This window comes from Oncorhynchus mykiss, chromosome 28, assembly GCF_013265735.2.
Source record: "Oncorhynchus mykiss isolate Arlee chromosome 28, USDA_OmykA_1.1, whole genome shotgun sequence".
Classification (NCBI taxonomy): domain Eukaryota; kingdom Metazoa; phylum Chordata; class Actinopteri; order Salmoniformes; family Salmonidae; genus Oncorhynchus; species Oncorhynchus mykiss.
In genome coordinates, this window is record NC_048592.1 from 10495720 (window position 1) to 10639898 (window position 144179).

The window sequence follows — 144179 nt, forward strand, 5'->3', positions numbered from 1 at the left end:
CCCCAAGCACACATAAACATCCACATAGAAATGGTTTTGACCACAAAATCAACCTTTTGTAATGGCCATCTTAGTCTCCGGACTTGAATCCCATTGAAAGCCTGTGGTTTAAATTAAAGAGTCCATAAGTGAAGACTGAAGGATATCAAGGCTCTGGAAAGATTTTATATGGAGGAATGGTCTAAGATCTCTCCCAATGTGGTCTTCAATCTCATAAAGCATTATAGAAAAAGGCTAGGTGCCATTATCCGCGTAAATTATTATTATTACTTGTTATTATTTTTTGGGGTACTTTTTTCCCGTTTTTCTCCCAAATTGGTAGTTACAGTCTTGTTCCATCGCTGCAACTCCCATACCGACTCGGAAGAGATCTATGCGTCCTCCGAAACTCGACACCGCCAAGCCGCACTGCTTCTTGACACACTGCTCGCTTAACCCGGAAGCCAGCCGCACCAATGTGTTGGAGGAAACACCGTACAGCTAGCGACCGAAGTCAACATGCATGCGCCCTAGAGCTCGATGGGACAGTCGCTAGAGCTCGATGGGACAATTGAGCAAGTTGAGATGACTAAACTGCTTGGAGTCACCCTAGATTGTTGACTGTCATGGTCAAAACATATTGATGCAGTAGTAGCTAAGATGGGGAGAAGTCTGTCTATAATAAAGCAATGCTCTGCCATCTTAACAGCACTATCAACAAGGCAGGTCCTACAGGCCCTAGTTTTGTCGCACCTTGACTACTGTTCAGTCGTGTGGTCAGGTGTCACAAAAAATGACTTAAAAATTGCAAATGGCTCAGAACAGGGCAGCACGCCTGGCCATTGGATGTACACAGAGGTCATAATAATAATATGCCTGTCAATCTCTCCTGCTGAAAGTGGAGGAGAGATTGACTTCATCATTACTTTTATTTATGAGAGGTATTGACACCGAGCTGTTTGTCTAAACTACTGGCACACAGCTCGGACACCTATGCATGCCCCACAAGACATACCACAAGAGGTCTCTTCACAGTCCCCAAGTCCAGAACAGACTATGGAAGGCACACAGTACTACATAGAGCCATGACTACATCCACATCAAGTAACTGACGCAAACAGTAAAATTTGATCTAAAAAACAGATTAAAAATACACCTTATGGAACAGCGGGGACTGTGAAGCAACACAAACATTGGCACAGACACACGCAGGCGATAACATACGCACTATACATACACATGGATTTAGTACTGTAGATATGTGGTAGTCGTGGAGCAGGGGCCTGAGGGCACACAGTGTGTTGTAAAATCTGTGAATGTATTGTAATGTTTTTAAAATGTTATAAACTGCCTTCATTTTGCTGGACCCCAGGAAAAATAGCTGCTTTGGCAGCAGCTAATGGGGATCCATAATAAACCCCAGGAAAAGTAGCTGCTTTGGCAGCAGCTAATGGGGATCCATAATAAACCCCAGGAAAAGTAGCTGCTTTGGCAGCAGCTAATGGGGATCCATAATAAACCCCAGGAAGAGTAGCTGCTTTGGCAGCAGCTAATGGGGATCCATAATAAATACAAATACCAATACTGTGGTATTCCAGTGAACGAAGAACTTACATATTTAGGCATAACCATTACTAAGGATCAAAAGTCTAGAGGCTTCCTAAATTTTAACCCTGTTGGTTCCAAAATAATATCCTATTGGTGAGCCAACTTGTAAATGCTGTTTTTTAAAACTTATTTATGAGGAATTCTTATCACTCGACAAGATCCCTGTAACACCTAAAGATTTTGCAATCGTTTTTGATCCCATTCCCAGGGGTGATGCTTTATTATTCCGGAACATGTCAAGACCTGACCCTCAGAACGTACCTTTGATTACCCCTGTTGACTCACCACCAATAGGAAATATATATTTTCCTTTTGGTTCATACAAAAACAATAGAGCCATACATGCCTTGTTTCAACCGGATGTATCCATCTATACCTCATGTCATGCATTACTGGAATCTTTTTATTGATAACATCTGTCGGAACATCTGTTGGAAACAAATGTTTGGATGTTGCCTCACACATACCTACTTATTAACAAAATCAAGGAAGTTTCTTTTAAATGATTCATACATATTATTCTGCCAACCACTATATGAAAAAGACAAACTCAAATTGTACCTTTTGTAACGACCACCCAGAGACAGTGTTAGATCTATTTTGGATTTGTATTCATGTAAATAATCTGTGGCAAGACATCAGTAGATTTATCATTTATCATATTTAGGAAGATGTTACCCTATTATGGAGAGAGTTACTGCTTGGATTCTTTGACCTACAATAGAAATCATTTGTAAAAATCTTTTGGCCAAATGTAATATTCACAAAGGTAGATTTACAGAAAAAAGTTGTCTTACTTTACAAAAATAAATGTAACAATATCTTAAGGCAATTTAATACTCTACCAACAAAAAAGCTGTTGAAATTATGAATGTGTATATATCCCTTATGTTAAACTCTGAGCGGCTGTTTTTGGCCCTGTACAGTGCCTGGTGAGTTTGGGCGATACCAAACATATAACTTTAAAGCTACAGGCTACAGCTATAGTGACATAGCATTTCAAAGCTAAAGGCCTTGTCTTTTTGAAAATCGAACTCAAAACTTACTGCCGGCAATGTCAGAAGAATCACCCCACCCCCCCAAAAGTGCAAACATTTAGTATGTGTCACGTTCTGACCATAGTTCTTTTGTGTTTTCCTTGTTTTAGTGTTGGTCAAGACGTGAGCTGGGTGGGCATTCTATGTTGTATGTCTGGTTTGTCTATTTCTATGTTTGGCCTGATATGGTTCTCGATCAGAGGCAGGTGTTAGTCATTGTCTCTGATTGGGAACCATATTTAGGTAGCCTGTTTTGTGTTGGGTTTTGTGGGTGATTGTTTCTTGTCTTTGTGTCTATGCACCAGATGAGACTGTGTTCGGTTTTCACAGTTATTGTTTTGTAGTTAGTTCATGTTAAGTGTCTCTTATTAAAGAACATGAACTTTAACCACGCTGTGTTTTGGTCCGCCTTTCCTTCCCAGGAAGAAAGCCGTTACAGAATCACCCACCACAACAGGACCAAGCGGCGTTGTGACAGGCAGCGGCAGCAGGAGCAGCGCAAGGAGGAATGGACATGGGATGATGTGATGGACAGCAAGGGTTGCTACACTTGGGAGGAGATCCTGGCGGGAAAGGATCGCCTCCCATGGGAGCAGGTGGAGGCAGCTAGGAGAGCAGAGACAGATGGAGAGAGGAGCCGGCGATACGAGGGAACACGGTTGGCAAGGAAGCCCGAGAGTCAGCCCCAAAAATGTATTGGCGGGGGTGCCCACAGGAAGTGTGGCGAAGCCAGGTAGGAGACCTGTGCCAACTTCCTGTGCTTACCGGAGGGCGAGAGAGACCGGGCAGGCACCGTGTTATGCTGTGGAGCGCACAGTGTCCCCAGTGCGAGTGCATCGGCCGGGCTAGAGTGGGCATCGAGCCAGGTGCCATGAAGCCGGCTCTATGCATCTGGTCTCCAGTGCGTCTCCTTGGGCCGGCGTACATGGCACCAGCCTTGCGCATGGTGTCCCCAGTTCGCCTGCACAGCCCAGTGCGGGCTATTCCACCTCGCCGCACTGGCAGGGCGACCGGGAGCATTCAACCAGGTAAGGTTGAGCAGGCTCGGTGCTCAAAAGCTCCAGTGTGCCTGCACGGTCCGGTCTAACCAGTACCACCTCCACGCATCAGCCCTCCGTTGGCAGCTCCTCGGTGCTCAAAAGCTCCAGTGCGCCTGCACGGTCCGGTCTAACCAGTACCACCTCCACGCATCAGCCCTCCGGTGGCAGCTCCCCGCACTCGCCCTGAGGTGCGTGTCCTCGGCCCAGTACCACCAGTGCCGGCACCACGCACCAGGCCTACAGTGCGCCTCGCCTGTCCAGCGCTGCCAGAGCCTTCCTCCTCTCCAGCGCAGCCGGAGTCTCCCGCCTGTCCGGCGCTGGCAGAGCTTCCGCCCCTCAGTCCAGAGGCGCCAGAGCCCCTCAGTCCAGAGACGCCAGAGCTCCTCTGTCCACCGCTGCCAGAGCCTTCCTCCTCTCCAGCGTTGCCGGAGCTGCCCATCTGCCCAGCGCCGCCTGAGCTGCCCATCTGCTCAGCGCCGCCTGAGCTGCCCGTCTGTCCAGAGCTGCTGGAGTCTCCCGTCTGTCCAGAGCCGCTAGAGTCTCCCGTCTGTCCAGAGCCGCCAGAGTCTCCCGTCTGTCCAGAGCCGCCAGAGTCTCCCGTCTGTCCAGAGCCGCCAGAGTCTCCCGTCTGTCCAGAGCCGCCAGAGTCTCCCGTCTGTCCAGAGCCGCCAGAGTCTCCCGTCTGTCCAGAGCCGCCAGGGTCTCCCGTCTGTCCAGAGCCGCCAGAGTCTCCCGTCTGTCCAGAGCCGCCAGAGTCTCTCGTCTGTCCAGAGCCGCCAGAGTCTCCCGTCTGTCCAGAGCCGCCAGAGTCTCCCGTCTGTCCAGAGCCGCCAGAGTCTCCCGTCTGTCCAGAGCCGCCAGAGTCTCCCGTCTATCCAGAGCCGCCAGAGTCTCCCGTCTGTCCAGAGCCGCCAGAGTCTCCCGTCTGTCCAGAGCCGCCAGAGTCTCCCGTCTGTCCAGAGCCGCCAGAGTCTCCCGTCTGTCCAGAGCCGCCAGAGTCTCCCGTCTGTCCAGAGCCGCCAGAGTCTCCCGTCTGTCCAGAGCCGCCAGTCAGCCAGGATCCGCCAGAGCCGCCAGTCAGCCAGGATCCTCCAGAGCCGCCAGTCAGCCAGGATCCTCCAGAGCCGCCAGTCAGCCAGGATCCTCCAGAGCCGCCAGTCAGCCAGGATCCTCCAGAGCCGCCAGTCAGCCAGGATCCTCCAGAGCCGCCATTCAGCCAGAAGCTGCCAGAGCCATCAACCAGCCTGAGCTACCTCTCAGTCCTGAGCTACCCCTCAGTCCCGAGCTACCCCTCAGTCCCGAGCTGCACCTCAGTCCAGTGGGGCCCTTTGTTAGGGTTACTAGGCCAAGGTTGGCGGCGAGGGTCGCCACTCAATGGACGCTAAGGAGGTGGACAAAGACTATGATGGAGTGGGGTCCACGTCCAGCGCCAGAGCCGCCACCGCGGACAGATGCCCACCCAGACCCTCCCCTATAGATTTTGGTTGTGCGGTCGGAGTCCCCACCTTGGGGGGGGGGGGGGGGGGGGGGGTACTGTCACGTTCTGACCATAGTTCTTTTGTGTTTTCCTTGTTTTGGTGTTGGTTAGGACGTGAGCTGGATGGGCATTCTATGTTGTGCGTCTGGTTTGTCTATTTCTATGTTTGGCCTGATATGGTTCTCGATCAGAGGCAGGTGTTAGTCATTGTCTCTGATTGGGAACCATATTTAGGTAGCCCGTTTTGTGTTGGGTTTTGTGGGTGATTGTTTCTTGTCTTTGTGTCTATGCACCAGATACGACTGTGTTCGGTTTTCACATTTATTGTTTTGTAGTTAGTTCATGTTAAGTGTCGCTTATTAAAGAACATGAACTCTAACCACGCTGCGTTTTGGTCCGCCTCTCCTTCCCAGGAAGAAAGCTATTACAGTATGCATGGAAAGGGTACACCCTGATGGTCATTAGCAATGCATTTCCTTCTCCATCCACATGCGCTTTTTAGCTAGCTCATCGTTTACAATTTGAAAAGGGGGAAAAGAGGTTTGAAGTTTCTTCACCTGTCTGTGTCTGTGTTTTTTAAAACTCCATCTCTTAAAAGCCCTGATTGAAATGGACATTTTAAGATGTGATGCTTGAAATTCTGTTCAGCCATTTTGGCACAGTGACTCACTACCCAAAGCAGACGCAACTGGTTTAAACTGGCTAAGAGACGTCATATGCTCTCCTACTGCTATCTATTGGATTAACCGGGAATCAGACGGAGGATATGTTTATGTCAATGGATAGGAAGAGACTTCAGCTTTCTCCTAAGATGTACAGTGGGGAGAACAAGTATTTGATATTTGATTTTGCAGGTTTTCCTACTTACAAAGCATGTAGAGGCTGCAAAGGGAAAAGGACGACTGCACCGTATTAAGGGGAGGATGGATGGGGCCATGTATCGCGAGATCTTGGCCAACAACCTCCTTCCCTCAGTAAGAGCATTGAAGATGGGTCGTGGCTGGGTCTTCCAGCATGACAACGACCTGAAACACACAGCCAGGGCAACTAAGGAGTGGATCTGTAAGAAGCATCTCAAGATCCTGGAGTGGCCTAGCCAGTCTCCAGACCTGAACCCAATAGAAAATATTTGGAGGGAGCTGAAAGTCCGTGTTGCCCAGCGACAGCCCCGAAACCTGAAGGATCTGGAGAAGGTCTATATGGAGGAGTGGGCCAAAATCCCTGCTGCAGTGTGTGCAAACCTGGTCAAGAACTACAGGAAACGTATGATCTCTGTAATTGCAAACAAAGGTTTCTGTACCAAATATTAAGTTCTGCTTTTCTGATGTATCAAAAACTTATGTCATGCAATAAAATGCAAATGAATTACTTAAAAATCATACAATGTAATTTTCTGGATTTTTGTTTTAGATTCCGTCTCTCACAGTTGAAGTGTTCTTAAATACTTTGTTCTTTACATAGTTGAATGTGCTGACAACAACATAACACAAAAATTATCAATGGAAATCAAATGTATTAACCCATGGAGGTATGGATTTGGAGTCACACTCAAAATTAAAGTGGAAAACCACACTACAAGCTAATCCAACTTTGATGTAATGTCCTTAAAACAAGTCAAAATGAGGCTCAGTAGTGTGTGTGGTCTCCATGTGCCTGTATGACCTCCCTACAACACCTGGGCATGCTCCTGATGAGGTGGCGGATGGTCTCCAAAGGGATCTCCTCCCAGACCTGGACTTAAGCATCCGCCAACTCCTGGACAGTCTGTGGTGCAACGTGGCATTGGTGGATGGAGCGAGACATGATGTCCCAGATGTGCTCAATTGGATTCAGGTCTGGGGAACGGGCGGGCCAGTCCATAGCATCAATGCCTTCCTCTTGCAGGAACTGCTGACACACTCCAACCACATGAGGTCTAGCATTGTCTTGCATTAGGAGGAACCCAGGGCCAACCGCACCAGCATATGGTCTCACAAGGGGTCTGAGGATCTCATCTCGGTACCTAATGGCAGTCAGGCTACCTCTGGCGAGCACATGGAGGGCTGTGCGGCCCCCCAAAGAAATGCCACCCCACACCATGACTGACCCACCGCCAAATCGGTCATGCTGGAGGATGTTGCAGGCAGCAGAACGTTCTCCACGGCGTCTCCAGACTCACGTCTGTCACGTGCTCAGTGTGAACCTGCTTTCATCTGTGAAAAGCACAGGGTGCCAGTGGCGAATTTGCCAATCTTGGTGTTCTCTGGCAAATGCCAAATGTCCTGCACGGTGTTGGGCGGTAAGAACAACCCCCACCTGTGGACGTCGGGCCCTCATACCACCCTCATGGAGTCTGTTTCTGACCGTTTGAGCAAACACATGCACATTTGTGGCCTGCTGGAGGTCATTTTGCAGGGCTCTGGCAGTGCTCCTCCTGCTCCTCCTTGCACAAAGGCGGAGGTAGCGGTCCTGCTGCTGCGTTGTTGCCATCCTACGGCCTCCTCTATGTCTCCTGATGTACTGGCCTGTCTCCTGGTAGCGCCTCCATGCTCTGGACACTACGCTGACAGACACAGCAAACCTTCTTGCCACAGCTCGCATTGATGTGCCATCCTGGATGAGCTGCACTACCTGAGCCACTTGTGTGGGTTGTAGACTCCGTCTCATGCTACCACTAGAGTGAAAGCACTGCCAGCATTCAAAAGTGACCAACACATCAGCCAGGAAGCATAGGAACTGAGAAGTGATCTGTGGTCACCACCTGCAGAACCACTCCTTTATTGGGGGTGTCTTGCCTATAATTTTGGTACTTTAATTCAGTAAAGTACATATTTTTTTAATAGTTTTATAATCCTTAGCAGATTCTTATTGAAGTCACCTAACATGATCCATTCATTTGACCAATGCATTCAATTACTGTGGTGATAATATTGTTAATGGAGTCTACTTGGTCTGTAAATCAATGACATGTAGAGCTATTTTAACAAAAAGACTTCAAAATGTAGAGGGACAATGTCACGTGAAATCTTCATAGACAGTCATATATCGATGACATGCTCCCCCACCTAGAGTGCACCTATCAATTCTATATATTATGTAACCCTGGATTTTTAACTCAGTGTCAGAAATGTTCCTACTCAACCATGTCTCTAAAATTGTTAATAGATCAACATCAAATCAAATCACATTTTATTTGTCAGATGGACCGAATACAACAGCTGTAGACCTTACAGTGAAATGCTTACTTACAAGTCCTTAACCAACAATTTAGTATTTACTCAATTAAACTGAAGTAAAAAAATGAAAAATAAAACATCTTGGTCAGAGCCTTGGTTACATCCACCCTGCTTGCAGAGATTTTTCATCCCTGTGTGAATGATTATGTGAATCGGTGGTCTCAGTCTCTGCTCTTGACTTTCCTCACTCCTCTCTTTGGGAACAGCCGTCTTCCATCAAGATATTTGTCGTTGGAGTCACACAGGATGACAATGTTGTCCTCTGTGTGCTGCTCTCGCTGTGTGCTGCTCTGGCTGTGTGGTGTCTGGCTGTGTGGTGCTCCGGCTGTGTGGTGCTCCAGCTGTGTGGTGCTCCAGCTGTGTGGTGCTCTGGCTGTGTGCTGCTCCGGCTGTGTGGTGCTCCGGCTGTGTGGTGCTCCAGCTGTGTGGTGCTCCGGCTGTGTGCTGCTCTGGCTGTGGTGCTCTGGCTGTGTGCTGCTCTGGCTGTGCGCTGCTCTGGCTGGGTGGTGTCTGGCTGGGTGATGTCTGGCTGTGTGCTGCTCTGGCTGTGTGGTGCTCTGGCTGTGTGGTGCTCTGGATGTGTGCTGGTCTCGCTGTGTGGTGTCTGGCTGTGTGGTGTCTGGCTGTGTGCTGCTCCGGCTGTGTGCTGCTCTGGCTGTGTGGTGTCTGGCTGTGTGTTGTCTGGCTGTGTGGTGTCTGGCTGTGTGCTGCTCCGGCTGTGTGCTGCTCTGGCTGTGTGGTGTCTGGAGTGATGCTCTCCATGGGGCAGGGGTTGAGAATATGTGTTTGTGTGCTAGTGCTGTGGTTGTTGGGTGTGTGGCTGTCAACGCAGGGTGTTGAATGCCTGTGTGCAATTCAACAAACATTCAAGCGGCACAAACAATGAATTAAAGTAAAAAAGGCACATTTGACAAACACATTTACAGAAGAATTGTGGCAGAGAAGTTGGGTCTAGTGAGAAACTTGTGTCTCACATGAGGTGCACTGAATATTGTAGGGATTGTTTCAGATGGTCCCATATGCAAGTAGAGGAGCAGATCTATATAGCAATACAAAACAATGTAAGAAGTCTGTGTGCAGGAGTGCATCGTCATGATGAGTGGATAGCATGTGCAGTGCAACCCTGCATATGAGTGTCTATTTTCATTTCATCATAGCATTGCCCCCAGTGCTGCTGAAAGACAACGTCTCTTTGAGTCTCTTTCCCTCCCTGTCCCTGGTTGTCTGCTGGCCCTTCCTTATCCCAGTGTCCAGAGATGTCCCTTCAAAGAGGCGAGCCATGAAGGCCATGCCGTTCTCTCTGATGTAGGACTTCCCAGCGAACGTGTAGAGAATAGGGTTGGCACAGCTGCTGATGAAGGCCAGAGCGGAGGTCACAGCACGACTGGACTGCCATATTATATATAGTCTGCAGAGGGAGGGATGCAGTTCATGTTGCCATTAGTTTTTTCACTATCATTGTATGGTGGTGCTTCTGTTATATTCAAATGGAAGGGGAAATGTTGGGTCAGTTGGTGAGCACTTACCTCTTTTTTGTTGCTGAATCGTCTTTCAAATGCTCAGCCACAACCTAGGAGAAGCAACCACAGAGCAAAACCTTTCCTTCATTCCTTCACTGTCAAATAGCACAACTTCCTGTGCTGCTCACCACATTCTGAGTGAAATGTCAAAATGAACCAATCCCTTATGATCACGCACCTGTATTATGTTGATGACGTGATAGGGCAACCAGAAGATGGCAAACATCACAACGATGGCCAGGATGAGATTCTCACTGCGGACCTTGCGATGGAATTTGGTCTGTCTGAGGCGTCTCAGGATGCAGACGTAGCTGCTCACTATAATCCCGTACGGAACCAGGAATCCCACTACAGTCTCAAAGGTGTACTGGAACACCAACTGAACATGAAACATGAGGTAACGATTAACTGCTCACATGCATAGCATAGTGGAATACCAGGCGTATTTGAACATGAATGAGTCTGTCATAACAAGATCTCGAGCAAAAATGTAGGATTGGTTAGGATTTATGATTTTAGTAGTCATATCATGACCGTACCTGTCTCAACATAAATAACAATGCACTTAAACCAGAACAATATATTATGTACCTAACTCCACTATTAACTTAATATTCACTTCTTAAACTTACATGTTGAGGCATTCTGTGATCTGAGGCACAAACCCGTTGGGTTTTGTTCTGTTCGTTACGATCATCCCTCTGCTCCCTGAACACCAGAGCTGGGATAGCCATGAAGAACACCAGGACCCAGAGCACAACTATTGCCCGCACTACCATCTTCTTGCTGGCCAGGGCCGCTACCCGCTGGGGCCAAACCACTGCCACCAGCCTGTGCAGGCTCATCAGCGTGATGAGGAAGATGGAGGCATACATGTTCGTGTTGCACAGGTAAAACACCCCCTTGCACATGTAGGTGCCAAAGTCCCAGTTCCGCCTAGCCAAATAGATGATGAAGAAGATGGTGAGGCACATGAGGGAGCCGTCGGCGCACGCCAGGTTGAGGATGAGGATGGTGGTGACGGAGCGTCGGCGGGCACGGGCCAGGATACTCCAGATGATGAAGAGGTTCCCTGGAACGCCAAGGAGGAAGACCAGGCCCAGGATCAGGGCCCCAATGGCTGTGGTGGCGTTGTTACTCACAACACTGGGATCCTCAACAGTGCTGTTCGAGAACAGGACATTGATGTAATCTTTGATCTCTGTGTCATTGAAGACATCAAGGAAGGAGATGGATGAGTCGGAAGAACGAAGGAAGTCACTGTCATTGGCCATTGGGATTGTTATTGATTCTGAGGGAGAGAGGTGAACAGAGAGAAAGAGAAAGAGTCATATATAGTACTATTTGGGTGAAATTCCACCTGTTCTTATGAAGCTTGGATTTGGGAAGTGGCATCGAGCTTGATCTTCGAACCCAAGTTAGGTGGATTGTTTTGCATATTACATATTGTTTGCACCAATTGAATCCAAGTGCCAAAGGGTTGGACTACGGTTTGATTTGGGATTGGAGATACATAGCTCTCTCTATCTCCTATTACTCTTCTCTCCTTGCGGTAGACAATGTTTTTGCAGCACACATAAAATGTGATGCCACTGAATCAGGCAAGCAAATATTCACATTAGGCCTCCTGGCAAACAGTACACTGGCAGAGCACTGAGACGGCATGCTAAAACATGCCAAATGTTAACACTGCTCCTTCGAAAGACTCTCTCTTTCTCTCACAATACTCAACATTGGCACAATCCTATCCTCCTATCATCAAAGGCATTGTACTTGTCTTCCTCCATGCTGTAAGTTCTGTTTCTAACTTTCTGTCAAGTTATGCAGAGGAATGACACCAAATAATGGTTCACAGAAGTGGAAATCGTGTCAATCATCACACTAATTTGACAGGCTATTAACAGGGCAACAAGTTCCCCTCTTCCAGTTATTTTAACAAAGAAAAAAGGGGGGGGGGGGGGAAACGAAATTGAAACAGTTCAAATTGTACTGTATTATAATTGCACTATATGCTGGTTGAATTGCTAGAAAGAATACAACTGTTCTTTGGGAATGTGAGAACATAAAACACACCCTACTTTCCAGACTGCGGCACTATAGCAGCTTTAGTGTCTTTCAAAAGCAGATCAGTGTAGAGATGTGTAAACATGAGGAACCAAGGCAGAGTTAGGTCAACAGCAAGGAACACAGAACCACACAGAGACAGGAAGGGCTCGCCAACAGATGGAGAAGAGGGGGAGAGAGGAGACAGAGAGAGATGGAACTTGATGCAATGAGAAAATACATGAAGAAAAGAGGAAAGAAATGTAAAAGTTTTGTAAAGGAATGGAAAGAGAATGGAAAATGAATGAGGAACGATTAAAGAGATATGGAGAGAGAGAGAAAGAGAGAGAAAGAGAGAGAGAGATGGAGCGAGAGAGAGAGAGCGAGACAGAAAATGACAATGAGCATACAATGATAATACAGTATGTGCCAGATAAAAGTTCAGGAGATTTGCAGCCACTCACCTTATTAACCAATTAAGCATTTAGAGGATGATGAAGATGATGATAAAGAGCAATGGATCTGAGTAGGGCATGTATTATGTGGTGGGATCAGTTTTCTATTTTTCTATGCTCTCTTTTTGTTTCTCTTTTCTGACAGCTCGTATCCCAATCCCTCTCTCTTTCTGACAGACTATGTTCTTCTTTACAACTGCTTTCCCCGATATTGTGCCTAAAAAATGTGCTGCCCCATGCTGTGAGGGGCAAGAGAGGTGTGTTCTCTCTCTCTCTCTCTCTCTCTCTCTCTCTCTCTCTCTCTCTCTCTCTCTCATTTTTTTTTAACCTTTATTTAACTAGGCAAGTCAGTTAAGAACACATTCTTATTTACAATGACAGCCAACCCCAGCCCAGACCCAGACAACGCTGGACCAAATGTGCACCGCACTATGGGACTCCCAATCATGGCCAGTTGTGATACAGCCTGGAATCAAACCAGGGTCTGTAGTGACACCTCTAGTACGCAGATGCAGTGCCTTAGACCACTGCGCCACTCGGAAACCCAAATGATACTTCATCTGCTAGTGAAATCTAATAACAATTATGTTATTATGCTCTGCAAAATTTGTAAAAAACAATTGCTGTACAAATTGTTACAATCTTTAAACATTTCCCATTCTCATCCATCACAGTGGATATTTCTGTATCCCCAGGTTACCTATAAGAGTGTGTTGATGACGCAAACATACAATTTTCACAACCATGATCCACCAAACCACACAAGCGCAAACATGTACACAGAGAGAGTGTTAGACACGAATCACACACATGCACACACTTGCTCACAGAGCTCTGACACTTACCCAGGAATGTTGGTTATTTCCGGGGTAGGGCACAAGGTAAAAAGAGGACAGCAGAAGCAGAGACGGAAAGTTAAGGAGTGAGTGAAAAATGATACTCCCTTGTCCAGGTACATAAAGACATGGACCTCACCATCACACACACATTTGATTTCTTCAGAACTGACAGTTGTCAGTTCCTGTCTAACACACTCACCACCAAAACATGCATCCAGCCACTCTCTTTTCTGATTTTAGCTCTGTCGTTGAAATATAAATGTATTATCATAAACACTTCCTTCCCCCTGGTGTTTGGATACACTGAATATATGATATGAGCTTTTAGCAGACACTCTTATCCAGAGCAACTAGGGTTAAGTGCTTTGCTCAAGGGCACATCAACAGATTTTTTTTAAACCTAGATGGCTCAGGGATTAGAACCAGCGACCTTTCGGTTACAGGCCCAACTCTCTTAACCGCTAGGCTACCTGCCACACTCTTTCATCTCCTATACCTCTCAAATTCAAATCTGGACCTCGAAGTCAGTTCCAGTGCTTTTTTCATTCTTCCCCTCTAATCAGAGACTCATTTAGACCTGTGACACCTGGTGGGTGCAGTTAATTATCAGGTAGAACAAAAAAACAGCCGGTACTCCGGACCTCCAGGGTAGGATTTTAACACCCCTGTCCTGTACTGTATATATTCACCTTCTGGGAATGTTATGGAAAGACTGTTCCACCTTTTTTCCACATGGTGGCAACATATCCACATAATTCTATTTTCCTCCGTCAATGAGTATGACATTCAACTGTTGACATCAGCTGAAACCCAGCCTGAGGATTTGACCCACATATCATCCTTCTAATTTGTAACACTCATTTGCCTCCCAAATAAAACGCTACTGATTATATCAACTCTAAAGAGCTCTTTTTACATTTCTTGCCAAAACTCCATGAAGGCCAGATAATTCTGAAAGACACCATAATCCTACTGAATTATCCCAATCCCCCCCAATTTAAACTATAACCCTAAATAATAAGCAGTCTTTAGGCAATGCTCAATCTTGATTGTGCAACAACATTCACCAAATTGAACTATCTTAATTTGGATAAAAGATACCATTACCCACATCCCCAAGAGTATGAACTATAGAAAGTGAGACACAAAAAAAAAGCTTCCAACTCCTGTATAGCATAATGATTGTGAGAACTGGAGGAGGGGTGAGCGACAGAGAGAAGGGGGGGGGGGGGGATAGAGAAAGAGAGGGAGGGAGCATGTTTATTTAAGCTTTTCGTCTCCCGTCTCAGACAGAGTGCAGACAGACTACAGAGGATAATCAGAAACAGATCTCGCAAGGCAAGGCGAGGAAGGGAGGAAGAGAGGGAGGGGGTGAGCCTGGGAGAGCTGGAGGAGGGAAAAGAGAAAGGGGGAGAGGGGTAATGGGAGGAGAAAGGGAAGAAAACAGAAGAGGGGTGGGGGCTGTCATGTAAAACACCACAGGAAACAGCCTGGCCTCTTCATGCTCTCTGAGTGACAGCGAAGCATCATTGTCCTTCTTGTGACAAAGAGCACTGGGACATTCAGTGAGGCCACAGCAGGGAGGAACAGCCCACCAGCCAAACATCTGGCTCAAGAGGGCCAGTTCATTACTTGTATTACACTCGAGTTGATGCCATTTAAAAAGTTTGGTGATGGGGGAGGCAGAAAACGCCTGGAAATACAAGGATGTGATGTCAAACTGTCAGAGGAAATGTATGCAATAATCTACAGTATATGCCACATAACTGATTAATTATTCATAAGAACTTGGTAAAAAATCTCAAAGCAAGCAAACCTCCTCAGCTCATGGACATAGGCAGGGGGAGAGGGGAGGGGGTCTCCTTGACTGACAACCCAAATGTCCTATGGAATTCCAGTAACGGTCCAACTGTGCTGAGAAACCCACCCAAAGGCAATTAAGGGTAAAGTACTACAAAAATATTTGATACACTTTTTTTTCTGGTCGAATAGAAGAAAGGATGGCGAGAGAGCAATAGAATGAAACACTGATAGCCTGTGATGGAATAGATAGATAACGGTCCGATCGTTTGCGAATTTCAAAGAACTCAACGATATAGGCTAGCCTACGCATAACATTTGTCTTCTCCAAAACTTCGAATGAAATAGATGAAGCGGTGGTCCAAAAATATGTCTTATCGGCGGAAGACATTGTAAAAAGTTACAGAGAGAGTTTCTGAGCAAGAACGACCACAATAACGAATGTTGGACCTACCCTTGAACGTATACATTTTGCGAAAACGTCGATGTTTTTTTTTTTAAAAGACCAAGGAAAGTATTATTATTATTGGATCACACTTAGGTAGATCTCAATCTTTTCAGCCAGGGTGTTCTCTTCATCAGTCTCTCTGATTTATTCCGCGTGCTGAGGGGATGGGGGCCGCGCCGGGTTCGGGCTGGGAGGAGGGGGAGTTCGAGTTCAAGTTGGTTTTTGAGGAGGACCCGCCGCGCCAACTCCGGGGCCCATCCCCGCTGCGCAACGCGGACCAGGAGCACACCGTCGCAGGGGAGAGGACAGAGAGCTCCCTGTCGCTCCCAACGTCGAGCAATACTGGTTAGAACACTTTCTTGGATAGTGTGTGTGAATGTGTGTGACAGTGAGAGAGAGATTGACAGAGAGAGAATGACAGGAAGGGAAAAAGAAGATGGTCAATGGTTCCCAATGTTGACGCCTAATCCACACTGTAGTGATTTGTCTCTGTGTGGTGTATGTCATGAGAATTATTTAGTTTGACTTGATCTGAGTATGTTCATCATTGGTAAAAGTATGAGGCCTCCTGTTCTCTCTGCCCCCCACCCCCCCCCCCCCCCCCCCCCCCCCCCCTCTCTCTCTCTCTACCTGGATATAGATAAGTTATGTGTCTGGATGTAGGCCTAGTGTGTGCTTGTCTGCGTGTGGGGGATGTGTGTGTTCGTGTGTATGGAGTTTGCGTGCTGTGTATTGCATGCTTGTGCTTGCCTGTATCTTGTGTGATTGTGTGTGTGTGTGTGTGTGTGTAAGGGCAGAATTCAATGTGGTTCTAATCAGCTGTGCGTGTGAGTGAAGTTAACAGCTGCCATCTGGATTGAAACCTCAATCTCTGTTTACCGAGCATGCACCACACCTCCCTCCCTCCGTTCTCCCTCCTTTACTTTCTCCCTCCCTCTCCTTCACCCCCTTTCTTCTAACCCCCCCTTTCAGCTTTCATACACACCCCTCTCACCCACCCACGCATCTCTTTGCCGCCCACACTGGGCATAAAATAGTCATACCACACCCTATAGCCTTAAACGTACTACAAGAGAAGTTACCACGGTGCGTACTGTACCTCTTCACTGCTGCACTAGGCTGACCAATGATCCATAATGGACACTGGACAGTGGTGGACACGGTGCTTTACAGTGACCCTAACTCCCTGGTACTGTCTACTGCACCACCACGCCACAGCAGGGTAATGTTTAGTGTAATGTGCAGTTAAAACACCAGTAAGGGACATTTCCTTACCTATTGTATTACCATTCTTGAGAGTTAGGGATACTTTTTCTAGTAGTAGTTTCACTCTTCAACGTGAATGTATTTTGTCTCTGTACTCTCTTAACAGTGAACTCAGTAGGATACAGCTTACCATGTCAACTGTAACTGAGAGCCTCCTGACACTTGTTCCACCTTTTGTGTTTGGTCACAGACAGCCACCTGGCGGCCACTCATGTAGGCCAGCCAATCGGCATCCCTACCCCACCGTCTTCTTCAGCCAGTCAAAGGGCTGGGATGCATTCCCCGCCCCCCAGGCGTGCCTTGGTGAGGGAGTTCAGCGGGACTTATGAGAGTCTTCCAGCGCGATCTGTACAAGTGAGTGGTCAGAGATGGGCCAGTTACTCTCCTGGTCAGTGAGAGTGGGACAGAGATGCTGGAAACCATACCTGTCCTTACAGTATGGTCCCTACTGTACATGTCTCTATTGTTAACCCTATCAGTCCCGAGACCCCAGCAAAAATCAGCTTTTCATTTTACATGACTTTCATTTATCTGCATGTCTAGCTGTTATATTTAGCCTCACAATGAGGCGTTTTACCAACAAGTACAACACAAAAACCATTTGACATAAACTGTCGCCTTCAAATGTCAACACAAAAAAGGTCCAAAGCAAAGCAACAATTTAAAAAAAAATCAAAATAAAGCTGTAAGTACAGAAATGATTTTCTCAGTGGGAAATGAATATCCACCTAGTCAGTGACAACCGTGTGGAGTATGTGACAGCAACGATGTGAGCTTTTTACAGTATTATAGACGCTATGTCCTACAGATGTGCTATGATCTTCTATGTAGAAATACCCCTTACCTTCCAGCGACTCCTATGCAGCTTGTGAGAGTCATAGAACAAAACATGTCCATGTTTCTGAGAGTCTCAGCTTTTCATAGATATGTTTAATAGTTTGTAACTCTAACCATTTGGACTCTACAGACGTTTCTGTAAAAAGACCCGTCCCGGGACCGTCTCTGGGATCTGCCCTTGTCTCACAAACACTGCTCTAGCTTAGCCCCGGTTAATCACACAGACTAATGGTTGTTACCAACAGAAGCAGAAGAAATAGACAAATTCATTGGTACAAGAGGTCTGTAGCTCAAACGCACAATGTTAAAGGGGTTAGAAGTCCAAATCGCACCGGCGTTGCAGTGGGACTCACTGGGTCAATGTTCTGACATATGTCTGTCTGTATGTCTGGTTTTCTCCATCTCTCTCTCTCTCTCCCAGGTCTCAGAGTCCCGTGTGTTGGAGTGCCCTAGCATCCAGATCACTACTATCTCTCCAGAGGATGACACTGCCCCAGCAGGAAGTAACTACTGGGACACAGGAGGTGGCTGGGAGAGGGAGCGCCTCTACCTCCCCTTACTGGACCCATTCTGCTACCGCGACGGCGGCACCGGCACTGGGTCCCTGAGCCCAAGCCCGGCCTCCAGCCCCTCTTCTCGTGGCTGGCTCAGTCCTGCGTCCAGCTGTGATTCGCTGCTAGTAGAGGAGGAGGATCTCAATGAGGTCACTTCCCATTTCTGCCTGTCGCCCTCCTCCCGGCCAACCTCCCCGGGGGGTAAGAAGCGCAGGAACTCCCCCCTGGCCTCCCCCTGCACCTCCCGCAGGAGCAGCTACTCTGAGGACCACTCCTGTAACCAGGAGGAAGGAGACTCCACCTCTCAGTCACAGGGTCCCAACAGCAGCTTTGAGCTGAGCATCCCACAGAAGACCAGGAAGACGTCACTGGAGCAGGTCAGCTGGTGGTTTGTAGATCTTAAGTTCCATAGTTTGTTTTCATGCTCAACCAGTCTGGTGTCCCTGGTTTGTGTCCTCCAGGTTTCCCCCAGGGAGGTGGAGCAAGTGCAGGCTCCAGCCCATAGCTCCCACTGCCCACTCCCAGAGCCGCTGCAGCAGAGGAGAGAGGCCCCTTCCATGGGCATGGACTACCTGTCTGTGCCCCCTGCTCTGGGCTGGGGGAGGACCAGAGCCAGCGCCCACAGCCCTCTGTTCAGGTTACACAATGTGTTTATACAGTATCCCTCAATAGTGTGTTGCAATTATTATTCTTTGGGTGGCCAGGATGTTCCCCTCAGCCCCGCCCACACATCTGACTGGTCCATTGTTCTTACAGATCCAATGCTCTGCCACCACTTGATTGGCCTCTGCCAACTCAGTTTGACCAATATGAACTGCGTATCGAGGTGCAGCCCCGCCCACACCACCGAGCCCACTACGAGACGGAGGGAAGCAGAGGAGCCGTCAAGGCATCACCAGGGGGACATCCGGTTGTTAAGGTATAATAAGTCAATTAAATTGATTATGGTTTCAATCCCAAACTAACACATACTGTATGAATTGAGTGTGCAAAATATTAAGAACACCTGCTCTTTCCATGACATAGACTGACCAGGTGAATCCAGGTGAAAGCTATGATCCCTCACTTGTTAAATCCACTTCAATCAGTGTAGATGAAGGGGAGGAGACAGGTTAAAGAAAGATTTTTAAGCCTTGAGACAGTCGAGACATGGATTGTGTATGTGTGCCATTCAGAGGATGAATGGACAAGACAAAAGATTTAAGTGCCTTTGAACAGGGTATGGTATTAGCTTCCAGGCGCACCAGTTTGTGTCAAGAACTGCAACGCTGCTGGGTTTTTCCATGCTCAACAGTTTCCCGTGTGTATCAAGATTGGTCCACCACCCAAAGGACATCCAGACAACTTAACACAACTGTGGGAAGCATTGGAGTCAACATGGGCCTGCACCTCTTTCGCCATCTGGCCCGGTCCCTTCGTCGACACGGCGCACCGCCGTACCACCACGACTGGTCCGCAGACGTAATTCCATAGCTGTGCCTTCAACCGGCCTTTGCCGGACGTCAGAGCAGACGCTTCTACTTACCCCGGCCTGCTAACTTTAAACGCTGTGTCTCCCGCGTGCTAGCGTAGCAACGACGACCGCGGCTTCCCTGTTCCATCTATTGCTGTACACTGGACCCTATGATCATTTGACTGCATAGCTGATGCCTTTGTCTTAGCTGATTAGCTGTTGTTGTCTTAACCTTTGTTGTCTTAGCTAGCTCTCCCAATCAACACCTGTGATTGCTTTATGCCTCGCTTTATGTCTCTCTCAAATGTCAATATGCCTTGTATACTGTTGTTTAGGATAGTTATCATTGTTTTAGTTTAATGTGGAGCCCCTAGCCACAATCAACATGCCTTAGATACCTCCTTTGTCCCATCTCCTACACATGCGGTGACCTCACCCAGTATAACCAGCATGTCCAGAGATGCAACCTCTCTTATCATCACTCAGTGCCTGGGCTTACCTCCACTGTACCCGCACCCCACCATACCCCTGTCTGCACATTATGCCCTGAATCTTTTCTACCACGCCCAGAAATCTGCTCCTTTTATTCTCTGTCCCCAACGCACTAGACAACCAGTTTTGCTAGCCTTTAGCCGTACCCTCATCCTACTCCTCCTTTGTTCCTCGGGGATGTAGAGGTTAACCTAGGCCCTGCGTGTCCCAAGGCACTCTCATTTGTTGACTTCTGTAATCTGTAATCGAAAAAGCCTTGGTTTCATGCATGTTAACATCAGAAGCCTCCTCCCTAAGTTTGTTTTACTCACTGCTTTAGCACACTCCGCCAACCCTGATGTCCTTGCCGTGTCTGAATCCTGGCTTAGGAAGGCCACCAAAAATTCGGAGATTTCCATACCCAACTACAACATTTTCCGTCAAGATAGAACTGCCAAAGGGGGAGGAGTTGACAGCCTGCAAAGTTCTGTCACACTTTCCAGGTCTCTGCCCAAACAGTTCAAGCATCTAATTTTAAAAATGAATCTCTCCAGAAATAAGTCTCTCACTGTTGCCGCCTGTTATAGACCCCCCTCAGCTCCCAGCTGTGCCCTGGACACCATATGTGAATTGATTGCCCACCATCTTCAGAGTTCGTTCTGTTAGGTAACCTATACTGGGATATGCTTAACACCCCAGAAGTACTACAATCTAAGATAGATACCCTTAATGTCACACAAATCATCAAGGAAACCACCAGGTACAACCCTAAATCCGTAAACATGGGCACCCTCATAGATATTAGCCTGACCAACTTGTCCTCCAAATACACCTCTGCTGTTTTCAATCAGGATCTCAGTGATCACTGCCTCATTGCCTGCATCCGCTATGGGTCCGCGGTCAAACGACAACCACTCATCCCTGTTAAATGCTCCCTAAAACACTTCTGCGAGCAGGCCTTTCTAATCAACCTGGCCTGGGTATCCTGGAAGGATATTGACCTCAACCCGTCAGTCGAGGATGCCTGGTCGTTCTTTAAAAGTCGTTTTCTCACCAGCTTAAATAAGCATGCCCCTTTCAAAAAATGTAGAACTAAGAACAGATATATATATATAGCCCTTGGTTCACTCCAGACCTGACTGCCCTTGACCAGCAAAAAAACACCCTGTGGCGGACTGCAATAGCATCGAATAGTCCCCGCGATATGCAACTGTTCAGGGAAGTCAGGAACCAATACACACAGTCAGTCAGGAAAGCAAAGGCTAGCTTTTTCAAACAGAAATTTGCAACCTGTAGTCCATGGAGAACAAGAGCACCTCCTCCCAGCTGCCCACTGCACTGAGGCTAGGTAACACTGTCACCACCGATAAATCCATGATAATCTAACATTTCAATAAGCATTTCTCTACGGCTGGCCATGCTTTCCTCCTAGCTACCCCAACCCCTGCCAACAGCTCTGGACACCCCGCAGCTACTTGCCCGAGCCTCCCCAGATTCTCCTTCACCCAAATCCAGGTCGCAGATGTTGTGAAAGAGCTGCAAAACCTACAAATCAGCTGGGCTAGACAATCTGGACCCTCTCTTTCTAAAATTATCCGCCGCCATTGTTGCAACCCCTATTACCAGTTTGTTCAACCTCTCTTTCGTATCGTCCAAGATTCCTAAAGATTGGAAAGCTGCCGCGGTCATTCCCCTCTTTAAAGGGGGTGATACTCTAGACCCAAACTGTTATAGACCTATATCCATCCTGCCCTGCCTTTCTAAAGTCTTTGAAAGCCAAGTTAATAAACAGATCACTGACCATTTCGAATGCCATCGTACCTTCTCCGCTGTGCAATCCGGTTTCCGAGCTGGTCATGGGTTCACCTCAGCCGCGCTCAAGGTACTAAACGATATCATAACCGCCATCGATAAAAAACCTTACTGTGCAGCCGTCTTCATCGACCTGGCTAAGGCTTTCGACTCTGTCAATCAACGTATTCTTATCGGCAGACTCAATAGCCTTGGTTTCTCAAATTACTGCCTCGCCTGGTTCACCTACTTCGCAGACAGAGTTCAGTGTGTCAAATCGGAGGGCGTGTTGTCCGGACCTCTGGCAGTCTCTATGGGGGTACCACAGGGTTCAATTCTCGGGCCAACTCTTTTCTTTCTATATATCAACAATGTCGCTCTTGCTGCGGGTGATTCCCTGATCCACCTCTACGCAGACGACACCATTCTGTATACATCTGGCCCTTCTTTGGACACTTTGTTAACTAACCTCCAAACAAGCTTCAATGCCATACAACACTCCTTCCGTGGCCTCCAACTGCTATTAAACGCTAGTAAAACTAAATTTATGCTTTTCAACCGTTCGCTGCCCACACCCGCCTGCCCGACTAGCATCACTACTCTGGACGGTTCTGACCTAGAATACGTGGACAACTACATACAGTGGGGCAAAAAAGTATTTAGTCAGCCACCAATTGTGCAAGTTCTCCCACTTAAAAAGATGAGAGAGGCCTGTAATTTTCATCATAGGTACACTTCAACTATGACAGACAAAATTTGAAAAAAATCCAGAAAATCACATTGTAGGATTTTTAATGAATTTATTTGCAAATTATGGTGGAAAATAAGTATTTGGTCAATAACAAACGTTTATCTCAATACTTTGTTATATACCCTTTGTTGGCAATGACAGAGGTCAAACGTTTTCTGTAAGTCTTCACAAGGTTTTCACACACTGTTACTGGTATTTTGGCCCATTCCTCCATGCAGATCTCCTCTAGAGCAGTGATGTTTTGGGGCTGTTGCTGGGCAACACGGACTTTCAACTCCCTCCAAAGATCTTCTATGGGGTTGAGATCTGGAGACTGGCTAGGCCACTCCAGGACCTTGAAATGCTTCTTACAAAGCCACTCCTTCGTTGCCCGGGCGGTGTGTTTGGGATCATTGTCATGCTGAAAGACCCAGCCACGTTTCATCTTCAATGCCCTTGCTGATGGAAGGAGGTTTTCACTCAAAATCTCACGATACATGGCCCCATTCATTCTTTCCTTTACACGGATCAGTCGTCCTGGTCCCTTTGCAGAAAAACAGCCCCAAAGCATGATGTTTCCAACCCCATTCTTCACAGTAGGTATGGTGTTCTTTGGATGCAACTCAGCATTCTTTGTCCTCCAAACACGACGAGTTGAGTTTTTACCAAAAAGTTATATTTTTTGGTTTCATCTGACCATATCACATTCTCCCAATCTTCTTCTGGATCATCCAAATGCTCTCTAGCAAACTTCAGACGGGCCTGGACATGTACTGGCTTAAGCAGGGGGACACATCTGGCACTGCAGGATTTGAGTCCCTGGTGGCGTAGTGTGTTACTGATGGTAGGCTTTGTTACTTCCATTTCCTAATAATTGCTCCCACAGTTGATTTCTTCAAACCAAGCTGCTATTGCAGATTCAGTCTTCCCAGCCTGGTGCAGGTCTACAATTTTGTTTCTGGTGTCCTTTGACAGCTCTTTGGTCTTGGCTATAGTGGAGTTTGGAGTGTGACTGTTTGAGGTTGTGGACAGGTGTCTTTTATACTGATAACAAGTTCAAACAGGTGCCATTAATACAGGTAACGAGTGGAGGACAGAGGAGCCTCTTAAAGAAGAAGGTCTGTGAGAGCCAGAAATCTTGCTTGTTTGTAGGTGACCAAATACTTATTTTCCACCATAATTTGCAAATAAATTAATTAAAAAAAAAATCCTACAATGTGATTTTCTGGATTTTTTTTCCTAATTTTGTCTGTCATAGTTGAAGTGTACCTATGATGAAAATTACAGGCCTCTCTCGTTTTTTTAAGTGGGAGAACTTGCACAATTGGTGGCTGACTAAATACTATTTTGCCCCACTGTATACCTAGGTGTCTGGCTAGACTGTAAACTCTCCTTCCAGACTCATATCAAACATCTCCAATCCAAAATCAAATCTAGAATCGGCTTTCTATTTCGCAACAAAGCCTCCTTCACTCACGCCGCCAAACTTACCCTAGTAAAACTGACTATCCTACCAATCCTCGACTTCGGCGATGTCATCTACAAAATAGCTTCCAATACTACTCAGCAAATTGGATGCAGTCTATCACAGTGCCATCCGTTTTGTTACCAAAGCGCCTTATACCACCCACCACTGTGACCTGTATGCTCTAGTCGGCTGGCCCTCGCTACATATTCGTTGCCAGACCCACTGGCCCCCAGGTCATCTATAAGTCTATGCTAGGTAAAGCTCCGCCTTATCTCAGCTCACTGGTCACGATAGCAACACCCACCCGTAGCACGCGCTCCAGCAGGTATATCTCACTGGTCATTCCCAAAGCCAACACCTCTTTGGTCGCCTTTCCTTCCAGTTCTCTGCTGCCAGTGACTGGAACAAATTGCAAAAATCGCTGAATCTGTAGACTTACATTTCCCTCACTAACTTGAAGCATCAGCTATCTGAGCAGCTAACCGATCGCTGCAGCTGCACATAGTCCATCTGTAAATAACCCACCCAGTCTACCTACCTCATCCCCATATTGTTTTTATTTACTTTGCTGCTCTTTTGCACACCAGTATCACTATTTACACACCATCATCTGCTCATCATCACCTGCTCATCTATTACTCCAGTGTTAGTCTGCTAAATTGTAATTACTTTGCTAGTATGGCCTATTTATTGCCTTACCTCCTCATGCCATTTGCACACGCTGTATATAGACTTTCTTTTTTTTCTATTGTGTTATTGACTGTACGCTTGTTTATTCCATGTGTAACTCTGTGTTGTTGTTTGTGTCGCACTGCTTTGCTTTATCTTGGCCAGGTCGCAGTTGTAAATGAGAACTTGTTCTCAACTAGCTTCCCTGGTTAAATAAAGTTGAAATAAAAATAAAATAAAAAAATAAAATCCCTGTAGAACGCTTTCGACACCTTGTAGTCCATTCCCCGATGAACTGAGGCTGTTCTGAGGGCAAACGGGGGGTTGCAACTCAATATTAGGAAGGTGTTCTTAATGTTTTGTACCCTCAGTATATATCTAAACAATAACTCTCTTTTCTGTCTCTCCCAGCTGACTGGGTACACAGAGAGACAGCCGCTCTCTTTGCAGGTGTTTGTGGGAACAGCTGATGACAGGTCCATCCGGCCTCATCCTTTCTATCAGATTCACAGGTAGGCGACCATGCGACAATACTACAGTGAATCTGTGATTGTATGTGCCTCCTCAGTGTTTTGGTGTGTTTTTGTATTTATTGTAAAAGCGTTTCTTCTGATCCTCAGGGTGACAGGGAAGATGGTGGGCACTGCCAGCCAGGAGAGCGTCCAAGCTGGCACCAAAATACTGGACATCCCCCTCAACCCAGATACCAACATGACTGCGCTGTGAGTAACAGAGAAACAAAGAGAATGGACACAAAAGGTTTGGATGGAGTAACAGAATAGGCAGAAAGAGTAGCTTTCCTGTGTATGTATATGTGTGTGTACTAAGTAAGTGTGTAGATGGTATTTTGTACCAGTGTGTGTGTGTCTATGTGGTGAATAAGACAGCCTTTCTGTCTCTCAGCATTGACTGTGCTGGCATTCTGAAGCTGAGGAACTCGGACATCGAGCTGAGGAAAGGAGAGACGGACGTAGGGAGGAAGAACACGCGTGTGCGCCTCGTGTTCCGTACCCACCTCCACCTGGCCCCTCACGTGGCCCCGCCTGGACGGGTGCTGGCCCTGCAGGTCGCCTCCCTTCCTATAGAGTGCTGTGAGTAGCCAGCCAACAATCACAGTCAACTCTCCCTGTCCTGACACTTTCTTTGAGTTTGTATTTTGATAAGGTATCATATTTAGCAATATCCTAGCGAATCATCTGTCTTCTCTTTCTCTCTCTGTGTCTCTCTATCTATCCCTCTCTCTCTCTCTCTCCTCTCAATCTCTCTCCTCAGCCCAGCGCTCTGCTCAGGAGCTGCCAGTGGTGGAGTCGGTCAGTCTTACATCCTGCTCTGTGGAAGGAGGGGAGGAGCTACTGTTGGGTGGGTCTAACTTCCTGCCCATGTCCAGAGTGCTTTTTATGGAAAGAGGGACAGGTAATGACGTGTGTGTGTGTGTGTGTGTGTGTGTGTGTGTGTGTGTGTGTGTGTGTGTGTGTGTGTGTGTGTGTGTGTGTGTGTGTGTGTGTGTGTGTGTGTGTGTGTGTGTGTGTGTGTGTGTGTGTGTGTGTGTGTGTGTGTGTGTGTAAGCATGATTGTGTACAATTCTTCAATGTTCAATGTGCACCATCCATTAAATAAGGTATAATTTATATCCTTATTTACCAGATGGAAAGCTACAGTGGGAAGAGGAGGCACATGTTGACCGTGACAACAGTAGTGAGGTAAATAATCTGTTTCTGGGTGTATGTGTGTTTGAGTGTGCGAGCATAAGTGTTCATGCACATGTACGAGAATTGTAATGTACATTGTTCATGTTGTCCTCCCCCAGTGCTTGCTGTGTGTGCGAGTTCCAGCCTATAGCGACCTCTCAGTGAGCCGCCCAGTATCTGTGTGCCTTTACGTCTCCAACGGGAAGAGAAAAAGGAGCAGCACTCACTGTTTCAAGTACCTGCCGGGTGAGTCTCGCCTCACTTCATCCATCAGCCTCTCAGCTGAGACTGGAACTATCTTTGTTGTTTTTGGTTCATTTTGAACAATTCATCTCCATGGTATTTATCTACGTGGTCAGGGACCAGACTACATATTACCACTTATTTTTCACCCTCAGTCATGTTTAAAGAGGAGGACCCTCTGCTGTCGCATCCCTCTGCCTTGCCCCTGGAGGGGGTGACACTCTGCTCCATGAGGGGGCCCAGCAGGGTGGACAGCGGTGTGCACCGGGGGAATGATCCCATGCTCGAGGAGGGAGGACTGGCCTTCCACCTTCCCCCCTACCCTTCAGCCTGCTCTCCCCCCTACCCCGGCCAGAGCTACCAGGAGTACTGCCACAAGCCGGAAGCTGTGGAGGAGAGCAGAGGTTCTCTGTCGGAGAGACACCCCAGCTTTGAGAACTTGGAGCTGGGCTTCACTGAGCTACTGCCTCCCTTTTACCCCAGAGTCCCCCAGCCTCCCTCCCCCTCCCCTTGGCTGGACTCCCCATACCTGTCTTCTTCCCCCTCTCCCTCCCACTCCTCCTCTCTGAGTCCCTTCCCCTCCAGCAGCCCCATCTCCTCCTCCCCTCGTCCCCCCATGACTACCTCTCCCTTCCCCCACTACCCCTACCCTCATGAGGTCTGCCCCTCGCCTCCTTCCAACCCTAGCCCGTATCAGGACTTCTACCCACCACCGTACTCCCACTATGAGGTATGGGACCACCAGGGCAGGGGACCTGGGGAAAGGGAAGCTCAGGCTGGACCTAAAATGCAGGAGAGCCCCCTGGAATTTGCCAGCTCATCATCCTTTCACCACATTACATTAGAGGAAGGTGAGAAGTTTGTGGGAGGTGTTCATTGGTGTTGGTCTCCATCGTTACAACAGTGACAATACATTTGTACCATGTTTGTTTGTATAGATTTATTGATACAGTATACAGCATGAATTCATATATAAATGTCTGACTGGTTGCTTTGTCTTTTTGCCTGCAGTGAATGAATTCATAGGAGAAGACATCAGATCCTTCCATTCGGGCTCACAGATGGACAGCCAACCGGGATGACAAGCTCCGTACTGTCCTGTCTTGTTCTGTTTTTATAGTATGAAGTGCGTTATTGATATCATATCACACCTTTTCCTATGCACTTGGTTTCTGACGTATTGCTCAAGTATGACAATACTGAATGGGGATTAAATAAAAGGGCACGGTTGTAAGTATGATCGAAGGTCACTGTTACAGTTTATATAAGGGAGACTAATGTTTTTAACCTGTTTTCAATATAAATTATACAAGTAAATGTCTGTTATGGGTCTGTTTGTGTATATAGCTTTAGTGTGCTTGTGTGTGCTTGAATAGATTGCCATTCTCTCCACCTGGGAGTCTAATATCTGTTATCACTGGAGCAAAATAAATTTAGCTCTGTCCAAAGCCCCTTGGTTGAGTGGCCCGAGTGAATACAGTCTGGACAGTATGGAGGAGGGTAATTGTTTCAGAGACGCTCTAGAAGGACAGATCTCCAGCCCTGTGATCCAGGTACACCCCTACCCTACAGGACTCAGGGCCAGGGGCAGGTAGTTTAGTCTCTATGTTGTTATGTAGGAAACTACAGGCTTCTTTGGTGCAAAGTAAACCCCAGTACGTATCATTGAGGCCAAACTGGGCTTCTGGACCAAAGCCCATCCTGCTGACGTTGTTGTAAGAGACTGCTATGTAGGCCTTCTTCCCTCTCCACTCTACCTCCCAGTTAAAGTGGGCCCCAGACAGACCATTCTTACACAGCACCTGGAGAATGTGGAACCTCTCTGGATGGTTGAGGCACAGTTTGGGTCCCTTCATTGTCACTTCCTGGTCTCCCTCAGTCAGGTGGAGGTTGTAGAAGACTGTGTTTGGGTTTAGTGTGAGCTGACAGGAATCTGTGGAGAGAGAGGAGAGGGAGAAAACAGAGCAGATATAATTAGGATGTGTGATTGGTGTAGAATAGACCTTACCTTGTGCGATAACATAAATGTACAGTCGTGGCTAAACGTTTTGAGAATGACACAAATATACATTTTCACATAGTCTGGTGCCTCAGTTTGTATGATGGACATTTGCATATACTCCAGAATGTTATGAAGAGTGGTCAGATGAATTGCAATTAATTGCAAAGTCCTCTTTGCCATCCAAATTAACTGAATTGCCCAAAAACATTTCCACTGCATTTCAGCCCTGCCACAAAAGGACCAGCTGACATCATGTCATCAAGGCTGGAGATCACTCTGTCATGCTGATTGAGTTCGAATAACAGACTGGAAGCTTCAAAAGGAGGGTGGTGCTTGGAATCATTGTTCTTCCTCTGTCAACCATGGTTACCTGCAAGGAAACACGTGCCGTCATCATTGCTTTGCACAAAAAGGGCTTCACAGGCAAGGATATTGCTGCCAGTAAGACTGCACCTAATCAACCATTTATTGGATCATCAAGAACTTCAAGGAGAGCAGTTCAATTGTTGTGAAGAAGGCTTCAGGGCGCCCAAGAAACTCCAGCAAGCGCCAAGATCGTCTCCTAAAGTTGATTCAGCTGCGGGATCGGGGCACCACCAGTACAGAGCTTGCTCAGGAATGGCAGCAGGCAGCTGTGAGTGCATCTGCACGCACAGTGAGGTGAAGACTTTTGGAGGATGGTCTGGTGTCAAGAAGGGCAGCAAAGAAGCCACTTTTCTCCAGGAAAAACATCAGGGACAAACTGATATTCTGCAAAGGGTACAGGGATTGGACTGCTGGGGACTGGGGTAAAGTCATTTTCTCTGATGAATTCCCTTTCCGGAAAAAAGCTTGTCCGGAGAAGACAAGGTGAACGCTACCATCAGTCATGTGTCATTCCAACAGTAAAGCATCCTGAGACCATTCATGTGTGGGGTTGCTTCTCAGCCAAGGGAGTGGGCTCACTCACAATTTTGCCTAAGAACACAGCCATGAATAAAGAATGGTACCAAGACATCCTCCGAGAGCAACTTCTCCCAACCATCCAGAAACAGTTTGGTGACGAACAATGCCTTTTCCAGCATGATGGAGCACCTTGCCGTAAGGCAAAAGTGATAACTAATTGACTCGGGGAACAAAACATTGATATTTTGGGTCCATAGCCAGGAAACTCCCCAGAACTTAATCCCATTGAGAACTTGTGGTCAATCCTCAAGAGGCGGGTGGACAAACAAAAACCCACTAATTCTGACAAACTCCAAGCATTGATTATGCAAGAATGGGCTGCCATCAGTCAGGATGTGGCCCAGAAGTTAATTGACAACATGGCAGGGCAGATTGCAGAGCTCTTGAAAAAGAAGGGTCAGCACTGCAAATGTTGACTATGCATCAACTTCATGTAATTGTGAATAAAAGCATTTGACACTTATGAAATACTTGTAATTATACTGAAGCAGCAAACTTTGTGAAAATGTATATTTGTGTCATTTTCAAACTTTTGGCCACGACTGTATACTTTAGCACCAATGCGTCCTGGTCACCATAAAGAAAGAAATGGATGCCCAATTGAGTGAGATTTTTGATATTAGATAGATTTTTGAAGTATTGCTCTGAGAGGACAGATACATTGTAAGAATTCAGATATTGTCTGGGGCTCTGGTGTGTGGACAATCTCCACTGTATTGACTGCATATGGGAAATGTTCAGTGAATAACAACAAACGGCTATCCACAATTATGCACTAATTCATTTCATAAAACGATTGAAGAGCAATACACATTTTTGTCAGTTTTATGAAATAGGTCATATACCACTGCCAGGTGGCAGGTAATGAAGCTCTATTTAAGTGCTGGTGTTGAATATTTTACATATCAGTGTCGGACCTGCTCTTAGAATCTGTAACCAATTCTCTTTCCAGACGTCTTCCAGTCTCTCTGTTAGTTCAGAGGTGGCTTTTGACACCGCTCCAAAACAACAGGTCTGACCCAACAGGTCTGACCTTGGATAGATCTGTAGTTCCAGGACTGGGGGGTAGGAATGGGCATATCTAGAGAGGGAACAGTGAGCGAAGGATACAAAATGATAGAAATTTGAAATCCAGATCGAAAACCATATAGTTTTATGATCAAATATACTTGAGGAAGCTGAGGACGAAAGACTGAGCTGGAGAAGCTTTTACACACACAGGATCACATCAGATTCCTCCAAAAGCTTCTCCAGCTCAGTCTTTCTTCCTCAGCTAAGCTACCTCTTGCTCCAGTCTCCTCCTGGACTCTGATCGGCTCTCTCACCTCACAGCACCTCTAAGGAGTGAATCAGATCCCCCTCACTTTAAAGATCCTCTCAACGTCCTCCATTGCTGGCTGTGCAGAGTGCTGGTGGGAGACAGAGAGGAGTCACAGCGATGATTAAGCCTTTGCTTTTGCCAAGAACGTTCTGTGATGAACAGAGTTTCCTCCCTACATTGTGGCTCAGTGAACAGAGATTCCAAAGCCTCCCTCAGCTCCTGAATCTTCTTCTCTCTACCTGGGATTTTCTCCTGGGATTGGTCACAAATTCTCTCCAACTGTCTCTATTGAAAATAAAAATAGAGATAAGGACAGGCAAGCTGTGACTATCATGTTAAAATATTACTACTGTAGATTTTAGACAGAAATGTACTTTGGAATTCCACAAGGATTGTAAACGATTTTCTTCAACTCATATGCTTCTTTCTCAAGTCTATTGGTAAACCATATGAAACTCCCTGAGGATTGATGTCTGCGCCCCTGCGGAAATCTAATTAGCATAATAAAAAACATCACCATGAAAATATGTCAGTTTAAGATAAAGATGTCCGTTTTTTTTGCATTGGAATGCGTCTCAATCCACCACATCTGCATATGTGACACTTCCACGTCTGCGCTGAAAGGTGACAGAGCTAGAGCGGTGTTTGTCAGACCGTGAGACATCCCGAAAATCAGTCTTCTCACAAAATCGTCAGTAGCGTCCGAACGGTTTGGCCTACAAACTATTATGGGAAGATGAGAACACCATGGTGTCCTCCGTTTTGCCCTACGACCCCCCACAAGCGTCTTTGGACTCATCTGAAGTCAGTCCAGCTGATCTGCCAACTTCTGTCCATAGCGTCCGAACAGTTTTGGCTACACACTAATATGACCCCTCTATGCAAAGGTGAGGCTCTCACGAACACGTACATGTCGGTTTTGTTCTAGGACAGGGCTCACAAGACTCGTCTGAAGGTCTCCCAGTACCAGTCAAAATAATTCATGGAAGTATACAGTATATGGAGACTGTTCACTGAGAAAAATAAAGGGTTAAATACATGTATTTAAAAAATATGTTTCCTGATCTTTCTTCTATCTCTCAGATATAGGACACACACTTCAGATCAAACTTCCTTTAGTTATATTTTTTGGGGGGTGGGCGGGACTATCTGTTGTTCCATGTAGGCAATCTGTTATTCACTGCATTTGTATAGGCTAATAGCAGTAAGCCCAAAAACATGTCATCAAATATTTTTTTAATATATTTTTTGGGGATACTTCAAGGGGTCTTAAAATTCTAACTCAAATAGCAAAATGATCCTTGGTATGACCTTAAAACAATTCCAAATAGCTTAGTAGAACCCCTCCCCCAGCTTACACAGGACTATTTTAGTGTAAGAAATAAGGGGTTAAATACATGTAAAAATGCTAAATGATCATTGGCATGATTTTCTGAAAACAATTCCATATAGCTTAAACTCTTATGGGTTAAGACCATGCATTTGATAACAGTTCTCTGACATTACATCTGTATGGAAATGCTTCTCTGTGTCTCTTTCTCCAGTCTGATGAAGAAATAAGAGGATGCATGTTGAATCATAATCGGAGGGTGATGACAAATATTTACTTTTGCACACTTAGAGAACACACCCCCTTTACAAAGTTGTGCAACTAAGAAGAGTAATACAGCACTCATATCCTCTGGTCCCTATGGGGCGTGTGAATGCTATGACAAGCCCCACCTGTCGGTCTGTCCTCCCTGCTGTAGCTGAGACTGTATCGTGGCCCCTGTGTTGATCCATCACACACAGCAGACAGACACCCTCCTGATCAATATGGCAGTAGATCTCCAGTAATCTGTCATGCTGTGCTGTTGCCACTGAGGTTACCAGTGACACTTTTGATAAAAACATACCCCAGTGCATGTGTTATATAAAACACAAATCATCAGTGTCATTGATATTGCCATTGATATGAACAGTCATTTCCAACCAAACATCATTCAACTAAAACCACCACCACAAGGGGGTAGCAGCATCCTCTGCAAATGACAACAGATGTGTTTCTAACGCCATTTGTTTGGTGGCAACAGCTGATGTCAGGCTTATGATAAAGAGCCGTTGGGCTAACAGTGAGGCCATTAACCCAGAGCCTGAGTGAGGTTGATATAAAACAATATCCTCATAGGACACTAACTATAGCAAATCTGTTTTTGGGCTTTGGGGATTGAGAGTCGGATAGGGTCGGATAGGGTCAAGAAGACCTAAACGTGATAATGTGTAATGGGGATAGGATGACGACAAATGAAGAGTAGAGAATGGGGAAACAGGATCCACTTTTCTTTTCGTTTCACAACGTAGCAAGAAGGTATTAGTATTTCAATGATTGTACTTGACTTGTTTAAAGGTCTTTCTCACGTCGGCTGCGGAGAACGTGATCACACAGTCTTCCGGAACAGCTGGTGCTCTCATGCATGTTTCAGTGTTATTTGCCTCGAAGCTAGCATAGAAGTAGTTTAGCTCTTCTGGCAGGCTCGTGTCTCTGGGCAGCGCTCAGTTGTGCTTCCCTTTGTAGTCTGTAATGGTTTGCAAGCCCTGCCACATCCAATGAGCATCAGAGCCGGTATAGTACGTTTCGGTCTTAGTCCTGTATTGACGTTTAGCCTGTATGATGGTTCGTCGGAGGGCATAGCGGGATTTCTTATAAACTTCCGTGTTAGAGTCCCGCTCCTTGAAAGCGGCAGCTCTAGCCTATAGCTCAGTGCAGATGTTGCCTGTAATCCATGGCTTCTGATTAGGGTATGTACGTACAGTCACTGTGGGGATGGCGTCATCGATGCACTTATTGGTGAAGCCAATGACTGATGTGGTGTACTCCTCAATGCCATTGGAGGAATCCCTGAACATATTCCAGTCTGTGCTAGCAAAACAGTCCTGTAGCTTAGCATCTGCTTCATCTGACCACTTTTTTATAGATCTAGTCACTGGTGCTTCCTGCTTTAATTTTAGCTTGTAAGCAGGAATCAGGAGGATAGAATTATGTTCAGATTTGCCAAATGGAGGGCGAGGGAGAGCTTTGTATGCGTCTCTGTGTGTGGAGTAAAGGTGGTCCAGAGATATTTTTCCCTCTGATTGCAAATTTAACATGCTGATAGAAATTCAGTAAAACTGATTTAAGTTTCCCTGCATTAAAGTCACCGGCTACTAGGAGCGCCGCCTCTGGGTGAGAGTTTTCTTGTTTGGTTATGGTGGAATAAAGCTCATTCAATGCTGTCTTAGTGCCAGCCTCAGTCTGTGGTGGTATGTAAACATCTACGAAAAATACAGATGAAAACTCTCGAGGTAGTCAGTGTGGTTTACAGCTTATCATGAGATACTCTACCTCAGGTGAGTTATAGCTTGAGACTTCATTAGATATTGTGCACCAGCTGTTATTTACAAAAATACATAGTCCGCCGCCCCTTGTCTTACCAGACGCTGCTGTTCTATCCTGCCGGTACCGTGCATAACTAGCCAGCTGTATGTTGATAGTGTTGTCGTTTAGCAATGACTCTGTGAAGCATAAGATATTACAGTTTCGAATGTCCTGTTGGTAGTTTAATCTTCCGCGTAGGTCATCGATTTTATTCTCCAAAGTTTGCATGTTTGCTTGCAGAATGGAAGGAAGTGGGGGTTTATTCGTTCAAATGCGAATTCTCAGAAGGCAGCCCGCCCTCTGGCCCCTTTTTCTCTGCCTCCTCTTCATGCAAATCACGGGGATCTGGGCCTGTTCCCGAGAAAGCAGTATATCATTCGCATCGGGCTTGTCGGACTCGTTAAAGTAAAAAAAGGATTCTGCCAGTCCGTGGTGAGTAAGAGTCATAAGAGACGATAGCGGCAACATTAAGTAGAAAATACGTTTAAAAAACAAGTTACAAGCAACGCAAATAAACGAACGAAAAAACAGTCGATTGGGGACACGTACAATGTCAGCCTTCTTCTCCGGCGCCTAGAGGTTGGAGTGGATATTCTAGTGACCACATTATTGTGCCAGACATTTTCTGGAACAGAACAAACTCATTACGTCCAAAGTGGGAGTTGTTGCCCTCTCCTCTCCTGGTCATCTCTTTGTATGCCACAGCCCATGTTAATGCCACTACCCCTCTACTCGGCCTCCCAGTAGTAGTGCCTTGACAGAGCCTCAGTGCACAGCACTCCAGTGATCAAACCTCTCTGGGTAGTCAGGACAGGAGTGGTCCCTGGCCCTCACTGGCACCACCCTGTTCTCCTCAGACATAAGCTGAGCTGACAGGAATCTACGAGGGAAGAGGATGGAGGGAAGGAAAGGAAAGGAGGAGTCAGTTTAGTCAAGTACAACACTAATATGAAAGGAATGGTAACAAGAGGATGAATAGAATCAACAGAACACTGCCACGATGCAGATTTAGCCCTGAGCTAAGACCAGATGCAGCACTCTTGTCATTAATGGAGTTGAAACTGACTTAAAGTATAATAAGATCTCTGGTCTGATCTGGGGCTCTGCAGGAGTTTCACTGTGCCTGCTATGAAGGAATAAGAATTTGACTTTTACAGTGAGGAGTAGTAATGTTCTATAGAAAATGTTAGAATGACAGTGAAGTGTCCATTCTCACCTGCCCTAGATTTGTTGGGCCATTCCCCTTTGAACATGTCCTTCAATCTCTACCGACGTCACACTTTACCAAAATCCCCCAGAGGAACCAATGTGATTCTGGGTGTTTCTGTGAGTTCAGTCGATGTAGAGATTGACTGGCACTTCTAGAAACCAGGAGAGAGGAACGAGAAAACAAATACACAAAACAGTACCAGTCAAAGGTTTGGGGACACACCTACTCATTCAAGGTTTGTCTAACAGTTTTTGCTTTGTCATTGTAGGGTATTGTTTGTAGATTGATGGGGGGGACTACAATTTAATAAATTTTAGGATAAGGCTTTAACGTAACAAAATGTGGAAAAAGTCAAGGGGTCTGAATACTTTTCGAATGCACTGTATATACAGAACCAGTCACCTACTCATTCAAGGGTTTTTCTTTATTTGTACTATTTTCTACATTCAAAACTATGAAATGGAATCATGTAGTAACCAAAAAAGTGTTAAACAAATCAAAATATGTTTTTCTTTTTTGATTCTTCAAAGTAGCCACCCGTTGCCTTGATGACAGCTTTGAACACTTGGCATTCTCTCAACCAGCTTCATCAGGTAGTCACCTGGAATGCATTTCAATGTAACAGGTGTGCCTTGTTAAAAGTTCATTTGTGGAATTTCTTTCCTTCTTAATGAGTTTGAGCCAATCAGTTGTGTTGTGACAAGGTAGGGGTGATACACAGAAGATACCCCTATTTGGTAAAAGACCAAGTCCATATTACGGCAAGAACAGCTCAAATAAGCAAGATAAATGACAATCCATCATTACTTTAAGACATGAAGGTCAGTCAATCCAGAAAATGTCAATAACTTTGAATGTTTCTACAAGTGCAGTCGCAAAAACCATCAAGCGCTATGATGAAATTGGCCTTCATGAGGACCTCCACAAGAAAGGATTACGGATCTGCTGTAAAGGATAGGTTCATGAGAGTTACCATCCTCAGAAATTTCAGCCCAAATAAATGCTTTACATTTGTTTAACTAGGCAAGTCAATTTAGAACATTCTTATTTACAATGACAGCCTACCCTTGGGAAACCCAGAAGACGCTGGGCCAATTGTGGAGTGCTCTACGGGACTCCCAATCACAGCCGGTTATGATGCAGCCTGGATTCGAACCAGGGTGTCTGTGGTGACACCTCTAGCGCTGAGAGGCAGTGTCTTAGACCGCTGCACCACTCGGGAGCTCTGCTTCACAGAATTCAAGTACCAGACACATCTCAATGTCAACTGTTCAGAGGAGACTACGTGAATCAGCCCTTCATGGTCGAATTGCTGCAAAGAAACCACTATTAAAGGACACCAATAAGAAGAAGAGACTTGCTTGGGCCAAGAAACACGAGGAATGGACATTAGAGCGGTGGAAATCTGTCCTTTGGTCTGCACAGAGTAGGTGAACGGATGATCTCTGCATGTGTTTCCCACCTTGAAGTGTGGAGGAGTAGGTGTGATGGTGTGGGGGTTCTTTGCTGGTGACATTGTCAGTGATTAATTTAGAATTCAAGGCACACTTAACCAGCATGGCTACCACAGCATTCTGCAGCGATACGCCATCCCATCTGGTTTGCTCTTAGTTTCAACAGGACAATGACCCAACACACCTCCAGGCTGTGAAAGGACCAAGAAGGATTGCTGTCTCTGGCTCCACACCCACTCACGCCTGGCCAAAATACAGAACTGCAGACCTGAATGTGCCTCAGAAAAAGCACAGCGGGGAGGCGTCGTTGTATTCTCTGCCACAAGAAATCCCCCATCACCTGCACTACTTGTGCTGTTACCCTCTGCTTCACATCACACCTAACCTGGATGACACTAGGCCAATTGTGCGTCGTCCCACAGACCTCCTAGTCATGGCTGGCTGTAACTGAGCCTGGGCTCAAACCCAGAGTCTCTGGTGGAACACTGTGATGCAAAGCCTTAGACCACTGCACCACCCGGGAGGCCTTAGTTCTATAGATTTTGATAGAAACTTACCTTTAACCTTTAGATTTAGATTTAATTTTGTTGAAATTATATCCATCAATCCCAGGCGCCAAACATATTGCTTCCCTATAGTTTTCAGTCACAGGAATGGGCATAAGTATTCTTTGTGCACATAACATGCTTTCAGAAATGGCCATATTCTGGCATGGTTAAACAACTGAGGTTGAATGGCAAGAGATTATTGTTTTTCAGTCCTTACCTGTTTCTTGGTGCTTTGCGCTGTAGCTGAGTTTGTATCATGGCTTCTGTGTTCAATGCATCACACACACAGACACACTGATCAGTACAACAGTAGTTCTACACAAGCCTGTCATGATGAGAGTAGATTCGCTCCTTCAGCTGCATGGTCACTTCAACCAGGTCTATCCTTTCTTGGGGTAGGACATTCCTTGGGAGAGTGGGGGTGAGCTGCACAGTAAGAGGCCAGAGACACCAGACAGGATCTGATTGCTTTGAGCTGACCAATGAGGCAAAGATCAGATGCCACATCTCCAGCTCCATCATATGGGCAGCTTTGACCAGAGGGAGAAGCTTTAAGTCCTCCTGTCTTCAGTTCCTCAACCAACTCAGCTAAAATGGTGTTTCTCTTCAGAATTGGTCTTGGAGTGAAGGTCTGTCTGCACTGAGGACAGCTGAAGATCTTTGAGGAGTCATCTTCACCCCAGCACCCCCTGATACAGCCCGTACAGTAGCTGTGTCCACTGGGGATAGCTACTGGTTCCTTCAAATTGAGTAGCAGAATTGCTCTCTATCCGAGGACCTGTTTGTGCCATTCTCTACCACAGAGGCAGAGGGAGATTGCATCAACTTCTCTGGAGCAGACTGTGGCATCTAATTTATAAACCAATATATACAGTGCCTTGCAGTTCAGTTTTTCAGTTTTTGATTTGTTAAAAAAGTTAGAAATATCCAATAAATTTTGTTCCACTTCATGATTGTGTCCCACTTGTTGTTGATTCTTCACAAAAAAATACAGTTTTATATCTTTATGTTTGAAGCCTGAAATGTGGCAAAAGGTCGCAAAGTTCAAGGGGGCCGAATACTTTCACAAGGCACTGTATAAGGCAGCAACCCACAACCACACCTCCTACAGCAGTTTGGGATGTGGGTGGGATGCTACTGTGTGTGTGTGTGTGTGTGAGTGTGTTTTGAGAGAGATCAGGAGAGAAATTGAGAAATAATCTTGGTGTTAATGGTTTACTTTTATAACGAACAAGGACTGTTGCAGAAAATTATAATCAAGTGAGAGAGACTACCTTGTTTTCTTCTTGAGGCAATGAGTTGTGGGTCGCTCCTCTTTTCAGTCTTCTGCAGCTAGCAACTGGAAGGAGTTCAACAAACACTTAAACTGGACAGTTTTATCTCAATTTCTTAATTCAGACTCAATCATGGACACTCTTACGGACAGTTGTGGCTGCTTTGTGTGATGTATTGTTGTCTCTACCTTCTTGCCCTTTGTGCTGTTGTCTGTGCCTAATAATGTTTATACCATGTTGTCTCTACCATGCTGTGTTGTCACGTGTTGCTGCCTTGCTATGTTAGGTCTCTTTGGTCTCTCTTTATGTAGTGTTGTGTTGTCTCTCTCGCTGTGATTTGTCCTATATGTATATTGTATTGTAGCTAGAGTGGAACCATTCCTTTAAAGAAACACAGCATTAGTAGATACAGAAATGTCTCACTATTGTTAAGCATTAACTATTAATATTAAACAACTGAAGTAAATATGTAATTTATCTCTCACAAGTAAATAGTTACAGACACAAGAAGTGACTGGCACACAGGCTTTAATAATATATCACATGACTTTTATTGAACACTGGATTATATTCTCCCAAAACACTGATGTGGTAGGCACATTCTCAACAGGCACAGTGGAATAAAAATAAAAAAACGAAACAAAGGACATGTCATGTATCAGTAACAGCAGGAAGTAGAGCCGAAGACAATGCCGCGAAAAGATCTCCCTCTCTATGACAAAGTGGACATTCTCGTCCACGAGAGCAGACTGACACAGTAGTACAAACCAATGGGCCAGATTAAGGATAATAAATGTAACTAACAACTTACTTTTTTTATTCTAAGATGTTTTTTTTTAGAGCTCATCACCGACAGGAAATGAGTTATAGCAAACAAGTGTCAAACAGTAAATGCGCATTAACTTTTGAATATATTCTTTCAACATAAAATAAACTCTTGACCAAACAGCTTGGCAGAATATGAAAAATATATATATATAAAAAAAAAAAAAAAGTGAAAACAGGAATATAAAATCACCAAAAAGCTAGGCTAACACAACTTAATATGAATTCCTAAACTTTCATTTTTTTCAAACTTTGGAGCAGTGTACACATTTTCTACATCTTTTCTTGTTTTCTTAACTCCAAACTAGGTAGGTGTGAGTTGTTCTGTAAACTAAATATTACATCTACTAACAGTATTGCATCATTTCTAAAAAGCCATGCTTATAAAAAGACCATTCAAAGTTAAGATGTAACTATAGTAACATCAACATACTCAATAAATCCATCCTGTCTATGGAACACTGTGTGTGTTTGTGTGTCAGATAATCAGAGATAAAACTAAAAAAATTTAAAAAAAAGATCTGGTCCATCTAATCTGAGTTCTTGGGTCCATAACACCATCATTGTATAAGGATGTTTTCCTTTGCATGAAATACCACAGCAATCCCCTCAATGTATAGTCCCTCTCTGGGTGAGTAGGTGACCTCTGTCTGAACATTGATATATAAATGACGCAAAATACAGTAAGCAGTTTATTTCGTTACCTCTTCATTTCTACTCCTCAACCTCTCTCTACATTGTAATCAAATCAACTACCTCCCTCTTCCTTCCTCTTACACAGTAACAAACACCAGTCGGGCAGAGTAGATCAGGTCTGCCAGGTAGAGCACAAGGTTGACTGCGGTGAGCACAGCCACAGCCATCTGCCTGTCCCAGTCGCACAGCCCTGCATATCTGCCACAGCCATAGGGCCTGGAGGATCCCCCGTGCTTCTTGTCAAACTTAAAAATGGGCCAGATGATGGTGGCGGAGAGGTACATGGCGACAGCCAGAACGGCGTAGGCGGACAGGAAGCGGGCAAAGGGGAAGGGCAGGCAGCCGGTGCACTCACAGATACACAGCACTATAATGGCCGCCGACAGGATGAAACAGATGCAGAAGACGGCCAGGCACCACCTCAGTGCATCGTGTGAGTCGTAGGACACTGGGTCGCTGATGAAGACGAAGATGACGCAGGCTACAAAAGTCTCACACACCTTGAGCAGACCCGGGGCGGTGGCCATGTAACCTGCTACCTCTCCTGGCCTGGCTTTGCTGATGCTCACCTCACAAATGTAAGCGATGGTTGCCAGGCAGGAAAAGACGGTGGCCACAATGCGGTAGTTTTGAGTCTCGCTGCGGTAGGTCTGACCCTTGAGGAAGTAGAGGGGGAAGATGATGGAGGCAGAGAGGCAGAGCAGGGAGGCGTAGCAGGCAAAGGTGATGGGGAAGTTCTTCCAGGAGACAGGGGCACGGGTCTGCAGGCCAAACAGCTCCACCAGCAGCACCAGCAGGGTCCCAGCGAAGCTGAAGGCCCAGCAGAACACACACCAGTCCCCTGTGCCATGGGAGAGGTTGGCCCCATGGACGGTCACAGCAAAGGCCACACAGGAGAAGACCAGAGCACACAAACGCACCCAGAACAGGGGGTTGGAGTGCACCACTACTATCGGCATGATGGGATATGGATGATGCTTGACAACTAGAATGGGTTAGAATAAAGTGAAAGGCTGAATAGGCCGGAGAGGAGATATTTATGTGGAATACTGTAGGACTACTGTTCTTGGTGCATCGGGTGCAGAGGGATCTTCTAAGGAGACACAGAATTGAGAGCAGCTTCAGTAACAAAGAACAAATTAACAGAATGCATTCATATAAAAACAATGAAGTTCTAATGGCAAGTCTTGATTCCATTATGGTTTTCATAAAACATTCGTGATGGTGTATCATATTTGACGACATGAGGGCAACAGTTATATTTTCTTTCCAATATCTCCTTGTAAATGCAACATAATAATGGGTGACAATACACAAAAGTTTATCAATTCAATCATGGATTTCGCATTTTAAAAACCATGTACAGTTGAAGTCAGAAGTTGATATAGACTTAGATTGGTGTCATTAAAACTTCAACCACTCCACAATTTTCTTGTTAACAAACTATAGTTTTGGAATGCCGGTTAGGACATCTACTTTGTGCATGACACAAGTCATTTTTCCAACAATTGTTTACAGACAGATTATTTCATTTATAATTCACTGTATCACAATTCCATTGGGTCAGAAGATTACATACAATAATTTGACTGTGCCTTTAAACAGCTTGGAAAATTCCAGAGAATTATGTAATGGCTTTAGAAGCTTCTGATAAATTATGTCAATTAGCCTGAGTCAATTGGAGGTGTACCTGTGGATGTATTTCAGGGCCTACTTTCAAACTCAGTGCCTCTTTGCTTGACATCATGGGAAAATCAGTTTTAATAACTCCAACCTAAGTGTATGTAACCTTCCGACTTCAACTGTATAAGAGGATGTGAAAGTATAAGGTTCCTTCTTTTCATTTTCATTCTCTGAGAAGGCTTTATCAGCTGAGGGATTCCTATTCTAAAAGTCAGTGAGTCAGTGTCACTGGACATGCTTTTACCCCGCACCCCCGCTTTTCAGACAGGCGTGGTGCTGAGAGACCCCCACCCGAACTCACAGCCAATCTGTCATCGGTCACTAACAGTCTCATTATCCAGAGACACTCAGGCCTGGGTAACTATTGCTCCCTCCCACTCCCCCAAGCCACTCTCTCCTCCAGTCCCCTCCACAAATGGTGAAGAGTCCATGCTCCCAGATTACATAACGTAGGAGGGACTAAAAGAGACACACCTGTTTACATTAACAAAATGTCTTGTTCAAACAGCAGGGGACAGAGAGTGGGAGCAAGAGGGAAGGGATATGGATAGAGAGAAATAGAGGAAACAGACAGATGAATAAAGATGTTAAACTATGGACAAACTCAAAGTGAGAGTGACCAAAGCAGTCAGGCAGAACAGGCTAGTTGAAGTAAGTAAAATGGGGAAATCCCTGTGCCTTAATCTCAGAAAGGCACACTTTAAACACAACTATGAAGAGGAATAGCAGAACAGTGAGTCACCTCCCTCTCTCATTCTCTCTCTCTCTCTCGTGCACCCTCCCTCTTGTAAGATTTTCCAACTCGTTGATTTATCCCAGCTATGCAGACTACTGCCGAACTGCTAACTGAGTCAAAAGGTGCCAAGTCCCCTCTCCCGATCTCTCTTTTTTTATATTGGACTCTTTTACCTTCATAAATCTCTCTCTCTTTCTGTATCCCTCTCTTTTTCTGTCTCTCTATCAAAGAGAAACACTAATCACGTAAAAAGAGAAACACTAATCACGTAAACCACTTAAAATAAACCTATGGGAGGAAGTAGTGGAAAAATCCATCCACTCCCAGCCATTACTTGGTACTTATGAAATCATGTTAGGAAAATGGGTAAGCCACCTTTTAGGGGGTGGCATGGAAAAGACAGCCTTTCCTTTAGAGAGGTGCTTAAAATAGGCTCATAGGCTCACACATAGCCTGGACAGGAGGGGAAACAGGAAATACAATAGCATACTTTTGCAGTCACACACACACAAGCTTGAGGGTGAAGAGGGCAGGCTCAGTGTTTGTTTGAGGCAGGGGTCAAGAGCGTTGTCATGACACAACATGGTTAACTCGATTTCACCCTTAATCCAGATAAAGAGCCATAGGCTCCCAGACTGCTGGGTATAGACACAAGGGACTAGTCTGTCAGCTAATGATCCCACAATGGAGGGAGGGAGAAAGGGAGAGAGGGAGAAAAAGTGAAATAGAGGCACAATACAGTGATGTAAACTGTAGACACTGAATACCGTAATATTGAGATATTTTAGTCACTGAGGATGTCACAGAAATACCCTAGGCCATGATGTACTGTATTGTTAAAACCAACGTGTCCAAAATGTCCACGTTGTTTCACCATGCTCCATAGGTGAGCTGGTCAGATGCAACAATATAGGGGGAAATGTTTGTGTTATAACAAGTGTTCTGATCAATAGTAGGGACTATAGGAACGCCTGCACCCACATTCCCACAAACTACCAGAGCCCTCATAATCAAAATATTAATCTGAAATCGTTTCACTACTTTCCTGTTATTCTGACAGCCGTAGCCTACTGTTATCCTTCCGTTATTCTGGTTGCTCATTGACAACCACAGTCTGGGGTGGGTGTGACGCTCAATTGTGCCGCGCCCTGGAGTTTCTCAGTGTTAGAACAAAACGAGTGTATCCCCCCATCAAGTCATTCATATGAGGCAAAATACATTTGAATGGCAAAACAGTTTTACAACACTGCAGAAGTTCTTTTCGTGACTATCCCTGTGTCCAAAATACTTCTAGGCTATTTGATGTGCAAAAGGGATGTTTCAATTGCATAGTGTAGAAAGCTGACTCTGAAAGATAAACAACAAAAAACTGTAAAAGGCATGCAGTTAGGACGTGTTTAAAACTATAAAAGGCATGCAGTTAGGACACGTTTCAACTGGTTGTACAATTTGTAGTCATCGTGTTGAGAAAAAAAAAACTCTCGAATAGACCTCTATATTTCACAATCTCAAATATAACACTGTAACCAAAATGTATTACCTTTGTTACGTTGTGGCTGCAATATCCTCAGTTTCTCTCAGGATCTCCAATCGAATGGGAGTTTGCAAGCGTAGCCCTCCTAGTCCGTTCTCCCTAGTCATAGTAAGAAAAGCACATCCACCCAGCTCCCCGCCCAGTGCAAACCAAATTAGGTATCAAATGTCGCCATCATCTTTCTACTGCGCGCCATCCCACCCCTCCTCCACGCAAAATTGCACTCGACTAAGTAGGCTAGTTTCTAAGATGAATTGATTGTACGTTTTCTGTAGGCTACAAGTGTGTTGCCAAATTCTAGAAGTCTGGATCTGTGCGTCCATCAATAGGTCAGTATCTGAATAATCACTATATTAACAACCCGATATACACAGTGCCTTCAACAAGTATTCACACCCCTTTAGATGTTCCACATTTTGTTGTGTTACAGCAAGCCTGGGCATTTTCCATGGAGGGCCACATTAGAATATATTTTTGGCATTGCGGGCCAGAATCATATTACAGGATTATACATCTTGACAGATATATCTACTATAAATGACATCCAGATATGCTACTTATTTTACTTTTTTAACATGCAGAAATAAACCACATCCATTTTCTCCTTTTGGTAGATGGGTAACAAATAAAAAGCAGACATTGAATATCCCTTTGAGCATGGTGAAGTAATTAATTACACTTTGGATGGTGTATAAATACAACCAATCACTAGAAAGATACAGTCGTCCTACCTAACTCAGTTGCTGGAGAGGAAGGAAACCGCTCAGGGATTTTACCAAGAGGCCCATGGTCTTAAACAGTTAGAGTGTAATGGATGTGATAGAAAACTGAGGATGGATCAGCAACATTGTAGTTACTCCACAATACTAACCTAAACTACAGAGTGAAAAGAAGGAAGCCTGTACAGAAAACAAACTATTACAAAACATGCATCCTGTTTGTAATACGGCACTAAAGTAAAACTGTTAAAAATGTGGCAAAGGAATAAACTTTATGTCCTTATGTTTGGGGCAAATCCAACACAACACATCACTGAGTGTGATGAGTGTCAATCTTCATATTTTCAACCATGATGGTGGCTGCATCATGTTGTGGGTATGCTTGTCATCAGCAGGGACTGGGGATTTTTTTTAGGATGACAATAAACAGAATAGAGCTAAGCATAGACAAAATTCATGGAAGAAAACCTGGTTCAGTCTACTTTCTAGCAGACACGGGGAGAAAAAAAAATAACCAGCAATAACCTAAAAGACAAGGCCAAATATACACTGGATTTGCTTACCAAGATGACATTGATTGTTCATGAGTGGCCTAGTTACAGTTTAGACTTAAATTGCCTTCCAAATGTATGGCAAGACTTGAAAATGGCTGTCTAGAAATGAACTAACTTGACAGAGCTAGAACAATTTTTTTAATTTTTTGCAAATATTATACAATCCAGGTTCTTAGAGACGTACCCAGAAAGACTCACAGCTGTAATCGCTGCCAAAGGTGATTCTAACATGTATTGACTCAGGGGTGTGAATACTTAGGCTGAATTAGATATTCTGTATTTCATCGTCAATCAATTTGCAAACACTTCGAAATACATGTTTTCACTTTGTCATTATGGGGTATTGTGTGTAAATGAGCGAAACAAAATCTATTTAATCCATTTTTAATTCAGGCTGTACCAACAAAATGTGGAATAAGTCAAGGGGTATGAATACTCTCTGAAGGCACTGTAAATTAATGAAAATAATTACAGGTTTATTAATTCAATTGATTGTCATTTAGTTATTACAGTTTCATTTGGCATAATGGTTCATATTTATAGCAGGCAATGTCCTTCAAATGGTATAATATTACATCTGTAACCTATAACAATATGTTATCAGTCAATGGCTACCAATAAATTATTTTGCAGGTACTTCTTTGTTGTCATTGACATTATTTGTATATGTTGCTAAGAAACAGAGACAGTTCCCATGGAAACCACTATTTATTTACTCCCCTAATGACTACTTTCTCAGAAACAGACTGAAGGCATCTGAAGTTTTACAATGCCGCACCACAAGTATGCAAGCACGCACACAACACACTCTCTCTCACACACACACACACACACACACACACTGGTGCCTGTTTTCAAATAAGGACTATGTCCACGAGCCCACAAGAACACCTGAGCCCTATACTACTAATGTAATTTAAAGTTTAAAATTTAAAGTTTTATTGTCACGTGGCACACAAGTACAGTGAAATGCCTCTGGCAAGTTCAACTTTGGATTTCAAATATACATTTAATTTAACTAGGCAAGTCAGTTAAGAACAAATTCTTATTTACAATGACGGCCTACCAAATAGAAAAAGGCCTCCTGTGGGGATGGGGACTGGGATAAAAAAGAAGAAGATATAGGACAAAACACACATCACAACAAGAGAGACACCACAACACTACATAAAGAGAGACCTAGAACAACAACATTGCATGGTAGCAACACCACATGACAACAACATGGTAGCAAGACAACATGACAGCAGCACAACATGGTAGCTGCACAAAACATGGTACAAACATTACTGGGCAGAGACAACAGCACAAATTCAAGAAGGTAGAGACAACATTACATCATGCGACGCAGCCACAACTGTTAGTAAGAGTGTCCATGATTGAGTCTTTGAATGAAGGGATGGAGATAAAACTGTCCAGTTTGAGTGTTTTTTTGCAGCTCGTTCCAGCCACTAGCTACAGCGAACTGAAAAGAGGAGCTACCCAGGGATGTGTGTGCTTTGGGGACCTTTAACAGAATGTGACTGGCAGAACGGGTGTTGTATATGGGCTCCCGAGTGGCGCAGCAGTCTAAGGCACTGCATCTCAGTGCTAGAGGTGTCACTACAGACCCTGGTACGATTCCAGGCTGTATCACAACCGGCCATGATGGGGAATTCCATAGGGCGGCGCACAATTGGCCCAGCGTCGTCTGGGTTAGGATTTGGCCATCACTGTAAATATGTATTTGTTCTTAAAATCAAATCAAATTTATATAGCCCTTCGTACATCAGCTGATATCTCAAAGTGCTGTACAGAAACCCAGCCTAAAACCCCAAACAGCAAGCCATGCAGGTGTAGAAGCACGGTGGCTAGGAAAAACTCCCTAGAAAGGCCAAAACCTAGGAAGAAACCTAGAGAGGAACCAGGCTATGTGGGGTGGCCAGTCCTCTTCTGGCTGTGCCGGGTGGAGATTATAACAGAACATGGCCAAGATGTTCAAATGTTCATAAATGACCAGCATGGTCCAATAATAATAAGGCAGAATAGTTGAAACTGGAGCAGCAGCACAGTCAGGTGGACTGGGGACAGCAAGGAGTCATCATGTCAGGTATTCCTGGGGCATGGTCCTAGGGCTCAGGTCCTCCGAGAGAGAGAAAGAAAGAGAGAATTAGAGAGAGCATATGTGGGACGGCCAGTCCTCTTCTGGCTGTGCCGGGTGGAGATTATAACAGAACATGGCCAAGATGTTCAAATGTTCATAAATGATCAGCATGGTCGAATAATAATAAGGCAGAACAGTTGACTTAACTGACTTGACTAGTTAAATAAAATACAAATGTGGAGGATGAGTGCTGCAGTAGGTATCCCAGATAGGGGGGAGTGAGGCCTAAGAGTGTTTTATAAAAAAGCATCAACCAGTCAATCAATCAAATTTATTCATAAAGCCCTTTTTACATCAGCCGATGTCACAAAGTGCTGTACAGAAACCCAGCCTAAAACCCCAAACAGCAAGCAATGCAGGGATAGAGGCACAGAAAAACTCCCTAGAAAGGCAGGAACCTAGGAAGAAACCAGGCTATGAGGGGTGACCAGTTCTCTTCTGGCTGTGCCAGGTGTAGATTATAACAGTACATGGCCAAGATGTTCAAACACTCATAGATGACCAGCAGGGTCAAATAATAATAATCACTGTGGTTGTAGAGGGTGCAAAAGGTCAGCACCTCAGGAGTAAATGTCAGTTGGCTTTTCATTGCCGATCATTCAGAGTTAGAGACAGCAGGTGCGGTAGAGAGAAAGAATAGAAAACAGCAGGTCTGGGACAGGTAGCACATCCGGTGAACAGGTTAGGACAGTTGAAACTGGAGCAGCAGCGCGACCAGGTGGACTGGGGACAGCAAGGAGTCATCAGGCCAGATAGTCCTGAGGCATGGTCCTAGGGCTCAGGTCCTCCAAGAGAAGAGAAAGAAAGAGAGAATTAGAGGGAGCATACTTAAATTCACACAGGACACCAGATAAGACAGAATAAATACTCCAGATATAACAGACTGACAGCATAATTACTGGAGGCTGAGACAGGATGGGGGGGGGGGAGACACTGTGGCCCCGTCCGGCCATAACCCCGAACAGGGCCAACCAGGCAGGATATAACCCCACCCACTTTGCCAAAGCACAGCCCCCACACCACTAGAGGGATATCTTCAACCACCAACTTCAACCAGCCGAGTATAGCCTACAAAGAACTCCCCCACGGCACGAACCCGAGGGGGGCGCCAAGCCAAACAGGAAGATCACGTCAGTGACTCAACCCACTCAAGTGACGCACCCCTCCTAGGGACGGCATGGAAAAGCACCAGTAAGCCAGTGAGTCAGCCCCTGTAATAGGGTTAGAAGCAGGGAATCCCAGTGGTGAGAGGGGAACCGGCCAGGCAGAGACAGCAAGGGCAGTTATTCGCTCCAGTGCCTTACCATTCATCTTCACACCCCTGGGCCAGACTACACTCAATCATAGGACCTACTGAAGAGATGAGTCTTCAATAAAGACTTAAAGGTTGAGACCGAGTCTGCGTCTCTCACATGGATAGGCAAACCATTCCATAAAAATGGAGCTCTATAGGAGAAAGCCCTGCCTCCAGCTGTTTACATATAAATTCTAGGGACAATAAAGAGGCCTGCGTCTTGTGACCGTAGGACAACAACCCCAAGCAATAGGACAACGACCCTAAGCACACGGCCAAGACAACGCAGGAGGGGCTTCGGAACAAGACTCTGAATGTCCTTGAGTGGCCCAGCCAGAGCCCAGACTTGAACCTGATTGAACATCTCTGGAGAGAACTGAAAATAGCTCTGCATCAACGCTCCCCATCCAACCTGATAGAGCTTGAGAGGTTCTGCAGAGAAAAATGGGAGAGACTCCCCAAATACAGGTGTGCCAAGCTTGTAGCGTCATACCCAAGAAGAAGAAGGCTGAAATCGCTGCCAAATGTGCTTCAACAAAGTACTAAGTAAAGTAAAGGTGTCTGAATACTTATGTAAATATGATATTTTTGCTAATTTATAAAAAAAATTTAAAAAAATGTCTAAAAACCTGTTTTTGCTTTGTCATTATAGGGAATTATGTGTAGATTGATGAGGGAAAAAACTATTTAATCAATTTTAGAATAAGGCTGTAACCTAACAAAATGTGGAAAAGGTCTGAATACTTTCCGAACCGTAAATGGATGGGAGAGCTTCCTACTGCCTGAGTTATGTGACTTTATACCCTGCACTCTTTGAGAGAGGTAGTTAGCATGCCAAAGATCCTCAGAGACACCAATAGTCCTCAGCCGGCCCACAAGAATGGAATGGTCTACCGTATGAAAAGCTTTGGCCAAGTCAATAAAAATAGTAGCACAACATTGCTTAGAATCTAGGGGCAATGGTGACATAATTGTGGACCTTTAAGGTTGCAGTGACACATCAATAACCTGAGCGGAAACCAGATTGCATAACAGAAAGAATAGAATAGACTTTAAGAAAGCCAGTCAGTTGATTATTGACACGTTTTTCCAACACTTTTGATAAACACGGCAAAATAAAAATTGGCCTTTAAATAAAGGACAAACTGTGGCTGCCTTCCAAGCAATGGGAACCTCCCCAGATAGGAGAGACAGGTTAAAAAGGTCAGAGATAGGCTTGGTGATGATAGGGGCTGCTACCTTAAAGAAGAAAGGATCTAACCCATCTGACCCAGATGGTTTTTGGGGGTCTAGTTTAAGGAGTTCCTTTAGCACCTCGGACTCAGTGGCTGCCTGCAGGGAGAAACTTTGTAGCGGGGCAGGGGAAAAAATAGTGAGGAGCATCGGGGCTAGTCACATTAGAAGGGGTAGGAGATGAGGAAATGTTGGACGGGAAATGAGGCATGGCTGAGTCAAATAGGAATCCTGACTTAATGAAGTGGTGATTAAAGAGCTCAGCCATGTGCTCCTTGTCAGTAACAACCACATCATTAACATTAAGGGACATGGACAGCTGTGAGGAGGAGGGTTTATTCTCCAGGTCTTTAACCGTTTTCCAGAACTTCTTGGGGTTAGACCCACAGAGAGAGAACTGGTATCACGAAAACGGCTCACCTTTTCTGAGCACCAATTCAAATCAGATTCCGTCCCTCTTGCAAAAACTGCATCCTTCATTTGCAGGATACAACTGATTCAATATTTTGAATCTGTTTTTGTGAGCTAAAAAATAGTAACGTTAAAATCACATTACACATTTTGTAATGACAAATGCATTTGAAATTTCATGCACAGTAAAACTTTTGTATGACTTATTATTTTATTTATAGGAGTGGGGAAAAAGGTTTTTGTGCATTGATAATATCATGACTTGCCAGTCCTGAGATGGAGATCGGGCGTGCCGGCTAGGCTAAGGTCTTAAGACCCCCTCAGTTTTATGATGGTCATAAATACCTTCCCTTGCCAAGCAGTATGGAAGGAGAGACCTAAGTAGAACAAAGGATAATCTCCTGCCAAAACTCCTGCATCCCCAAAATTTGAGAATTAAACAATATTTCTATTTGTTAGAAATGGTCAGCGGAGACTAAAATAACCCTCAAGTTAAATTTGTTTTTATGTTGCGACACCACGAAAGACAGTATAACCACATAACTGTGTCTCTGTCTACACTTCTCAATTATGAGGTTTACATCTGAATGTTGTATAAAATGAATGATTAAGTCTCAGAATACTTTTGAAAATATAGAAATGTAACTAAAGTCTTCTAAATTAGAAAATGTTTTTTAACGTAAAGTTTATCCAGTCAGTAACCATGCCCACTTGAGCACAGACATTATGCCAAACATAATGGAACACCCTTTTCCCCCCAAGTGTTTAAAAGGACTTTCTGAAGAATTGACATATTAGACCAGTTACGTGCAGCACCAACTGAATACGTTACAAATGGTTAAGAAATCTACCACTCTATAGACCAAGCAGACTAAGGCGTGAGCCAGATGTTGCAAAATGGTTTAAAACTACAACTCCACCAAAGGACAAGACCAGAGAATGTGAGAACGCTAGTCCCAGCGTTGAAATGGTTACATCTACAGAACAAGCCGAATGTTGCAAAATGGTTATAAACTATCGATCACTACAGAAGAAGCAAATCCTAGATGTCGCGTTGTCGGTCTGCAGCTGAAAACATACGTAGCCCAGGAAGAGAACACCGGCAACCTCTGAAGCATTCTAACGAGATCCAACTCTAAGAACTACTGTACAGGGTATGTCGAAGTATCAATTCTTATCACCACCACGACTTCTACCTAAGGACATGGTGATCTCTGGTGACTGAACCAGAGTCATACACCCAACATCTCCGAGACCAAAGGATTTCGACGATCAAGGCCAGCTCAATCGTAAATATATAAATTGCATTCTCTTTTTCCAAATGAGCAGTTATTAGAGTGCTTAAGATTTTGTATTTTCGTGAGCGCTGCTTCCCAATGTCTGATAGAGTAACTCCTTTGTCTCCCTTTCTCCCCCCTCCTCTCTCTGAATTTGCCACCGCGTTATAACCACTGTCCTGTTTTGTTAGTCTTCTAGAGACTTTTTACTGTATGTTGTTAGTGTGTATTCTGTAATTGTTTAATTAGTTGGTAAATACATAATTGACCTAATTTGTGTATCGCTGATTCATCCATAAAGTAGGGTTTGTGCAGACTACAAGAAAGTACGACGTTCAGAATGTCAGATGAGGTAATAATACATTAATAAGTGACTGTCGATAAGATATGAAAATATCTGAAGAGAGTTAAATTTGGGAAATAGTAACTCTAAACATCATTTTCCCGTGGTGCCCCGACTTCATAGTTAATTAATGTTTACATGATTAGTTTAATCATGGAATAATTACACAGATAATTGATTTGATAATATAACAGTCTTCACTTTAATGATAGTCAAGACACAACAATAACCACACCAAAGCACAAGCTAATAAAATAAAGTCCATTTTACATGATAGCCTGCTGAATTTGCAAGACAACTTTTCTTTCATTTCGATTTTGGCACAAATGAAAATGTGCTACCGACTTGCCCATGGATTGATGTTTCAGCTATAGAAATAAGAATACATAGAAAGGACATCTCCACTCAAGTCAATGATGACGTAATGGGTGGACTGGCTGCCATTTTGAGTGTACCCATGCCAGGAAGTTAAAGCAGGAAGTGTACCCTTCAATCTGTGCTGTGCTATCAGAGCTTGCGCAGACCAGCTGGATGGTGTGTTTACGGACATATTCAATCTCTCCCACCGTTGTTCCTGTACCCAAGAAGGCAAAGGTAACTGAACTAAATGACTATCGCCCCGTAGCACTCACTTCTGTCATCATGAAGTGCTTTGAGAGGCTAGTTAAGGATCATATCACATCCACCTTACCTGCCACCCAAGACCCACTTCAGTTTGCGTACCGCTCCAATAGGTCCACAGGCAACACAATCGCCATCACACTGCCCTATCCCATCTGGACCAGATGGAATACCCATGTAAGAATGCTGTTCATTGACTACAAGCTCATCATTAAGCTTGAGGCCCTGGGTCTCAACCCTGCCCTGTGCAATTGGGTCCTGGACTTCCTGACGGGCAGCCCCCCCAGGTGGTGAAGGACCCACAAGGGTCCGTGCTCAGCCCCCTCCTGTACTCCCTGTGTAACCGGTGTGAAATGGCTAGCTAGTAAGCGGGGTGCGCGCTAATAGCGTTTCAATCGGTGACGTCACTTGCTCTGAGACCTTGAAGTAGTTGTTTGTTTCCCAGTTTTTGTGGAGCGATAGGTAACGATGCTTTGAGGGTGTCAGTTGTTGATGAGTGTAGAGGGCCCCTGGTTCGAGCACAGGTAGGGGCGAGGAGAGGGACGGAAGCAAAACTTACCTGTTCACCCATGACTGCGTGGCCATGCACGCCTCCAACTCACTCATCAAGTTTGCAGACGACACAACAGTAGTAGGCTTGATTACCAACAACAACGAAACACCCTATAGGGAGGAGGTGAGGGCACTCGGAGTGTGGTGTCAGGAAAACAACCTCTCACTCAACGTCAACAAAACAAAGGAGATAATCGTGGACTTCAGAAAACAGCAGAGGGAGCACCCCCCTATCCACATCGACGGGACAGCAGTGGAAAAGGTAGAAAGTTAAGTTCCTCAGCGTACACATCGCTGACAAACAGAAATGGTCCACCTAAACAAACAGCGTGGTGAAGAAGCGCAACAGCGCCTCTTCAACCCCAGGAGGCTGAAGAAATTGACGTTGTCACCTAAAACCCTCAAACTTTTACAGATGCACAATTGAGAGTATCCTGTCGGGCTGCATCACCGCCTGGTACGGCAACTCCACACCCATAACCGCAAGGGCGCTCCAGAGGGTGGTGCGGTCTGCACAACGCATCACCGGTGGCAAACTACCTACCCTCCAGGACACCTACAGCACCCGATGTCACAGGAAGGCCAAAAAGATCAACGACAACCACCCGAGCCACTGTCTGTTCACCCTACTACCATACAGAAGGTGAGGTCAGTACAAGTGCATCAAAGCTGGGACCGAGAGACTGAAAAACAGCTTCTATCTCAAGGCCATCAGACTGTTAAACAGCCATCACTAACACAGTGAGGCTGCTGCCTACATAGACTTGAAATCACTGGCCACTTTAATAAATGGATTACTAGTAACTTTAATAATGCCACTTTAATAATGTTTACATATCTCGCATTACTCATATGCATCTTGCCTATGCTGGTCGGTCATTGCTCATCGATATATTTATATGCATATATTCTTATTTAATTCCTTTACGTAGGAATTAAATACTACTATTAGGTAGTTGCTGTGGAATTGTCAGATTACTTGTTAGACATTGCTGCATTGTTGGAACTAGAAACACGAGCATTTTGCTACACTCACAATAACATCTGCTAACCATGTGTATGTGACCAATAAAATTTGATTCGATTTTTTGAGTGAACTCAACTGACATTACAAAAAATACATTCCATTGCATGAGCCACATCAGTTCGCATCATTTGAATCAACATTCTACATTACCATGGCAATCCAGCATCAGTTGCTAAAACTGATGCTGGATCGCTACCAGCACCTGTCCTCACTACTCTGGACGGTTCGGACTTAGAATATGTGGACATCTACAAATACCTAGGTGTCTGGTTAGACTGGAAATTCTCCTTTCAGACTAATTTTAAACATCTACAATCCAAAATGAAATCTAGAATTGGCTTCCTATTTCGCAACAAAGCATCCTTCACTCATGCTGCCAAACATAACCTCGTAAAACTGACTAACCTACCGATCCTTGACTTCGGCGATGTCATTTACAAAATAGCCTTCAACACTCTACTCAGCAAATTGGATACAGTCTATCACAGTGCCATCCGTTTTGTCACCAAAGCCCCATATATACTACCCACCACTGCGACCTGTATGCTCTCGTTGGCTGGCCCTTGCTTCATATTCGTGGCCAAACCCACTGGCTCCAGGTCATATATAAATCTTTGCTAGGTAAAGCCCCGCCTTAACTCAGCTCACTGGTCACCATAGCAGCACCCACCCGTAGCACGCGCTCCAGCAGGTATATTTCACTGGTCACCCCCAAAGCCAATTCCTCCTTTGGCCGCCTTTCCTTCCAGTTCTCTGCTGCCAATAACTGGAACGAATTGCAAAAATCACTGAAGATAGATATGACTCATATCTCCCTCACTAACTTTAAGCACCAGTTGTCAGAGCAGCTCACAGATCACTGCACCTGTACATAGCCCATCTTGTAAATAGCCCATCTCAATACTGTTATTATTTTTTTGTGCTTCTTCGCGACCCAGTATCTCAACTTGTACATTCATCTTCTGCACATCTATCACTCCAGTGTTTAATTGCTGAATTGTAATTATTTTGCACTATGGTCTATTTATTGCCTTACCTCCCTTAACTTACCTAATTTGCACACACTGTATATAGACTTTTTCCCCCATTGTGTTATTGACTATATGTTTGTTTATGCCATGTATAACTCTGTGTTGTTGTTGTTGTTTGTGTAGCACTGCTTTGCTTTATCTTGGCCAGGTTACAGTTGTAAATGAGAACTTGTTCTCAACTAGCCTACCTGGTTAAATAATCATTATTTTTTTTAAATTCCAAAATACCATGGACATTATTATATCACAATTCCAGGCAGCCATTGCAAGTGTACCCATGAGTTTACCAGTCAATTGCCAGAGTTAGAAGCCCATTATATTCATTGTTATTTCTATGGTTTCAGCATAGAGCCCCACAGTGGCGGTGTCGTACTACCCATAAAACCTAGCGGTTAAACAGGGAAATGGTTCCAATAGTTTTTACACCATTCATTTTCACCATAGGGGATTTTTAGAAACACTTAAAATAAGGACTGTGTTATGTGTAGACTAACCCTGGCATAACGTTTTGATAACCATGTAAATCTTTTTCGAACAAGACTACTTTTATCAGTATATTCGACTCTATTTACTCTTAGATTCAGAAATGCTAAATAGCATCTAAGTAGACATCATGCAAGATTACAAATTCCTGCATGCTGCTGCACGTCATCTCTAGATGACACCTGCTAACAGGTATTGTGTCACTTAAAAACTTGCCCAAGCCAGTTTACAGAATTGTCAATTTAAAGAAATGTAGACAATTTATTAATTGCTACATTTACGCTAACATTAGATAGTTAATCCAGAGATTCATACCTTTGCCTCGATTCAGCAGTCTCGTCCAGATCATCATGGCGCTTTTACTTCACGATAGCCACATTAGCAGCTAATTAGCATTATTTGTGTGGGGGTAAATAGACTAATATATTTATAAGTCAACCTTGTAAATGTCTCTCGGACAAGTTATCAAAACGCCACTCCCAAGTAAGCCTTCACGAAACACAGCCCTTTAAGTGTTTCTAAAATCCCCTATGGAAAAAACGATTGGAACCATTTCCCGTTTGACCGCTAGGTTTTATGAGTATTATGACCCATACTGTGTGACACTATTGTCTCAATGAAGAGTTTGGCTTTCGACAAGCAAACGCAGTTACAAGCCTGCTAGGAGTTATGCTGCGTTCAAAACTGGGAACTCTGGAAAAATACGAGGTCAAGTCATGACGTCAGTGATCTTCAGGTCCGAAAGTTGGAGCTCAAACTCAGTTCCCGAGTTGGAATTCCGAGTTGGACGACCGTTCAAATCGATTTTTCCCAGTTTTCCATTTTTTTTTCTCGAGTTCCCAGTTGTTTCGAACACACTGAAGTCGGACATTTCCGAGTTCCCAGTTGTTGTGAACGCGGTGCACGGACGAGCAATATCCACGGTCAGAGCATGGTAGAAGGGGACTTTCTAAAAACACGCCACTTCGATACATCTACAACCAAAGTGACTTTATAGCAGGTTAGGAGAGCATTTTCGCCAACCCTTTTCCTAACCTACCGGTATGTGATATTCATCATTAGGGTGGATAATTGTTGTTTCACATTCAGGCATATACTGCTTTTTACATTTCTTGAAGGTCATTTTCCATTCTCTCATGCCTCTTAGTGCTGAGCGATTCGTGCTTTTGAGGTCGGCTCGATTATTTAAAAAAAATAATGGGTTTTGATTTCGGCTTTGATTATTTGCATTGAATGCTGTATTCAACACAGAATAAAACCATCAATAAAAGTCCCATGATGGTAGCGACTGCCCATTTACTGCTTATCATTTATTAACCATAATTTATTCACATTACTTTAATAAAATATTTCAGTTGTGTATATTAGGCTACATTTGTTTTATTTGATGACAATTATTTAATTCCAAGTCATCACCTCATCTCTATACAGCTGCCGCCTTTGCTGTCTGACAAATTCACTATTTTGTAGTTCTTCAAAGTAAATAACGCATACTTTAATGATTTCTGAACTATGAATCACTTAGATCATGTATTTTCAGGTCTCTCCGTACGTAGCAGGTATAAAAGAAAAACAGCGGATAAATAGATGTGCAATGGATAATGGTCATTGTATGCCATCGCAGGTGCTCCGAATGTTTTGTGTATAATTTGTCATCTCTGTCACCTCAAATAACATGACGTCTGAAAAGGTCCAGATGACACCAAAGAATGGACATATTCACTGATTTGGAAAATAATTGATATTCATTTAGGATTTACAGATTAACCTTAAATGGTATGAGCTCACTGGTAATACTAAACATTTACATTTGAATACGATTAAACAGCTAAAATGATGGGATGTATTACATGTATTGAACAATTCTACAAAGCTGCTATTCATATTACATTTTTGACTATCTATGATTTGACATTCATCACTTTGGAACGAATGGGTTCTCCCTCCCACTGCAAAACCTAGCTGTGCCGCGTTCAGAACAAATAGGAACTGTGAACTCTGACAAAACATTTTATACTCACGTCATTTTACTGCTTCTACGGCACAGTTGTTTGGATAGAGAAGATGGCTTCAGGGTCAGCCGGACAAGACACAGAACTGGATGAGTTATTGGACAGTATGATTTTACATTACTCCCTGAGTGAAGTGTGATTGTTATCAATCCTGCCAAAAGATGCATTCATTCAAGTATTGTGTAAAACGTGGATCAACGCGCCTTGTTAGCTAGCTAACTTTAGCTAGCTTAGATGGTGGAATTTGGTTGGACCTGCATGCCAAGTCCAAAACGAAAGCCAGACATTATCTCACAAAATCTCATGCCTTTTGCTGTTTACAACGGGGTCATCATTAGCATTTCAACGCTACCGCAGTAAATATGATATCATAATTTGTCGTTCGCTTTGACCCCGATTTGACAGAAATAGAACGGCATCAAATGTGGTTGCAAGTTCAACTCAAGCTGCCCTTGAATTATTATTATTTTATTTTTTATGGTTTACAGCTAGTGTGATCTGGATTGTCAGACAGCTCTGTCATTGTTTATGTCAACTGGATAACCAATTTGAATTCATAATGTATTGCATACTAGTAACCAATCCCACTTTGTATAGCCGGCTGCTAGACTAGAGACTACTGTTATCTTAATAGCAGGAATGCAATTACCATATCATAATCTGACGTTTTTAATAATTCCAGTAGGTTGGTGAAGTTGTACTCCTAACATCAGAGATGGTAATGGTGGTAATGTATACAACAATTGGGTTTCTGAAGTAGAAGTAGTGACCTCATCATACTGAGTTTGATAATCAACTAATACATGACTGTATTGCACATTGACCCCGACGTTGAAGAGTTGACCTTTGTCCTCTAGCTACCTGCTCAATCTCTTCACCTTGTCTTGACCTGCTCCTGCTAAATGCTGATAACTGTGCCACAACATCTCCACTTCTACTGTCTTTCCTCTATTAAAGGTGCGCTCGATGACTTTGAGAAGACAAACTCGGCCACCTTGGGCCCAGCCCCTGCTGCTGCCATGGCTCCCCCACCAGCCAAGGGCAGCGAGGAGAAAGTAAGTGAATCTTTTCCCTGGTTTCTAGAATGTCCCCTAGCTTCACCAATTGCCTGGTGCTTGCTTATAAGAAACTCTGGTTGTTGGTGTTCTGATTGTGGTACAGAAGGTATCTTTCAGTGTCTCCTCAATGTCTGTCAACCCTTTCCTATACATTTCTATCTGTGAATGGGGGAAGATCAACTGACCAAGAGTTTGTTTACCTGTTGATGCAAATCTCTCTAGCTCCCTCTACTGGAGGACAGTCAGTTCTTCGAGGCACTGTTTGAAGGTGAGATGGCCTCTCAGGCAAAGGAAGAGTGGGAGAAAGCCATGACTGAACTCGCACAGGAAGAACCTGAGCTGCTGCAACACTTTCACAAATTGTCAGAGGCAGCAGGGAAAGTTGGTAAGCATCCACATATTTTCAGTTCTGTTTTTACGTGCCCGTCTGTTTTTATCCATGGCAGTTTTTTCCCCCGTGTTTTGCGGAGATGTATGTATGTATATATATATATATATATATATATATATGTATGTATGTCTGTGTATATATATATATATATATATATATATATGTATGTATGTCTGTGTATATATATATATATATATATATATATATATATGTATGTATGTCTGTGTATATATATATATATATATATATATATATATATATATATATATATATATATATATATATATATATATATATATATATATACTGATCAAAAAATTAAAGGGGACACTTAAACAACAAAATGTAACTCCAAGTCAATCACACTTCTGTGAAATCAAACTGTCCACTTAGGAAGCAACACTGATTGACAATAAATTTCACATGCTGTTGTGCAAATGGAATAGACAACAGGTGAAAATTATAGGCAATTAGCAAGACACCCCCAATAAAGGAGTGGTTCTGCAGGTGGTGACCACAGACCACTTCTCAGTTCCTATGCTTCCTGGCTGATGTTTTGGTCACTTTTGAATGCTGGCAGTGCTTTCACTCTAGTGGTAGCATGAGACGGACTCTACAACCCACACAAGTGGCTCAGGTAGTGCAGCTCATCCAGGATGGAACATTAATGCGAGCTGTGGCAAGAAGGTTTGCTGTGTCTGTCAGCGTAGTGTCCAGAGCATGGAGGCGCTACCAGGAGACAGGCCAGTACATCAGGAGACGTGGAGGAGGCCGTAGGAGGGCAACAACCCAGCAGCAGGACCGCTACCTCCGCCTTTGTGCAAGGAGGAGCAGGAGGAGCACTGCTAGAGACCTGCAAAATGACCTCCAGCAGGCCACAAATGTGCATGTCTGCTCAAACGGTCAGAAACAGACTCCATGGGGGTGGTATGAGAGCCCGACGTCCACAGGTGGGGGTTGTGCTTACAGCCCAACACTGTGCAGGACGTTTGGCATTTGCCAGAGAACATGGTGTGGGGTGGCATTTCTTTGGGGGGGGCGCACAGCCCTCCATGTGCTCGCCAGAGGTAGCCTGACTGCCATTAGGTACCGAGATGAGATCCTCAGACCCCTTGTGAGACCATATGCTGGTGCGGTTGGCCCTGGGTTCCTCCTTGATGCAAGACAATGCTAGACCTCATGTGGCTGGAGTGTGTCAGCAGTTCCTTCAAGAGGAAGGCATTGATGCTATGGACTGGCCCGCCTGTTCCCCAGACCTGAATCCAATTGAGCACATATGGGACATCATGTCTCGCTCCATCCACCAACGCCACGTTGCACCACAGACTGTCCAGGAGTTGGCGGATGCTTTAGTCCAGGTCTGGGAGGAGATCCCTCAGGAGACCATCCACCACCTCATCAGGAGCATGCCCGGGCGTTGTAGGGAGGTCATACAGGCACGTGGAGGCCACATACACTACTGAGCCTCATTTTGACTTGATTTAAGGACATTACATCAAAGTTGGATCAGCCTGTAGTGTGGTTTTCCACTTTAATTTTGAGTGGGACTCCAAATCCAGACCTCCATGGGTTGATAAATTTGATTTCCATTGATAATTTTTGTGTGATTTTGTTGTCAGCACATTCAACTATGTAAAGAAAAAAGTATTTAAGAATATTTCATTCATTCAGATCTAGGATGTTATTTTAGTGTTCCCTTTATTTTTTTGAGCAGTGTATATTTTGTTTTACAGGTACTGATGTAGCTTCCCAACAAGAATTCACTTCCTGTCTCAAAGATACCCTCAGTGGATTGGCTAAAAATGCAGACAATTTACAGGTAGTTCAGATGATTATAATTTGGATGTTTTGTAATAAGTAATGAAAGGTTTGGTTATTACCACGCTTGGACAATGTTCTGAAAATATTGACCATTGGTGGAATGCCGCTTTTTTGTACTTCAATGCATTTCAGACTGTTCTCGTGTTTTTATTAATCAGAGTGCAGGATTGGCTGGAGAGGATCTGGCAAAGACTCTGGAAGGGCTGGATTTGGATGAGAATGGAGAGCGGGACGGGCAAGATGGAAACATCCTGCCGATCATGCAGTCCATCATGCAGAATCTTCTCTCCAAGGAAGTGCTCTACCCGTCTCTCAAAGAAATCACTGAGAAGGTTAGTGTGTGTTTTTTCTTGGCTTATGTTTGGGTTTTCCCTCAAATTATACTTTTTCATATTTTTTATATACCTTGCCCTTTACCCAACTTTCTAACTGGATAACTGATTGTCATTCACTCCTCATGCAGTATCCTGAGTGGCTGAACAGCAATCGTCAGTCCCTCCCCCCAGATCAGTTCCAGCGCTACGAACAGCAGTACAGGGTCATGGGAGAGATCTGCAGCCTGTTTGAGAAGGAGGGAGATGGGGAGAATAGCTTTGAGAGCATTCTGGAAATCATGCAGCAGGTGAGACAAATGTGCATGAACTGTTGGTTGTCATCCATACTGATGGTTTCCTGTGTATGGATATTGATTGAATTATTATCTGAATTTTCAGCTACAAGACCTGGGCCAACCACCCAAAGAGCTGGCTGGTGAATCAGTATGTTTCTCCTCTCACTTGCTCTCTCTTTCTTTGTCTACCAACCTATCTTTATTAGTGCAGCTGTGGAGTAACGTTAAATTGATCGCCTTATCTGTTTTCCCCCATCAGCCACCTGGTCTAAACTTTGACCTGGAATCCTTGAATCTCTCAGGAGCCTCTGGGACTGGAGCTGCAGATCAGTGCTCGATCATGTGATCTCAGAGCAGCCAGTTCAATTGATACACAGGCTAGGGCCGTGTGCAACCGGGCTGACGAGGGAGGACCATCAATCACTATAGCAGAAGGACAAGGAGGAGAACGAGACTGTTTGCACTGCTCTCCTCCTAACATATGTTTCTGTGTCAAAATAGAAGAGCACTGTGAAGGGTGGCAAAACAAACCAATGTGACCACACCCTTCGGTAACTCACTGATCATTACATAACTGATTTTAAGTCAATTGCTTTGGTTTGTCATAATAGGCTCTTCCAGGTCATTTATAGTACAGGTAGTACCATTCCCACGTACAGCTCAACTGACTAGCACTTGACTTATCTGGCAGTTTTTACACTCACCACTGTTTAGCCTAATGAGTACTGAAACTGGTTGAACTGCCCTGTTGGTTAAAACAGTGCCTTGCACATTTTTCTTCAGAATTTGAGAATGTTCATTACTGTTATGAGTCTTACAGCAGGGATATTAGGTTTCTCTGTTGTAAGAGTTGCTGGGTGAAGATTGAGTTGTATCATGGGGCTGCATGCCTAACAAAGGTTGTTGAGTCAGTGTCACGGTTCCACTCATCAATAAAGTAACACTAACACCTCGGGTTGATTCAGGTTGTTTCTGACCACTGGTTTAGATTTACAAAATGTGTCATTGAATTATTTAAGGAAAAGAAAATGGAAGAGTTAAACTTGCCTCCTTCTAATTTCATAACATAATCACAAGACGGCTAGCTGATTTTAGAGACTTTACCTGGGTTCTTGGTTAGTTATATCTTCCCAATAGCTGCCATGTTGTACCAGAGATGGTAAACTGGTCTGTGCACATGATTTGACCTCTAGTTTTCATGTTGGTTCAAAAGTCATTGTTATATCGATAAGAGTCCACAGCCGCAGAGCCAGTCATGCAGCCAATTGGGGCTTCCGAGTGGCGCAGCGGTCTAAGTCACTGCATCTCAGTGCAAGAGGCCTCACTACAGTCCCTGGTTCGAATCCAGGCTGTATCACATCCGGCCGTGATTGGGAGTCCCGCAGGGCGGCGCACAATTGGCCCAGCGTCGACGGGGTCGGCCGCCATTGTAAATAAGAAAGAAATTGTTCTTAACCGACTTGCCTAGTTACATTTTTTTTAATTAGGTGTTTATAAGGGACATTATTCAAGTGTTTAAACCGGTTAGTTCGTTTGGGGCTGTGGTTAGCTCATTGGCACTCTGACTAGATGGGTTCGAGTCGTGATGGGGCTAAAGCCAAGGTCAGTTAGCGACCGTCTGGGTTACGACGGCCCCAGATTCCCGGGGTCATCTGTCGAGTAGTAGGACCACAGACACCATTAAGATTGTTAACTTTTTGAGTACTGAAACCACCTTTGCTTTTTATGTCGCTACAATTTATGCCGACGTTGTGAAAAAAGGGTGTGTGACACCAACGTGACCACAATCTTGAAATAGGATTTGTGCCTTCTGGAGAAAATACTGTGTTTTGCACGATTATATTGAAACCGGTACTACTACCGATATGTGACCTTGCTTTGATCTAAAGAAAAGTAATACAAATTATGATAATATATAGTATTTGTTTTTTAAAGCGACAGATACAAATACAAACATTTAAAACCTTTTCTGAGAACCTTTACAGGTGTGCATTTTAAGTAATGTGCAAAAAATGACTTTTCCCAGTGGCCTTTGCTGTGGGCACAGTGATAGTAGTGTTAGAGATACCGTGGAAGTACCCCCCTCGTGTTTGCCAGTATATTGCTGTTTCTTTAGTTTAGACTGAGTGGAGTGACCATGACATTCCTTATATTTCATATGCCAACATATGCATTGACTGAATCTTAGGGAGTAGCCTTAGTTAGTAATGATTTTCATTAGTTAAATTGGGTGACTTCATTAGACTACCTGTATGTCCTCTTCCCATGCCCTACATCCTGACATGTCCTGGTCATAGAATGTATTGGCAGCTGGGATCTAGAGCGGATCACCTCAAACAATGTGACTTACTTAATTTGCATCACTTGTGGTAAACATACATCAGGTTGATAGACTCATGGAACAGCAGATAAGAAGAGGAGTGTGATAGAAATAACAGAATATATAGGCTTTCCATTTGCATATGGCTGTGAGGGGAGATGAAGGTAGCCTATTATTGCCACATGTTACTGCAAGAGGAAAATGATCAGACATGTCACACTGTCAGAGCTGATAGCTTCTATTCAGGACTGGTGTCGTTCATCCAATTATTTTTACCCGATTAGCTACATGTCTTTCCCCTGTCATCATTCATTCATCTGCCTGAATATATTGTATAAATAAACTAACTGTGTAATATCCACTATATATACAAAAATATGTGGACAACCCTTCAAATTAGTGGGTTCGGCTAATTCAGCCACACCCGATGCTGACGGGTGTATAAAATCGAGCACACAGCTATGCAATCTCCATAGACAAACATTGGCAGTTGAATGGCCTTACTGAAGAGCTCAGTGACTTTCAAAGTGGCACAATCATAGGCCACCTTTGCAACAAGTCAGTTCGTCAAATTTCTGCCCTCCTGGAACTGCCCAGTCTACTGTAAGTGCTGTTATTGTAAAGTGGAAACATCTAGGAGAAACAACGGCTCAGCCACGAGGTGGTAGGCCATACAAGCTCATAGAACCGAACCGCCGAGTCCTGTAGTATGCAAAAATCGTCTGTCCTTGGTTGCAACACTCATTACAGAGTTCTAAACTGCCTCTGGCAGCAACGTCAGCACAAGAACTGTTCGTCAGGAGCTTCATGAAATGGGTTTCCATGGCCGAGCAGCCATACACAAGCCTAAGATCACCATGCGCAATGCCAAGTGTTGGCTGGAGTGGTGTAAAGCTCGCCGCCATTGGATTCTGGAGCAGTGGAAACGCATACTCTGGAGTAATGAATCACGCTTCACCATCTGGTAGTCCAGCGGAAGAATCTGGGTTTGGCGGATGCCAGGAGAACGCTACCTGCCTCAATGCATAGTGCAAACTGTAAAGTTTAGTGGAGGAGGAAATATGGTCAGGGGGTGTTTTTCATGGTTCGGGCTAGGCCCCTTAGTTCCACTGAAGGGATATCTTAACCCTACAGAATACAATGACATTTAAGACAATTCTGTGTTTCTAATTTTGTGTCAACAGTTTGGGGAAGGCCCTTTCCTGTTTCAGCATGACAATGCCCCGTGCACAAAGCGTGGTCCCTACAGAAATGGTTTGTCGACATTGGTGTGGAAGAACTTGACTGGCCTGAACCTGACTTCAACCCCATCAAACACCTTTGGGATGAATTGGAACGGCGACTGCGAACAAGGCCTAATCGCCCAACAGCAGTGGCCGACCTCACTAATGTTCTTGTGGGTGAATGGAAGCAAGTCCCCGCAGCAATGTTCCAACATCTAGTGGAAAGCCTTCCCAGAGGAGTGGAGGCTCTTATAGCAGCAATGGGGGGACCAACTCAATATTAATGCCCATGAATTTGGAATGAGATGTTCGACGAGCAGGTATCCACATACTTCTGGTCATTATAGTGTATATTATGAAATAAACTAACAATGTTTATGAATAAACAAACCAACTCAGTTTGTTTTCCTTTTGCTTTATGCTCTTTTCAGATCTGAAAAAAGATCATTGCTGGTTGAAAACACTGTGTAAATAGTGAACAAATAGTGAACATGGCTGATGTTTTACATTGTCCCAACCAACTATTATGTTATTTTTTGTGTAACTTATTTTTTAACTTATTGTGTACATAATGTTGCTGCTACCGTCTCTTGTGACCGAAAAATAACTTCTGGACATCAGAAAAGCGATTACTCACCGCGGACTAGAAGAAACTTTTTCCTTTAACGAGTCCGACGAGAAGGATATCCTGCTTTCAGTGGAACAGGCCCAGATCCACGCCTTTTGCGTGAAGAAAAGAAGCCGGAAAAGGGGACACAGATCGGGGATCCTTCTGAGAATCCGGAGGTCGAGTGAGTAAACTCCCACCGACATCTGTTCTTCTTGCTAACGTGCAATCATTGGGAAATACAATTGATGACCTACTATTAAGATTATCCTACCAATGGGACATTAAAAACTGTAACATCTTATGTTTCACCGAGACATGGCTGAACGAAGATACGGACAACAAAGAGCTAGAAGGATTTTCCATGCACCGGCTGAACAGAGACGCTATCTCTGGTAAGAGGAGGGATGGGGGTGTGTGTCTTTTTTGTCAATGACATCACGCACCAGCTGTTTAATATTAAAGAAGTCTCGTGGTATTGCTCGCCTGAGGTAGAGTACCTTATTCACCAAGAGAGTTCTCATCTGTATTATTCGTAACCGTCTATTTACCACCACAAAGCAAAGCTGGCACTAAGACCACTCTCAACCAACTCTATAAGGCCAAAAGCAAAGAAGAAAATGCTCACCTAGAAGCAGCGCTCCTGGTGACCGGGGACTTTAATGCAGGCAAACTTAAATCAGTTTACCAATTTTTTACCAGCATGTCACATGTGCAACCAGGGGGGGAAAAAACCCTAGACTACCTTTACTCCACACACAGAGATGCATACAAAGCTCTCCCCCGCCCTCCATTTGGCAAATCTGACCATAATTCTATCCTCTTGATTCCTGCTTACAAGCAAAAACTAAAGCAGGAAGTACCAGTGACTCGCTCAATTTGGAAGTGGTCAGATGACGCGGATGCTACACTACAGGAATGTTTTGCTAGCACAGACTGGAATACGTTCTGGGATTCATCCAATGACTTTGAGGAATACACCACCTCAGTCATCGGCTTCATCAATAAGTACATTGATGACGTCGTCCCCACAGTGACTGTACGTACATATCCCAACCAGAAGCCATGGATTATTGGCAACATCCACATCGAGCTAAAGGCTAGAGCTGCCACTTTCAAGGAGTGGGAGACTGATCCGGATGCTTATAAGAAATCCCACTATGCCCTCAGACGAACCAATCAAACAAGCAAACCAATCAAACAAGCAAAGCGTCAATACAGGATTAAGATTGAATCATACTACTACACCGGCTCTGACGCTCGTCGGTTGTGGCAGGTCTTGAAAACTATTACGGACTACAAAGGGAAATCCAGACGCGAGCTGCCCAGTGAAGCGAGCCTACCAGATGAGCTAAATGCCTTTTATGCTCGCTTCGAAGCAAGCAACACTGAAGCATGCACGAGAGCACCAGCTGTTCTGGATGACTGGGTGATAACGCTCTCGGTAGCTGATGTGAACAAAACCTTTTAAACAGGTCAACATTCACAAAGCCGCTGGGCCAGACGGATTACCAGGACGTTTACTCAAAGCATGTGTGGACCAACTGTCAAGTGTCTTCACTGACATTTTCAACCTCTCCCTGACCCACAACTGCGTGGCCAGGATTTGCTGAGGACACAATCACTGACAACGAGCAGTTGCAATACTGCTCGTTGTGACCTCAGCAAACCTAATGATGGTGTTGGAGTCATGTTTGGCCACGTGGATGAACAGGGAATACAGGAGGGGGTTAAGTACACACCCCAGAGGGGGCCCAGTGTTAAGGATCAGCGTGGCAGAGGGGTAGTGCAAACGGCCCAGTACCTCACTGGGGCCAAGCTTCCTGCCACCCAGGACCTATATAGTAGGCGGTGTCAGAGGAAAGCACATAATATTGTCAGAGACTCCAGTCACCCAAGTTATAGACTGCTTTCTCTGCTACTGCTACTGTACCGGAGCGCCAAGTCTAGGACCAAAAGGCTCCTCAACAGCTTCTAACCCCAAGCCATTAGACTGCTGAACAATTAATAAAAATCGCCACTGGACAATTTACATTGACCTCCCCCTCCCTTTTGTACATTGCTCCTACTCACTTCACCCCCATCTACATGTACATATTACCCTCCTGCACACTTACTTGGTACCAGTGCCCTCTGTATATAGCCTCCTTATTGTTGTTCTTATTGTTACTTTTTATTATGACATTTTATTTTAGCCTACCTGGTAAATATTTTCATCTTCTTGAACTGCACTGTTGGTTAAGGGCTTGTAAGTAAGCATTTCACGGTAAATCCTTGTAATGCCACATGTTCAATGGCTCAAATTGATTAATTCACATGATTGAGGTTTTATGTGAGCTATATAAACGATAATTGTGAGGAAAGGTTTATTGCTACAGAATTAATACAGTACAACTCATTGGGATGCCCACCCGTAGACTGTAGTAGTGACTCCATCACTGCGCCGTGGCGTGGAGCTTTTTGCATCAGCTGCAAAGACCTATGTGTATGAACTTTATTGTTCCCAAGCAAAAAAACATTGCACCAACAGGTCGACGTGTCAGGAAATAGTCGGCGCAAGTAAATGGGCTAAAGAAGGGTTGGGTAACAGTCTGCGAAAAACAACAGTTTTAAAGACTTTAAAAAATACATTTTCAGCGTGAAATAAATATAGCTAGCTAACGTTGGTTGTCACCGCTTTCTTACGATGTTGACCAAATTCGAGACGAAGTCGGCCCGTGTGAAAGGTAAGTGAATGCCGTTAAGTTAGCAACCTGTGTTAGCTAGCTAACGACGTTGCCCATATTAATGTAAAATGTTGCTATCTTTAGTCGTTGTAAATTTACAAGACATATTTATTGATTATATTAGCAATGCCATTGTCACGATCTCTAGATTGTTCATGACTTCGCTAGCTAGCTTCTTCCCTCTGATTGCAAGGAAACGTATGCTATCTTCGCTAATGCTAACGACACTACATGACCAAAACACATCTCGATTTGTTCAAACTTATGGGCGATTCACGATAAAACAGTACCAGTCAAATATTTGGACACCTACTCATTCAAGGGTTTTTCTTATTTGTTTCCTAGTTTCTATATAGTTGATGTCTTCACTATTATTCAACAATGAAACAACATATCATCATGTAGTAACCAAAAAAAGTGTAAAATCAAAATATATTTTATGAGATTCTTCAAAGTAGCCACCCTTTCCCCTGATGACAGCTTTGCACACTCTTGGCATTCTTTCAACCAGCTTCACCTGGAATGCTTTTCCAACATTCTTGAAGGAGTTCTCACCTATGCTTTTCCTTTACTCTGCGGTCCAACTCCCATCTCAACTGGGATGAGGTCAGGTGATCTGATGCAGCACTCCATCACTCTCTTTCTTGGTCAAATAGCCCATAAACAGCCTGGAGGTGTGTTGGGTCATTGTTCTGTTGAAAACAAATGATAGTCCCACTAAGTGCAAACCAGATGGGATGGCATATTGCTGCAGAATGCTGTGGTAACCATGCTGGTTAAGCGTGCCTAGAATTCTAAATAAATCGCTCAGTGTCACCAGCAATGCACCATCACACCAACTCCTCCATGCTTCACGGTGGGAACTACACATGCGGAGATCAACCGTTCACCTACTCTACTCTTCATTTCTTAAAGTAATGATGGACTGTAATTTCTCTTTGCTTATTAGAGCTGTTCTTGCCATAATATGTACTTGTTCTTTTACCAAATAGGGCTATCTTCTATATGCCACCTCAACCATGTCACAACACAACTGATTGATTGGCTTAAATGCATGAAGAAGGAAATAAATTCCACAACACCTATGAATTGAAATGCATTATGAAACTGGTTGAGAGAATGCCAAGAGTGCAAAGCTGTCATCAAAGCAAAGGGTGGTTACTTTGAAGAATTTCAAATATAAAATAGAAATGGGACCCTGTCTTTTCAGGACCCTGTCTTTCAAAGATAATTCGTAAAAATCAAAATATCTTAAAAGATCTTCATTGTAAAGGGTTTAAACACTGTTTCCCAACAATTAATGAACATGCACCTGTGGAACGGTCATTAAGACACTAACAGTTTACAGACGGTAGGCAATTAAGGTCACAGTTATGAAAACTTAGGACACTAAAGAGGCCTTTCTACTGACTCTGAAAAACAGAGAAGAAAGATGCCCAGGGTCCCTTCTCATCTGTGTGAACGTGCCTTAGGCATGCTGCAAGGAGGCATGAGGACTGCAGATGTGGCCAGGGCAATAAATTACAATGTCCGTACTGTGAGACGCCTAAGACAGTGCTACAGGGAGACAAGACGGAGAGCTGATCATCCTCTCGGTGGCAGACCACGTTTAACAACACCTGTACAGGATCGGTACACCTGTGGGACAGGTACAGGCTGGCAACAACAACTGCCCAAGTTACACCAGGAACGCACAATCCCTCCATCAGTGCTCAGACTGTCTGCAATAGGCTGAGAGAGGCAGGACTGAGGGCTTGTAAGCCTGTTGTAAGGCAGGTCCTCACCAGACATCACCAGCAGCAATGGTGGGTTTGTGCCCATAGGCGACGTTGTTGCTGGTGATGTCTGGACCAGTTCTCTAAATATGCTTTGTTATACAATTTTTAAAGGTCAAATACACTGCATTTAAAACAGACAGCAATAATCTAATAAATTCAGAGCTTGTGTAATTATACCTAGGCTGAATATATGCCTTCCAAACCATAAGACCCACTAATCATTTTGATTTTATAATTTATTTTTTGCAATCACTGATCTGGCTTTTAGTTCTGTCTATAAAAATCCCCTTTTACAAATGTAACTAGAACAATCCATAATGCACATACAGTTTTAGTGACTCAGGCATTATAGAAAATGAACACCTGTCTCATATACAATCTCTCAAGCACAAGCCCACGTGCTAGTGAGTCGCCAGCTTTTATGTATGTGTGTGTGTGTGTGTATGTTTTGAACATGGCATCCGATCTCAGAAATCTGACTTCAGTGCGTTCAAGACAACTGATAACTTGGGGAAAAAACTAGCTCTGATTGGGGCTAATATTTTTTGAGCGGTCATCCAACTCAGAATTTAAAATCTGAAACTAGGGTATCTTTCTAGAATTCCCGACCTGAAGATCACTGACATCGTTCATCGAGTTCCCAGTTTCTTGAAAGCACCAATAATCATTGATTGTGTACTTGATGACCATGTTGCCATTCATTGGTGTCATAGCTAGTAGACACAGGTTGTATAACTAGCTAGTCTCCCTAGGCAAACTTGTTACCGCCTACAATGTGTCAAGCTTTGCCAAGGGGCGGGTTTACAAGACTAGTAAGTCAACTTTCTAAAACCATTTATTTTCCATAGGGCTGAGTTTCCACCCTAAGCGGCCCTGGATCCTTGCTAGTCTTCACAATGGAGTCATCCAGCTGTGGGACTATCGAATGTGCACACTGATTGACAAGTTCGATGAACATGATGGTAAAATGAGTTTTGTAACAAATTTCAACAACAAAAAAAGTAAGAATTTGATCCAGTTTGATTGGTTATTGATTATGATGTTTGTGTTTTTATTGTAAAGGCCCTGTCAGAGGAATTGATTTCCACAAGCAGCAGCCTCTTTTTGTGTCTGGAGGTGATGACTACAAAATCAAGGTTAGACATTTATATTAGGGATGTGAAAAAATTACAATTTTGCTTAACTCTTAAACTGCCATTTGAAAAAAAATAGTTTTTCCGTTAAAATTATAACGGATAATGTCAATTCACAATGCAGAATAATGGTCCTGTTACATATGTGTATATACCCTTGAAAGCGCTGCGTACGACATGTTTGTTTGTCTGTAAGAGCATACAATGGCTTTTTAACATTAGAACCGCCTGACCTTTCAGCCTATTAGTACCCGCTAGAGAACATTGCTAACGTTGCCAGGCGTCCCCTTTAGCATTACGCATCAGATGCATATCAACCCGCAAAGTTGTGAGGATATTCTTGGAGAAAGTGATATTTGGATAAAGAGCTGCACCTCTTTGAATTGAGTTATTTGACAGAAGTTAGTGTCACAGAAAGTGCAGAATATGTTTTTTTTGATACTAAATAGAAATCAAAAAGTTTCACATGCATGTGACTGAAGGAGGATTTGATCAAGTGATGCAGGTAGACTGGCTCCGTTTGCTTCCCCTCGCTCATCAACTCAGTCAAAGATAGGTTTTGCATTATTCCAAAGGCCTACTGCAACAGAATATTTTTGTTTCCCTTACAGTAAATTTAATTCGTAATAATAGAATTATGGTAAATAAAACAGTCCCGTAAAGCTTATTTTAACAAAGTCAAATGTAAAATAGGATGATATCGACCTGCCAGGAACTTGGTCAAATTATTTGCCATAAACATGAGTGCCAATGCTGATTTAAATAGACATAACGTAAACTCATCGTTACACTATTGTTCTAAATTAAATCAACCTCTTGACCCTCCTTGTCATTGTTAGGCCTGGCTGGGTACCGACGTCCTACATCACATTGTCCTTGAATAAGTAAATAAATAAAATACAAACATTAAGGAAAAGTCGGGGAAGGATGTAATTTTTTGGGTCCATTTAAAAAAATATATAATTTGACACCATCTAGGCTGTTCTATTTTTAAATACAGACATAAAACATTCTCTGTAGATAGTATCAAAGCGCCACTGAATGGGCATTTTACTTGTCTGTAAAGGAATGCCGCTTCTGAAGCAGGACTAACGTTCATCACTAGGCGACCAGAACTGTCAAACAAATAATCTCAATCTGCCTGCATACAGCCTGTCTACTTCTTACGGGCAGACCACTCTTTCCTAAATCAAATTCAATGTTATTGGTCGCATACACACGGTTAGCAGATGTTAATGCGAGTGTAACAAAATGCTTTAAAGTTACTTAAATACTGTGACTTACCAAGACGTTTAGTAGAAAGAGAACACCCCTTCCGCTAGGAATCGACTCCTAAGATTCAGTGTTTTTGAAACGGAGGAGACTGATTAGCTTCCGTAATTTCGAGAACACAAACACTTGCATCTTTCCTAGCGAGCTAGCAAGCGACCGAGAGGGGTGGGGGCACGATATAGGCAGATCGGCCACCAGGCAGACGGAGTCAGAACCATAAACTAGGCCTATCTATCGGCAACCAAAAGTTGTATCTCGCAATAAAATACTGTATTTAGCAATTTCTTGGCCTCCAATATCTCGTAACTTCAGTAAAGTAGGGCCTGTCATCAATGAACATGCTAGGATATTCTACACACAACAGACTGAAGACGGAACACACACTCATCATTAGCGAAGAGAAAGAGCAAGCGAGCCAGCTGCACTGTGATTTACATTTTGTGAGGGGGAAAAAACATTGTTTTCCATTAGGGATTTTTCTTAACGTTAAGGATCCCAATTTCATTTGAACGTTTAAACATTTACACCCCTAATTCATACACCCTCACCTTCTCCCTCATATAATTGTTTTAGCAGAGAATACATCCTAAAACATACTGGGAAACTGTGATGTCACTGCTCTATTAACTGTTTATCTCCCTTTACCAGGTGTGGAACTACAAGCTGCGGCGTTGCCTCTTCACTCTTCTTGGACACCTGGACTACATCCGCACCACCTTCTTCCATCATGTGAGTCACTTACGTTACGGCCCAACCTTTTGAATGTCATGTTTATCCCTTAGTTTCATGTTCTGGTATAGAATGACATATAGCCCTAATGCGTTCTGAAACCCATTCCTTTCCTTTCTCCAGGACTATCCCTGGATTCTGAGTGCCTCAGATGACCAGACCATCCGCATCTGGAACTGGCAGTCCAGGACATGCGTGTGGTAAGTCTGTGCCTGAGCTAAGAGTTGGCACCTCACTCAAACGCTTGCATGTGTCTGTTTTTCTAATTGTAAATGATATTTTTTTGTGTTTCTCTCCTGCAGTGTCCTGACAGGGCATAATCACTATGTGATGTGTGCTCAGTTCCACCCATCTGAGGACCTGGTGGTGTCGGCTAGCCTGGACCAGACTGTGCGCGTGTGGGATATCTCTGGTGAGGTCGTGGGGATGGGACTCAGGGTAGCGGGTGGGGGTGAGGTTTGGGGAGGGGGCTGGGTGGTATGGAAAGGAAGCCAGGGACAGGACATGTCCTGAACCCCTTCCTCTCCTCTTTGTAGAGAATGAATCTCTATGGGCTGTTTGCAGAAACACCTCTCTCCTTAGTTGAGATGGACAGGTGAATAGAGAGATTGAAAAGGATATCGTTTTAGAATAGGGGAAGCGGATGACGAGAGCATAGCTATGAACGGAACTAAATACCTTTCAGTGAAGAATTGTAGAGCACGGTAGTTAAATGAGCTAAGGTAACACTTTGTTAGATGGTGAGAGAGAATATGGGAGAGGTGTTTCTGTGCTTCTGCATGTTTTAATATCTATTTGTCGTCTGATCGTGTTTGACTGTCCTTCCATCATTCTTTTACTCTTCTCATATACTAACCCATTTTAGGTATCTAAGTTTCCTACCTAATTCTCAACTCACACACACACACCACATAATTCTGTTCCTCCTTTGGTAGATCAGTGTTGGCATGCATGGCTTCAGTGACTTCTCATAACCAAATATAATTGTATTTGTCACATGCTTTGTGAACAAAAAGTGTAGACTAACAGTGAAATGCTTAGTTACGGGTGCCTCCCAACAATAAATAAAAATATAGAATAAATAATAACACAAGGAATAAATACACAATGAGTAACAAAAACTTGGCTATATACACAGGGTACCAGTACCAAGTAAATGTGCGAGGTTATTGAGGTAGATATGTACTGTAGCTCACAATCCTGTGCAGCTGGGAGGTGTGGATTTCCCTTATTTATTCTCACTATTCTGTGCGCATGAATGTCCCAGATTACATGATAGCCAGCCACTGTCTCCAGGCTCAGTTGGCCGTTACCATTTCACCTCTCAAATACCCTAAGTGAAATATGTTAGGCATCAGTGCCGTGCTACTACTCACTATTAACTGCTCCCATTGATGATAACGCATCACCTCGCAAACTTACCAATTGTTATTACCCTTTACTAATAAGTCATATATATGCATGATATAATGCTCTACCTGTGCAGTGCGCAATGTCTCCACGGCACAGTCAGTAATACTGTAAGTAGCCATAACATCCTCTTTCAGACTTTCTCAATATCATCTTTGCATTTCCTGATCAATGCTGTAGATTACATTAACTTGTAATTGATAGGTTTGTTGGTCAGTAAGCATGAACTCTTGGCATGACTCAAACCTCAAAGCAGCAGAAAGATGTTTAGTTTGTAGTAGTGTCTAACCCAAGCATGTACTCTCCAAAATACTACTCACCCCTCCTGACATTCAACGCCCAATCAGAGCACCTCTTTACAACCCCAACCACCAGCCCATCAGCCAAGTCCATCCCTTCCCATTTCCACCTGTGTCACCTGTCCCCATGCTCTCCCTGGAAACATCAACACCTGCACATGGGTTCCTAGTGCAGTTCTCCTTCATGAATCCTCTTCCTGATCCTGTTGGCTTATTTGTTCACCACATGATTTCCCTGGGCTAGCGACACTGACACAAACTGTTCTCTCCATATTTAAGTGTGTGTTCTGACTCGAGTCCTATACATCATCTTTTTGTGATTGATTAATTGTGATCCAATGACGGGGAACTGGGATGCTCTTTGTGTGTTGGTGATTAATTAACTCCATCATGGCTGTTTTGATGTGCCGTTAAAAAAATATGGTAGTTCCTAGACTCGAGTTAGGACCACCCTGAGAAAACAGGTTGTGTTGTTGCTTTTCAGTGCCTGTGTGTGTGTGTTCCAGCAGCTACGTTTTTGTGTTAGAGCTCTCAAATCATGCACTGTCTTTCCTCTCACTGATGGTATCTCTGAGTGTATTAACGTGTGTCAATCCGTCTCTTTCTCCCTCCCCTGTATGTGGGTTCCCCTGTGTAACGTGTATATGGATTCCCCTTGTGCGTGGTGCTATGTTTGTTGGTTCCAGGTCTGAGGAAGAAGAACCTCTCTCCCAGTGCCGTGGAGACTGAGGTGCGAGGCATCTCTGGCGTCGATTTGTTCGGCGCTTCCGATGCCGTCGTCAAACACGTGCTCGAGGTGAGTCATTGATGTATGTTGAAAGTAAAGTCAGTGTTTCCCCTAGGATATTTTTCAACAGTGGTTGCAAAGTTAGCGTGGGGGCTGTGATAGTAGTGGGTGTGGTCAATAGTGCGGTTTTTAGAGGCCCTCTTGCCCACAGAGACATGTTGCTGTTTTAGAGCAAATTTCTTGCAATTCTACACATTTGCCATGTTTTATGCTTTGTTCTTATGCAATCTAAGTGACTCAAACATAATACAATCAATGGGATCAATGCCATGACTTAAAAAAAAAAAAAAAAAAGATTATCCCTTATCTGTAGTTTTTGTTTTAATTGTTCGGTCTCAAAGATGATCTTATTTTTAAAAATATATATAGCTCATTTATCTTTTCTACATCATTTATGTCTGGTTTTAGTCGTTTTAGGTTTACACTGAAAACGTTTTACCATGGTTAAAATTAAAGTATTCACACACCTTTACTTTTTACACAAATTTAAAATGGATTCCATTTAGATTTTTTGTCACTGGCCTACACACCTAATGTCAAAGTGGAATAATGTTTGTAGATTATTTTTTTTAAACAAATTAATTAAATATTAAAAGTTAAATGGTCTTGAATCAATAAGATTTACACCCCTTTGTTCAGGAGTGAAACGTTGCATGGACTCAATAGCCCTCTTTCCGTTGGCTCGAATGTAATGATCAAATTCAAGCTGGGCCTGCGCAGCCCATTTTCACAATTGCTGCCAGCTCGATTAGAATTCGGGCTGGTGATGCCATTACTATGTAACCACCAGCTGATCACTGCTGGATGCTGACACCAAGTTTAGCTAGCTCGTCTCAGCTTGTTGCTGTTAGCTAGCACATGGACAAGCAGTACTTCACTAGTCAGACAGGACATGAATTACCACCATAACTGGATCCTTCATTACCTAACGGTAGCTAGCAAATCGGAGTTGAAACAAGCTATCATATAAAACATGTCATCTGGTTTGCATGTCTAACTAGCTGGTAGCCAATGCCGCGGCAAGCAATACATTACTGAATAACTCTCTCCATATTTTCAAGAATTGTCTTGGCTACATCATGTTATGGGTATGCTTGTAATTGTTAAGGACTGGGGAGTTTTTCAGGATAAAAAAAAAGAAACAGAGCTAAGCACAGGCTAAATCCTAAAGGAAAAACCTGGTTGTCTGCTTTCTACCAGACACAGAGAGATGAATTCACCTTTCATCAGGCCAATAACCTTAAACACAAGGCCTAAGCTACACACACACACACACACACACACACACACACACACACACACACACACACACACACACACACACACTGAATACAAATATAAATCCACGTGAAGTGTTGGTCCCAGATTTCATGAACTGAAATAAAACATCCCAGAAAATATGCACATGAAGGGTATTTTTTTTTATTTAAATGGCACATATTTTTTTAGGTCCTTGTTAATGTTCTTTTCTCCTTTGCCTGTTTAATCAGCATGATCATTACACAGGTGAACCTTGTGCTGTGGACAATAAAAGGCCACTCTAAAATGTGCAATTTTGTCACATAATACAATGCCACAGATGTCTCAAGTTTTGAAGGAATGTGCAATTGTCATGCTTACTTTAGAAATGTCCACCAGAGCTGTTGCAAGATCATTTAATTTTAATTTCTCTACCATAAGCTGCCTCCAACGTCATTTTAGAGAATTTGGCATGACGTCCAAGCGGCCTCACAACCGCAGACTGAGGAGTATTTCTGTCTGTAATGTAGCCCTTTTGTGGGGAAAATCTGATTCTGATTGGCTGAGTTGGCTCCCCAGTGGGTGGGCCTGGCTCCCAAGTGGTTAGGTCTATGCCATCCCATGCCCACCCATGTCTGTGCCCCTGCCCAGTCTTGTGAAATCCATAAATTAAGGGCCTAATTTATTTCAATTGACTGATTTCCTTATATGAGCTGTAAATCAATGATTTTAAGGAAGTTGTTGCATGTAGCGTTTTATTTTTGTTCAGTGTGTCTATCTATCTACATCTCTCTCTCTATATATATATATGCCATCCCAGGTCATGCCATATATATTTGTATATATATTTCTTTTTTTTTGTAGTGGCGACAACAATGTAGCTAGGGCATCCCGCTGCTGCTAAATGAAATCTGGGGGAAACACTGAAAGTAGTTGTGGTGTGCCTCCAAATTTTCTATGTAGTATTCTATATGCCCGTCTTTGGAGAAGCAGAGCCGTGTGAGCTGAGCAGATCACTGAAATTAATACATATTTAATTGGTAGGCCCTGAAGTTTGTACTGCCCAAGATTAGCTCTGAGCTGTCTGAGGGCCAGCTATGAGCCATGTGAGTTTTCCTGTCTCTACAGGGTCACGACCGTGGGGTCAACTGGGCCGCCTTCCATCCCAGCATGCCTCTCATCGTCTCAGGGGCTGACGACCGGCAGGTCAAGATCTGGAGGATGAACGGTGAGTGTGTTTAACTGGATGATGTATTGTCTTACTATGTACAGTGCTTTCAGAAAGTATTCACACCCCTTGACTTTTTCCACATTTTGTTGTTACAGCCTGAATTTAAAATGTATTAAATTTAGTTTTTGTGTCGCTGGCCTACACACATTACCCCATTCTGTATAATTACCCCATTCAATAATAGTATTTAACATGATTTTTGAATGCTTACCTCATCTTTGTACCCCACACATACAATTATTTATAACGTGATTGTCTTACTTTCTCCCACCTCTCCAGAGTCCAAGGCATGGGAGCTGGACACCTGCAGGGGCCACTACAACAACGTGTCCTGTGCTGTCTTCCACCCCCGCCAGGAGCTCATCCTTTCCAACTCCGAGGACAAGAGCATCCGTGTGTGGGACATGTCCAAGAGGACTGGCGTCCAGACCTTCCGCAGGGACCACGACCGCTTCTGGGTGCTGGGCGCTCACCCCAACCTCAACCTATTTGCTGCCGGTAAGTGACTGACGTATAATGATAACAATGAATCAAATTGATATGGAGCTTTTTATTGTGCTCAAAGTAGATTATATTGTAAGGCAAATGGTGGTATTCTTGACTCACCTCCTATGCAGATGGGCACACATACTGAATATTGTTGCACTTAATTTCACTGTTTGTCAGTGACAGTGTGTTGTTGAAGACATTTGTTAGAGGTGGAGTGCGTAACCAGGCTGTTTGTCCTCCAGGTCATGACAGTGGTATGCTGGTTTTTAAGCTGGAGCGTGAGCGTCCGGCCTACGCTGTGTACGGAAACATGCTCTACTACGTCAAGGACCGCTTCCTGCGACAGCTCGACTTCAGCAGCAGCAAGGACACTGCCGTCATGCAGCTCCGCAGGTGTGTGTGTGTGTGTGTGCATGCTCATATAACACTGCAAAGTCTGTATTGTCCTTTAACTGAATTCTGAAGGATGAGACTGACTGCTTGCGATTTTCTAAAAGAATGTGAGAGGTCAGCTGGTTTTCTCATGATGTGATTTCTAACCACTGTTCTGTTTTTCTACTAGTGGGTCAAAGTTCCCAGTGTTCAGCATGTCTTACAACCCCGCAGAGAATGCTGTCCTGCTCTGCACTGTGAGTCTCGCTCTTAAAACAAACTTGCGTGCACATAATAGGTTATACAGTCATGTCCAAAATTATTGGCACCCTGAGCAGAAAAGACTATACAATAAATAATACAAATACTGAGCTATATTGTGTACTTATAATTTTTTTTAAATTACATCAATTTTATACTAAGACCATTGAGAGATTTTGTCTTTATTATTTTTATTATTTGTAACCCAGTTTTCATTACCTCACCTTTGCGAGGATAACGGCACTGAGCCTTTTTCGAAAATGTTTTATGGGATTGGAGACAACGTTGGGAGGGATCTTAGACCATTCCTCCATACAGAACCTTTCCAGATCCTTGATATCCTTCGTCTGTGCTTACGGCAGTGTTGTATGTAGTGCCTGAGACCGGTCTCGAGACCACGACTTATCAATTATGTAGTACAATAGAGAAATCATGCACAAAGTAGCCTACACAATCGCCAAGCACATGAAATATATTCACATGCGCGCCTCACAAAACCTAGTTTCAGCGGAATATCATCTGCAGGCAGCAAGAGTGTGCAGCTCTCAGCTGGTTTTGGCATGGAGCAGCTCACAGAAGAATGACATCGGTAGCCGGTAGAGTTGAAAAGACGCTAACTAAGCCAGCGATTGGTATGCAAACCAGGTATTGGAAAAGCTGAGTCTGAAGTGTTGGTTAGTAGGCTATTTGTGATGCACAATTATCATTATGCCTGTTTGCATCACGGGCGGAGACATGGATGGGCCTTGATGTGGTGGTTTAAGCATTGTTGTGGACTTAGACATCACCTTTTTATTTCTAGAAAAAGTGTTATTTTAGGGAGTGGAAATCTGATCAATCTATAAAAAAATTAAAAAGGAATTTTCACACCGAGGGCCTTTCCGTATGGGAACTTTTTGGCAAAATTAGAGTATACCCACTTCTACAGACGCCACTGCATAGAGCCGATGGAAAGACAGCAGTCACACACATGATATTAAAGGATAAGCAGTCCATAAACTCGGACATAATAAGCCAGTAGGTCCCAGTCATAAGAATACAAAAACAAAACCATTAAGGATTTCCCAATCAAAATGTACAACTACTACTTCCCATTGAAAAAAAAATGTCACGCAAAGTAACCGGTGACCTTAAGTTTACAGTGGAACTGGCGGCATTTGAACTACGTTGTCTGTTTCATATCTGCAATCATAATATCAGTCAATATTTGAATATATAAATATCAAATTCTCTGTTTCTGCTACAAAACCAACTTTACAAGATGTTTAAAAAAATAGGTTATATTTGACTCCGTGTTCCATGACGTACGCTAAGGCATTGTTGGCAGAATAGATGGATGCAGTTCAATACATGATTAATGTAATACACCACTACATGTCTATTAATTGTCAAAACGCACGGCCGCTTTCCTACTCTGCATTAGTATACGTAATTCCCAAACATTGTAAGAGTTGATAACTTGAAAATGACCATATCCAAGTTGAATTCTTCCTGGGGGTGTATATGAACAGATGTGGCTAAAATGCTGTCAGTTCCACTTTAAATGTAACAATGTTTCACACACAAGCTATTTTCAAAGAGATGACTAACATCAAAGTGCGCTGCAATAAACCCAGTTCCACTCACCAGATGATGATAATTTGAAACTTAACTTCTTGTTTAAAGTTATTCTTGAAAAGGGAGAAGCTACCAAATTAGCAACAACATCTTCTTTGATCACCTGCTGCAGCCGCTACAAACTAGCAGAAAACAAAAGCTAACTAGCTAGACCATGGGAAAACTACTCACTATTGTGCAGTGACCTGTTGGCCTTCAATTTGAAATGTTTTTATAAAAATGGTCCCACTCAGGGCCTCCTGAGTGGCGCAGCGGTCTAAGGTACTGCATCGCAGCGCTAGAGGTGTCACTAGTGTACCTCATTTGCACATGCTGTTTATAGATTTCTACTGTATTATTGATTGTATGTTTGTTTATTCCATGTGTAACTCTGTTGTTGTATGTGTAGGAACTGCTTTGCTTTATCTTGGCCAGGTCGCAGTTGCAAATGAGAACTTGTTCTCAACTAGCCTACCTGGTTAAATAAAACTATAGACCCGGGTTCGATCCCGGGCTGTATCACAACCGGCCATGATTGGGATTCCCATAGGCGGAGCATAATTGGCCCAGCATCGTCCGGGTTAGGGGAGGGTTTGGCAGGGGGGGCTTTACTTGGCTCATCGCGCTCTAGCGACTCCTTGTGGCGGGCTGAGTGCCTGCAGGCAGACCTCTGTCGTCAGTTGAACGGTGTTTCCTCCGACACGTTGGTGCGGTTGGCTTCCAGATTAAGAGGGCTGGTGTTAAGAAGCGCTGTTTGGCGGGTCTTGTTTCGGGGGAAGCATGACTCGACCGTCACCTCCCAAGCCCGTTGGGGAGTTACAGCGATGAGACCAGATCGAAATTGGGGAGGGAAAAAGGGGTAAAATACAACAACAAAAATAACTGTCCCACTCATTTAAGTCAAAATGTTATTGGTTGAATTCACTGTCGCTCAAATGTTGCCCTAATACAGTTGAATGGCAGATGCCTTTATCTAGCTCCTGATGGCCTAGCCAATGGCTGACTTAGCTAGCTAGATTTATCTCCCCAGAGACGGCAAAGAAAAATCCTGATTTGATCTTTTTCTCTCTTCAGTGTTAACCTTTCCAACACTAACTGAAGCGATTAAATCAGAACATAATTTAAAATAATATAATTAGCATTATTAATATATTCTAATTATTATTATATATTATATATTATTATATATATATTATTATAAATCCTAAACTCTTCTCTGAAGGCGTAGAAGGCCAATTGTTCCCCACTGTGTTTGGGTTAGTAATAATTTTTACTGGCTCTATTTTCTCTCTGCATGCATTTTTTTCACTTCTGAATGTCTAAAGAATCCATTTCTTAAATATGAACTCAGAAATACTGGACATTTTGAACTCCGTTCTTGACTCGGACTCAATTTGCTCCGGTCTTGGTCTTGAATCGATCTCGCTTTAGGTGGTCTCAATCACAACACTGGCATATGGACTGGTCTCTTCAGTTCAAACCACACGTTTTCAATGGGGTTAAAGTCTGGAGACTGAGATGTCCACTACAGAGTTTAGATTTTGTGGTCAATTTAACAATTTCTTTATTTTGATGTGTTCTTGGGATTCTATTTCTAATACTCGTTTTGATGAGCTCAAAGTATCCAATCACACTGCGTCTGTTGAGACAGACAGGTCGAGTAGCTATTCAGGTGAGCCCCTCTCCACGGGAGCCACTTCCCGCCAGCTGGTCTTTCTCGCCTCTTCCTTGCGGAAGTGACTGCATTCACAAGAACATCTCCTCAGCACTAGATTCCTGTCTTCTTACTGAACTGGTTTATACGAACCAAGATGTTAATTCTTAGGCCTGCAATCCCGTTAACGGGATCGATGTGACAACAGCCAGTGAAAGTGCAGGGTGCCAAATTCAAAACAACAGAAATCTCGTAATTAAAATTCCTCAAACATACATGTATCTTATACCGTTTTAAAGGTAATCTTGTTGTTAATCCCACCACAGTGTCCGATTTCAAATATGCTTTACAGCGAAAGCACCACAAACAATTGTTAGGTCACCACCAACTCACAGAAAAATTCTGCCATTTTTCCAGCCAAAGAGAGGATTCACAAAAAGCACAAATAGAGATAAAATGAATCACTAACCTTTTGATGAGCTTCATCAGATGACACTCATAGGATTTCATGTTACACAATACATGTATGTTTTGTTACGTTCACTAGTTCCAAAAACATCCGGTGATATTGCAGAAAGCCATGTCACTTTACAGAAATACTCATTATAAATGTTGTTAAAGTAAATTGTTAGACATGGAAATATAGATATACCTTTCCTTAATGTAACAGCTATCAGATTTCAAACCATGCAATCTGAAACGGCGCTCAGAAAATAAAAAAAATGATCCGCCATGTTGGCGTCATCAGAAATCATATTATAAATATTCCCTTACCTTTGAAGATCTTCATCAGAATGTACTCCCAGGAATCCTAGTTCCACAATAAATGCTTGATTTGTTCGATAATGTCCATTATTTATGTCCAAGTAGCTACTTTTGTTAGCGCGTTTAGTAGACAAATCCAAACAATCGTGCAGGTCCAGCCGAACATCGGACAAAAACTTTAAAAAGTTATATTACAGGTTGAAGAAACTTGTCAAACTAAGTATAGAATCAATCTTTAGGATGTTGTTATCATAAATCTTCAATAAAGTTCCAACCAGAGAATTCCTATGTCTGTAGAGAAGCCATGAAACGCAGGTCGCTATCATGTGAAATGCGCATGACCAGGACCTCTGCCAGACCACTGACTCAAACAGCTCCCATCCAGCTCCACCACACAGTAGAAGCCTAATTCAAGTTTCTAAAGACGGCTGACATCTAGTGGAAGCCCTAGGAAGTGCAACTTTATCCATATCCCACTGTGTATTCAATAGGGGCTGGGTTGAAAATCGACCAACCTCAGATTTCCAACTTCCTGTTTGGATTTCTTCTCAGGTTTTAGCCTGCCATATGAGTTATGTTATACACACAGACATCATTCAAACAGTTTTAGAAACTTCAGTGTTTTCTATCCAATACTATTATTAATATGCATATATTAGCATCTGGGAGGAGTAGGAGGCAGTTCACTCTGGACACTTCTGGGCACCTTTCATCCAAGCTACTCAATACTGCCCCTGCAGCCGTAAGAAGTTAATGCTGCCAAACATAGGACCTCAGCTCCTGACGATAGTGTTGAGTACTGACCGACAGGAAAGTTTTGCTTCGAGTAGAATTCATTTTCTACTTGTCAGTCTCCATTGTAGCTAGCATCACACAGCTAGCTATCTAGACTTGGTTAGCCCTTGCTTTGGCTAACCTGGCTAGCTAACAAAGGACTAGCTTTCACCACTAGGCTTAAAGCTAACCTGGCTTACTTGCTGTAAGGCAAGCTTACCATACCAGCACTGCAACAACGTAATAGCTAGCTAACGACACTACAAAGGGATAGCTCTTGCCTTAAGATTTAGCTATCCCGGGTAACTCACTACAAGGCTAGCTACACCAAACTAGCTTTTCCACCTGCAAGGGTAGAATTGCTAGCGCGCCTCTTGCATTTAGCTCAACCCACGTTCACCCATGCCGTGTTGACCGGACTGACCACCCTAGCTTCACCGCTCAACAGTTCATGGCTTGATCACGGGAAGGTGGTCAGAGAGATGTCTTGGTATGAACATGTAGAGGGCTACTCTGGGAATCAAACAGTGCCATTTTTTAGCATGTAAATCTTGGTGGGATAAAAAAATCTATATGCATGCTACAACACAACAGTAAATAATACATGAATTGCACTATAACGGTAACAAACGGTGCCCACAAACTGTTGGGGCCTACTTAAAGCTCTCTCAACAGCAGAGTCCCAACACCTTTACACTGCTATACCTGGCTGTCAGCGGAGCCTTGTCTGGCAGCCTTTAAAAATAAAAAATGCTGATATGGCTGGCTTGCTTAAACAAATGTGGGTTCTACTGACAATTGAGATGTACAAACTTTGGCATAAGGGGACAACGAGCAGATAAGAGGCAATCCGCAATTTGAGCGAGCTAGGATGGACGTAGTCAACAACTTTGTTCAGCACTTTTGAAATGTACAGCGACAGAATTCAGAACATGGGCCCTTCTTACATTATTCTGTAGAAATGATTTCATGTCATTTTGTCTGTGGCCAATGACCTTGAGCCTTCTTGGATGGGCACTTCTAATGTAACTATGGCAGCACACAAGGGCCTTGAGTTTTCGAGCTCTACTCTTAGATTTTGAAGTGACGTAGTGACCCCATGGGTGGCAGAACACTGAGCCAATCACGGCGCAACTAGAGAACATTACCAACCCCTACGCTCTGTATTTTCTGCTGGCTGCCCCACCACAGAAAGCACAGAGCTAGGCTGAAACACCTGCATTTTGGAGCTGCCTTACTGATGTGACCTGTATTAATGCCAAAATAACATGCAAGCTGGTACACCAAAAAAATATTTATTTTGTATTATTTTAACTAAACAGGTGGGGCTCAAAACAGGTGGGGCGCTCGTCATGGTCAAGTCATATTGGCAAAGTTGTTGTGAAAATGGAGAGCAGTATGTCTGTTGTAAAAAAAATATGTTCTGCGTTTTTGATTCAAATCAACTATACTAGATGTTCTAACGGTCTGCATCAATGGCTTGTCGGCTATTACGTGGAAGCCAGGAGATGCTTCATGTCTTTGTTAGTTAAATGGTCAATTTCCGTGAGACTGGCAGTTTATATTTGCTTGACAATCACTGGCTGACAAAATGTCATGACTGCCACAGTCCTAGGCTTTACTATCATATAGCACAATGTTTTATGGGTACATAATCATGATAGGACAAAGGTTGACCTCACCCAACCCTACATTCAACAAATGTAAACGCCACTTAGCTTGAAACCGGTGCTATGGTCAGATGAGCCCTTTGGCCACGCACATGCTATTGTATTATTTATTTGATAGTCTTTTTTGCTCATCTTTATCAAGATTGCAAATAATTTTGGACCTGACTGTACTTACACACTTACTTCAAGTATTCACACCCCTTGACCTTTTACACAATTTGTGTTACAGCCTGAATTTAAAGTGGATTAAATGTAGTTTAGTCACTGGCCTACACACAATGCCCCATAATATCAATTCAATTATTATTATTTTATTTAAAAAATACAAATGAAAAGCTGCGTTCCACCAGACACTGAGAGATGAATTCACCTTTCAGCAGGACAATAACCTAAAACACAAGGCCAACTCTACACTGGAAATGCTTACCAAGAACACTGAATGTTCTTGAGTTGCCGGGTTACAGTTTTGACTTAAATCTGCTTAAAAATCTATGGGAAGACCTGAAAATGGTTGTCTAGCGATGATCAACAACCAATTTGACAGAGCTTGAAGAATTTTGTAAAGAATAAATGGCAAATGTTGCACAATCCAGGTGTGGAATGCTCTTAGAGACTTACCCAGAAAGACTCACAGCTGTCATCGCTGCCAAAGGTGATGTATTGACTCAAGGGGTTGAATACTTAATCACAATATTTGTTTTTCATAAATTATAACATTTGTAAAAAATATTTCTTCCATTTTGCCATTATTTTGTGTAAATTGTTGACCAAAAAAATGACAATTAAATCCATTTAATCCCACTTTGTAACACAACAAAATGTGGAAAAAGTCAAGGGATGTGAATACTTTCTGAAGGTACTGTACATACTCATCATTTAGACACTTTCTTTAGTTGTTGAAAATGTATTGACGTGTCTCTTCTATTGCAGAGGGCAACTAACCTGGAGAACAGCACCTATGACTTGTACTCCATCCCCAAAGAGAGCGACTCTCAGAATCCAGATGGTAAAAACGACACTCTTATTCTCTCTTTTAACGAGACAACGATCTGTGAAATGTGAATGCATTTCCAATTTCATATCTTGCTTTTTAGATGATTTAATAACCCCACTAAACCCATGTTAATTCTTTCTCCCCCTCCTGCAGCTCCTGAGGGGAAAAGGTCCTCTGGTCTGACCGCAGTCTGGGTCGCCAGGAACCGGTTCGCTGTTCTGGACCGCATGCACTCGGTAAGTGTGTGTGCACATGATTAAATAGCATGTATTGTCTGGACCAATGGCTGTAGTTATTCTAAATATGGTTACAGTACAGTTAAGAGGTCAGAGGATGACTAGTAATGATGGTGAACCCTACTCTCCCTCCAGCTGCTGATCAAGAACCTGAAGAATGAGATTGTGAAGAAGGTACAGGTACCTAGCTGCGAGGAGATCTTCTATGCCGGGACAGGCTCACTGCTGCTGCGCGACGCAGACGGAGTCACCCTCTTTGACGTGCAGCAGAAACGCTCGCTGGCCACCGTGAAGATCGCCAAGGTCAAGTATGTGGTCTGGAGCGCCGACACCAGCCACGTGGCCCTGCTGGCTAAACACGGTATGTACTGAACACAACCTAAACACACATCTTATCAGTCTTTTCATCTCGGTTTTGCTACCAAGATTTTCTCCCTACTAGTTGTTTTTCCAACCTTTCACAGATTATCTCTCTCTCTCTACCTGTTGTCAACAACCTATCCTAAATGTACACCCTATCTAGCTGTTCACTCGCTTTCTAGTACCCCCAGATGTTAGCCTTCCTTTACCTGTTAATAAACCGGATTGTCTGCTTGCCCCGGCAGCCATTATGATCTGCAACAGGAAGCTGGAGAGTCTTTGCAGCATCCATGAGAACATCCGTGTGAAGAGTGGAGCCTGGGACGAGAGTGGAGTCTTCATCTACACCACCTCCAACCACATCAAATACGCCCTCACCTCAGGGTAAAGACACACCACTACTGCACAAGACACCGCTCTAGTGACGAGTTTGAGAGAGGAGAGCAGTATCCAACTTTTCTAATCACACTCCACTCCTCTTTCTGTAGTGATCATGGTATCATCCGGACTCTGGATCTGCCCATCTACGTGACCCGGGTCAGAGGCAACAGTGTCTATTGTCTTGACCGTGAGTGCAGGCCCCGCGTGTTGAACATTGACCCCACGGAGTACCGCTTCAAACTGGCCCTGGTCAACCGCAAATATGAGGAGGTGAGGAGGTCATTTGATGCTCCTTCTCTCTTTTCCCTTTCTGGAGTTATTTTTTGACTGACTTTGTATTACCCCTGACCTCCTACAGGTGCTGCACATGGTGCGTAACGCCAAGCTGGTTGGCCAGTCCATCATCGCCTACCTGCAGAAGAAGGGCTATCCGGAGGTGGCCCTGCACTTCGTCAAGGATGAAAAGACCCGCTTCAGTCTGGCTTTGGAGTGTGGAAACATTGAGGTGCGTTTGAGACCCCAGGTTTCATTCAACATCTCTGAGAGAACGTCTGTGTGAAACACTGTGGTGTAATTTGCCCTCCGATCCTGTAGGTGGCGTTGGAGGCTGCCAAGGCTCTGGATGAGAGGGGCTGCTGGGAGCGGCTGGGCGAGGCGGCGCTGCTGCAGGGTCACCACCAGGTCGTGGAGATGTGCTACCAAAGGACCAAGAACTTCGACAAGCTCACCTTCCTCTACCTCATCACCGGCAACCTGGCCAAGCTACGCAAGATGATGAAGATAGGTTAGACAGATAGAGGAGTGTGTTTTGTTTCAGACCAATAGTGCTTGTGTTTGTCAGAGTTATTTGACTGACAAGTGTTTGATCACTGTGTTGCAGCTGAGATCAGAAAGGACATGAGTGGACACTACCAGGGTGCTCTGTATCTGGGGGACGTCAGCGAGAGAGTCCGTATCCTGAAGAACTGTGGCCAGAGTGAGTCTTCTTAAATGAACACACACCTCTTACTCTATCTTTCCAACTTCCTCAATGTTTCTGACATGGGACTCTTGTTTGTGGTGCTTTTGGTCTAAACTGCTTGTTAACTCTGTGGCTGTCTTCCATTTGTAGAGTCACTGGCATATCTGACTGCTGCCACCCACGGGATGGACGAAGAAGCGGAAGCCCTGAAAGAGACCTTTGACCCAGAAAAGGACACTGTCCCTGAGGTGGACCCCAATGCCCAGCTGCTGCAGCCGCCACCTCCCATCAACCCCCTGGATACCAACTGGCCCCTGCTCACTGTGTCCAAGGGCTTCTTCGAGGGAGCCATTGCAGCCAAGGGTGAGTCCCCTGCACGGACAGCACATTTTGTGTTAGCCATTTGGGACTAGCCTGGGGTAGTGTATTGTGTCGTGTCAGCATATTTGTTGTGCAGAGTTGTTACATTTGTTTTTTATTGTGGGTGTTGCAGGGAAGGCTGGTCAGATGGCTGCAGACATGGATGTTGATGCCCCAGGAGGAGAGGGCTGGGGAGAGGACGCAGAGCTTCAGCTGGATGAGGGTGAGTCCCTCTCAAAAAATCCTTAAATGAGGTGACAAGACTTTAGATTGCCACTATTTTACCCCATCTCTTTCTATGTTTCTCTCATTTATCTCCTCTCTCTCTATTTATTTGTATATTTTGTTTAGGGGATAGATCAGCTTTATAATTTCAGATAGATTGTAGTTTCCATCAATGTAATTTTCTGCATCACTTCCAATCGCCCACATATTTTTTTTGCAAATATACAGTACCAGTCAAAAGTTTGGACACACCTACTCATTCAAGGGTTTTTCTTAATTTTGACTATGTTCTACATTGTAGAATAATAAAGTGTTTAACAAAATATTTTAGTTATATTTTAGATTATTCAAAGAAGATACCCTTGCCTTGACACTTTTTTGGTTACTACATGATTCCATATGTGTTATTTCATAGTTTTGATGTCTTCACTATTAAGCTCCATTCAACCCCTCCCATCTATTAACACCATCCATATTGGATTTCTATTTGACATCTCTTTCTTTCCATCAGATGGTTTCATGGATGCCCAGGATGGATTAGGGGAGGAAGGAGGTGCCACGAAGGAGGAGGGAGGAGGCTGGGAGGTAGAGGAGGATCTGGACCTGCCTCCAGAGCTGGTGAGATGATTCTCTTCCTTAACATGAAATCTCCACTCTTTGGTTTAGCAGGACTCATAGCATGACTGATGACTAGTCAGTCTGAGAATGTTGCCTCTTCTCTCTCCCACTAGGAGTTGCCAGCTGGTGCCGGAGGAGGTGCTGAAGATGGTTTCTTTGTCCCTCCTACCAAGGGCATGAGCCCCACCCAGCTGTGGTGCAACAACTCCCAGCTCCCTGTGGACCACGTCCTGGCTGGTTCCTTTGAGACCGCCATGAGGGTGAGCTCTCTCTCTCTCTCTCTCTCACACACACACACTGGCCTTTTATACAGGTGTATACTTTATACTAGTCTCTCTTTCTCTTTTCAGTTGCTCCATGACCAGGTTGGAGTGGTGCAGTTCGGGCCCTATAAGCAGCTGTTCATGCAGACTCTATCCCGCGGGAGGACATGCTACCTGGGCCTGCCGTCTCTGCCCTGCCTGCGTGGTAACCCGCAGAGGAACTGGAAAGACTGTGGGGCCAAGCAGGGGCTGCCCGCTGTGGGTCTTCGTCTCTCAGATCTCATTGCCCGCCTGCAGCAGTGCTACCAGCTCACCACTGCCGGCCGCTTCGAGGAGGCCGTTGAACGCTTCCGCACCATCCTGCTGTCTGTGCCACTGCTGGTGGTCGACAACAAGCAGGAGATCGCAGAGGTACGTAGACTTGTTTAGACTAAGGTTAATCAACTGTGGGCCTGATGGTAGTGGTGATAACCTGATTGAGGTCACTGTCTCTCTTAGGCTCAGCAGCTGATCACAATCTGCAGAGAATACATTGTTGGCCTCACCATGGAAACGGAAAGGAAAAAGTTGCCTAAAGACACATTGGACCAGCAGAAGAGGCTGTGTGAGGTATTGTCATTGTGTTTCTTATCTACTTCCCAACTGAACCATTAGTCCGCAATCTCCCTATTCATTGAGGAGCTCACTACCCACTACCCATTGATCCTTTTTAAACGATTGTATGTGTTGTTTTTCCCAGATGGCAGCTTACTTCACCCACTGCAGTCTCCAGCCAGTCCACATGGTCCTTGTCTTACGTACAGCACTAAATCTATTCTTTAAACTGAAGAACTTCAAAACAGCTGCCAGTTTTGCCCGTCGTCTGCTTGAACTAGGACCCAAACCAGAGGTGGCACAGCAGGTAACAAAGTGTGTGTGTGTGTGCTATGTCCCTTTATACACATTAAATTATTTCTATATATTCACTGTCTCTTACCTTCTCCATCTCTGTATTAAAGACACGCAAGATCTTGGCAGCATGCGAGAAGACGCTAACCGATGCCCACCAGCTGAACTACGACCCCCACAATCCATTTGACCTGTGCGCTGCCTCGTACACGCCCCTGTACCGTGGACGCCCAGTGGAGAAGTGCCCCCTCTCTGGGGCCTGCTATTGCCCCCCCTACAAGGGCCAGGTCTGCAGGGTCACACAGGTCAGTCAAGAGAACTGCCCTACTGTGTTGTCATGTACAGAATTCCCCTCTATTTAGAAGTGTCCCGCTTTGATATGAAGTTGTATTAATTGCTTTGTAACTGAGTGTTAAAACATATTTTAGATGTCCTCTCCCGTCAGTGGTATCGCTGACCGTTAACCTTCTTGTTTCCAAGGTGACTGAGATCGGAAAGGATGTGATTGGTCTGCGTGTCAGCCCTCTGCAGTTTCGTTAGAGGACGTGAAAAGGACCAGGAATGGGGAAGAACAACATTCAGCGAAACACATCCACACTTTATTCTATATACACACCGTTTCTTTCTTGGATTAGATAGAAGAAAACATGATTAATGAGAGACAAGGGTTGGTAGGGTGACATACGATTTATTGGTGAGCAAATGTTATTTTGATGTTAAGCCTTTTTATGTTTCTGACTGTGACTGCCTGCTTTACCTTTCCTGTGATGCTGTACTTGTGAGTGTTGTATCATCTCTGCTCCAATTAGAACCCTACTAGACAAACCTGTCCGTCTCTTTCTGACCTGTAAGCCCCATAAAATGAATAATACAATATGAGCATCAATGCTTTGTGTAACTTGTTAAATAAAATAAAAGCTCTACTACTAATTTACTAATACACAATTCTACTACATAATTCTACTACATAATTTACTAATACACAATTCTGTAATTTCACAAGTGTCATTCTAGCTCGTGTCAAGTCCTGGTTTTCAAACATGGACACCCCCAAACAATGCTTTGACAGCTCTGGATCTGCTAATGTTGCAAGTACAACATGAACGGGACAAAGTGGTGCAAATAAAAGTTGTCTTTAAGACCAAATGGCCCAACATTTAAATATAATTTCTTACTTTTCCCCAGAGGAACAGGTTGAATCATTCATATGTAGAAATCATTGCCATTGTATCATTTTGAGGAACCCTCTTGGGAGTTTTCAATGTGTATTTCTGGTAATAGGAGAATGCATACCAGAGATTGGATATGCCTTTTAAACAATGAAGGACGGCTCATAATAATGGCTGGAACAGAGCGAATGGAATGCCATTGCTGTGTCTTTGGCTATGCCGGATTAAGTGATATGACATGCTATTCTATAAAATAATTTCTCTGTAATTAATATTACCTGATTAAGCTAATCAGGTAAATGTAATTAACTAGAATGTCGGGGCACCACGAAAGAATGTTTAAAGAGCTGTTATCTTCCGAATAAACTCTTAAAGATCTAGTCATCTTTTACATCAGTAGCAGTCAATATTTAATCGTCACTTTAATTCAGTCTCATCTGAAAGTTGTAAATTCTTGGTTATCTTCACGAACCCTGGCTAACAAGTTGAATCAGCAATGCAAAATTGGGTTTAATTATTTATTTACTAAATACCTAACTAATCACAGAATTACATATACACAATTAATCATAACTTGATTACAAATTACGTCATAAAGGAAAACGTCCCTAGCGGGCGGAACAGATATGACAGCTTGTTACACAAAAGAAAAGGGGCTGGGTTTGAATGAAAGAGCGGGAAGAATGAGGACCAAAGGAAGAAGCTGTGCTATCGTAAATACAGTATCTTATGCATTCTAAACTACCGCCCATTTGGAAAAGGAAAATGCAATAAATATCTACTCTGAGCTGCGCTTCAGTAGGTTGGTGGTAGATGGAAGGCCGTGTTGTCTCTTGTGGTCAATTGGATACGTTGTAGTAACGTTGTTGTGTGATAGACGGAATACTCTGTTCCTTCCTAACCCTCGTTTGCAGCTGCTGTTGCTAACTCAACGGCTAGGAGGTATCACTTATGTAGTGAGTAAGAGTTCAAAGTTCATACCATTCGCAACCAAGGCTCACGCTGATGTTGGCTTCGTTCTGTAGTTATCTGAACCATTCTGACATCAGACAGTCGTCCTCACATCCTCGGAACAGGAGGTTACATTGTCGTCAAAGCTTTATATAGGAAGGGAGAGGAGGGCGTGTTTGAAAAGTGTTATAGCCCATGTCCCTTCACAGGCGCTGGCCACTGATTGAGCATAGCCCTAACCTTATGAAAATCCAAATCTCACATTTTAGAAGCTAAAATTCGATTTCATCCCATCACGAATAATTTCATATTCAAACATTTAAATTGAACAACAATTCCATGTGAATCCGATAACTCTGATGTGTAGACTTTCCACGGTAGAGTTTATGTCATCTTATCATTGATGAGAATGTCTCCGATGACAACCGAACTGACATCATATTCATTAAGTACCACCGCATATGTTCAATTGGTCGGATTACCAGAATATAGTTCATTACCCCCCACCTTCTGATGTTCCCAGAATCTCTATGTTAACCAATGGGGTTTGCAAATGTAGCATCAGTAGGGTAGAGAGAGGAAAAAGGGGGGAAGAGGTATTTATGACTGTCATAAACCTACCCCCAGGCCAACGTCACTACAACGCCACAGGATGTTTTTGTGCTGGTCAAGGGCAGTCAGGTCTGGAGTGAACCAAGGGCTATATCTGTTCCTGGTTCTACATTTTTTGAATGGGGCATGCTTATTTAAGATGGCGAGGAAGGCACTTTTAAAGATGAACCAGGCATCTTCTACGCAAGCAATGAGGCAGTGACCGCTGAGATCCTGGTTGAAGACAGCAGAGGTGTATTTGGAGGGCAGGTTGGTTAGGATGATGTCTATGAGGGTTTCTGTGTTTCCGGATTTGGGGTTGGAGCTGGTGGGTTAACTGATCATTTGTGTGAGATTGAGGGCATCAAGCTTCGATTGTAGGATGGCTGTGGTGTTAAGCATGTCCCAGTTTAGGTCACCTAACAGTACGAGCTCTGAAGATAGATGGGGGCAATCAATTCACATATGGTGTCCAGGGCACAGCTGGGGGCTGAAGGGAGTCTATAACAAGCGGCAACGGTGACTGACTTGTTTCTGGAAAGGTGGATTTTTAAAAGTAGAAACTCAAATTGTTTCGGCACAGACCTGGATAGTAAGACAGAACTCCGCAGGTTATCTTTGCAGTAAATTGCAACTCCGCCCCCTTTGGCAGTTCTATCTTGTCGGAAAATGTTATAGTTAGGAATGGAAATGTCAAGGTTTTTGGTGGTCTTCCTAAACCAGGATTCAGACACGGCTAGGACATCCGGATTGGTGGAGTGTGCTAAAGCAGTGAATAAAACAAACTTAGGGAGGAGGCTTCTAATGTTAACATGCATGAAACCAAGGCTTTTACGGTTGCACAAGTCAACAAATGAGAGAGCCTGGGGGATGGGAGTGGAGGTAGACACTGCAGGGCCTGGATTAACCTCCAAATCACCAGAGGGACAGAGAAGTAGGATAAGGGTACGGCTAAATGCTAACAGAACTGGACGCCTAGTGCGTTCAGAACAGAGAGTAAAAGGAGCAGACTTCTGGGCACGGTAGAATATATTCAAGGCATAATGTACAGACAAAGGTATAGTAGGATGTGAATACAGTGGGGGTAAACCTGTGCATATAGTGATAATGAAAGAGATATTGTCTCTAGAAATAGCATTTAAACCAGGTGATGTCACTGCGTGTGTGGGAGGTGGAACTAAATTGTTAGCCGAGGCGTGTTGAGTAGTGCTAGAGGCTCTACAGTGAAATAAAACAATAGTTACAAACCAGAACAGCAATCGTTAGGGAAAGGCATGCGTAGCCAGCCGGGTTATCATACAAGTCCAGTGCATGGCTTCAGGTCCAGTGCGTATATATCACATATATATTTGAACATCTTTTAAGAATTATTTGTATGATTACTTGTATAAAATATATAGATATTTGTGCTCATTTTCGCTCTAATTATTCATTTACCAATTGTTAAGGGCAGAACTCGTATTCTGAAGCGTTCCAAAAATCAGTGATCAGAGGGAACTTAGTTATTCTTGCCTGTTTCACACAGGCCCCCCTTGTCTTGGAGCTTGAAGTCACGAGCTATACTTGTCGGCTACTGCGAAGCAACCTGGCAGTGACAAAAGCCCTGGTGTGCAGTAGAAAGCTTAGGTTAATTACGATCGCAAAAACGCCCCCCCCAAACAATTTGACGGCCGTTTGGGATCTAAAATGAGTTTTTATGATCAAGTTCGATCACAACAGTGAATTATTTTAAAGTTCGTTACAAATTCATTGAATAGTGATCCATTCTGTCTATATAAAATACATTTCAGAAACTGCTTCCCCAACAGACATCCCCAATCATACTTCTAGGCGATGTCTTGGCGACGTTTGCTAACAAAGCACAGACGTATTTGTCAAGTCGTCAAATAAAAGGCACTCCTTCAATATAAAGCTGTTTTTGACGGAAATGGAAACATGTCAGTTTGTCATTTTCTCGAGATTGGAGTAATACCATGTTTAACTACCTAAGACATTGGCTCGAATCTAGGTCGTGGCATTAGATTTCGAGAAAATTAACAACTAAAGAATCGTTTTTTACTTCTCTCCTTTACTTCTGAAACCCCCAAATTCCGGTGTGGTCGGCTTGGTCTGTTTCAAAAGCGTGCCCGGAAGTCTCGCGATGTTGCACCTCTATGTTTAGAAATTCTGTGGCATGACCTTTACAACAACCATGTGATCATAAACGTTTGACTGTTGTGACTGGAAATTTCTATCATTGGTTAATATCAATGCATGTTTACTGTTTTGGGTGGATGACTATTAAGAGCTTATATACGTCTTTATCCTTACAATGTATTTACATAGGCCTACATGTGATTCAAATGTCTAACATAAATATATATCCTACTTGTGACAATATAGCTAATGTATTTATCTAGATGTTACTTCAATGTTGTGTCCCATGTTATAACCTAAAGTTTGTCTTGCCAGTAATATTGTTGTTACAAAACAAATTAAAATGTGTTGATTGTCTATTAAGTGTGAATACATGTTGTAGGCTACACAAGGGTTATTGTGGCGGGTTTCTACACTGGAAATTTTAGAGGACACAGGAAACCGTCCCTTAATGAGCAAGTACCGAAGACACCAGTCGTGAGGTCAATACCAAATGCATTTGACGGCATATTGTTTACCTTATGTGAACTGATGTCCGTGTATTGTCGAATCCTTTTCTGTACTGAGTGTTTTGTCCTTCATGTGATTGAATCAAATTCTGTTCTTTACATGCTTACTGACAAAAGCAATTTAAATATTGAGAATTAAAGAAATAAACTGCAGGCTGTAGTAATGCTGACATGCAATCCCATCTGTAACAATTCCATGTTGCACAATCACAACTAATAATTAGGAAGGTACAAGGGCATGGCATCAAATAACATTTTATTGGTCGAGTACACGTATTTTACAGATGTTATCGCAAGTTCAGCGAAATGCTTATGTTTCTAGCTCCAACAGCTCCAACAGTACAGGATTTCAGTCCTTCACAGCGTAGTGTTTTACCAATTGTTTTCTTGGTGACTATGGTCCAGCTGCCTTGAGATCATTGACAAGATCCTCCCGTGTAGTTCTGGGCTGATTCCTCACCGTTCTCATGATCATTGCAACTCCACGAGGTGAGATCTTGCATGGAGCCCCAGGCCGAGGGAGATTGACAGTTCTTTTGTGTTTCTTCCATTTTCGAATAATCGCACCAACTGTTGTCACCTTCTCACCAAGCTGCTTGGCGAAGGTCTTGTAGCCCATTCCAGCCTTGTGTAAGTCTACAATCTTGTCCCTGACATCCTTGGAGAGCTCTTTGGTCTTGGCCATGGTGGAGAGTTTGGAATCTGATTGATTGATTGCTTCTGTGGACAGGTGTCTTGTAAACAGGTAACAAACTGAGATTAGGAGCACTCCCTTTAAGAGTGTGCTCCTAATCTCAGCTCATTACCTGTATAAAAGACACCTGGGAGCCAGAAATCTTTCTGATTGAGAGGGGGTCAAATACTTATTTCCCTCCTTAAATGCAAATCAATTTATAACATTTTTGACATGCATTTTTCTGGATTTTTTTGTTGTTATTCTCTCTCACTGTTCAAATAAACCTACCATTAAAATTATAGACTGATAATTTCTTTGTCAGTGGGCGTACAAAATTACGTACAAAACGTACAAAATTAGCAGGGGATCAAATACTTTTCTCCCTCACTGTATAGACAGGTGTGTGCCTTTCCAAATCATGTCCAATCAATTAAATTTAAAACAGATGGACTCCAATCAAGTTGTAGAAACATCTCAACGATGATCATAGCAAAGGGTCTGAATAAATATGTAAATAAGGTATTTCTGTTTTTTTTATTTTTTTTATAAATTTGCAAAAAAATCTATAAACCTGTTGTCGCTTTGTTAATATGGGGCATTGTGTGTAGATTGATGAGGAAAACAATTTATTTAATCAATTTTAGAATACGGCTGTAACGTAACAAAATGTGTAAAAAGTGAAGGGGTGCCGAATGCACTGTATGTACATGATGGTGTGTGTATAGACAGTACAGACAGTACAGTGGTTGAAGCGACATCTCAAGACATCAGTCAGGAAGTTAAAGGTTGGTCGCAAATGGGTCTTCCAAATGGACAATGACCCCAAGCATACTTCGAAAGTTGTGGCAAAATGGCTTAAGGACAACAAAGTCAAGGTATTGGAGTGGCAATCACAAAGCCCTGACCTCAATCCTATAGAAAGTTTGTGGGCAGAACTGAAAAAGCTTGTGCAAGGAGGCCGACAAACCTGACTCAGTTACACTAGCTCTGTCAGGAGGAATGGGCCAAGATTCACCCAACTTAACGTTTGACCTAAGTTAAAAAATTTAAAGGCAAAGCTACCAAATACTAATTGAGTGTATGTTAACTTCTGACCACTGGGAATGTGATAAAAGAAATAAAAGCTGAAATAAATCATTCTTTCTACTATTATTCTGACATTTCTTATTCTTAAAATAAAGTGGTGATCCTAACTGACCTAAGACAGGACATTTTTACTAGGATTAAATGTCAGGAATTATGAAAAACTGAGTTTAAATGCATTTAGCTAAGGTGTATGTAAACTTTCAACTTCAATTGTATGAAATGGGGGATACAATATGTAAAAACAATTGAAAAGTGACTAAGATACAGTAGAATAGTGTGGAGTGTGGTTTATACATATGAGATGATTAATGCTAGATACAGAACATTATTAAAGTGGCTAGTGATCCATTTCTAAAAGTGGCAGGTGATTCCTAGTCTCTGTCTGTAGGCAGCCGCTGAAGATGTGCTAGTGATGGCTGTTTAGCAGTCTGATGGACTTGAGATAGAAGCTGTTTTTCAGTCTCTCAGTCCCAGCTTTGATGCACCTGTACTGACCTCGCCTTCTGGATGATAGCAGGGTGAACAGGCAGTGGCTCGGGTGGTTGATGTCCTTGATGATCAATTGCCGTACCAGGCGGTGATACAGCCCAACAGGATGCTCTCAATTGTGCATCTGTAAAAGTTTGTGAGGGTTTTAGATGTTGAGCAAAATTTCTTTAGCCTCCTGAGGTTGAAGAGGCGCTGTGGCGCCTTCTTCACCCCACCGTCTGTGTGGGTGGACCATTTCAGTTTGTCAGTGATGTATACACCAAGGAACTTGATACTTTCCACCTTCTCCACTGCGGTCCCATCGATGTGGATGGGGGGGTGCTCCCTCTGCTGTTTCCTGAAGTCCACAATCATCTCCTTAGATTTGTTGACTTTGAGTGAGAGGTAATATTCCTGGCACCACACTCCCAGAGCCCTCACCTCCTCCCTGTAGGCTGTCTCATCGTTGTTGGTAATCAAGCATACTACTGTTGTGTCGTCTGCAAACTTGATGATTGAGTTGCCGGAGGCGTGCTTGGCCACGCAGTCATGGGTGAACAGGGAGTACAGGAGGGGGCTGAGCACGTACTCTTGTGGATCAGTGAAGAGGGGGTGCTGTTTCCTACCTTTACCACCTGGGGGTGACCCGTCGGGAAGTCCAGGACCCAGTTGATGATGAGCTTAGAGGGTACTATGGTGTTGAATGCTGAGCTATAGTCAATATTAAGCATTCTTACATAGGTTTTCCTCTTGTTCAGATGGTACAGGGCAGTGTGGTGACGATTGCATCGTTGGTGGATCTATTGGGGCGGTAAGCAAATTGAGGTCTAGGGTGGCAGGTAAATAAACAAACAAAATACTGCAGAGTTGCTTAAGAGCTAGTCGCAATGCTGCCATCTCCATTGGCGCCATCATGTCTCCATTTGTAGTCTCAAATTGTTGTGGGTCTAGTGCAGACCTGGGCAATTCCAGTCCTCGGGGGCCTGATTGGTGTCACACTTTTCCCCATCCATAGCAAACACACCTGATTTAATCTAATTGCATCTTTAACTGAAGATCATGATTAGTTGATTATTGGAGTGTTAGCTGGGGCTGTGTGGCAAAAGTGTGACACCAATCAGGCCCCTGAGGACTGGAGTTGCCCAGGCCTGGTCTAGGGTGTTGGGTAGGGTGGAGGTGATATGATCCTTAACTAGACTCTCAAAGCACTTCATTATGACAGAAGTGAGTGCTACGGGGCAATAGAAATTTAGTGCAGTTACCTTCGCTTTCTTGGGTACAGGAACAATGTTGGATATCTTGAAGAAAGGAGGGACAACAGACTAGGGAGAGATTGAATATGTCCGTAAACACTCCAGCCAGATGGTTTGTACATGTACGGAGAATGAGAGCTTTTACAGTCCTCGTGAGCGGCGGTGGCCTGCGTCGGCGGCACTGTGCTTTTCTTGAAGGAGGCGAAGAAGGTGTTTAGCTTGTCTGTGAGCAAGGCGTCGGTGTCAGCAACGTGGCTTGCTTTCCCTTTATAATCTGTGATTGTCTGTTGTCTCTGCCACGTACGTCTCGTGTCTAAGTTGTTGAATTTCAACTCCACTTTTTTCCTGTACTGTCGTTTTGCCTGTTGGATTGCCTTACTATATGTACTCATCCATGTTCCCAGTCACCTTGCCGTGGTTAACTGTGGTGGTTCACACTTTCAGTTTTGTGCGAATGCTGACATCTATCCATGTTTTTTGGTTTGGATAAGTTCTAATCGTCACAGTGGGAACAACATCCTCTATCCATTTCCTGATGACCTCAGTTACAGAGTCAGTGTATACGTCAATACTACTCTCAGAGGCAACCGGGAACGTATCCCAGTCTGCCTGATCAAAACAAACTTTAGGTATAGATTCTGATTGGCCAGACCAACGTTGAACAGTCCTTAACACGGTTACTTCCTATATAAGTTTCTGCTTATAGGCGGGGAGGAGCAGAATGGAGGCGTGATCTGATTTTCTGAAGGGAGGGAAGGGGAGGGCCGTATAGCCGTCCCGGGAAGGGGGAGTAGCAATGGTCAAAAGTGCCCTATGAACAAGTAGCACAGGAGATGTGTTGATAAAACTTCGGTAGCGTTTTCCTCAGATTTCCTTTATTAATGACCCCAAGTACAATAAATGCGGCCTCGGGATATGCGGTTTCCAGTTTGCACAAAGTCCAGTGTAGTTCTTTGAGAGCCATTGCGGTGTCGGCTTGGGGGTGAACATCCATGGCAGTACCTATGACAGAAGAGAATTCTCTCGGGTGGTAATCGGGACGGCATTTGAGGATGAGGTATTCCAGATCGGGAGAACAAAGGGACTTCAGTTTCTGTACATTACCACAATCACAACATGAGCAGTTAATCAGGAAGCATACATCTCCACATTTATTTCTCCTATAGTGTTATTTCTTCCTTTCCGCTCAATGGCAAACAACCGAGCATATCCCATATGCTGCAAAAACACCTCTGTCATTCTAGTAGCCAATGCATTCACTACCTGGTTATATTTTGAGAAAACCATCACAAAAATGAAAAACAAGTTTTGTGAATGTTAAAAAGAGCTTGGCTGGTATTTCATTTTATTATCATCAAGATATGAATTCCTTGGACCATGTTGATCATGTTCTGATTTGTGTAGAGGTGAAATTTCAATAGCATCCACTTCATGGGTAATAAAAAAGATGAATGCCATGCCTGCAACTGTCGCGTTTCCTAGAAAAAGCAGAAATAGTTGTTGGTGCATATGTACCTCCTCTGACTTTACTTGTCTACTTCCGTCGGCCACTTTCGGCTGACCACTCAAACGCGCCCATAGACATTAAGGTTAACTCTCTCAGGCAGGAGGAGAATTACGACATCCTTTGCTAGTTCCAACTATTTCACCATGATCCTTCGAAAAAAAAATGTGTCATAGAGAGCAATAGTAATGGCGTCATTTTGAAGGCACTAACTCCGCCATGAACAAAGCCTATGTGAAAATTCATGGAGTTTTTGTAGTTTTTTTTTTGATAAACGCTGAAAATAAGGTATGTGGTAAACACAGGCTTAGGAGATCTTATATGTTTTGACCTATCAGATCATCTTAATCAGCTAACGTCACTTTCTGTGATTTTTTTTTTTACCATTTATGTTATTTAGAAAGCACAAAAAGGCTTCATAATTCATAAAGGTCATGTTAACTGAACGACATTATCTCATAGAACAAAAGTTATAAGATCTCATATGTCTGTGTTAACCTCAGACCTTATTTTCGGTGTTTATTCCAAAACTCTATTCTTTCCCCATACATTTTTTTCCCATAGGAATGGCTGAACAAACCAGACTTAATAATTTCTTATTTTTAGGACTACGAGCTGGAGAGCTCTATAGAAATAAATAGCAATGGCGTTTTTTTGTAGACTATTAGCGCGCACCACCGCTAACTAGCTAGCCATTTCACATCGGTTACTCTCACCCCCCTTTTGACCTCCCCCTTTTTCCGCAGCAACCAGTGATCCGGGTCACAGCACTGTTATGTTTGTTCCTTATATAATGACAAACCGGGGCGTAGGTTTAACTACTTTTAATGAACATATACTTCAGCTAGAAAACTCCATGTTTAGCCATGCAAGGCCTTCTTTAACCAATTCCCGCGCCCGCATATGCTGCTGGGTAACGTAGTCTAAATGTTATTAACACATAACAACACATCTTCTTTCCTTTAAAAGAAAACTACTTTTCTACATAACTACACATGTCACATCACATTTGTTTACATTTGTTTACTCAACCTGCATATTTCCATGAACTTTCCCGGGGTATAGATCATCTTCACATCATACTTTTGCAGTCTGATCAACATTCTCTGGATTCTCATTGGATAATCATTCAGTGGCTTAGACATGATTGACACCAATGGTTTGTGGTCGGTTTCTACTTCGAAGTCTCGTCCGTAGACGTATTGGTGAAACCTTTCGCAAGCATATGTGCTTGCCAGTAGCTCTTTCTCTATTTGTGCATACCTTGTCTCTGCGCCTGTCAAGGCTCTGGACGCATAAGCGACAGGGTGCCATGTGTCGTCATGCTGTTGCAGAAGAACTGCTCCCAGGCCAAACTGTGACGCGTCTGCAGAAATCCTTGTGCTTTTCTCTGGATCATAGAACCTGAGCACTGGCTCTTCTGTGATTGTCTTCTTTAGGTTTTTGAAACAGTTTTCCTGATCATGGGACCATTCCCATTCATTTTTCTGTTCCAGAAGACATCTGAGTGGAGCGGACTGTGCTGACAGTTGAGGTATGAAATTTGCAAGGTAGGTGATCATGCCCATGAAGCGTCTCACATCGTCCTTGTTCTTTGGGCGCTCCATGTTGTTGATGGCTGATGTTTTCCTCGGGTCTGGTTTGACTCCGTCCTCTGAAAGTACATCTCCCACGAAGGTAAGTGTTTTCACACCAAACTCTCATTTGTCCTTGTTTTGTTTTAGGTTGACTTTCCGTGTCAGGTCCAGCACTTGTCTCACTCTCGCATCGTGTTCTTCTTTTGTGGACCCCCATACAATGATGTCATCCATCATAGTCTCCACTCCTGGAATGTGCTCGAAGATCATGTGGATTGTCTTGTGGTAGACATCTGGCGCTGAGAGAATCTCATATGGTAGACGAAGAAATCTGTACCTGCCCTCAGGTGTGTTGAATGTGCATAGCCTTGAGCTTGCATCGTCTAGCTTCATTTGCCAGAATCCTGATGAGGCATCAAGCTTACTGAACCACTTTGCCCCAGCAAACTGCGACATTATCTCTTCTCTGATTGGCAACTTGAAATGCTCTCTCTTGATTGCTTTGTTGAGATCTCTCGGGTCTAGACATATCCTGAGATCGCCGTTCTTTTTCACCACAATAACCAGTGAGCTTACCCATTCTGTAGGTTCATCCATTTTTGTGATGACATCCATCTTTTCCATGCGTCCGAGTTCCTCTTTGAGCTTTTTCCTCAGTGCAAATGGAACTTTTCTGACTGCATGCACAACTGGAGTCATTTTGTCATCAGTACATATTTTGTGTTCTCCTGGTAAACATCCAAGACCCTCAAACACATCCTCATACTCAGCCAGTATTGATTCTTGGTGATTTTCAGTCTGTGATGTCACTACATACACTCTTATCAACAAATTGAGCTTTTCACATGCAATGATTCCTAGACTAGGCTGTACACTCTTTTCCACAATCAGCAGCTGTGCTCTGAACTGTTTTCCTTTATGCTGTAAAGTTACTATGCAGCTACCTTTGACTGGTATGTTCTCCCCAGCATAACCAGTAACCTTCATTTTCACAGGGTGTATTTTGCTCTTCACCTTCAGTGTTTTGGAGTCATCCAGCGACAACAGGTTTACCTGTGCTCCAGTATCAAGCTTGAATGGTATTACAGTTTCATTCACAGTCAATGGCACACTCCATTCAGCATTTACTGCATTGCATATTTCCATAGAATCAACAAAGACTTCTTCCATCTCCTCGACTGTGTGAACCTTTTTCTTTGTAGCATTTTGATAAATGATTATTTTCCCTACAGTTGTTACATGATTTGCCATATGCAGGGCATTTTTTTTGGCTTGTGGACAAATCCACATGTTTTGATTTCTCTCTTTTGCTTGTTTTTGTTTTGTAAGGCGTTGTGTGTATTGCTCCTCTCTTTTTATTGCATTCACTGACGTCTCATCTCTATACAGCTCTTTAGCTTGTGCTCTGGTGGTTTCAGCTGCTCGACACATATTCACTGCTTTATCCAAAGTAAAATCTTGCTCACGCAGCAATCTCTCCTCGAGTCCATTATCAAGTATGCCACAGACTATCCTGTCTTTCACTGGTGAGTCTTTCAGATTTTCAAATTCACACGTTTTGCTCAGTGTGTTCAGCTCAGTCAAATACTGGTCAAAACTGACTCCTTGTTTCTGATTATGAGAGAAAAACTTGTATCTCTCAAACTTGACGTTCTGGCTTGGTACAAAGTACTACTCAAATTTTGCCATTAGCACAGTCAATGTCAAGTTTGCCTCGTCTTGCTGAAAGCTATTGTAAATGTCCAATGCATCCTCTCCAATAACATGCAGAAAAAGGGAAGCTTTCAATTTGTCATCATCTCCCCCTTCACCACTGGCTGCTAGGTAGATATTGAATCTCTGCTTGAAACGTTTCCAATTGTCAGCTAAATTGCCCTACAAAATTCGCTGCCCTTGCAGAGCAAGGGGAATCACTACTTCAAGGTCTCAGAGCAAGTGACGTCTCCGATTGAAACGCTATTAGAGCGCACCAACGCTAACTAGCTAGCCATTTCACATCGGTTACATAGGCACTAACTCCGACCGACATGGTGGAGTTAGTTAATTACGTTTTTGGATAAATGCCGAAAATAAGGTGTGTGGTTAACACAATTCTAGGATATGTTATTCGTTTTCTTCTATGAGATAATCTTGTGTTAACCTCAGACCTTATTTTCGGAGTTTATTCTAAAAAACATTCTTATGCCATTCATTTTTCCCATATGGCTGAGCGAACCAAGTCACAGATTTCTGGGTTTTAGGACGACACGCAAAGACAGAAACTCTCTGCTCACCCTTGCAATTCTCATTCATGCCACAAGGTGGTAGACTATACGGAGCGCTTCAAATTAAAATACTTCCGGATTCATGCGCCATTGGGAGTTTCCCCATAGCGCTGACGTCATCCATGTATCCCATCTCTTGGTTTTAATATCTATGGCTTCACAGCGTTGTTTCTGAAATCAGGAAGATGGGTTTGGAATCGTCGAAATGGGCTATAATATTCTTAGTTTGTTGGCTTTACAAAAGTAAGTTTACCCTTTGTTTATAATACTAGCTACATGCGTTCAGTTACCTATAATTACCGTTTTAGTTTGGCTTAGCAAGTTATCCTCTTTGTTGGGGTATTGCATTGGCTATTTCCATTGTAACTCGCAGCTAACGTTACTGTAAACGGTATAGTAGTTAGCTTATAGCCCAAGGCTACATCTAGATTCTAGCCAGTTACAACGATTATAATTACCGTTTTAGTTTGGCTTAGCAAGTTATCCTCTGTTAGGGTATTGCATTGACTATTTCCATTGTAACTCACAGCTAACGTTACTGTAAACGGTATAGTAGTTAGCTTATAGACCAAGGCTATATCTAGATTATATCCAGTTACAACGATGTTGCTGACAGTGAGGTCATATTTTTACCCCATTGCACTCTTCGGCAAACACAATTATGTAGCTAGTTTGTTGAAGTCCCGTATGAGGTGCACTTAGCTAGCTTAGCCAACTGGCTAGTTAGCACGATTGTGAAACTGATATCTACTGATAGCTCGTGATCTTAAGTCAAGCAGTGAGTGGGCGGCTATACAGGCATTACAGGCTTCAGGATGAATCTGGATGAAATCTCATGCGATGTGTAGTAATATGGTTAGGTGTCTTGGGGATGGGAATACATCCCTACAGAAACTGGCCACTTCAATTGTATTTTTCTTTTGTCTTTCAGATGTGAGCTGTAACTCTGTTGAGCAGAAGATTTATGTGGAGCTGAATAACACTGTACCATGCGTTCGACTGCTCAATGCTACACATCAGATTGGCTGCCAGTGTGAGTGACATAGCATGACACACACTGGATTTCTTTGTAGAAGGAATGTGGGTGTCATTTCCAGTGACTTTTTAAATGGACATTCTAATCCAAAATTAATTAAAATCTAATGGATGCCCAAACCATCTCTCTACCCCCCCCCCCCCCCCCCCCCCCCCCCCCAGAAATGAACCCAGGTACATATTGGTAAAAACATTTTTTTATGGTTGACTCTTTTACGATAGCATTTAAAAAAAAAAAAACATTAAATATGCCTAATACTCTTACCGTGGGACACTTTCAAGATGCTAGAAAGCTTTTACCTGTGAGACTGTGTGTGTGCGTGTAAGATGGCGCTGCAGTGCATAGCAGCTGTTTTACGGGCTCCTGACCAATTCTGATAAGTTTATATACAGTCAAGTCAAGTTTGTACACACCTACTCATTCCAGGTTTTTTTTTTTAATTTTAAAACTATTCTATGTTGTAGAATAATAGTGTAGACATCAACACTATGAAATAACACACATGGAATCATGTAGTAACCAGAAAAGTGTTAAACAAATCAAAATATATTTTATATGTGAGATTCTTCAAAGTAGCCACCCTTTGCCTTGATGACAGATTTGCCCCCTGTAGACATAAGCAAGGCCTTTTCTGTATCCAAAAAGGGCTACTTTCCTGTAATTCCATGTTTTTCTCTCGTTTTTATTTATTTTTTATTTCACATTTTATTTAACCAGGTAAGCCAGTTGAGAACAAGTTCTCATTTACAACTGTGACCTGGCCAAGATAAAGCAAAGCAGTTCAACACATACAACAACAGAGTTACACATGGAATAAACAAACGTACAGTCAATAACACAATAGAAACATCTATATACAGTGTGTGAAAATTAAGTCAAATTAGCTATAAATAGGCCGTAGTGGCGAAAAAATTACAATTTAGCAAATTAACACTGGAGTGATAGATGTGCAGAAGATGAATGTGCAAGTAGAGATACTGGGGTGCAAAGGAGCAAAAAATATATATATATTTAACAATATGGGGATGAGGTAGTTGGATTGGCAATTTAAAGATGGGCTATGTACAGGTGCATTGATCTGTAAGCTGCTCTGATAGCTGATGCTTAAAGTTAGTGAGGGAGATATGAGTCTCCAGCTTCAGTGATTTTTGCTATTCGTTCCAGTCATTGGCAGCAAAGAACTGTAAGGAAAGGCGGTCAAAGGAGGAATTGGCTTTGGGGGTGACCAGTGAAATATACCTGCTGGAGCGCGTGCTACAGGTGGGTGCTGCTATGGTGACCAGTGAGCTGAGATAAGGCGGGGCTTTACCTAGCAAAGACTTATAGATTACCTGGAGCCAGTGGGTTTGGCGACAAATATGAAGGTCCAGCCAACAAGATCATACAGGTCGCAGTGGTGGGTAGTATACAGTGGGGCAAAAAAGTATTGTGCAAGTTCTCCCACTTAAAAAGATGAGGCCTGTAATTTTCATCATAGGTACACTTCAACTATGATAGACAAAATGAGAAAAAAAATCCAGAAAATCACATTGTAGGATTTTTAATTTATTTATTTGCAAGTTATGGTGGAAAATAAGTATTTGGTCAATAACAAAACTTTATCTCAATGCTTTGTTATATACCCTTTGTTGGCAATGACAGAGGTCAAATGTTTTCTGTAAGTCTTCACAAGGTTTTCACACACTGTTGCTGGTATTTTGCAGATCTCCTCTAGAGCAGTGATGTTTTGGGGCTGTTGCTGGGCAACACGGACTTTCAACTCCCTCCAAAGATTTTCTATGGGGTTGAGATCTGGAGACTGGCTAGGCCACTCCAGGACCTTGAAATGCTTCTTACGAAGCCACTCTTTCGTTGCCTGGGCGGTGTGTTTGGGATCATTGTCATGCTGAAAGACCCAGCCACGTTTCATCTTCAATGCCCTTGCTGATGGAAGGAGATTTTCCCTCAAAATCTCCCGATACATGGCCCCATTCATTCTTTCCTTTACACGGATCAGTCGTTCTGGTCCCTTTGCAGAAAAACAGCCCCAAAGCATGATGTTTCCACCCCCATGCTTCACAGTAGGTATGGTGTTCTTTGGATGCAACTCCGCATTCTTTGTCCTCCAAACACGACGAGTTGAGTTTTTACCAAAAAGTTATATTTTGGTTGCATCTGACCATATGACATTCTCCCAATCTTCTTCTGGATCATCCAAATGCTCTCTAGCAAACTTCAGATGGGCCTGGACATGTACTGGCTTAAGCAGGGGGACACGTCTGGCACTGCAGGATTTGAGTCCCTGGCGGCGTAGTGTGTTACTGATGGTAGGCTTTGTTACTTTGGTCCCAGCTCTCTGCAGGTCATTCACTAGGTCCCCCCGTGTGGTTCTGGGATTTTTGCTCACCGTTCTTGTGATCATTTTGACCCCACGGGGTGAGATCTAGCGTGGAGCCCCAGATCGAGGGAGATTATCAGTGGTCTTGTATGTCTTCCGTTTCCTAATAATTGCTCCCACAGTTGATTTCTTCAAACCAAGCTGCTTACCTATTGCAGATTCAGTCTTCCCAGCCTGGTGCAGGTCTACAATTTTGTTTCTGGTGTCCTTTGACAGCTCTTTGGTCTTGGCCATAGTTGAGTTTGGAGTGTGACTGTTTGAGGTTGTGGACAGGTGTCTGAGAGCCAGAAATCTTGCTTGTTTGTAGGTGACCAAATACTTATTTTCCAACCTTAATTTGCAAATAAATTCCTTAAAAATCCTACAATGTGATTTTCTGGATTTTTTTCTCTCATTTTGTCTGTCATAGTTGAAGTGTACCTATGATGAAAATTACAGGCCTCTCATCTTTTTAAGTGGGAGAACTTGCACAATTGGTGGCTGACTAAATACTTTTTTTGCCCCACTGTATTGGGCTTTGGTGACGAAACGGATGGCACTGTGATAGACTGCATCCAATTTGCTGAGCAGAGTGTTGGAGGCTATTTTGTAAATTACCGCCGAAGTCAAGGATCAGTAGGTTAGTCAGTTTTACGAGGGTATGTTTGGCAGCATGAGTGAAGGAGGCTTTCTTGCGAAATAGGAAGCTGATTCTAGATTTAATTTTGGATTGGAGATGCTTAATAGGAGCCTGGAAGGAGAGTTTACAGTCTAACCAGACACCTAGGTATTTGTACTTGTCCACATATTCTAAGTCAGAGCCATCCAGAGTAGTGATGCTAGGCAGGCGGGCAGGTGCGGGCAGCGATCGGTTGAAGATCATGCATTTAGTTTTACTTGCATTTAATTGAAGTTGGAGGCCGTGGAAGGAGAGTTGTATGGCATTGAAACTCGTCTGGAGGTTAATTAACAGTGTCCCAAGAAGGGCCAGAAGTATACAGAATGGTGTCGTCTGTGTAGAGGTGGATCAGAGAATCACCAGCCGCAAGAGCGACATCATTGATGTGTACAGAGAAAAGAGTCGGCCCAGGACTTGAACCCTGTGGCACCCGTATAGAGACTGCCAGAGTTCCCGGACAACAGGCCCTCCGATTTGACACACTGAACTCTGTCTGAGAAGTATTTGGTGAACCAGGCAGTCATTTGAGAAACCGAGGCTATTGAGTGTGCCGATAAGAATGTGGTGATTGACAGAGTCGAAAGCCTTGGCCAGGTCGATGAATACGGCTGCACAGTGTTGTCTTTTGTCGATAGGACATTGAGCGCGGCGGAGGTGCACCCATGACCAGCTCGGAAACCAGATTGCATAGCGGCAAAGGTACGGTGGGAGTCGAAATGGTCCGTGATCTGTTTGTTCACTCGTCTTTCGAAGACCTTAGAAAGAGAGAGGTTGAACAGGCTTGTAATAGGGGTTGCAACAATTGCGGCGGATCATTTTAGAAAGAGAGGGTCCAGATTGTCTTGCCCAGCTGATTTGTAGGGGTCCAGATTTTGCAGCTCTTTCAGAACATCAGCTATCTGGATTTGGGTGAAGGAGAAATGGGGAGGCTTGGACAAGTTGCTGTGGGGGGTGCAGAGCTGTTGACCGGGTTAGGGGTAGCCAGGTGGAAAGCATGGCCAGTCGTAGATAAATACTTATTGAAATTCTCGATTATCATAGATTTATCGGTGGTGACAGTGTTTCCTAGCCTCAGTGCAGTGGGCAGCTGGAAGGAGTATTGATTCCTAACTTCCCTGAAAGGTTGCATATCGCGGGGGCTATTCGATGCTAATGCAGTACGCCACAGAATGTTTTTGTTCTGGTCAAGGGCAGTCAGGTCTGGAGTGAATCAAGGGCTATATCTGTTCCTGGTTCTACATTTTTTTGAATGGGGCATGCTTATTTAAGATGGTGAGGAAAGCACTTTTAAAGAATAACCAGGCATCCTCTACTGACGGAATGAGGTCAATATCTTTCCAGGATACCCAGGCCAGGTCGATTAGAAAGGCCTGTTCGCTGAAGTGTTTTAGGGCGCTTTTGACTGTAATGAGGGGTGGTCGTTTGACCGTGGACCCATTACGGACGCAGGCAATGAGGCAGTGATCGCTGAGATCCTGGTTGAAGACAGCTGAGAGAAAATGTTGCAGTTTTTCAATAACTTTTTTTTTTCTGCAATTCTACACATTTTGCCATGACTAATTTTGTGTTTTTATGTTCAAACAACAAAATCAAACAAGGACCCCAATTTGGGCCTGTGGCCTGCTTGCCCGGTTGGTTATCAGTCCATGCCAATAGTACTCCTAAATTCATAGTCTATTTTATTGGTTTCATTGTTTTAGCTTTTATTTTGGTGATTTCTAGCTCTTAAAAGTTTAGATTATAAAAAATATATAAAGGTCAATTATCTTTTCTACAAGCTTTCTGACAGGTTTTAGTCTTAAGTTTGCACTGAACGCATTTTTCCCTCCTGAAAATGTATTTAAAAAAATGGCGACAACAATTTAGCAGCAGCGGTGTGCCACTGCTAAATAAATACAGGGGAAACACTGACTGTGATTTCTATCCAAGCTGTACTTTTTGTAATGCTGGAATACAGATTAAAGATTTGCATACTAAGACAAGCGTTTTTTCTATCCTGCGTGTCAGCCTCGATATCAGGTGATACAGGTGTGATCCATGTCTTGGAGTCTGAGGCAGATCTGGAATGGCCTTTGAGCAAAGGACCCAATCCTCCTTATATGGTTCTGTTGGAATCATCCCTCTTCACCAGGTAGGCTATACACACAGCCAAAAACATTTAACACAGTCAGTGAGTGAGTATCGTTCATCACAGCCGCACAATGATATGATCCATGTCCTAGTAGCCGCGTCACGCTCAAGGATTGTCTTCTCTCGACAGGTCCATCATGATGAAGATGAAGAATGAATCCAACAGGGTAGCTGGGGTTGCAGTGGTGGTCCCAAATACTAGCCCACCAGAGTTCTCGCCACACACGACATGTCCCAATGAGAACACAGGTAGGTGGATCAGACGTTAGGGCTCCAGTCTGTCAAAATGACTACAGTACCAGTCAAAAGTTTAGACACACCTACTCATTCAAGGGTTTAAAAAAATATATATATATTATTAATATTTTAGACATTGTAGAATAATAGTGAAGACATCAAAACTATGAAATAACACATGGAATCATGTAGTAACCAAAAGTGTTATATTTGTGTTTCCTCAAAGTAGCCACTCTTTGCATTGATGACAGCTTTGCGCACTCTTGGCATTCTCTCAACCAGCTTAATGATGTAGTCACCTGGAATGAATTTAATTTAACAGGTGTGCCTTGTTAAAATTTCATTTGTGGAATTTCTTTCCTTAATGAGTTTGAGCCAATCAGTTGTGTTGTGACAAGGTAGGGGTGGTATACAGAAGATAACCCTATTTGGTAAAATACCAAGTCCATATCATGGCAAGAACAGCTCAAATATGCAAAGAGAAACAACAGTCCATTACTTTAAGACGTGAAGGTCAGTCAATCAGAAAAATTTGAAGAACTTTGAACATTTCTTCAAGTGCAGTCACAAAAACCATCAAGCGCTATGATGGAACTGGCTCTCATGAGGACTGCTGCAAATGATAAATGATTAGAGTTACCAGCCTCAGAAATTGCAGCCCAAATAAATGCTTCACGGAGTTTAAGTAACAGACGCGTCTCAACATCAACGGTTCAGAGGAGACTGCGTGAATCAGGCCTTCATGGTCGAATTGCTGCAAAGAAACCACTACTAAAGGACACCAATAAGAAGAAGAGACTTGCTTGGACCAAAAAACCTGAGCAATGGACTTTAGACTGGTGGAAATCTGTCCTTTGGTCTGATGAGTCCAAATTTGAGATTTTTGGTTCCAACCACGGTGTCTTTGTGAGATGCAGAGTAGGTGAATGGATTATCTCCGCATGTGTAATTCCCACCGTGAAGCATGGATGTGTGATTGTGTCGTGCTTTGCTGGTGACACTGGCGGTGATTGATTTCGAATTCAAGGGACACCTAACCAGCATGGCTACCACATCATTCTTCAGCGATTTCCCCATCCCATCTGGTTTGTGCATAGTCCCACTATCATTTGTTTTTCAACAGGACAATGACCCAACACACCTCCAGGCTGTGTGTGGGCTATTTGACCAAGAAGGAGAGTGAGGGAGTGCTGCATTAGATGACCTGGCCTCCACAATCAGCCGACCTCAACCCAATTTGAGATGGTTTGGGATGAGTTGGACTGCAGAGTGAAGGAAAAGCATCCAACAAGTGCTCAGCATATGTGGGAACTCCTTCAAGACTGTTGGAAAAGCATTCCAGGTGAAGCTGGTTGAGAGAATGCCAAGAGTGCAAAGCTGTCATCAAGGCAAAGGGTGGCTACTTTGAAGAATCTAAAATATATTTGGATTTAACACTTTTTGGTTGCTACATGATTTAATGTGTGTTATTTCATAGTTTTGATGTCTTCACTATTAGTGTACAATGTAGAAAAGAGTCAAAATAAAGACAAACTGTTGAATGAGTGATGTGTCAACTTTTGACTGGTACTGTATGTGATCTTTTCTAACTGGGGTGCTTTTTAAACGTCATTTGTTTTACTTGGTTTACTTTTTCCTCAGGTGTATACTCGGACAACTATGGTCCTAATTTGGCACACTGTAACACTACTGTATGGAACCCTCGGGGGAACGGTCTATCCTATGAGGAATTTGACTTCCCTGTCTTCTCCTTGAAAGAAGACAACGAAACAGAGTTCATCAAACAGGTGAGGGATCACTTCAAGCTGTCACAACCCAGTCAGGATTAATATCATGTCACTTAATGACCATTAACTGTCTTTATCTGAAGAACTTTCTACAGTAGTTCTGTGTGTTGAAACTGTACCCTTCATTCTGATAAATGTATCCACTCTACTTGCAGTGCTACTTGGACCATAATCGTGCAGTGAACGGCAGTGCCCCGCAGTACCCTCTGTGTGCCATGCAGCTCTTCTCCCACATGCACGCAGTCACCAATACTCCAACCTGCATGAGACGCAACGACATCAACTTTAGCATCAACCCAGGTACACAAAAAGCCACTGTCGTTAGCAGAGATACATTATTGTTAGAGCCATGCTTTTTAGGCACTTTGCTTTTACCAGTATTTCCAGTTTTATCCGCTAGGTTTGCTGCAGGTAGAAAATCCCAGGAAACGTTCTTTAATTGTATCCAATCAATCAAGGAATCTCTGGTTGTGCTTCTGTGTTTGGTGGGGGCAGGGCCGGTCCTGGACTTTCTGCCGCCCTAGCCGAGACAAAATCTGACGCTCCCCCCTCATAGGCCTATGCTACAAATTAAACACAATTTTTAACACATCTGGTTAGTAGGCTATATAATCTGTTCAATGTCAATAACAGCCTAATATTTTCAATCTGATTACATTTATAAAATCACCAATGCCCTGGACCTTCTGCCACCCTAGGCGAGACAAAAATAATTAGACAACCTTATGAAGCATGGCACTTTCAAAAGTGACCTTTGCACCCAGACAGAGGCTCTACTGATGCAGAAAACTGTAAGCCTTAACTGCTGGCTACTCGTTCGTTGTATAACCCAACAACAGAAGTGCTTCCCTAAAAGCTGCCTGGGTTTAAACAAACATCTCTTTTCAGAAGAGAAAAGCTCAATAGGGACAGAATAGCAAAGTCCAATTTTTGTTTGATCTCCTCGAATATTATAGGCGCAGTTTAGCTTCAGATTGTCATCGAGAGGAATCAATATATCCCCATATGCATCAGTCATTTCTTTTGCAGGCATTTTTAGAGCGTGTTTCTACCATAAGGCATCACCGAGTTAAGCATTGTTATAAACTCAGCAAAAAAAGAAACGTCCTCTCACTGTCAACTGTTTATTTTCAGCAGACTTAACATGTGTAGATATTTGTATGAACATAACAAGATTCAACAACTGAGACATAAACTGAACAAGTTCCAGAGAAGTGACTAACAGAAATTGAATAATTTGTCCCTGAACAAAGGGGAGGTAACAGTCAGTATCTGGTGTGGCCACCAGTTGCATTAAGTACTGCAGTGCATCTCTTCCTCGTGGGCTGCACCATATTTGCCAGTTCTTGCTGTGAGATGTTACCGCACTCTTCCACCAAGGCACCTGCAAGGTCCCGGACATTTCTGGGAGGAATGGCCCTAGCCCTCACCCTCCGATCCAACAGATCCCAGACGTGCTCAATAGGATTGAGATCCGGGCTCTTTGCTGGCCATGGCAGAACACTGACATTCCTGTCTTGCAGGAAATCACGCACAGAACGAGCAGTATGGCTGGTGGCATTGTCATGCTGGAGGGTCATGTCAGGATGAGCCTGCAGGAAGGGTTCCACATGAGGGAGGAGGATGTCTTCCCTGTAACGCACAGCGTTGAGATTGCCTGCAATGACAACAAGCTCAGTCCCATGATGCTGTGACACACCGCCCCAGATCATAACGGACCCTCCACCTCCAAATCGATCCCGCTTCAGAGTACAGGCCTCGGTGTAACGCTCATTCCTTCGACAATAAATGCAAATCCGACCATCTCCCCTGGTGAGACAAAACCGCGACTCGTCAGTGAAGAGCACTTTTTGCCAGTCCTGTCTGGTCCACGACGGTGGGTTTGTGCCCACCATCTCGACGTTGTTCCCGGTGATGACTGGTAAGGACCTGCCTTACAACATGCCTACAAGCCCTCAGTCCAACCTCTCTCAGCCTATTTAGGACAGTCTGAGCACTGATGGTGGGATTCTGCGTTCCTGGTGTAACTCAGGCAGTTGTTGTTACCATCCTGTACCTGTTCCGCAGGTGTGATCCTGTGCAGGTGTTACACGTGGTCTGCTACTGCGAGGACGATCAGCTGTTCGTCCTGTCTCCCTGAAGCGCTGTCTTAGGCGTCTCACAGTACAGACATTGCAATTTATTGCCCTGGTAATATCTGCAGTCCTCATGCCTCCTTGCAGCATGCCAATGGCACGTTCACGCAGATGAGCAGGGACCCTGGTCATCTTTCTTTTGGTGTTTTTCAGAGTCAGTAGAAAGGCCCCTCTAATGTCCTAACTGTGGCCTTAATTGCCTACCGTCTGTAAGCTGTTAGTGTCTTAATGACTGTTCCAAAGGTGCATGTTCATAAAAATGTTTATGGTTCATTGAGCAAGCATGGGAAACCGTGTTTAAACCCTTTACAGTGAAGATCTGTGAAGTTATTTGGATTTTTGTGGGTGATCTTTGAAAGACAGGGTCCTGAAAAAGGGGCGTTTCTTTTTTTGCTGAGTTTAGAATGCTTGATATAATCTGGATTCGTTTTATGTATTCATTTCAAAATATAAAGGAAACAACAGATACCCTTTGTTAAAGGAAATGGCAAAAAGGATATGTGATACCCTCACTCAATTCAAGCCCTGGTTTTAGTCAAACACCAAGCCCTTTCCAGACACTGAGCCATGCACTGATTAAATACCTACTTGGCTGTACCGACATCTACGGATAGGATAATTGTCTGTCAAACAGGTAGGCTTACCACATATTTTTTGGAAGATGAAGAAATAAGCTCCAGTTATATTTAACCCCTTGCGTCAGAGAGTTATAATGTTGCTATCACTGTGTAACCTACTACCTATAGTAGGAAAACAAGTTTCTTATGAATAATATCCCAACTGTTATCACACATGGCACGACCCCATAATTGTTACAATAAAAATAACACTTATCTTTAACATTTTAATATTTCTGTAGAACTGTAAAACAGAGTAAGATAATTTGAGCTTTGGAAAGGAGTGCTTTCATAAATGCATGGCGGGCCTCGTTTCACTGGAGCAGTGTAAAATAAGCTTTATGCTTATGGCCCAGCCTTAATGAATTTTGTTTATTTACGTATGGAATTTGATTGTCCAGTTTCAATCATTTATTTATTTAGTCTCCACCTAGAGTGGCCTCTTTCCTCTGCAGTGGTGCTGCATTGCAGTCAGCGATGTTTTCTCTCGGTAGCTGTCCATGGTCCTGAAATCAAATCATCTGAGTTTGCTTAGACACCAGCCTGATCTCCAGCTCCTTCCACCTCTGGAAACTATCTAGGTGGTCATGCGACTTCTGATGTCAGCTGAGGGGGCACAGATTCTTCCAGTCCCCGGTTCCATCCCTTACCAGCGCAGATTTGCACACGTGTGAAAAGTTTCTACCAAAAACCGAAGGCTCCATCGTTTTGCTTGGAATAGACAAGCCTTGGTCTCTCCACTCTCTCCCTGTTTGCCATTCTCCTATTTTAGTGGGCCACCGAAAACCTTCGTTGCCCCTCATTTCTTGTTAAATTCCCCTCCTTGGGAGGATGTGGCCCAGCCTGCTCTAACATATCCCGTAAAGATCCATTCATTCCATATATTTTGGTCACTCACCAGGATCTTTTATGTTTTTTTGTCTGGGAGTCATATTTAGCAGCAGCACCACCACTGTCATCAGGGATGGGGAGCGACTAATCTAAGTCTGGGTCCAAGATAGTAGGGTCTTCGTTGGCGATGTTTGGAGGTGTGGCTAGGCCTGGTGCGACCACCTGTTCTTGTTCAGCCAGCGAGCTTTCATCATCGGTGGAAGTGCATGGCTCAGACTCCCCCGGGTTGTCCTATTCGCTGCTAGAATCAGCGAACGGGGGCTCGTCGTTCTCGGGGAATGAGTGGCCTGTCCTCGTAGGCTTGTCATTCTCCACACCGGCTGATGGACATTGCTGCACACTGATACATTTCACCAGCAAATTTATTTTGTGCCTATTTTCTCATAGTTTAAAAAAAATATTCGCTTCCTGATAGTTTTTGTCTCTTAGACATGGTAGTAAATTGTTTAAATCTCTATAGCTAAAATTATATCCGCTAGTAGTGGACAGGCTAGGTTAGGCTACTGCCTTAATCACTAATCGTCTTCATCACATACAAACATAAAAGAGAGTCGTTTAATTGGCAGATTTATTTTGTCTATTTTTATTGATGTTTCACAATTGGATAATCCCATATAAACACACACATCCCAATTAGCTACCAGGGATAGTGGGAGCGAACTCCAAGAGAAGCGGAAATGGAGTGGGGGCGGGAACTGCAGCAACACTATGGGCTGGTGGCTGGGGTGTCGCGGGCAGTGTGGTAGCCGATCGGGGGCACCGGAGTCCGGCAGCCAATTGTCAAGATGCGCCAAGATGCGGCCTAATCTTGCCTAATGGGAGAGGGGATCGGATTGGTGGGCGGCGCATAATTAGCCCAGCGTCGTCCGGGTTAGGGGAGGGTTTGGCCGGGGTAGGCCGCCATTGTAAAATAAGAATCTAGTTAGTTTCTAGTAATCTCTCCTCCTTCAGTCTTCTTCTTTGGACTTTATATGGCGGTTGGCAACTTTAAGGTGCATTACCACCACAAACTGGACTGGAGTGTGTACCTCCGTTTGTCATATATGCTCCTAACGAGATGGGAGAGGCGGGACTTGCACCACATCAAAAATAGAACCAAGTTCTATTTTAGCACCTGGCTACGCAGACTCTCGTTAACGCACGGGAGCTGTTTGGATACAATGATTGAATAGCATGTGTGTAAATCTATTGTGTGTGAGCGGTGTGGTCAGCATTGTTTGGTGCAGAATTTTCAATTAAAACAATTTGCTTGGAAACGAGTCGTCTCTCGTTGAATGACAACAGACTTTGATCAAGAGTGGGGATTCTTCAGTGATCAGACAAAGGGGCTTTGGATACCAATTTCTGATTGCCTCAACAACAAAGAAATGTGTGCCCAAACTGCTGAAAAAAAGCCTTACCAAAGTTCAAAGCTTACAAAGTCGTCACAACATATACCTCTTCTGAACTGTATCGGCTGGGAAGCATGCAGACGTCTTAAGCCATGGAAGTTGAATTGTGAGGTGAAGAATCACTACAAATAGTATTCATTGCCAAATAATTGGATTTGTGCGATTTAAGATTCGCAGAGCTACAGTTGATTGGAGACGGCTTGTCTCAATTCAATTAATGTGTGTAAATGTGGAAGGCGTATATATCTGTAGATCTTAATTACACAAAGCCTGCTGCAAACCTAGTAGATAATGCTGGAAATAATGGTAAAAGGCAAGTATAAAATGATTGTGTATATGTGAATAGTTAGTATACACATTCTGTCATGCACACTGAGTGAAAAACTATGATTCACCAGGTGAAAGCTATGATCCCTTATTGATGTCACCAGTTAAATCCACTCCAATCAGTGTAGATGAAGGGGAGGAGACATGTTAAAGAAGGATTTTTAAGCATTGAGACATGGATTGTGTATGAGGGTGAATGGGCAAGACAAAAGATTTAAGTGCCTTTGAACGGGGTGTGTCAAGAACTGCAACGCTGCTGGGTTTTTCACAGTTTCCCGTGTGTATCAAGAATGGTCCATCACCCAAAGGACATCCAATCAACTTGACACAACTGTGGGAAGCATTGGAGTCAACATGGGCCAGCATCCCTGTGGAACGCTTTCGACACCTTTTAGAGTTCATGCCCCGACGAATTGAGTCTCTTCTGAGGGAAAAACGGGTATATCTTAATATTAGGAAGGTGTTCCTAATGTGTTGTACACTCAGTGTATATCTCACCCACATATCTACCTCTCACAGAGATGGTGTGTGACCCTCTGGGTGACTATAATGTTTGGGGTTCCATCCGGCCCTATAACGACACCGTCTTCGGCCACAAGGAGAACGAGAGCGTTGTTATAGCAGCAGCCAGGGTGAGTGACACAAAGGCCTGCCTCACTCTTACACATCTTGTCACATGTTCACAGATGTTTTAATGCTGTGTTCATAACCAAGTGGAAAGGTGGTAATTACCAGTTGTAAATACCAGTTGGATGCTTTGAGCTCATTGAGAAACCCAATTTGGCTAATGGCCAACAAGCTACATCAACAATAAACTAAAAGTACAGCTATCATGCTTGTAAAAAAAAATGGTGTTCAAACCCCATGTTCATAGATTGCTTTTTAGAAATATTGTTTTGTTACATTTAACTGCTGAAAATTCTGTTATCGTGGCCCTTTCCTTAGTAGGTGAAGTCAGAGGTCAGCATGTGGAAGAAGTCGGAGCTCAGAGATGACAGACGAGTTTCCCACTAGTAATTACGAGTTGTAGGGGTGTTCAAGTGGATTCTTCCCAGTCGTATGTGATAAATACCACCTTCCCACTTGGTTATGAACGCAGCATAAGCCGTTTGGAATTTATGCAAAACGGTATGAAAGATGAGCCACATTCTTGTGTGTGGTATACACATTGTGATTTAAGGAGGTTAACTGCTTTGGTAATCTGCTCAGTACCATTTTCCTTCCTATGCAATCCTTACATTGTTTTTTTTCTTGTTTGGAGTTCATGAGCAATTGACTGGACACCTTGCACTCTCCGTTTTTGTAGCTGGACAGCAGGGCATTTTTCTGGGAGGTTTCAACTGGAGCAGAGGGAAGTGTCTCAGGGTTTGTCACTCTGCTTGCTGCTGCCCAGGCACTGCGTGAAGTCACTCACGAGGCCCCTCCCACACGGAATATCCTCTTTGCCTTCTTCCAAGGGGTGAGTTCCTTCTGTCTCCCTAAGCAAGTTGGTCTAGTATGTTTCGATTAGTTACATGAGTCCCATGTGGTCACTATCATATAGCAGTATTGTTTAGTGTTGTACTATATGAGTGAGGATGTTGATCGCTTATTCCTCTCTTTCAGGAAACCTTTGACTACATTGGCAGCTCTCGGATGGTTTACGACATGGAGAACGGCAAGTTTGTGATAGACTTGGACAATATTCACTCAGTACTAGAGATTGGTCAGGTAAGGACATGCGTATACAGTCTCATTGAATACTCAAACACACGCAGGCATCTTTTTGCAAAACACATGGGTATACAATCAACCGATACTGAGCGATGGATCTTTTATGTAATTTGTAAGGTGGCCGTGCATAGTGGCACCAACCTCTTTCTCCACTCAGACCCTGTGTCCAGGAGGAACAACACTGTCAATGACGAGGTGAGGGAGGAATTATTTTCTTCTTTCTTTGTGCCTCTTACCTGGGCCGGCTGTTTTTTTCCCCTATACTCTTTATTATCCTTTCTCTCAACCCACTTTTCCCAACCTCTTACTCTGTTTCAGGTTAAGAATCTTGTGAACAATTTACAGTCCTCCACGGCTGGGCTCAGCTTCCTTTTGGTTGAGCCTAATGTCTCTCAGCCACTCCCGCCCTCCTCCCTCCAGCGTTTCCTGCGAGCTCAGCCAATCCCAGGGATTGTGCTTGCAGACCACGAATCCGCTTTCAACAACAGGTGAGTCAGCGTTTGACTGTGGTCTGTCGTTGCTGTTCATTTTTATTACGGCAATATTAAGCTTGCCTGATTTCTTCATTAGTAGTGAGGCGTGTTCTGTCCTGTTTGCCCATGCACAGGTACTATGAGAGTTTTTACGACAACGCTGCTAACCTGAACCTGACTTATCCATCTGACTTGAGTCCAGAGGAACAGCTGGAGTTTGTGACTGATACTGCAAAGGTATTCTTACCAGAGCAATCCCATTGATCCATCCATTGCAGTAGGTACAGTTGCCTTTACATTGTGATCCATTGTTACAATAATGTATTCTCCCTCCCTCTACTCTTTCAGTCCCTTACTGATGTGGCTACGGTGGTTGCACGTGCTCTCTACAAGCAGGCCGGGGGAAACGAGTCCCTAGTCAACAACATCAAAGCAGACCCCAAAATAGTGAGACCCGACGAATGATTACCTGTTCAGCTGTTGTACATGTCAAACTGATCAGTCATACTGTTATAGTCTGTTATTTTCTATGACTGTCAATATTTCTGTTAACATAAGTCACTTGTTCATTCTCGGCAAGTTTTTTGGAACAGTAAGCAGAATTATTTGACCTAACACTCAATCTCTCTCTCAGGTTACACAGATGCTGTATGGGTTTCTGGTTAGTTCCAACAACAGTTGGTTTCAGGCAGTGATGGCCCCAGAACTAAAGAACATTCTCAGTGAGTCACACTAGGAAACACCCTTTGACCCTACAAAGGCAGTCTGCTTCTACCAGTGTCATAAACACACAGGCAGATATGGAGCGTGTGTACATGTTTACTAGTCAGACACACTTGCGTCCATAAAGAAGGTATTGGGGTACTTGGGCCTTCATTGCTTTGTATTTTTCTGTCTCCTAGAGCCCAGCCCACCAGAGTACTATGTTGGTGTTGCCATGTCTTCCACTCCAACTCGTCTGGTCCAGTACCTCCTGGCCAATTTAACTGGAGCAGCCACCAACCTCACCCAGAGTCAGTGCCAGAAGCCAGATGAGCTGCCAAACGAGAGCAGACAGGTAGGTGTGCCACTGGATCTGTCTGTCTGTGTGCAGATGGATAGATGTACAGTGTATCACTGTTTACATCGGAGATTTAAAAAAATAGTGTTTATTTGTACACTATGGTGCTGGAATCCCACCACATTCTCATTCACTGTTTCTCTCGCAGATGTACTCCTATCTCTGGGTTCAGGGCATTGTCCCACCCAACAGCACCGAGAGGGATTCTTTCTGCGTACGTGCATCGGTACGCCTGACCAAAGCAGTGTCCCCTGCCTTCGAGCTGGGAGAGTATGCTTCCAAAGACTATTCCACGTGGACAGAATCACGGTGGAAGTTCATCAAAGCTCGAATTTTCCTAGTAGCGAGCCGGGACTTGGAGGTAAAACTGCAGTCTTCTTACCTTCCAGGATCCACATCTGTTTAATCAATTACAGTTGTGTTGCTTAGGTTCAAGTGATTCCTGTTTGAACCAATTATCATGTTTAGGTAGGGAAATAGTGTCAACTTCATTGACGAGTACAATCATGTTTTTTCTCCTACAGTATTCACCTCTTTCTTCCTCTTAATTTGTCTCTCGTAGATGCTGACCTTAGGTGTGGGAGTGGCTGTGTTGTTCACATCCCTACTGGTGACATACTTCATCAGCACCAAGGCAGATGTCCTCTTCAGCTCCACGAGGGAACCCGCTAGCGCCGCCTATTGATTACCTCCAGGCGTTTTAACCTGTGACCAGTGACCACTACTCTCCCAACCAAGCAGGAACAAACAGCATTTTTCTTTTTTTTTTTCCACACGATAGGCAGACAGGCAAAAAAGTTAAGCAGAATAGATTGTTTTATCTGTGTGAGCCTGATGGACTTACACAGGTGAGGTTTAACACAACAGGAATTGACTGGCCCGGATGCATCCGGACTCATCAGGGTCAGATTGCACTGGTCTATGCCAGTGTTAAAGATGTTCATATTCATTTTTTTTGTTCAGTCAAATAATGTTTTGTTTACTGTATCATGGAAGTAGGCGTTAAGCTTTGTTTGAATGTGTGTGCTTGCTTGCGTGCGTGCAGTGTGTGTAAGTGGGAGGTGAGTGAGTGCTTGCAAGTGTATATGTTGAGGATGCGGTTGTAGTATGTGCAGTACCTTTCTGTTCTCTGTCTGTAGTATACTGATCTGTCATTTCCACTACAGCTGTGTTCACACAGGCAGCCCAATTCTTATATTTACATCAGATCTTTTCACGTCAGAACTTTTTCAGAGCTGATCTCATTGGTCAAAAGACCAATTAGTGAAGAAAATATCATAATTGAGTGTCTGAACACATCCTGATATGCATTAAAATGTGTATATCAAAATGGTATTTTATTTTGTTTGCAGTCTATAAAAATCTACTTTGTTATTTTAAATCTATTAATAATTTGCAGGATCATGCCCAGAGGTTTTTTATGTATTGATGGAAATGTCAAATGATACGGGGTGTGTTTGTAAGTGAAGGTGATCTCTGACCACTTGGGGAATAAATGTGATTATTGCCTTGATAACTAAATAAACATGGCTTTTCCAATCCTCTCGTGTTGCTTCTCTACTATTTCCAGGCATGTGGTGTAGTACATGGCTTGGTATGGTTTTTCTTCCTCTTCTGAGTAGTAGTTCTACATAGGGGGCCTACAATAGGCTACTACATGAGCCTTGAGGTTCCACAATAATAGGGGGGGGGGGGGGGGGGGGGGTTACAGTTATTGCAAAATTCTGGGAACTTTTCAATAAATTCCTTGGTTTTACAGAAATCCTGGTTGGAGTTTTCTGGATTTCCTGCTTATTCTCTTCTAGTTGCAAGAATCCACCAACCAGGAATTCAGGAAAACCAAGGAATTTATTGAAAGTTTCTTGGAATTTTGCAACCCTAGCTACAGTTGAGGATTACTGTTCTCCTTGCAGCAGGGTATTATGCTGGCAGCACGAGTATGGATTTTTAAACTTTTTTTCAAAATAGGAGTCCCCTGCAAATACAACTTCAGGAATAACTCTTTTTTTTTTAGGTCTACTGCAGTACAACTGTTTTTCACAGCAAAAAAAAAAAAAGTGAATAGATCATTTGACATGATTTTACTTTTATTGTATAGCAGTATCTGTAAGTTATGGTCTAGGCTTAATGGAAAGAAATACATTTTCAATAAAATACAAATATGTAATTGGAATTACTCAAGAGTCTGCAAAACTTAATTGTCTCTTGTGCTGACCAACTGGTTTAATTTACTGCAATGCAGTATACTATATGAATTACATATTGGCTTATAGAGGAAAAAACTATTCTATGTGCTGAAGTTGGAGGGGTTGGGAATACTCCGTATGGTCTGTAGAATCAATTTATGGTGTTATTTCATAGGGGACCGTGGTCTAAATACCCAGCAGCACTTTCCACTCCACCCATTCCATTTGCCACAATGCAATACACTGTATTTGAAACACCAAAAACATTTTGGGCTGTAGATAGAAAGTAGAGTACATCTGTGCAGTTTTACAGCTAATTTGTTTTACAGCTAATTTCCTTTTTATTCCACCCATTTTGCCATGGGGTGGAGAAACATTTTCCTGTAATTCTACACATTTTGTAATGACTTATGCCGTGTTAATGATATGTTGTTGATCCATCCTGTTTTCTCCTATCACAGCCATTAAACTCTGTAACTGTTTTACGGTCAGTATTGTCCTCATGGTGAAATCCCTGAGTGGTTACTGTCTTGTTTTGCACTTTGTACAAAATAATTAAATGAAGTACTACAGGATATTTCTTAACGTAGGTCTTTATTAGCTAGCTATAACTTGCATGTTCACGTATCTCCAACCATGATCAACTGCCATGACTTAACCATCTGGGTGGTCTTAACCAATCATAGCACAGTATGATACGGCAGTAAAATGCATCCAATTATAATTCAGTATGTTTCCACATATGAAAATGACATCCCCTTCTTTTAAAACAAATAAAATGTTGACATATTCTAAGGGTTTCTTTTGAAAACATGCTCTGCAGTTTGAACTCAAGGTAGGTAACCATTTATATTGCATACTACACCAACTGAATCAACATAGACTCTGAACAATGATCCAACATACTGTTACTTTTCAAACAAGGCATTCTCAGCAACTCAGCTTTCACAGTAGAAATTGCATCTTAACATTTCAAACAAATACAATACCAAAGTATTTCAAGGAACTTTCAATAACAAGTTTACAGTCTGGAACTCTTTTAGGGCAGCGGTCCGCCTACACCCTTTGACATTTCACAGGCCTAGGACAGCTCTGGGCTTGACCTCTCTTCCTGACCTTGTGCTATATGATGCTGAGCATGCTTCTGTGTCAGTCAACAGCTCTTGTGGTGTTGCAGGTAAGTATGGTCTATGTTGTGCTGTGTGTGTGTGTTTAGTCCATCACGTTCTCTTTCAGGGGAACAGTTCATCTCATCAGTCTGTTGTTCTTTTGTGTTCAGTAGGTGATGACGATTGCGGCGGTACACCGCTCCTTCTGCGGTGCGGACGTGATATGAACATTCAGTGTCAGCTGGCTGGATGACGACTGCTGGCTTCCAGAGGCCATGCTCCTGGATTCTAACTGACTCTCCGTCGATCAGTGGTGGCAGCTGACCTGTCGTAGTATCGCTTTTGTTGTTGTCTTTGTGCACGTTTTTCATGCATTTCCTTGTGGTTGATGCTGGGAAGGATTGAGCGAAGTCCACGGCTCATCAACAGCTGGGCTGGTGATTTGAAGTTGTCAACTGGAGTGTTGCGGTATTCAAGGAGACAGGTAGGGGTCTCTTGTCTGCTTTTGCTTTGTCCATGAATGATTTATCAATCTGCACAGATTTTTCAGCAAGTCCATTACTTTGAGAGTAATGTGGGCTTGTGGTGACATGTGTAAACTCCCATGCTTTTGTGAAGGATTCAAACTCATTTGATTTGTAACAGGGCCCATTGTCAGATATTTAAAGTCTCTACAATGCCATGCCTGGCAAAGGCTGCTTTCAGCTTGTGCATCACAACTGCAGATGTGGTGCTGTGAAGCTTGTCGAGTTCGAAGTATCTGCTGTAGTAGTCCACTGTTACGATGTAGTCCTCTTTGTTCCAGGTGAACAGATCGGTTGCCATGACCTGCCAGGGTCGGTCTGGGATACAGTGAGGTAACATTGGCTCTTTCGTGTTTGAGGGGCGTCGTTCAAGACATATGGCGCATTTACCAACAATGTCCTGTATTTGTTTGCACATTCCGGGTCAAAACAAAATGTCCCGTGCTCTCTGTTTGCACTTTTCCATGCCCAGGTGCTAGCTCGTGAGATCTGACCACGTCGATAGCTTTGTCCAGCGTTAGCTCAGACCCAACATTCAAAAGGTTCTCTCTCACTCGCGGTGAGTGTATTCCAAATGCAATACGGTCCCTGACCATCTCATCCTTGTTTGCATAATGACAGTCTTTCACAAGCAGACGCAGTTCTGTCACAAACTGTTCAAAAGACTCGCTAGCTCCCTGTACTTTCTCATGGAATTTGTACCTAGCGAATATCGTATTGGTCTTCGGCACAACATATGCTTCAAAACGATCGTAGTATGTTTTCAGTACCTTTGATTCAGCCACTGTTAAGGGTTGCGTCAATCGAATCTGGTATCAGGATAAATATGACATTGAGTCACCGATTGTATACTATGTATTTTTTATTAGCTAAGCAATAAGTGGTAAATGCAATTTTCGTATATATGGGTTCGCTGTAACACCACACAGAATAGAACAGAGAACTGACTTGTTCCTGGCAAAGATATTATAATATACTCTGACAGAAGTAGTTCCTGCTTCCGAGCCGGCTTGTCACAGAGTAGAGACTGGGCGTGGTTTAAACTCACCCAGCCTATCGTTGATTGTTGGCACACGAGCTGGTCCCAGCCCCTTAGGCGCTTCAGCGTTCAGTCGTTGTAGTTGTGTAGAATACCTATGCGCTCATGCACTCGATACAGTTATCACACACCTGGCTCCTGTTATCTAACAAAATACCGTTTGTTCCCTACCCTACGTTCTGTATGTGCCCCCAACAATTCATGATAGCTGCCTACACCCAAGGCCAGCCACAGCCTTTCCGCTAGTCACACCATATGTTGCAAAATGTTGCTTTTAACATACACAGACACCCTCATGGTAGGCCAAGCATATTTTCAATCCTCACACCACGGTAAGTGTCCATGTGTTGTATATACAGTGCCTTGCGAAAGTATTCGGCCCCCTTGAACTTTGTGACCTTTTGCCACATTTCAGGTTTCAAACATAAAGATATAAAACTGTATTTTTTTGTGAAGAATCAACAACAAGTGGGACACAATCATGAAGTGGAACGACATTTATTGGATATTTCAAACTTTTTTAACAAATCAAAAACTGAAAAATTGGGCATGCAAAATGATTCAGCCCCCCTTAAGTTAATACTTTGTAGCGCCACCTTTTGCTGCGATTACAGCTGTAAGTCGCTTGGGGTATGTCTCTATCAGTTTTGCACATCGAGAGACTGACATTTTTTCCCATTCCTCCTTGCAAAACAGCTCGAGCTCAGTGAGGTTGGATGGAGAGCATTTGTGAACAGCAGTTTTCAGTTCTTTCCACAGATTCTCGATTGGATTCAGGTCTGGACTTTGACTTGGCCATTCTAACACCTGGATATGTTTATTTTTGAACCATTCCATTGTAGATTTTGCTTTATGTTTTGGATCATTGTCTTGTTGGAAGACAAATCTCCGTCCCAGTCTCAGGTCTTTTGCAGACTCCATCAGGTTTTCTTCCAGAATGGTCCTGTATTTGGCTCCATCCATCTTCCCATCAATTTTAACCATCTTCCCTGTCCCTGCTGAAGAAAAGCAGGCCCAAACCATGATGCTGCCACCACCATGTTTGACAGTGGGGATGGTGTGTTCAGGGTGATGAGCTGTGTTGCTTTTACGCCAAACATAACGTTTTGCATTGTTGCCAAAAAGTTCAATTTTGGTTTCATCTGACCAGAGCACCTTCTTCCACATGTTTGGTGTGTCTCCCATGTGGCTTGTGGCAAACTTTAAACAACACTTTTTATGGATATCTTTAAGAAATGGCTTTCTTCTTGCCACTCTTCCATAAAGGCCAGATTTGTGCAATATACGACTGATTGTTGTCCTATGGACAGAGTCTCCCACCTCAGCTGTAGATCTCTGCAGTTCATCCAGAGTGATCATGGGCCTCTTGGCTGCATCTCTGATCAGTCTTCTCCTTGTATGAGCTGAAAGTTTAGAGGGACGGCCAGGTCTTGGTAGATTTGCAGTGGTCTGATACTCCTTCCATTTCAATATTATCGCTTGCACAGTGCTCCTTGGGATGTTTAAAGCTTGGGAAATCTTTTTGTATCCAAATCCGGCTTTAAACTTCTTCACAACAGTATCTCGGACCTGCCTGGTGTGTTCCTTGTTCTTCATGATGCTCTCTGCGCTTTTGACGGACCTCTGAGACTATCACAGTGCAGGTGCATTTATACGGAGACTTGATTACACACAGGTGGATTGTATTTATCATCATTAGTCATTTAGGTCAACATTGGATCATTCAGAGATCCTCACTGAACTTCTGGAGAGAGTTTGCTGCACTGAAAGTAAAGGGGCTGAATAATTTTGCAGGCCCAATGTTTCAGTTTTTGATTTGTTAAAAAAGTTTGAAATATCCAATAAATGTCGTTCCACTTCATGATTGTGTCCCACTTGTTGTTGATTCTTCACAAAAAAATACAGTTTTATATCTTTATGTTTGAAGCCTGAAATGTGGCAAAAGGTCGCAAAGTTCAAGGGGGCCGAATACTTTCGCAAGGCACTGTATCTCTCCCTTTTTCACCGATCCTGAGGAGCAGGTAGCTGCACTTTACCTCTTCTCCTCTGTCCTTCAGAGGACCCATGAACATTAGCTTCACATGCTGTTTGTACTTACGCCATGCATCGGGTAAGTTTGTAGACTCCCAGTCCATTCGAGGTGAAGGAACTCCAGAAAAATTCATCTTTTAAGACCTTTTACTCTGACACCATGTCTTGTTTTGCACGCTTTGTAGAAAATAATAAAATGCAGTACTATAGGATATTTCTTAACGTAGGTCTTTATTAGCTAGCTATAACTTGTATGTTCAGTATCTCCAACCATGATCAACTGCCATGACCTAACCATCTGGGTGGTCTTAACCAATCATAGCACAGTATGATACGGCGGTAAAATGCATCCAATTATAATTCAATATGTTTACACATATGAATATTACAGTTACCTTCCTCTCCGGCAACTGAGTTAGGAAGGATGTCTGTATCTTTATAGTGACTGAGTGTTTTGATACAACATTCAAGTGTAATTATTAATTTCACCATACTCAAAGGGGTATTCAATGTCTGCTTTTTAATTTTTTTATCTACCAATATGTAGAGGCATTGGAAAATCTCCCTGGTCTTTGTGGTTGAATCTGCGTTTGAAATTCACTACTCGACTGAGGGACTTTACAGATAATTGCATGTCTGGGGTAGAGAGATGAGATAGTCATTAAAAAATTAAACACTATTATTGCACAGAGTGAGTCCATGCAACTTATTACGGTTCTTGTTAAGTATACTTTTACTCATTAACTTATCTAAGCTTGCCATAACAAAGGGTTGAATACTTATTGACTCAAGACATTTCAGCTTTTCAGTTTTAATGAATTTGTAAAAATAAAAATAAATCCATTTTGACATCATGGGGTATTGTGTGTAGGCCATTGACAAAAACGCTCAATTTAATCAATTTTAAATGCAAGACAACAAAACAAGGAAAAAAACAAGGAGTGTGAATACTTTCTGAAGGCAATGTAACAAGAGACAAATTCACAACCAAATTTTGAAATTGCACCTGGTGTATTCTATTCTTTTTATAAATATTTTTTTATTACCCCATCCACTAATCCCCCTCTTCGGAGGACACATATTTTTTTGTTTGATTTGTTTTTACAGCTTTTAAGCTACATATACAAACTTTTTAATACAAATTTCACATACATGGTACTTTTATATGAAGCAATCACATAACAACAATACAATACCGAACATAAAGTATTTAATCCCACCCCTCAGTCACTCTCAGCCCATCCCACCTATCACCATAGACCACCCTTGGTTTCCATGTGCCATATATTTTTCAAATGTGCTGTGATGTTTTACATACATTTTGAACTTTTCTAATTGCATAGTATCCACAGATTGTGAGGTAAAGATGAAAACCTTTCCAACGCGCATTATTATATTTTTGATTGATTGACTTTTGCTTGATTTTAAGGGAATGACGTGATTTTTTTTAACCCTTTCTGAACCTGTGACCAGAAACAAGCTGCATAGGAGCAACACCAGAATAAATTATCAGTTGGAGTCATTAAAACTCATTTTTCAACCACTCCACAAATTTCTTGTTAACAAACTATAGTTTTGGCAAGTCGGTTACGACATCTTCTTTGTGCATGACACAAGTAATTTTTCCTAGAATTGTTTACAGACAGATTATTTCATTTATAATTCACTGTATCACAATTCCAGTGGGTCAGAAGTTTACATACACTAACTTGACTGTGACTTTAAACAGCTTAGATAATTCCAAAAAATTATGTCATGGCTTTAGAAGCTTCTGATAGGCTAATTGACATCATTTGAGTCAATTGGAGGTGGACCTGTGGATGTATTTCAAGGCCTACCTTCAAACTCAGTGACTCTTTGCTTGACATCATGGGAAAATCAAAAGAAATCAGCCAAGACCCCAGAAAAAATTTGTAGACCTCCACAAGTCTGGTTCATCCTTGGGAGCAATTTCCAAGCGCCTGAAGGAACCACGTTCATCTGTACAAACAATAATATGCAAGTATAAACACATGGGACCACACAGTCGTCATACCGCTCAGGAAGGAGACGCGTTCTGTCTCCTAGAGATGAACGTATTTTGGTGCGAAAAGTGCCAATAAATCCCAGAACAAAAGCAAAGGACATTGTGAAGATGCTGGAGGAAACAGGTACAAAAGTATCTACAGCCACAGTATAAAATGTGTCACATGCGCTGAATACAACAGGTATTCCCTTAGAGTGAAATGCTTACTTACAAGCCCTTAACCAACGACACAATTTTAAGAAAATACCCAAAAAATAAAAATTAAGAACAGTAGCGGGGCTATATACAGGGGGTACCGGAACAGAGTCAATGTGTCAATGTGCGGGGGCACTGGTGTCGAGGTAATTGAGATAATTATGTACATGCAGGTAGGGTTGTTAAAGTGGATAATAACATAGACAATAACAGTGAGTAGTGGGGGGGGGGGGGGGTGAAAATAGTCTTTAGCTGTTCAGGAGTCTCATGGCTTAGGGGGTAGAAGCTGTTTAGAAGCCTCTTGGACCTAGACTTGGCACTCTGCTACCGCTTGCCATGCGGTAGCAGAGAGAACAGTCTATGACAAGGGTGGGTGGAGTCTTTGACGATTTTTAGGGCCTTCCTCTGACACCGCCTGGTATAGAGGTCCTGGATGGCAGGAAGCTTGGCCCCGGTGATATACTGGGCCGTACGCACTACCCTCTGTAGTGCCTTGCGGTTGGAGGCCGAACAGTTGCCATACCAGGCAGTGATGCAACCCGTCAGGATGCTTTCGATGGTGCAGCTGTCGAGAGGATCTGAGGACCCATGCCAAATCTTTTCAGTCTCATGAGGGGGAATAGGTTTTGTCGTGCCCTCTTCACGACTGTATTAGTGTGCTTGGACCATGTTAGTTTGTTGTTGATGTGGACGCCAAGGAACTTGAAGCTCTCAACCTGCTCCACTACAGCCCCGTCGATGAGAATGGGGCGTGCTCAGTCCTCTTTTTCCTGTAGTCCACAATCATCTCCTTTGATCTTGATCATGTTGAGGGAAAGGTTGTTGTCCTTGAACCACATGGTCAGGTCACTAACCTCCTCCCTATAGGCTGTCTCATCGTTGTCAGTCATCAGACACTGTTGTGTCATCAGCAAACTTAATGATGGTGTTGGAGTTGTGCCTGGCCGTGCAGTCATGAGTGAACAGGGACTATAGGAGGGGATTGAGCACGCACCCCGGAGGGGCCCCCGTGTTGAGTATCAGCATGGCAGATGTGTTGTTACCTATCCTTACCACCTGGGGGCGCCCCATCAGGAAATGTAGGATCTAGTTGCAGAGGGAGCTGTTAGCTTAGCTTAGTGATAATGAGTTTTCAACGCTAAGCTGTAGTCAATGAACACCATTCTCACATAGATGTTCCTTTTGTCCAGGTGGGAAAGGGCAGTGTGGTGCAATAGAGATTGCATCCTCTGTGGATCTGTTGGTGCGGTATGCAAATTGGAGTGCGTCTAGGGTTTCTGGGATAATGGTGTTGATGTCAGCCATGATCAGCCTTTTAAAGCATTTCATGGCTACAGACGTGAGTGCTACAGGTCGGTAGTCATTTAGGCAGATTACCTTAGTGTTCTTGGGCACAGGGACTATGGTGGTCTGCTTGAAACATATTGGTATTACAAACTCAGACAGGGAGAGGTTGAAAATGTCAGTGAAGACACTTGCCAGTTGGTCAGCGCACGCTCAAAGTACACGTCCTGGTAATCTGTCTGGCCCAGCGGCCTTGTGAATGTTGACCTGTTTAAATGTCTTACTCACATCGGCTAAGGAGAGCGTGATCACACAGTCGTCTGGAACAGTTGATGCTCTCATGCATGTTTCAGTGTTACTTGCCTCGAAGCGAGCATAGAAGTGATTTAGTTAATCTGGTTGGCTCATGTCACTGGGCAGCTCTCGGCTCTGCTTGCCTTTGTAGTCTGTAATAGTTTACAAGCCCTGCCACATCTGACGAGCGTCAGAGCCAGTGTAGTAATATTCGATCTTAGTCCTGTATTGATGCTATGTCTGTTTGATGGTTCGTCAGAGGGTATAGCGGGATTTCTTATAGACTTCCGGGTTAGAGTGCCGCTCCTTGAAAGCGGCAGCTCTACTCTTTAGCTCAGTGCGAATGTTGCCTGTAATCCATGGCTTCTGGTTGGGGTATGTACGTACAGTCACTGTGGGGACGACGTCCTCAATGCACTTATTGATAAAGCCAATGACTGATGTAGTGTACTCCTCAATGCCATTGGAAGAATCCCGGAATATATACCAGTCTGTGCTAGCAAAACAGTCCTGTAGTTTAGCATCTGCTTCTTCTGACCACTTTTTTATAGACCGAGTCACTGGTGCTTCCTGCTTTAATTTTTGCTTGTAAGCAGAAATCAGGAGGATAGAGTTATGGTCAGATTTGCCAAATGGAGGGCAAGGCTTTGTAAACCTTTGTACGCGTCTCTGTTGTGTGGAGTCGAGGTGGTCTAGAATTTTTTACCTCTGGTTGCACATTTAACATGTTGATAGAAATTCAGTAAAACTGATTTAAGTTTCTCTGCATTAAAGTCAACGGTCACTTGGAACGCCGCCTCTGGATGAGCGTTTTCCTGTTTGCTTATGGCGGAATACAGCTCATTTAGTGCGGTTTTAGTTCCAACCTCGCTCTGTGGTGGTATATAGATGGCTACGAAAACAACGGATGAAAACTAACTTGGTAAATAGTGAGGTCTGCAGCTTATCATAAGATACTCCACGTCAGGCGAGCAAAACTTTGAGACTTCCTTTGATATCGTGCACCAACTGTTGTTTAAATAAATGCATACAGTAGGCCCCCGCCCCGTGTCTTACCAGAGGCTGTTGTTCGGTCTTGCCTATAGAGTGTATAACCCGCCAGCTCTATGTTCTTAATGTCATCGTTCATCCACGACTCTCGGTGAAGCATAAAATGTTACCGTTTTTAATGTCCCGTTGATAAGATATACATGCTTTCAGTACGTCCCATTTATTTTCTAGCGATTGAACATTAGCTAGTAGAACAGAGGGCAAGGGCAGATTAGCCACTTGTCGCCTGGTCCTCACAAGGCACCCTGATCCTTTGTCTCGGAATCACCGTTTCCTTCTCCAGCGAATCACGGGGATCAGGGCCTGGTCAGGTGTCAACAGTATATCTGTTGCGTCTGACTCATTGAAGAAAAACTCTTCATCCAGTTTGAGGTAAGCAATCCCAGTTCTGATGTTTACAAGCTAATTTCAGTCATAGAAGACGGTAGCAGCAACATTATGTACAAAACAACTTACAAACAACGGAAAAAAAGAAGGGAAAAAATGAGAAGCGTTGGTAAATTCAAGTTATTCTGCGCTCTGGCACAGCCAACATAACATATAACGTAACTCATTTGAAAAGTCATTATTTAAAGCAATGAATTTGTATCTGTGACCAATAAGCACACGAAATACTCAATTCACGTCACAAATAGTACAGTTAGTGTGGTTATGCTGAGTACATCTACTCATTTTGTTTTTTTCGGTTTCGCTTTTCTGTTGATAGAAAGCTAACATCAAAACGCTGGTGTATTGAGCTTTGATTTTTCTTTTATATCATTATGCCAAGTCACAATAGCATCTCTGTATTCTTTATTAGATTTGAATTTTCCGTAAGCAGGGAATTGCTGCCCAATTTTATCCATTGTTATGTTCTGTTGATTACTGATGTCCCCTTTAAGGATGGAGCACTCTTGGTCATGCGCAGTGTTGTTCTATGTTATTCTGGTACTCGTTTCAGTAAATGTGAAGCTCCAGTTCAATTTCTTGTATTCAGAGTCTTTCTTATTAAATAAATAAGTAATAAGAGTTAAGACACTACATCCATAAATATATACTTTTTTCAAATTCGTGCCAAATTTATAGAATGCACTTGCGCTTATTTTAGTGCCTCTATGGCTTTGCTATAGTTTACCTCTTATATTCCTACTTTTACGGGAGTGTCAGAAACAACGGATGACATTTAAATGGCTCTGTTTCTGTGCCGCTCTCCAGAGTGTTTAGATTTCCTCACTCATGGCTCTGATAAATGCCAATTTTCAATTCCAAGGTAGTGACTTACCCGGAGAGTAGTTATGGTATTTGTGCCTTTTAATTGGTCACGGTACCTGATACTTTGTATTTGAACCAACACTGAAGCGTCTGCCAATTTACTACTGGAGATTATGGGAGACCTAATGTCTCTGCTGCCCCTTATGATGAGTTCAGATTTTTGGGTGGCCCCCACCCCCATGAAAGTTGCCCATCCCTGGGCTACATTAGTAAGGGAATCACAGGACAATGGTAAGTGAACTGATTCACAACTCATGCCTCGTTCACGTGATCGTCGGAACTTCCTATTTCCTAGTTATTGTTTCATTCATTTGCTTCTGGTTGGAACATTTATTCAACCAATAGCATTTTTGCTAGATTGATAACCTTTGTTGACCATTGACAAAATGGTCAAAGTAGTTGTCAGAATTGTTTTTATTTTATATTTCGCTTGAAAAGGTAAAAGGTCAGATATGAAGCATCAGAATTAGGCAACCCGGGCAAACAATTTTTATCGGAGTTTCCCACTTCTAGGTCAATTCCAATTTGGAGGGTCGTTCAAGTTAAACTTCCAATTCGGAACTAGGAATTTCTGATAACTACGATAGCACGAGAACGCGACATAAAGCTTGCAGCTGAACTGAAAGTTGTGTTAAGATTGGTGGAGAATTGTCCCAAACAAGGAAGTTTCACTTTAACGACCATCCAAATCGGAATTAACCTACAAGTGGGGAAACTGACAATCATGATGGTACTTAATTTGATTAATTTGCATAACATCAAGCAGTACTTATATAGCGGTAATTGACATTTTATTAATTGTAATATAGTGTTACTGCTTATATCTTAACGTTTTGTTATTTTATTTAACCTTTATTTAACTAGGCAAGTCAGTTAAGAACATATTCTTATTTACAATGATGACCTACCAAAAGATAGAAGCCCTCCTGCGGGGAAGGGGGCTTGGGATACATTTTGTAAAATAAATACATTATAAATATAGGACAAAACACACATCACAACTAGAGACAACACAACACTACATAAAGAGAAACCTAAATACAACAACATAGCAAGGCAGCAGCACATAACATAACAACAACACAACATGGTAGCAACACATGGTAGCAGCACAAAACATGGTACAAACATTATTGGGCACAGTCAACAGCACAAATGTATTGTTGTCTCTACCTTCTTGACATCACACAAAGCAGCCACAACTGTCAGTAAGAGTGTCCATGATTGAGTCTTTGAATGAAGAGATTGAGATAAAACTGTCCAGTTTGAGTGTTTGTTGCAGCTCGTTCCAGTCGCTAGCTGCAGCGAACTGAAAAGAGGAGCAACCCAGGGATGTGTGTGCTTTGGGGACGTTTAACAGAATGTGACTGGCAGAACGGGTGCTGTATGTGGAGGATGAGGGCTGCAGTAGATATCTCAGATAGGGGGGAGTGAGACCTGAGAGGGTTTTATAAATAATCCTCAACCAGTGTGTGTCTTGCGACGGGTATACAGAGATGACCAGTTTACAGAGGAGTATAGAGTGCAGTGATGTGTCCTGTAAGGAGCATTGGTGGCAAATCTAATGGCCGAATGGTAAAGAACATCTTGCCACTTGAGAGCACCCTTACCTGCCGATCTATAAATGATGTCTCCAGTGAGGGTTGAAAATATACTTGGCCTATCAGGAGGGTGTCTGTGTGTGTTAGAAGTAACATTTTGCAACATATGGTGTGACTAGCGGAAAGGCTATGGCTGGCCTTGGGTGTAGGCAGTTATCATGAATTATGGGGGACACATACAGAGCATAGTGTTGTGAAAACAAACTGTCTTTTGTTAGACATTAACAAGAACCAGATGTGTGATAACGGTATCTAGAGTATGAGCGCATAGATATTCTACACAGCAACAGTTACATCTATCAACTGGAGCGCCTGGGGGGCTGGGACCAGCCTGTGCTGGTTTAAACCACACTCAGTCTCTACTCTGTGACAGGCCAGTTCAGAAGCAGGAACTACTTCTGTCAGAGTATTTAAGAAGAAACTATTACGGTGTTGGCTAGTTCTCTGTTCTGCCCTGCGTGGTATTACAGCGAACCCGTATATACGAAAATTGCATTTACCATTTATTGCTTCGCTAATAAAAGTACATAGTATACAATCGGTGACTCAGTGTCATAACTTGTTCTGATACCAGATTCGAATTGACGCAACCCTAACACTCCGTAATCTAGCATGGGTAGGATGGTCATCTGAATCAGGGTTAGATTGGCAGCTGGGGTGAAATAGGAGCGATTACGATCGAGTCTAGATTTAACTTTAGCCTGCAGCTTTGATATGTGCTGAGAGAAGGACAGTGTACCGTCTAGCCATACTCCCAGGTACTTGTATGAGGTGACTACCTCAAGCTCTATACCCTCAGAGGTAGTAATAACACCTGTTATTCCCATGTAACAGATAATATATTATTTATCAGTCCTTTCTGTACTTTCACTAATCACACACATATTTAAAACTCCTGTGATTTGACATTACACAGAACAGGAAATGGAGTTGCTGAAATGTCAAATACCATAGGCTGAGACAAGCTAGTGTATGACTTGAAACATACTGTAAACGCAACATATATTCTGACAGTTTTGATAGCAATGCTGGGTTTAGTCAGCATAACCATCTTAGAGCCTCAGCAAATATCCGAATAACACTTTTCTAATATCATCGACAGCACTTAGAGTTTATTGATTGATGCACACAATTAACAGAAACTGAGTCAATTCAAAACTTTAGTTAGAGAAATTGCACATAAAAACACACTTCAGAGACATACTACATAATGCAGGACAAAGAAAAACACAAATGATCAGAAGTTTATGTTTCTTGATTGGAGTGACTGTATAATATAGTGAAATTGAGCAGTTCTGTGCAAGTTCACTCTAAATGTGTTGGCTTTTGTGAACAGCTCATTTGTGTTTCCCAGGTGAGGCAGCTTTCTAACTTCAGACAAACCCCAGGTCAGGACATACTGCATGGTGACTGTTCATGCTGTGAAAAAAAGCAACATAGAAAACGTGAAAGTTTAGAATAATTCCTGTTTTAGAGTAGTGCTTAATTAAAAAATATATATAAAATAGTAAGAGAAATCATTCATTATACTCTACATTCATATTTGAATATCCCTGCATATTATTATAAACCCTGTACCCTGGCCAGTATTCCTATTAATCATACAGTGCCTTGCGAAAGTATTCGGCCCCCTTGAACTTTGCGACCTTTTGCCACATTTCAGGCTTCAAACATAAAGATATAAAACTGTATTTTTTTTGTGAAGAATCAACAACAAGTGGGACACAATCATGAAGTGGAACAACATTTATTGGATATTTCAAACTTTTTGTAACAAATCAAAAACTGAAAAATTGGGCGTGCAAAATTATTCATCCCCTTTACTTTCAGAGCAGCAAACTCTCTCCAGAAGTTCAGTGAGGATCTCTGAATGATCCAATGTTGACCTAAATGACTAATGATGATAAATACAATCCACCTGTGTGTAATCAAGTCTCCGTATAAATGCACCTGCACTGTGATAGTCTCAGAGGTCCGTCAAAAGCGCAGAGAGCATCATGAAGAACAAGGAACACACCAGGCAGGTCCGAGATACTGTTGTGAAGAAGTTTAAAGCCGGATTTGGATACAAAAAGATTTCCCAAGCTTTAAACATCCCAAGGAGCACTGTGCAAGCGATAATATTGAAATGGAAGGAATATCAGACCACTGCAAATCTACCAAGACCTGGCCGTCCCTCTAAACTTTCAGCTCATACAAGGAGAAGACTGATCAGAGATGCAGCCAAGAGGCCCATGATCACTCTGGATGAACTGCAGAGATCTACAGCTGAGGTGGGAGACTCTGTCCATAGGACAACAATCAGTCGTATATTGCACAAATCTGGCCATCTGGCCTTTATGGAAGAGTGGCAAGAAGAAAGCCATTTCTTAAAGATATCCATCAAAAGTGTCGTTTAAAGTTTGCCACAAGCCACCTGGGAGACACACCAAACATGTGGAAGAAGGTGCTCTGGTCAGATGAAACCAAAATTGAACTTTTTGGCAACAATGCAAAACGTTATGTTTGGCGTAAAAGCAACACAGCTGAACACACCATCCCCACTGTCAAACATGGTGGTGGCAGCATCATGGTTTGGGCCTGCTTTTCTTCAGCAGGGACAGGGAAGATGGTTAAAATTGATGGGAAGATGGATGGAGCCAAATACAGGACCATTCTGGAAGAAAACCTGATGGAGTCACTCCTGATGGAGTGCAAAAGACCTGAGACTGGGACGGAGATTTGTCTTCCAACAAGACAATGATCCAAAACATAAAGCAAAATCTACAATGGAATGGTTCAAAAATAAACATATCCAGGTGTTAGAATGGCCAAGTCAAAGTCCAGACCTGAATCCAATCGAGAATCTGTGGAAAGAACTGAAAACTGCTGTTCACAATTGCTCTCCATCCAACCTCACTGAGCTCGAGCTGTTTTGCAAGTAGGAATGGGAAAACATTTCAGTCTCTCGATGTGCAAAACTGATAGAGACATACCCCAAGCGACTTACAGCTGTAATCGCAGCAAAAGGTGGCGCTACAAAGTATTAACTTAAGGGGGGCTGAATAATTTTGCACGCCCAATTTTTCAGTTTTTGATTTGTTAAAAAAGTTTGAAATATCCAATAAATGTCATTCCACTTCATGATTGTGTCCCACTTGTTGTTGATTCTTCACAAAAAAATACAGTTTTATATCTTTATGTTTGAAGCCTGAAATGTGGCAAAAGGTCGCAAAGTTCAAGGGGGCCGAATACTTTCGCAAGGCACTGTATATTACTGCTAGGAGGAAGACAAATAAGCTATAATGAACAACTGTGTTTGTGTGTGGCATCACTGGACGGGCCTGAGGCTGCAGGGGAAACTCCCTGCTCTGGACCTATTGTCAAGAAAATTCTCACCTTTTCCAGTAATGCAAGACCTCAAGTTCAAACAACAACAATTATAGCAAACCATGATCCATTCTGTATCTTACACACTGTCAAATGTAATGGAGTGTGCTAAATGGTTGTTGTTCATACAAGGACATGTATATAGCTAGACATGACCGGCCTCAATGACCAGATAGACATTACAGTGAAAAATGTAGCCTCACCAACAGCAAACAAAGCTCCATAAACATTATTGTGTAGTGGGCTGCTCATTTCACTGTTAAATGGATCAGGCCTTTGCTGACAAGCAACTGAAATACCATAACCTCGTATCACACTCCGACAGCTTTGGATATAAGTGCAAGTTGATGGTACTGATATTTTGCCGTCTCGCCCACGTACTGTACATAGGCTTACGCAGGCACTTCATGGTTTTGATAAACTGACCAGGAAGACCACATATATGGAAACATGTAGTAACCCAAAAAATTGTTAAACAAATGACAGCTTTGCACACTCTTGGCATTCTCTCAAACAGCTTCAACTGGAATGCTTTTCCAACAGTCTTAAAGGAGTTCCCACATATGCTGAGCACTTGTTGGCTGCTTTTCCTTCACTCTGCGGTTCAACTCATCCCAAACCATCTCAATTGGGTTGAGGTCGGGTGATTGTGGAGGCCAGGTCATCTGATGCAGTTTAAAATAAAACTAACCAGTTATCAAGCTAACATACCATATAAAGGATTGGGAAGTTAGCACAACATGCTAGCGGACTTTCAGAAGAGACATGCACATTCATAAACATACTAGTTGTAAACTGTGATGGAATGTATAAAATCATATCTGGAAATAAAATAGTACACTTACAGAGCGATGGAGCATCCACCGTCAATGTTTTTCAACTTAAGCTTGCAAGAAGAAATCAATCAGTGGGCTTTTACATTTTTATATACTGTATGTATTAAAAACATTTGTTTTTCTAAATATAAATGCTTAACGAAAAGCTTAATTGCTTGTTGAAAATAGAAAATCAACCATATACAGCATTCGGAAAGTATTCAGACCCTTTGATTTTTTTCCACATTTTGTTACGTTACAGCCTTATTCTATAATGGATTAAATAAAAATGTGTCCTCATCAATCTACATACAATACCTCATAATGACAAAGCGAAAACAGGTTTTGAGAATTTGATATTCACTATTCCGACACTTTGCCTCAAAATTGAGCTCAGGTGCATCCTGTTTCCACTGGTCCTCCTTGAGATGTTTCTATAACTTGATTGGAGTCCACCTGTGGTAAATTCAATTGATTGGACATGATTTGGAAAGGCACACCTGTCTATATAAGGTCCCACGGTTGACAGTGCATGTCAGTGCAAAAACTAAGCCATGAGGTCGAAGGAATTGTCCGTAGAGCTCCGAGACAGGATTGTGTTGAGGCACAGATCTGGGGAAGGGTACCAAAAAAGTTCTGCATCATTGAAGGTCCCCAAGAATACAGTGACCTCCATCACTCTTAAATGGAAGAAGTTTGGAACCACTCTTCCTAAGACTCTTCCTAGAGCTGGCTGCCCAGCCAAACTGAGCAAACGGGGGATAAGGGCCTTGGTCAGGGAGGTGACCAAGAACCTGATGGTCACTCTGACAGTGCTCCAGAGTTCCTCTGTGGAGATGGAAGAACCTTTCAGAAGGACAAACATCTCTGTAGGACTCCACCAATCAGGCCTTTATGGTAGAGTGGACAGATGGAAGCCACTCCGCAGTAAAAGGCACATGGCAGCCTGCTTGGAGTTAGCCAATAGGCACCTAAATGACTCTCAGACCATGAGAAATAAGATTATCTGGTCTGATGAAATCAAGATTGAACTCTTTGGCCTGAATGCCAAGCATCACGTCTGGAGGAAACCTGGCACCATCCCTACGGTGAAGCATGGTGGTGGCAGCATCATTCTGTGGGCTTGTTTTTCAGCGGCAGGGACTGGGAGACTAGTCAGGATCGATGGAAAGCTGAACGGAGAAAAGTACACAGAGATCCTTGATGAAAACCATCTCCAGAGTTCTCAGGACCTCAGACCGGAGCGAAGGTTCACCTTCCAACAGGACAATGACTCTAAGCACACATCTAAGACAACGCAGGAATGGCTTTGGGACAAGTCTCTGAATGTCCTTGAGTGGCCCAGACAAAGCCAGGACTTGAACCCTATCGGACATCTCTGGAGAGACCTGAAAATAGCTGTGTAGCGTCGCTCCCCATCCAACCTGACAGAGCTTGAGAGGATCTGCAGAAAACAATGGGAGAAACTCCCCAAATAAATCAAATCAAATTGTATTGGTCACATACCCATGTTTAGCAGATGTTATTGATAGTGTAGCGAAATGCTTGTGTTTCTAGCTCCAACAGTGCAGTAATATATAACAAGTATTATTGAACAATTTCACAATAAGCTCTAATTTGGTCTCATCTGTCAACAGGACATTCTCCCAGAAGGATTTTGGCATGTTCAGATGTGTTTTGGCAAATTGCAGTCAGGCTTTCTTATGTCTGTCTCTCAGCAGTGGGGTCCTCCTGGGTCTCCTACCATATAACCCCCTTTCATTGAGTTGGCAATGGATGGTGCAAGTTGAAACTGTTGTACCTTGCTTCTGAAGGTCAGCTTGAATCTGTGTGGCAGTTGGCCCGAGGTGCTTTCTCCACCATTCAAACAATCCCTCACTGCAATCTTCCATCAAGTTTTCTCTTGGGGCCACGTCCAGTGAAGTTGGCTACAGTGGCATGGGCCTTATACTTCTTGATACCATTACGTATGGTGGAAACAGGAACATCAAGGTCTCTGGAGATGGACTTGTAGCCTAGAGATTGTCCATGCTTGGCTACAATCTTGTGTCTGACCTCCTCAGATAATTCTCTGATTTTCTTTCTTTTGTCCATGCTCATTGCGGTACACACAGTGACACAAACCAGGAGAATGAGTCCTCTTCTCTATTCAAACTGGTTGAATGTGTGATGTTTTATACTGCAGGCACCTTCAAGTCACCACAGTTGAGTTCAATTCCAAAGTAAATGAGAATCACCTGCTTGAAATCTAATTATTTTGAACTACTTCTAGAACAGTGGTTCTTAACCTGGGTTCGATCGAACCCCAGGGGTTCGGTGAGTCAGTCTCAGGGGTTCGGCAGAGGTCAAGACACACATCAGACTCATATGATTCGTGATGACATGCCCTGCTTGGCCATTATTGGCTGCAGGTGATCACGCTACATCGCTTGGCCTATCTGTGCTGCAGGGAATTTGGTGTGCTCAGTAGTTGACTTGTGACTGTCGTGATGGAACGTCTTGTGATTTCTTTCTTAATATTTTAATCCCTTCATACTTACTATGTCGAGCAAAAAAAGAAAGTGGTCGGACGAATATGTACAATATGGATTCACATGTATAACGAAACGTGATGGGAGTCAGCGTCCTAACTGCATGATTTGCAATGTCAAGTTGAGCAATTCTAGTCTAGCACCGGCAAAACTAAGAGAACACTTCCTTAAGCTGCATGGAGATGGAAAATACAAGAACACAACGCTCGCTGAATTCAAGGTGAAGAGAGCCAGATTAGATGAAAAGGCTACTCTGCCTGTTCTCGGCTTTGTACCCGTCAACAAACCGATCCTCACAGCATCGTACGAAGTTGCTTATCTGATCGCAAAGCAGGGCAAACCACACACCATTGGTGAAACACTCATAAAACCAGCTGTGTTGAAGATGGCGAATATCATGCTGG

At 43.4% G+C, this 144179-nt stretch overlaps 6 protein-coding genes across 8 annotated transcripts; 4 read left to right on the top strand and 2 right to left on the bottom strand.

The window, feature by feature from the left end:
• Positions 1–8994: 8994 nt before the first annotated feature.
• LOC110508159 (leukotriene B4 receptor 1-like) lies at positions 8995–12630 on the bottom strand. The gene is made up of 5 exons (XM_036966980.1): positions 12384–12630; positions 10509–11167; positions 10055–10255; positions 9883–9926; positions 8995–9764 (listed from the first exon to the last, which is right to left on the bottom strand). The coding sequence occupies exons 2-5, from the start codon at positions 11148–11150 to the stop codon at positions 9500–9502; spliced, it is 1152 nt and encodes a 383-aa protein (XP_036822875.1). The 5' UTR covers positions 11151–11167; positions 12384–12630; the 3' UTR covers positions 8995–9499.
• A 2177-nt stretch (positions 12631–14807) lies between these two features.
• On the top strand, positions 14808–28751 carry LOC110508500 (nuclear factor of activated T-cells, cytoplasmic 4). Its single transcript, XM_021589057.2, has 13 exons — positions 14808–15806; positions 16918–17081; positions 17986–18495; positions 18580–18755; positions 18875–19037; positions 25112–25212; positions 25321–25422; positions 25604–25791; positions 25973–26113; positions 26345–26400; positions 26508–26634; positions 26787–27482; positions 27643–28751. Exons 1-13 carry the CDS (start codon positions 15626–15628, stop codon positions 27711–27713), a joined length of 2676 nt encoding a protein of 891 aa, XP_021444732.1. The 5' UTR covers positions 14808–15625; the 3' UTR covers positions 27714–28751.
• Positions 28752–39306: 10555 nt separating this feature from the next.
• LOC110508501 (myeloid-associated differentiation marker homolog) lies at positions 39307–44626 on the bottom strand. The gene is made up of 2 exons (XM_021589058.2): positions 44260–44626; positions 39307–41393 (listed from the first exon to the last, which is right to left on the bottom strand). The coding sequence occupies exon 2, from the start codon at positions 41257–41259 to the stop codon at positions 40378–40380; it is 882 nt and encodes a 293-aa protein (XP_021444733.1). The 5' UTR covers positions 41260–41393; positions 44260–44626; the 3' UTR covers positions 39307–40377.
• Positions 44627–56593: 11967 nt separating this feature from the next.
• LOC110508502 (peroxisomal biogenesis factor 19) lies at positions 56594–62787 on the top strand. Of its 3 annotated transcripts, none has more exons than XM_021589061.2 (8): positions 56594–56941; positions 58911–59008; positions 59234–59396; positions 61136–61221; positions 61382–61555; positions 61687–61845; positions 61937–61981; positions 62093–62787. In XM_021589061.2, exons 2-8 carry the CDS (start codon positions 58973–58975, stop codon positions 62177–62179), a joined length of 750 nt encoding a protein of 249 aa, XP_021444736.1. In that variant the 5' UTR covers positions 56594–56941; positions 58911–58972; the 3' UTR covers positions 62180–62787. The 3 variants fall into 3 exon arrangements, with proteins under 3 accessions (XP_021444736.1, XP_021444735.1, XP_036822488.1); XM_021589060.2 differs by lacking the exon at positions 56594–56941 and adding an exon at positions 57905–58057; XM_036966593.1 differs by lacking the exon at positions 56594–56941 and having other exon boundaries at positions 57955–59008.
• Positions 62788–68485: 5698 nt separating this feature from the next.
• Positions 68486–92600, top strand: LOC110508503 (coatomer subunit alpha). The gene is made up of 28 exons (XM_021589062.2): positions 68486–68709; positions 71336–71449; positions 71550–71623; positions 73541–73621; positions 73745–73821; positions 73924–74033; positions 76017–76126; positions 78485–78584; positions 78867–79085; positions 79319–79469; positions 79639–79705; positions 87099–87174; positions 87316–87398; positions 87534–87759; positions 88004–88142; positions 88247–88409; positions 88498–88644; positions 88734–88923; positions 89020–89115; positions 89251–89463; positions 89594–89683; positions 90197–90303; positions 90417–90563; positions 90654–90977; positions 91065–91175; positions 91306–91467; positions 91565–91759; positions 91935–92600. The coding sequence occupies exons 1-28, from the start codon at positions 68670–68672 to the stop codon at positions 91992–91994; spliced, it is 3672 nt and encodes a 1223-aa protein (XP_021444737.1). The 5' UTR covers positions 68486–68669; the 3' UTR covers positions 91995–92600.
• A 13118-nt stretch (positions 92601–105718) lies between these two features.
• ncstn (nicastrin) lies at positions 105719–124011 on the top strand. The gene is made up of 17 exons (XM_021589063.2): positions 105719–105881; positions 106570–106671; positions 111717–111840; positions 111970–112088; positions 113718–113863; positions 114019–114163; positions 119744–119856; positions 120531–120683; positions 120830–120934; positions 121055–121132; positions 121256–121425; positions 121545–121647; positions 121759–121857; positions 122045–122132; positions 122313–122467; positions 122619–122831; positions 123033–124011. The coding sequence occupies exons 1-17, from the start codon at positions 105824–105826 to the stop codon at positions 123153–123155; spliced, it is 2094 nt and encodes a 697-aa protein (XP_021444738.2). The 5' UTR covers positions 105719–105823; the 3' UTR covers positions 123156–124011.
• Positions 124012–144179: the final 20168 nt, after the last annotated feature.

What these genes read in the sequence shown, in the direction of transcription:
- LOC110508159 (XM_036966980.1), bottom strand. Translation starts at nt 11,150, where the DNA reads ATGGCCAATGACAGTGACTTCCTTCGTTCTTCCGACTCATCCATCTCC. An exon ending in ACGTCATCAACATAATACAG is followed by an intron (nt 9,927 to 10,054) that starts GTGCGTGATCAT and finishes TGCTTCTCCTAG; the next exon opens with GTTGTGGCTGAGCATTTGAA. An exon ending in GATTCAGCAACAAAAAAGAG is followed by an intron (nt 9,765 to 9,882) that starts GTAAGTGCTCAC and finishes CTCCCTCTGCAG; the next exon opens with ACTATATATAATATGGCAGT.
- LOC110508500 (XM_021589057.2), top strand. Translation starts at nt 15,626, where the DNA reads ATGGGGGCCGCGCCGGGTTCGGGCTGGGAGGAGGGGGAGTTCGAGTTC. An exon ending in CCCAACGTCGAGCAATACTG is followed by an intron (nt 15,807 to 16,917) that starts GTTAGAACACTT and finishes GTTTGGTCACAG; the next exon opens with ACAGCCACCTGGCGGCCACT. An exon ending in ACCGTGACAACAGTAGTGAG is followed by an intron (nt 26,401 to 26,507) that starts GTAAATAATCTG and finishes GTCCTCCCCCAG; the next exon opens with TGCTTGCTGTGTGTGCGAGT.
- LOC110508501 (XM_021589058.2), bottom strand. Translation starts at nt 41,259, where the DNA reads ATGCCGATAGTAGTGGTGCACTCCAACCCCCTGTTCTGGGTGCGTTTG.
- LOC110508502 (XM_036966593.1), top strand. Translation starts at nt 58,856, where the DNA reads ATGCTGATAACTGTGCCACAACATCTCCACTTCTACTGTCTTTCCTCT. An exon ending in CCAAGGGCAGCGAGGAGAAA is followed by an intron (nt 59,009 to 59,233) that starts GTAAGTGAATCT and finishes AAATCTCTCTAG; the next exon opens with CTCCCTCTACTGGAGGACAG. An exon ending in AAAATGCAGACAATTTACAG is followed by an intron (nt 61,222 to 61,381) that starts GTAGTTCAGATG and finishes TTTATTAATCAG; the next exon opens with AGTGCAGGATTGGCTGGAGA.
- LOC110508503 (XM_021589062.2), top strand. Translation starts at nt 68,670, where the DNA reads ATGTTGACCAAATTCGAGACGAAGTCGGCCCGTGTGAAAG. An exon ending in CCTCAACCTATTTGCTGCCG is followed by an intron (nt 79,086 to 79,318) that starts GTAAGTGACTGA and finishes TTTGTCCTCCAG; the next exon opens with GTCATGACAGTGGTATGCTG. An exon ending in TCAACCGCAAATATGAGGAG is followed by an intron (nt 88,410 to 88,497) that starts GTGAGGAGGTCA and finishes GACCTCCTACAG; the next exon opens with GTGCTGCACATGGTGCGTAA.
- ncstn (XM_021589063.2), top strand. Translation starts at nt 105,824, where the DNA reads ATGGGTTTGGAATCGTCGAAATGGGCTATAATATTCTTAGTTTGTTGG. An exon ending in ACATCAGATTGGCTGCCAGT is followed by an intron (nt 106,672 to 111,716) that starts GTGAGTGACATA and finishes CCTGCGTGTCAG; the next exon opens with CCTCGATATCAGGTGATACA. An exon ending in GAATCATCCCTCTTCACCAG is followed by an intron (nt 111,841 to 111,969) that starts GTAGGCTATACA and finishes TTCTCTCGACAG; the next exon opens with GTCCATCATGATGAAGATGA.